General features: G+C 42.9%; 1 protein-coding gene across 2 annotated transcripts; it reads left to right on the top strand.

The window, feature by feature from the left end:
* The first annotated feature begins 78,260 nt into the window (after positions 1–78,260).
* Positions 78,261–136,438, top strand: LRRC25 (leucine rich repeat containing 25). 2 transcript variants are annotated; one of them, XM_073595883.1, is made up of 4 exons: positions 78,269–78,406; positions 121,572–121,643; positions 126,808–127,686; positions 133,867–136,438. In XM_073595883.1, exons 2-4 carry the CDS (start codon positions 121,612–121,614, stop codon positions 134,027–134,029), a joined length of 1,074 nt encoding a protein of 357 aa, XP_073451984.1. In that variant the 5' UTR covers positions 78,269–78,406; positions 121,572–121,611; the 3' UTR covers positions 134,030–136,438. The 2 variants fall into 2 exon arrangements, with proteins under 2 accessions (XP_073451993.1, XP_073451984.1); XM_073595892.1 differs by lacking the exon at positions 121,572–121,643 and having other exon boundaries at positions 78,261–78,406.
* Positions 136,439–144,179: the final 7,741 nt, after the last annotated feature.

Below are 144,179 nucleotides of genomic sequence, written 5' to 3'. Positions count from 1 at the left end.
TTCCCCATACTCTTCCTTGCCAGAAGACCCCTCATGTAATATTTGATGAGAAATCATTTCCTGCAGACCTGATGCCATAAGCTGTTAGGTATCAGACTTTCATGATTTGAGCTTACACATTATTAATGAACACGGCTGCTTTTCACTGTATATTACTAATGGATGGATAGCATCACCTCACTGGGTCAGTGCACCAAGCAGTCACAACACTTAACATATGACAGGATAATGTTATTTTAATTAAAAGGCAAAACTGCAAATATGTTAAATGGAATAACTTCACGATAGCATGTAGCAGTGGCGGCTGTTGTTCAAAATTTTTGGGGGGACGCAAACAAACTGAAAAATACTGAACCCTCCCCATCAATTGCAGCCTCCATTGTGCCCATCAATTGCAGCCTCACTGTGCTTATCAAATGCAGCCATTGTGCCCATCATATGCAGCCACTTGTGCCCCAACATATGCAGCCACTTGTGCCCCAACATATGCAGCCACTTGTGCCCCATCATATGCAGCCACTTGTGCCCCATCATATGCAGCCACTTGTGCCCCATCATATGCAGCCACTTGTGCCCATCATATGCAGCCACTTGTGCCCATCATATGCAGCCACTTACGATGGGAAAGATCCTGCGTGCGACACAAAACTTAGTAAAGCACTACTCAGCTGCGTGCGTTAAACATGTCTCATACGCGTGCAAAATGACAAATGTAAAAAGGATTACGCTAGAGTGTGTTAGACATGCTACTAAATTATAGCATGATAGAACAACTGCGTCTAAATAAACGCATGTGGATGTGGGAAATACAATACCTCTACAAGGTAAGCGGACCTAATAATAGATAAATACAAATGTGAAAATTGACAAATGCATATAAACGCATCAAAGTATAAATGCAAATTCAAATTCAAATGTGAAATAAGACAGATTAACGCATCAAAGTGCATAGGTACCAATAAGCATAACTGAATCACAGCATTACTAGTGCAATGAATAAATTAATATAAACGCATCAAAGTGAAAATGTGCCAATATGCAAAACAATATTGCTCAAATGTGCAAAATATAAACTCATAAAGTGCAAATAAACATACTTATTACAATATAAATATATATATGAGCATGTAAAAAGTGCCAAGTGCAAAAAATACAAAACAATAAGTAATCTGGTGTCACATAGTTCATGTGTAAAAAAAGTCCTCAATGGAACCAAAAATGGTTCACTATGAAGTCCCTCAAAAGGTATAAAGGTGCCTAAACGTGATGTCCACTGGTGATAAAATCAATTTGCTAGTAACTCTCAAAGTGCCACAGACCATGCAATGGTGCGATTCGGTGACCCCAAAGGTAATGCGCTCACCTCAAAGCGTGTGACCAAGTCGCTGGACAAAGTCAAACCACGCTTGTGAACCACCCTGGGTTCTATGTAGATCACAGGATCCCAGGCTCCAATGCAGTAAAAAGTATATAGATGGGAAGAAAAAAACGACATAGTATAATACCGTTTTAAAATTTATTAAAAGATATAGATACTCTCCCCAAAAGGGGTACTCACAATATATAGGTGCGTCAGTGCACCGCTCTAAACATGGCAAGTATGATGTTTTTCATGAGGGTATGGTGTGCGTCTCCTCAATAGGCAGCTCAGCTGTCTCTCGCTCTGTCCTGGCCCCTCCCCTAGGCGTGTTCGACACAGGGATCACGTGTCATCATCAGGGGGATAGTGATATGCAGCCACTTGTGCCAATCAAATGCAGCCACTTGTGCCCATCATATGCAGCCATTTGTGCCCATCAAATGCAGCCACTTACCCTGGCAATAAAAAAATTTGAGAGAAAAAGTACTAAATGTCTTGCACATACACCCCCCCCCCCCACCCCACTCGGAGCTCGCAGCTGCTGGCACTTGCATACCCCCCTCGGGGCTCGCAGCTGGCACTTGCACTCCCTACGTGGGTCTCGCAGCTCTAGACTCCCCCCCCCCACGGGAGGTCCAGCACTTACCTGAAGAGCATCCTCTGTGTCTCCACTCTCCTCCTCTCCTCCACACTCGGGCAGCAGCAGCGGCGGAGGTGTCCGCTCCTCTCATGCTTCCTCCACTTGCCAAAGCGCCACTAGGCATCCAATAGATTTGCCTGGCACTTTGGCAAATCGGGAAACAGGTTTTACTGACCTGCCTCTTGATTGGCAGGGAGGCACTGTAGTGTGAAGATAGCGAAAATTCATTTGCTATGGTCACACAATTGGGTGGGATCAGGGCGCACTCTCTGCGCCCCGAGCCCACCCTTTTTTGAAGCCGATTAGAGCCTCTGGCTCTAATCACGTGCTTCAAAAAATAAATACCCCCTCCCACCCCCGCCATAGGAAACCATATGTCCCGCCTCCTGAAAGAGGCCGGGCGCATGGATAGGGAGGCGGCGGCAGGGAAAGGGGGGGCAGCGCCCATGGCATGTAGTACAGGGGACTTAAGGGTAAATATTCTTTGGAATCATATGCAGACAACTTCCTCCAAAAAGAGATAGGGCAGCTGGGCAATGCCACTTGTGTTCCCCATGTTCATTAGATCATTTATCTATCTATATGTTTGTATCTATCTATCTATCTATCTATCTATCTATCTATCTATCTATCTATCTATCTATCTGTCTCTATCTATCTGTGTCTGTCTGTCTGTCTGTCTGTCTCCGTCTCTATCTATCCATATGCAGACAACTTTCTCTAAAAAGAGATAGGGCAGCTGGGCAATGCCACTTGTGTTCCCCATATTCAGTAGATAGTTCATCAGTAGGCAAGAGTAATGTGATGGTCTTAAACATCCAGTGGTGCGATCTATTTATCTATCTATATGTTTGTCTGTATGTCTGTCTGTCTCTATCTATCGGTCTCTCTCTATCTATCTGTACATGTCTGTCTGTATCTCTCTCTCTCTGTCTGTCTCCATCTCTATCTATCCATCTACCTCTCTGTCTGTGTATCTATCTGTCTCTATCTATCCATCTACCTCTCTGTCTGTGTATCTGTCTCTATCTGTCCATCTTCCTCTCTGTCTGTGTATCTGTCTCTATCTGTCCATCTTCCTCTCTGTCTGTGTATCTACTATCTATCTGTCTCTATCTATCCATCTACCTCTCTGTCTATCTGTTTCCATCTCTCTGTCTCTATCTATCCATCTACTTCTCTGTCTCTGTCTATCTGTCTCTATCTGTTTCCATTTCTCTGTCTCTATCTATCCATCTATCTCTCTGTCTGTGTATCTATCTATCCGTCACTGTCTCTATCTGTCTCATCCTTGATTCCCCCAGAGGTTCTCCCCTCAGTGAGTAGATTGCAATTATATTTTTGCCACTCAAATGCATTATTTTACATTTTTCCCACATTAAACCTCATTTGCCATGTAGTTGCCCACCCCATTAATTTGTTGAGATCTTCTGGCAAGGTTTCCACATCTTGCGTATGAGTGTGACTTAGGTTCAGAAGCACTTTGTATAGTTTGTGTGGCGCCCTGGGGTTTAGTCAGGGAGCTCCTCACCAAATTCCTTGTCAGGGGCAGGGCTAGATTAAGAGCATCATGGGCCTGGTGCTAAGGATTTTGGTGGGCCTTTTATGAAAATAAATACAATGAAAACGCAAACAATTTTTTGTTAAATTAAAGAGAGAGAGGGGTGTGAATGTGGTTGAGAGAGAGAGAGGGGGGTGATAGCGAGATAGGGGGGTGAAAGAGAGGGGATGAGAGGGAGGGGGAAAGAGAGAGAAAGGGGGTGAATGAGAGAGAGGGGGTGAGAGGGGGGACGAGAGAGAGAGAGGGGGTGGGAAAAAGGGGAATAGAAAGAGGGTGAAAGAGAGAGAGGGTGGTAGGAAAGGGGGTTGAAGGGGCGAGAGAGAGAGAGAGAGAGAGAGAGAATGGGGGATGAAGGGGGTGAGATAGAGATCAGGGTGAAAGAGAGGGGATCAGAGAGAGAGGGGGCAAGGGGGTGAAAGAGACAGAGAGGGGGGGTGAGAGTGAGGGGCTGAGTCTGTGGGGGGCACAGCATAGTACATTACAGGGGGGGATAGCACAGTACATTACATGGTTGGCACAACACATTACATGATGGATGCAGCACATTTAATGGTGGGCAAAGCACATTACATGGCAGCGACAGCACATTACACAGTTGGTACTGCCCAATACAGCACATTACAAGGTAGGCACAGTACATAATATGGTGGGCACAGCACATGACATGGTTGGTAGTGCACAACACAGCACATTGCATGGTGAGAACAACACAGCACATGCACACGGTGGGCACAGCTGAGCACATTACATGGTGGGCACTGCACATTACAAGTGGGCACTGCACAGCACATTATATGGTGGGCACAGCACATGGCATGGTGGGCACTGGTGGGCACTGCATGACACCACATGACACGGTGAGCCCTACACACCACTTTCCATTGGGCACATTGGTGGGCACTGCATGATACAGCACATCACATTACATTGTGAGCACAGCACATTAAATGGTGGACACCGCACATGACATGGTTAGCCCTGCACAGGACATTCCATTGTGGTTACTGCACGGCACATGCCATGGTGGACAATGTAAAGCACATTACATGGTAGGCACTGCATGGCACAGCACATGACATGGTGGGCACTGCACAGCAATTTACATGGTGGGCACTGCACATGACATGGTGGGCACTGCATGGCACAGCACATTACATGGTGGGTACAGCGCATTACATGGTGGGCACTGCATGGCACAGCACATGACGTGGTGGGCACAGCACATTACATGGTGGGCACTGAATGGCACAGCACATTACATGATGGGCACATTAAATGGTGGGCACTGCATGGCATAGTACATTTCATGGTGGGCAATGCAACTGCACATTACATGTTAGGAACTGCACATGACATGGTGGGCACTGCTGAACAGCACAGCACATTACACAGTGGGCACAACACACTACATGCTGGGCACAGCACATGACATGGTGGGCACTGCATGGCACAGCACATTACATTGTGGGCACTGCACATTACATGGTGGGATCACTGCATGGCACAGCACATGACATGGTGGACACTGCAAATTACATAGCGGGCATTGCAAGGCACAGCACATGACATGGGCACTGCACATTACATGGCAGGCACTGGATGGCACATCACATGACATGATGGGCACTGCACATTACATGGCGGGCACTGCATGGCACAGTACATGACATGGTGGGCACTGCATGGCAAATCATATGACATGGTGGGCACTACACATGACATGGTGGGCACAGCACATGACATGGTGGACACTGCAAATTACATGGTGGGCACTGCAAGGCACAGCACAACATAGTGGGCACTTCACATCACATGAAGAGCAATGCAATGCACATTACATGGTGGGCACTGCAATGTACAGCACATGACATGGTGGGCACTGCACATTACATATTGAGCATAAATGACATACTGGGCACAGTACATTACATGGGGGGCACTGCAATGCACATGACATAGTGGGCACAGCACATTACATGGGGGTACTGCAATACACGACATGACATGGTGGGCACAGCAAGGTACAGCACGACATAGTGGACACTGAACATTACATAATGGGCACTGCAATGCACAGCACATGACATGGTGGGCACTGGGCACAAGAGAGCACATTACATGGGGGGAAGCAGCAGTCTGTCCCCTAGCACAATAATTACACAACACTTCCCTAACAAATTTACTAACCTTATCTCAACAGCATGGGAGATGTCCTTCCTCCCGGGCTCCTGTTGGTTAGGACAACATCAGCGCCCCTCCCCCAGTCAACTCCCAGACACTGAGGCTCTGTGTGAGTGTAACAGATCCTATGATAGGAGTCAAGACAAGACTTGGCTGCAGTGACTAACACTTGTCTCCTCCATGTGTGCAGTGCACAGAGGGCTCCTCTTCCTTCAGGAAGGCACACAGATATAGATAAGCCACTGGCATGGGCCTATATTGATGGAGGGGCCTGGAGCTGCAGCTCCACTAGCCCCTATGTTAATCCGGCCCTGGTCAGGGGTAGCTACCATAGTTAAATTGTTAGAGATCCATTGATTTCTCCTTAAGTTTGGCCTTGTACTTTTTCTCTTCTACCACTAGGTGGCCGGGCACTTGGTGGTACTAGATATGAGAAGGACAACCCAAGGTCAGGTTATGGGTATATGGGGTATCTCAGCCAACGGGCAGGGGTTTTCTTGAATCCCTTGGCCTGCTGGGAGAGCCTATATATTTGGGTGAAGTCAGGTGATCTATGTTTTGTGCCACCTGGACTGCTGTCTGGTTGGACTTGTGTTGTCTGCCCCGGGCTGCTAGGCTGTGTGAGGGCCTATCCAGAAGTAAGAGAGCAGAGCAGGGTTGGGACTGCGGCTTGCAGTCAAACCAGAAGTGACGGTTCTGCCGGCCAGAGAACCGTCGTCGTGGTTGGAGGTAGAAGGGAAGCTGTCACCACTAAGGGACCAACCACTTTTACCAGGGACCACAGTGAGTAACTGAAGCAAGTACCAGAGAAATATTCTCACTAAACGGGCACGGTGGAGAATCGGGAAACTTCAGGCGGTGATCAAGTCAGGGACCCAACCAGCGCAGGTGACGCTTGCAGAGCAGCCTTGTGTGTCAAGCTAGGGAGCGAGCCGGTCAGCAGGGGTGAAGCTTTAAGGTATCCGAAATGCCAAGCTAGGGACCCAGCAGGGAAGCCTGGGTGATGCTTAAGGGAGATACCACAGCAAAAACCTTGAGGAGCTCAAGGGATTCAGAGTCAGTGAATCCGAGAGTCCAGTGAGAGACCAATGCCCTGTACACACGATAGGATTTTCCAACAACAAAATCCATGTTTTTTTTCCGACGGATGTTGGCTCAAACTTGTCTTGCCTACACACGGTCACACAAAGTTGGTCGGAAATTCTGAACGTCAAGAACGCGGTGACGTACAACACATACGAGCCAAGAAAAATGAAGTTCAATAGCCAGTGCTGCTCTTCTGCATGATTCCGAGCATACGTGGAACTTTGTGCGTCGGAATTGTGTACACACGATCGGAATTTCCGACAACGGATTTTGTTGTCAGAAGATTTGAGAACCAGCTCTCAAATTTTGTGTGACGGCAATTCCGATGGAAAATGTCCGATGGAGCCTACCCGCGGTCAGAATTTCCGACAACAAGCTCCCATCAAACACTTTCCGTCGGAAAATCCTATCGTGTGTATGGGGCATAAGCGCTCAAGAGGCTGAAGAACTAAAAGTAGAAGTTGTAGTAAAGCTGAGAGAACTCTTACATGTTAATTAGGAACTGTTAAGTACTGTAGCCATAGCAACTGGCTTCTGCTCCATTGGGACTTCGCCTGGCTCCATTGGTAGGTGGCAAGTAACATTTACCCTTATAGACTGTGTTGTCGTGTGTACTATTAGTGTGGGGAAGACCCAACGAGTCTCACTGCTCATGGAAAAGAATCAGCCTGGTCTTTTGACACTTCCCGCCAGCGCTGTAAGGGTTAAAACAGGCCCCAAAATGGACAGTTTTGGCGCACCGCAGCAACAAGGAGGTGGGCGCCACAGTTCCCGAGAAACATTTGCACCAATCCGTTGGCAGGGGCAGGAGCTCCTGCTCTGCAGAGGAGGATGCATTACTGTTCGGGTCGCCATCTTGGGTTCACATGCTGAGACCTCGTGGACTGAAAGGAGACATGGTGCACTTGGGAGCCCCAAGGTTCAAAGTTCCTCAACCCATGTCGGCCGAATAAGACCCCCAGAAAAATTGCCTGTTTCTTCGCCTCTGGGACCACGGTTACTGATACGGGCATTTGAATGGTACTGAAGGGTGAGATCGCTTTGTATATTTCTCAGAGCTCTGCAGCTATGGGGATTGTCTGCTGATAGGGTTCTGGGTTTGCTTTATTCATGCACCCTTGGAGTCGATGCTGTCAATGTGGGGAGTTATTGCTAATAACTGCCAGGCCTCTGTTGCCATCACGAGTGATGAGGGCAGATTGGGCTCACGGACATGCTTCTGTGGAGGAGCCTATCTCCAGCACTGATGCTGTAAATCCTGGCAGCCCTACCCCAGCTCAGGCTGACTCTTCCTAAGAAGAACTAGGTGTCAGATGAACCCGCAGATACTGCAGTGGAAATGTCAGTTCCCACTGCCAGCGTTTCTTCAGAAGCCTCTACAGTAACCGCTAGTCCAGAGCAGGTGGTACTAGGAACCCACCTTTCTCCTAAAGAGGTTCAAGCATCTACTTCGGCAGTCAACGTGGATGTCACTACTACAGAAGATGAAGGCCTACTGTCATTACTCATCTAGCTCAATACATTCAGTCATCACAGCATAGAGAGACGGGCGGTCTCGGATCCCTCCCTGGCGATGTTTGAAGCTGGTAAGTGAAGGAGAAATGGCAGAAAATTGTAAGGAACGCTGGATTCCTAAGGTCACCCGCAGTTGCGGTCGCGTGATGGGCACTGCATGTCCTAAATGTAAGGACACGATTTCGGCATAGAAGTCTTTACACACGTCCCATGGGAGCTCAAATAAAGAAGAAGACAAGGCTGAAAGAGGTAAAGTAACTATGAAGTAAAGCTGCTAATATGTGTTAGATTCTTAGAGACTGTATTGTTTGCCTCCAACCATGAGGGAGGAAATGTTCACTGCGGGTGAGGTTGCAAAAGTCTCACCTCCTTAAGAAGTGTGTAACCAAGTTATTACTACCGTAACATGGGAAAGAATCAGGGATCGGAAGCCCCCACTGTTGCTTGTTCTGAGTCTATTCATTGACTTAAAGTTAATAATATTAGTTTCACAAAGAGATTTTAAATGTTATCACTACGGTGATTGCTACAAGAGGAACTGTGAGTCTGCCCGGCCTCGGGCTCTACTAGCAATTGTTATGGAAATGCTACAGCTAGCTCGCTGGGGAATTATAAATGTGTACCTGTGGAGCAAAAGACGCTCTGTTGAAGTTACTCCAGTGTCTTTATATCAAGCTCTTGAAAAGAGAAGTACCTCTCAGTGTTGAATGTTGGGGCTACGGCCGTAAAAGTAATCTGGGCAGAGTAATGATTTGTAAAAAGCCAGATTCTAGATATTACTGGTGAAGTCTTATCAAAGCAATACCTTGTGGATTACAAATATGGGTTGTGTGATGTCAAGGACGCTCTGCTGACAGTTACCTTGCAGACCCATTTAAAATGTTATTAAAGGGGGGGGGGGCATGTCCGACTTCCGGTATGTGAGGAACTTTTCCCTGGAGCTCTGGACTGCGCTGAGATCCTTCAACAATCCTAAACAGCCTGAGACCTGAAATTGGTTCACCATTCGGTGGAACTGCCACAGGAATACACCGGGCAAATGACCATGGTCAACAAGTACGGCCCGCGGACCGATTGGCCAAATTCGCACGTGAGGCAAGTCAAGATGGCACCCAGGCGGCTGCAGAGAAACAAGATGCTTTAGTGCTGAGCGGACACCTGCGTGTCGAGGGGGGCACAGGCTGGCCGGACCTGACGGACCCGCTGGCGGATCCCCGGCCCTCTCTCCAATCTGAATCAGAGGAAGGAGGCTCTGGTACACAGGTAGGAGAACCTACACAAATAATGGACACAATTAAAAGCTGCCATGCAGTGCTCTCTAATCAGATAGAGACCATCCGAGTGGACTTTTCCATACTAAAGGATGATGTCAAGAAAATAAGACATAGAGTCACCAATGCGGAGCAGAGTATCAGAACAGTGGAAGATGGGCTTAATCCACTGCTGGTTTAGGTGGGAGATACAGTGGCAGACTACAAGTCCCAGGAAGCCAAACTAGGGGACACTGAAGACCGCCTTAGGAGGAACAACCTCCGATTCCTGGGGTTCCCGGACGGGTCCGAGGGCAAGCAAGTTGAGGAATTTCTGCTATCTTAGCTTAAGCAAACTTTTGGAACAGAATGTTTATCCCACTTGTTTGCCATTGAAAGGGCTCACAGAGTCCCCCTTAGGGCACCACAACCGGGCAGATATCCCAGACCCATGCTGGCTCGTTTTCTTTACTTCAGGGATAAGGAAACCATCCTACGTAAAGCCCGCAATATGCCTGAAATGATGTACAATAACAATCGCATAACCATTTTCCCGGATTTTTCAGCGGCGACGCAGAAACAAAGGGCGGCCTTCCAAAGCGTGAAGCAATGACTGAGGGAACGCAGTCTCCCCTACAGTATGCTCCGGCAAGGCTGCGTGTCATGCATGGAGGCAAGACACAATTTTTTACATCTCCCAAAGAAGTTAACCAATGAATCGAATCGCTGGGTCCAGCATAATGTTCTCCTATTTACATGCTGCTGACCATGGATTGTCCTCATATTGCTCTTTTGAAAACACATACCCACCCTTGATCGCCCAGTCCAGCTGGACTGGGAGAAGTACCTCCCACAAGGGTGAACTTATCTGCAGATTTTCAGTTTGGGGTGAAGGCTCGTGGAATGTTAGGGGCTATGGGCAGGGAGGAGGGAGAGGAAGTTCTGATCCTTAGTTATGGATCAAAGTTCACTAAGTTTTGTTCAACAGACTTCTGCACAATTTTCCTTACTGTGTTCACCTTTGTATGTATTCCACTGATATCGATGTCTGCCAAGGGGCCTAGGCCCATGCCCCGCTACGTGAAGTGTGGCACAGGGGAGTGGGGTGTGATGCTCTGTCCATTTCCGGAGAACCGTCAGCATGGCCTCTATGGTTGCCTGTGTGGTTGTCCGATAGGGATTATGATTACCACTAAAAATGCAATCTCTTAACCTAATATCGTGGAATGTGAGGGGCCCCAATTCCAGGATTAAGCGAGCTTTAGTGTTCAAATATATCCAAAAACGTAACCCTAGCATTGTTTTTCTTCAAGAATCACATCTGGTGGGGTCTAAAATGTTAGCCTTTCATAGAGGATTTGTGGGCAGAGCGTTTCACTCCACGTACTCCAATTATGCCAGAGGGGTGTTGGCACTGATATCTAAATCCCTATTATACCATGCTAAGACGGTCAAGACTGACCCCCTGGGTAGATTTGTCATTCTGGTTTTAGTGATTGAAAATAGAACGTATACTTTTGTGGCTGTGTATATACCTCCTCCGTTTACGGTGGAGGTGTGTGAAAAAATAAGAGGGCGTCCTTCAGGTAGAAGAAGGTCCTATCATTCTAGCAGGGGAACTGAATATAGTATCGTCACCTGGAATGGACAGATTTGGTATGACGCCGAAAACTAGCTCTCCCTTGACACAGTGTATTAAGCCATATGACCTGGTGGAGGCTTGGAGGTGGAAGAATCCAGATACCAGGGCATATTCCTGTCACTCCGCCACTTTCAATACTCTTTCAAGAATAGATCTGTGTTTTGTATCACATGACCTACTACCAAGAATAATAGAGGCTCAATATTTACCCTGTGCTGCTCGGACCACTCCCCATTGATGATTACTATCGACATGGAAAGGCCGAGAGGATATACTATGTGGAGGTTGAGCTCAGAAAAAAAAAACTCAGAAAAAACTGTTGTATCAATCACAATGTATATTTGAATTTGGTAATAAAAACAACAGTAGGCTGTTGCCTTATTTAGCCCATTCACAACAGGCCCCAGCCTCTATCCCACGAATATATGACAAACAGCAAGCATAATGTACCACACAGACGGATATAGCTAATGCATTTGTACAGTTTTACTCTGAATTATACACTTCCAGAGTGGACTTTGGGGAGGAGGCGGTTTGTGAGTACCTGGCCCCCATTCCTCCCCTGGAACTGAGTGAGGAGGCAGCAAGGGAATTGGAGCTTCCTATTAAGGCGGTGGAATTATTATCTGCAATACATACACTCAGCCCAAATAAGACACCAGGACTGGATGGCTTCCTGGTTGTGTGGTATGACACCTACGCAGACAGCTTAGCCTCAAGATTGTTAGAAATGTACAAGGGGCTCTGGAGCAGGGAGTCCTTCCTGAGTTCCTGAGAGAGGCACTTATTGTTTTGATCCCGAAGCAGCACAAGGACCATGAGCTGTGTGAATCTTATAGACCCATATCAGTGATTAACGTCGATGCTAAAATAATAGCTAAAATACTCGCTTTAAGATTGAACAAGGTAATTGCATCCATCATTCATCCCGACCAAACGGGTTTTATACCCGGGAGATCGACAGCAATAAATTTAAGACGCCTTTTCACCATCTTACAATCTCAAGGCCATGACCCGGACACACGAGTAGTAGTTTCTTTGGATACACATAAGGCGTTTGATTCAATTGAATGGCCATACTTGCTCGCGGTCCTTGGGCGGATGGGATTTGGTCCCAGATTTGTGGCATGGGTGAAACTACTATATACTAAACCGATAGCAAGACTTAAAGTTAATAATATCATCATAGATCCATTCGAGATCACCAGAGGCTTAAAGTTAATAATATCATCATAGATCCATTCGAGATCACCAGAGGCACTCGGCAGGGGTGCCCGCTGTCGCCCCTGCTGTTCGCCCTTGCTATAGAACCACTGGTAGCAGGCTTGAGGGCGGACAAGGGAATTATAGGTTGCAAGATCAACGATAGAGAGGAAAAAACATCATTATACGCAGACGATATGCTCCTTTATTTGGCGGAGGCAGAAGATTCCCTGGGGAAGGCATTACATACGATCTCTGGGTTTGGAGCATATTCAAGCTTTAAAGTAAACTGGAATAAATCCATAACCCTCCCACTCCACCCCGGATACAATCCTAAGTTGCCACCAGATATCCCCCTAAGGGTGGTTTCCCAATTTCGCTACCTGGGGGTTGAGATTCAGCTGCCATTGAACAAATATATGGATAATAATATATCTCCCCTAGTGCTGAGAATAAAGGAGAACCTCCAGACATGGCATAGGCTGCCTCTTAACCCCCTAGGTAGAATAAATATATATAAGATGATTTACCTTCCCCAGTTTTTATACCTGCTGTGGCATGCGCCAGTATATATTCCCAAAAAAGTTACATAGTTACATAGTAGGTGAGGTTGAAAAAAGACACAAGTCCATCAAGTCCAACCTATGTGTGATTATGTGTCAGTATTACATTGTATATCCCTATATGTTGTGGTCATTCAGGTGCTTATCTAATAGTTTCTTGAAGCTATCGATGCTCCCCGCTGAGACCACCGCCTGTGGAAGGGAATTCCACATCCTTGCCGCTCTTACAGTAAAGAACCCTCTACGTTGTTTAAGGTTAAACCTCTTTTCTTCTAATTTTAATGAGTGGCCACGAGTCTTGTTAAACTCTCTTCTGCGAAAAAGTTTTATTTCTATTGTAGGGTCACCAGTACAGTATTTGTATATTGAAATCATATCCCCTCTCAAGCATCTCTTCTCCAGAGAGAATAAGTTCAGTGCTCGCAACCTTTCCTCATAACTAAGATCCTCCAGACCCTTTATTAGCTTTGTTGCCCTTCTTTGTACTCGCTCCATTTCCAGTACATCCTTCCTGAGGACTGGTGCCCAGAACTGGACAGCATACTTTAGGTGCGGCCGGACCAGAGTCTTGTAGAGTGGGAAAATTATCGTTTTATCTCTGGAGTTGATCCCCTTTTTAATGCATGCCAATATTCTGTTTGCTTTGTTAGCAGCAGTTTGGCATTGCATGCCATTGCTGAGCCTATCATCTACTAGGACCCCCAGGTCCTTTTCCATCCTAGATTCCCCCAGAGGTTCTCCCCCCAGTGTATAGATTGCATTCATATTTTTGCCACCCAAATGCATTATTTTACATTTTTCTACATTGAACCTCATTTACCATGAAGTTGCCAACCCCATTAATTTGTTCAGATCTTTTTGCAAGGTTTCCACATCCTGCTGAGAAATTATTGCCCTGCTTAGCTTAGTATTGTCTGCAAATACAGAGATTGAACTGTTTATCCCATCCTCCAGGTCATTTATGAACAAATTAAATAGGATTGGTCCCAGCACAGAACCCTGGGGAACCCCACTACCCACCCCTGACCATTCCGAGTACTCCCCATTTATCACTACCCTCTGAACTCGCCCTTGTAGCCAGTTTTCATTCCATGTACTCGCCCTATGGTCCATGCCAACGTACCTTATTTTGTACAGTAAACGTTTATGGGGAACTGTGTCAAATGCTTTTGCAAAATCCAGATACACCACGTCTACGGGCCTTCCTTTATCTAGATGGCAACTCACCTCCTCATAGATTCTGATTACTGCTAATGATACCGTTCTCATTACTAAAATATTGTATATAGTCCCTTATCATCCCCTCCAATAGTTTACATACTATTGATGTTAGGCTAACTGGTGTGTAATTCCCAGGGATGTATTTTGGGCCCTTTTTAAATACTGGTGCTACATTGGCTTTTTTCCAATCAGCTTGTACCATTCCAGTCAGTAGACTGTCTGTAAAAATTAGAAACAACGGTCTGGCAATCACTTGACTGAGTTCCCTAAGTACCCTCGGATGCAAGCCATCTGGTCCCGGTGATTTATTAATGTTAAGTTCCTCAAGTCTAATTTTAATTCTGTCCTCTGTTAACCATGGAGGTGCTTCCTGTGTTGTGTCATGAGGATAAACACTGCAGTTTTGGTTACTGAAGCCCCCCATTCACTTGTGAAGACTGAGAAGAATAAATTCAATACCTTCACCATCTCCCTATCCTTTGTACCCAGATGTCCTTCCTCATTCTTTATGGGGCCAATATGGTCTGTTGTCCTCCTTTTTTACTGTTTACATACTTAAAGAATTTCTTGGGATTTTTTTCGCTCTCCTCCACTTTCATGTTCTATTTTAGCCATCCTAATTGCACCCTTACATTTCTTGTTGCATTCTTTACAAAGTCTGAATGCTGAGGATGATCCCTCAACCTTGTATTTTTTGAAGGCCTTCTCCTTTGCTTTTATATGCATTTTTACATTGGAGTTAAGCCATCCAGGACTTTTGTTCGCTCTTTTAAATTTATTACCCAATGGGATACATTGGCTAATGCCCTTATTTTAATATGCTCTTAAAGCAAACCCATCTCTCCTCCGTATTCTTTGTTCCTCATATTTTATCCCAATTTATGCCTTTTAGCAAGGTTTGTAGTTTAGGGAAGTTGGCTCTTTAGAAATTCAGTTTCTTTGTATTCCCTTTATGTTTCCTATTTGTGTGATTTATACTGAAATTATTTGACCTGTGATCGCTGTTACCTAAATTGCCCCGTATTTCCACATCCGTGATCAGGTCTGTTTTGTTGGTAATCAGTAGATCCAGTAATGTTTTATTTCTAGTAGGTGTGTCTACCATCTGACCCATAAAATTGTCCTGCAAGACATTAAGGAACTGGCGAGCCTTAAATGAATGCGCGGTTCCCTCCGCCCAGTCTATGTCTGGATAATTAAAATCCCCCATTATGATAACACTTCCCATCCTTGCTGCTAATCCAAATTGTGATAGGAGATCTGTCTCCACTTCCTCCCTCAGGTTAGGGGGCCTATAGCATACTCCCAGTATTATTTTCCCCTTAGCTTCATCCCTTTGGAGCTCTACCCATAAGGATTCCACCTCCTCCCTAGCTCCCTCAGTGATGTCATCTCTCACATTCACTTGTACATTATTCTTGATATATAGGCATACCCCTCCTCCTTTTTTACCCTCTCTATCCTTGCGGTAAAGGGTATACCCTTGAAGTATTTAAAAGTGTTTAAGGGAATCAATAAGATACTTCCATCCTTTTTTTGGGGAGCCAAGCCAGCTAGAGTGTCACTGGACACACTGTACCTCCCAATACGGGCGAGTGGACTGGCACTACCGGATTTACAATGCTACTATCTAGCAGCCCAGTTAATGCATGTGCACTGGTGGGGGTTCCCAAAACTGGATATTGCCTCAGTGGCAACCCAGGCAGCCCAGGTTTATTCCTACAAAGCATTAACATCTTGTATAGAAACGGCCCCTACCCTGTACAGGGGGCTGAAATACTAAAGCTATCATACAAATTATTTCATATGTGTAATGCTAAAGTAAAAGGAAACAGCCTCTCAATTTCCCCTAATGCTCCATTGTGGCACAACCCCCAGCTGGGAGAAATTTTTTAAATTCTGGACGGGGCGTGCTGAGCGACATATGGGATTAAGTATGCACATCAACTCTTTAGAGATGGAACATTCAGAACATTCACAGACCTGAAGATAGAATACAAGATACCTAACACATTCTTTCTTAGGTATATACAACTAAAACATGCAGCAAACGCACAGTATGGTAGGGGGGAAGTGGTACTTGCCTCATCGACAATAGAACAGCTGATAGTGGACGAGGACCACTCCAGCTCATATCTAGATACTATTTTATTCTGCTGACGTCCTCCTCGGTCAGGATGGAAGGGGTGTCTGCGCAGTGGAAGGCGGACAGCCCGTCCATCACGGAGGAGTCTTGGGGTGAGGCCTTGGAGGCAATGCTGCCGTCGATGATCTCAGCCAAGTTGCTACAATTTAACTATCTCCATAGGATATATTATACCCCACAAAGGCTTCATAAAATGGGAAGGCTGGACTCACCGGACTGCTACAGATGTAGGGGAGCAGTGGGAGACTTTTTCCACATGGTTTGGCAATGCCCAAAAATATTTAATTTCTGGAAAGCAATCCTCCAATATCTAAAAGAGGCCTTAGCTCTTCCTAATATTTACTCCCCGGCCAGATGCCTATTGGGTGATCTAGAGGAGGAAAGTATATCCACATCCCAGAAAACTTTACTCAGAATACTTTTCTGTTATGGCAAGAAAGCAATTGCACTTAGAGGGAACCAACCCCACCTTCTCTGCAAAACTGGATAGACTTGGTGAACAACTCATTACCAACGTATGCAGCCAGAGGAAGTACCAAAAAATTTGACAGAGTATGGGCGAGGTGGCTGAAATGTACCTCAGGAGATGGAATGAAGGATTAAAGGAAGAGGGGAGGAGACTGAGTATTAGAGTAATATATAATGATAACGAATCTGAACTCAAAAAAGCAGAATGGTATGTGAAATATATGGCTCTTCATTACATATGTGCTGCTGAGTCCGGATTGAGAGGGCCAGACGTGGTTACACCGTTCCGCTCGGGAGTCTGGCTGAGACCGCAATATATCTGCCTGTCTGCTTTACTTGTCTGGTAAGGGGACATTCCCTAAGGTCTGTTTAGTGTCTGCTTCTTTTGGTGTTGGGTTCCTGATTTCACTAGATCTGCATATGAGGGTCTGTCTTCTGGTAAGCAGCTCGTACTATTAGTTTTCTCAGCACCTGGTGAGAGTTTCTTTCCTCACAATCTTTCGTAAAATTTTGAGGTGATTTTTACACGCCGACTGCCCAATTATATCTGGTAAGCAGATTTTGGGAGTCGTTGCATTTTTTATTCACTTATAATTTGTAACCCATATTTGACTTTTTGATTCTATTTTTGCATGTTTGCATGATACTCACCACATTGTCCTAGCTATCTAGCATAGGATTTTATATGATTACACATGATTTAAGGTCAATTGAGTGTCACTTCTTTTTTGGTTTGGCGTGGTGTTTATGTAAACAATATTACGCTATATATTTTTGTTATTTTTTCGGACCATAATTTGTGGATCTACGGGACGAGGGCTCCCTTCCTGTTTCATCTGGAGCGTATATATAAAGGCCCAGGCTGGGCTTAAGCCACTCGCCCTTTTACGGCTTACTTCTGGTAAGCGCATTATATATTGGTGTGTTCTGCTAACTGTGTCCGCCATCACTGTTTCCCTTGGAAGAATTTTACATCACATACTTATCCTCTTTGTCTGGACTGTAACTGGGACCATTTATTACATACATTTTTTTGAGACTTTACAATTGGACTATTGTTTATATCATTTTATAGCGCGGTTTTTCCTTTTTTGATGTGAAATATATGTGATTGCTGGGTAAGAATAACAACAGAGCACACCTCTAACCAAGTAATATTTTGTGATAGAAATATTTTAGTGTCCAGACATCACATACAAGATGAAATATATAAAACAAATAATTCTGCTCTACCCAAGCAGCAAGCAGCTAACACAGCCAATAGGATATAAGCAGAAACCAAAAAAACAAAAAATAGTGTAGCGCTAATATAAAATAACCATGTGTTGTATAATATGAAGAACGATAGATTCCCTAAATGCACATTTCACAAAAGAGGACATAAAAAGTATATAAAAGGATGGAAAAGTCCTAGTAGTCCTCAAGGAATGTGTCTGGCAAAATGATGGTAGTCCTCAATCTGTATGTGACTTCATATTGCACGCATCCATAGACAAAGAAAAGGATGATTCGAAGGTGCACCCCCACCAACAATAAGAAGGCTTACCGGAACCTTTGGACCCAATGAAACCTACGTTTGATTGGGTCAAACAAGCTTTAGTCATCAACGGCTGCTGAACTTCGGTGGAAGATGGAAAAAGATCCAAAGGTGGTATATGGAACCGTATGAGCCTCAGGGGTGATGTCTGTAAGATGGAGATGACAGATAGCCTAAGCCCACTTACTGCGACACTAATTTGACACTTATTCAGGATACTTTGTGGCAGTAAGTGGGCTTAGCACTATATGACCATATAGTGTGACTAAACCCCCGTATTTTTTGAATATGTTCAGGTGTTTTTAACTAGCCTTGCAGGAAATGTCATTCTTGAATGTGTGCGCCGTAATATATTTTGTACTGTTTGCAGGTCTTATAGCAGCACCATCTTGAATTTAAACACATTGTAGGGTGTGCCCTCAAATATGTTTTTGTATATTGTAATAGACCTTGACCAGGTTTTTTGGGCTGGAGCACCCCTCCCCCTCCTCATTACCTCTTATTTAGTGGCCACCAGTGCATAGGATGTATCCCCTTCAGTTCTCCCACATAGAGGAGTTCAGCTCCCATGGTTGAGACAAAGGATCTTCCATTCTATTACTAGCGTAGGACCCACTAATTCAGGGTACTTTGTCACAGTAAGTAGGCTTAGCACTATATGACCATATAGTGTGACTAAACCCCTATATTTTTTGAATATGTTCAGGTGTTTTTAACTAGCCTTGCAGGAAATGTCATTCTTGAATGTGTGCGCTGTAATATATTTTGCAATTTGGCCTGACTGCTTGTTGCTTTAAATGCAGTCATGCCCTGTGCCCAGAGTTTCCTTTAAAGAAGAAAAGGAATTGCTGGGAAATGTAGTCCATTTACAGTAAAGTTAATGGACAGTAATCGGTCATAGACACTGAACATGTAGTTAGTTAGAATAGGCTGTGATAGGGAAATGATTGCCTATTCCTTCAAATGATGGACTTCTACATATATATCAGGACTGTCACTGATTGAAGTATTGCTGAAAGTTTTATAGTTCTATACTGCTGATGAAATGGGGCAGCATTCTTACAGAGAATGGGGCCTGCTTTCAAAAATGTAAATAATGTAGACATATATAGGATGTTCTCACGTTTCATGCTGCCCTCGGCTCAGGACCAGTTTAAATCACTGTGTACATATCGCACAATGCTCTTATAGGATAGGATGATTTTGCATTGTTTGTCTTCTCTCTTTCAGGTGTTGCTGAGTCGGCGCATCTTCCTTGGCCAAGGAGAGACAGGGATCTAGCCGAATAGCAACACTAACCATTTGTATATTGTTACAACTGTATATATTAGATAGTCATGGAGCAATGCTATTGCCTTAATGCCTTTTCAAGTGTAAATCATTTTTGATATCTAAATGTCATACGTGACTATTTCATGTTTGATAATAATGCTTATTTATGTGGTACGCCACATACATTTGTTATCTTGTTATACTGTTAATCCTTTTGTGTTTTCCCTACCCATCCCAGTTTTACCAGGACATCCACTCTCAGGCTTGAGAGCTCAAATTGTTTTGCAAACTCCGAGACGTAGTTTCTTGGGCAGGGGGAGGATGTAGTCAGAGAGCTCCTCACCAAATTCCTTGTCAGGGGTAGCTACCATAGTTAAATTGTTAGAGATCTATTGATTTCTCCCAAAGTTTGGCCTTGTTTTACTTTTTCTCTTCTACCCCTAGGTGGCCAGGCACTTGGTGGTACTAGATATGAGAAGGACAACCCAAGGTCAGGTTATGGGTATATGGGGTATCTCAGCCAATTGGCAGGGGTTTTCTTGAATCCCTTGCTACGGGAGTACTGCCTGTACCCCCCAACCAGTTGCCCTGTCCTCTCCCCACCAGGCTGTCACTGCTCCCCATGTGGTTCAGGTATTTTACTTTCCACATCTTACCAGCAAGCCACCTGGATTATATTACTTTCCTCCTACCCAGTTCACAGTGTGGTACCGTTTAGCTTTTTTAAACATTTTAAATGTCTCACTCACTTTGATGCTTTTTATGCTACATGACTGTTTGCTGCATTTGATTTAACATCCCACAGTCCTACAGCAAACTGTGTAAGGCTTGTTCATCTTCTTCGTGCAATAAACTATTTTTCATCTATTTACCAGTCCAGATGTAATTTATGCAACTCAAGACTTTACCCATATAGAGCGCCTTCCATTTTCCAGTGGTTGGCCAGCTGCACTGGGTTATTGTCCCTTGTATCTAGGTTTTATATCTACAAATTTGGCTGACAGCTTTTAGCACTTGAGAACTTGGTGAATATTTTAAAATTGTGTATGCCAGAGGAATGACGCCAAACTACAGTACCTAAAAATCCCCATGGGTTACGCTTTAAAAGCCTTTACAGGTTACCAGTTTACAGTTACTGTCTATTTAATTTTACTTTTTTATCACCTTTATTGCTATCCCAAGGGATGAACAATATCCGTCATGATAGCATGTGCCATGACAGGTCCATTTGATGTAGAGATCTGCTGTCTGAGACCCCGATCTCACTTCTGGCTTCCAAAACATCTGATCAAATCGAGATCGGTTTAATCAGATGCTTGCATAAGCTGTTAATGGTTTGTAAACAACAAACCGGAAGTGGCTAAATCCTCATCGCTTCTGGTTTCTGGCGTCACACAGTGGGAGGAACAACATTCGTTTCTCTCACTGTGTCCCAGGAACCAGATGCCACTGACTGCATCCTTACTGCACTCTCTGATCGCTCATGAGGGTCTGGTAAAGGTGGCAATGGCGGGGGGGGGACCCCTTCCAGCACCCATAAAAGTAATCCAGCGGCTTTAAAGTGCAAATCTCTAAAATAAATAAATCCTACATATAAATGAATGGTCCATAATTATGTCCATTATTTTAGAGATTTGCACTATTTATTTTAGAGATTTACACTTTATATTTATATATATTTTTACACATAGCGCTACATTTATTTATTTACTATCTATTTTGAAATTAGTGTGGTGTACCACTTGGAATGTTTAGCAGCTGTGCATGTTTATTATTAGGTTATCTTATTTAAACATCACAATATTTTTTACTTGTGGCGCTGATTGTTTCATCTTATAATTTGCTTTATATTCCTAAAGGCTTGCTTGAAATACTTGAAAAGAGAAAAAAAACAATTTTTACCATTGCTGCAGTCTACAGTCTATTATTTTGATGGGATTACATCCTTTTTTAACAAGCTAAAGAATAATCATAAGTACACAGGGCCCTGTATTGCAGGTTATTCCCTTAGGTTTATTAGATGTTTTTAAAAGCATGGCTTTCGACTTTTTACTCTAAATTGAGAAATACATTATTGAAAGGGATGTTGCAGTACTTAGTTTCGCCCTGCAAATCTTATTTATACTGTGTTCTCTGTTTACGCTATACTGTGTATGGAAGGTACACTCCACACCAAGATTCATGTCTTATGCAACACTATTCCACTTTGGGAGCACATACAATGTGATTTTTGATATAGAGTGTCACATATTGTGCATGAACATATGATTTTATTTTATCTATATTTCAGTAAATGTCACTGGAAACTCAGTCACATGCCCGTGGATTTTTCTAAACCATATTCTGCAAAGAAATGCTAGATCAGGTCTGCTATTTGGACTTGTTATATGACTTTTCAAAAAGAGGAAGTTTAAATACTTCAGTTTACAGTAAAGATCTTGGCTATAATTAAAAATTGTTTATTTGCATTGACACTGGGCCAAGAATACATTTAATTGTTGAACTTAAACTCAATGCTACTCCTCTTTCAACTGCAAATGTTTGAGGATGGGCTCACTATTGAATTCAAGGTCATCATTAGAAATTATGGGACTCTGTACATGCTTCCTGACAGAGCCCCCCCCCCCCCCCCTTCAGCAGAAGCACTGGATTAAAAAAGTGCCTTACCTCTCCAGCGTCCTGCCCTTTGCACTGTTTTCCTGCACTCAGGCTGCCACACAGGCATCCCTAATGGGCTTGGCTTCCCCTTACTGATCCACTGGAGCCTGCCACGGGAGTACTTCCTGTACCCCCCAACCAGTTGCCCTGTTTGAAGTTGACCTGGCAATTGGCATTTTCAGAAGTCAGCAATATCAGATGACGTTCACTCTGTATGGGTTTGCTGCAATGCACACCTACCATTAAACTTCACACTTCACATCAGACCATAGGACATATGTCCACATTGCCAAATTGCAGTTTTATATTTTATTTTATTATAGGTAGAGCGCAGAGTATCTATTGTTTTCAGTTAGGCTGCCCTTGGTAGATTTGCAGTGGAATAAGAGGCTCACTGTGCTGTACCACTGTGCAGGAAGCAGAGCCAACATATGCATCTATGTCAACTCACCCTAAAATCTAGGGCATTCTGTTTTTTTTATATTCTCATCCAGTCTTCTTGCAGGTTGCACACATCTCCCATAATTCCTGTCACTCACTACAGACAGGATTGACCATCTTACCTGAATAATTTGAATATTTTGTGTAAAATAGTTCTGTTACGGTCATATTGTCCCGTTTTTCTGCTTTAATTACGGTTTCTAAAAGGTTCTCAATATTTACATATTGATGTTGCACAGTACTATGTCTTTTACTTTACACATAGTATATCATTTTCTGCTTTTCTCCTTTGCAGGTGTAGCCAGGTGCTTGAGTGGTTGCTGGAGGAGTGGGCTGTTTGTGTCTGTGCTTACTCTCCTCCTCTGTACCCCCCCCCCCCCCCCCGCCCCTAACCTGTGTAATACTGTGTGTGAGAAATGCTGGGATGTGTGTTCTTCAGCCAGCTCTTCTCCTCACCACTGCTGTGTTGCTGGAGTTGCTCTGTGAGAAATCAATCCCCCCAACAGCAGCTGAGAGCCACCAATGAAAAGGGGAGAGAAGTTGTTATGCAGACACCATGGAGGCCGGGAGCACAGTACAATACAAGTGAATTGAGGCTATTGGGCTGTGGACTACAATACCAACGATTCTCTGCTCACCAAAGGAGAAGAGACAGAACTTTCTACTGAAAAATGTGCAGAGATTGAGAGTGCCAGGAAACCAGTTTGGTGTGCGGACCTGTGACTGTGTGTGCCTATACTGGGCGAGGGCCAGAGCTGTGTGTGGCATTTATAGAGGCTGAAGACTGAGCCACTGAGAGCCTCTGGTGACTGCCGGGCAGAGATCTGCCATTCCTACCTGTCTGTGCCCACCTTCAGAGGAATTGATCCTAAGAGAACTGGTGAGAGTCTAACACCTGGACTAAGCTTTGCAAGGACCTGGTCTTGAGGACTGAGACTTCCGGGACAACTGACTGCTAAGCATGTGGGACCAGATTTGTTGCACCCTGTTTGCATCCGTTACAATTTGGTCTAGCATCACTACAGTTCAGTTGTGTGGTAGCACATTAACACTTCAGTTACACAGGTGTAAGCAGCCTCAAACATACAACCAGGTGTGTCATTGGGGACTGAGCAGCTTAAAGAGTCATGGCAGAACAGAGAACCCATCATCATCAGTGGCTCCCGTGGGGGATAGCACTACACAAGCATTTGTGACCCAGTACTGCATAACATCCTTTTTAGTATTTATTCATATTCTATATGTATGGATGCTGCACAGTCCCACAACTCTTGTTCTGTTAAGTGTAAGGCCAAATGCACACAAACTCAAACGTGGGCATTTGGCTTTTTTTTTTTTTTACACCTTTGAATGCAACTGCATGTTAGCTAAAACATGCAGCTGTTTTAGCGCATTTTTATGCACAGTGTTCAGTGTCAGAAAAAAATTATGGCCCACGCACACATTCCCTGGGAAACGTTTTTGCATTTTTTTTCTGCACAGATGTGCATAAACACATATAAACGTGCATAAAGATGCACTTATGTGTGTAAATTTATTCTTATGCTGCGTACACATGGTCAGATTTTCCAGCGGGAAATGTTTGATGGGAGCTTGTTGTCAGAAATTCCATTTCCGACAGAATTTCCGACAAACAAAATTTAAGATCTGGATCTCAAATTTTCCGACAACAAAATCCGTTGTAAATTCCGATCGTGTGTACACAATTCCGACGCACAAAGTTCCGCGTATGCTCAGAATCAAGCAGAAGAGCACCACTGGCTATTGAACTTCATTTTTCTCTGCTCGTCATACGTGTTGTATGTCACAGTGTTCTTGATGTTCGGAATTTCCGACAAGATTTGTGTGACCGTGTGTATGCAAGATAAGTTTGAGCCAACATCAGTCGGAAAAAAAAACATGGATTTTGTTGTTGGAATGTGCGACCGTGTGTACGTGGCATAATGGCCATAAAACCCGAATTTTCTAGCCAATAGAATGCATTTATGGGCAAATGCTTCTAAATGCCATACACACGTAAATGCACCTAAACACAAGTGAAAAAACACAAAATTAGAAGTGTTTTTTCTGGCAGCATAAATTCCTACGTCTGTGAGCATGAGGCCTAATTCCTGATACCTTTTTTTCTTGCGTATGTTTGAATGCTGCACCACTTCACTAAACTGAATGTGGTTTTCAGAATGTGTTTGTATTCTACATGTAAGGACTTAGAGCTATCCTATATGCTAGGTAATTCCGGATTTTGCATGTTACTGAGTCTCACAGACGAGCTGTGCAGCACCCGGGGTTCCAGTTCACAACATGTGAGAGTCGGCATTTCTTTGGCTTTACAGATCCTGTATGCTGGGTTTAATTCTCTGAATCTGTTCCTATTCTATATGTATGGATTCAATACAGTAGCACTGCTCCTGCCCTATATGCTGGTTTTTTTTCCTTGTATCTGCTCTTACTCTGTTTGTCTGGATGCTACACAGTAACACTGTTCTTGTCCTTATTTTGTATACTCGGAGGCTGAACATCTCTTGTTCTGTATTCTAAGTGTAATTTTCAGTATATGTTGTTCTCCTAAAAACTTATGGTCACCAAGCACACCCCGCCACACTTGAAGTCCCACCACTGCTCTTACAGATCAAGTGAATTATATAAAAGTAGAGCTGCCACTTTAAAACTGAAAGACTGTGAATAGTATTTTTTTTAAATACCATGTCCTGACATGTTTTGTCAAACCGACTTAATCATAGGAAACATGTTGAGGCGTAGCTGTACGGCAATCATCAGAGCTAGCGTGTGACGTGTGACGCATCAAGCCGAACCAGGAAGCGGAGATCCAAGTCTGAGGAGCGAGTGGGGGTGAGATAACATCCGCACACCTCGGGCCCGCCGTGACCGCAATACACCATTTTTTGGGCACCTATTGGAGAGTCTTGCTGTGTCATTTTTGGTTTGCTTTTAAAGGAAATTGATACGAGTGTAATGGTTGAAGTTTGCACAGTGTTTATTAACCTGGTTTTACGTTATTACACCATCAGTGCACTCTTTATTATTTACATGTGGAGAGATCCGGTACATACACAGCTGGATTTTGGAGAGTCTTTTAAACCCTTTCTGTGAGGTGAGGTTTACACTAATACACTAAATCAAGTTTATGGACTTTTTTGCTATTAGATTTTATTTTTCACATCTGTCACAGGGCGATTTGATTGCATTAATCATTTTTGTATATGTTTTCACATGTGTGTTTAGATATTTAGACATTTATTATATCACTTGAGCATTGTGATTTAAGCGCTGCTTATTTTGATATGATCTGATTTTGATAGTATTTTTTTTTTTAAACTCTATGTTCTTCTATTGCATATATATAGACGCTGCGTTGTACCAATTCCGCTATAACCTGGTGTGACTCTTAACAGCTTTTTGTTTTCTAAGCACAACTACCTTTCTCCTTTGTGACTGTGCATGTGCATAAAGTGGAACTCTGAGTATCAACATCACCCACCCCAACTACAATGGTGAGGTTCATTCAGGCTTCAAAAGAATGCAGAGCTTGGTTGCATATAAAGGAGCAACTGCTTAATATAGGTACCCACTGCAGCACTGAAACATCGGTTTCAGAAGAAAATTTAACAAAAAATCTTCTAATGGACCAGAGACAGGAATGTCCAATTAAGTATTTTTCTACACGTTTTGTGCCATGCGCCTAAAACATTTTATCCACACCTAATTTTTACTGTGATGTGTGCTACTTCTTTATCTTACTATGAACTGTTTTTCCAAGTTGATATTGTTGCATATATAATTAGAAACAATGGTGTTTCTCATACGCAGGCCTCATACATTACAAAGTAAAAATGCAAGCAAGGTTTCTTCCCTTCTACAGAAAAAAGCAATAAAGGAAACACCCATTCCTAACTGCGCTAAAACTAGATTAATATCTAATTTCATATCACGCTATTAATTTGGACTACTGAACAACCAGAACATGATTCATGGAGACCGGTTTAATGGAGACACACATTTAGTAGTAGCTGACCAGGAAGCACGGTGTTATATTAAGCTTCTGAGGTTGAACTGGGGTCTGGATTGCAAGTCACATTACACTGCTCGGTTTTTGCTTTTAACACTAAGACCAGACTCAAACGTGTGCAGGGGAAGCTGGGCTCTGTAATGGGAGAAATGCCATTATGACTGCTATTTCTGCATCACATCATAATGTGAACAAGTTAAGCAAAAAGAGGAATTTTGTAGTACAGTAAAGGACACAGGCAACTTATTCAGACACCATATGTTATAGGTTTGTACCTTCAGAAAGCTGAAAGTTGCGTTGGTATAAGATTGAACATGCACCTAGTTAAACTTCAAAAAAGCATAAAGAGAAGACCAGGTGGTTGGCGACAGAGGATGCGTCAAGAGATCTGGTGCAGTGTGCACGTAACATAGGAGGAGGTGTTTGTTTTAGAGCATAGGCTCAATTAATCATATTCCTGATCCCCCTTGCACTGGTGGATTTTGAAGCAGGGTGCCCCTTGCGAGGACCCAAAGAAAGGACTAACCGAGAAACTGCTTGTCTATGGAAGCATAAGCTTTCAAGTAGACTAATGGCTCTGACAACATCCAAGCAATGAACAGAGACTTCCTTTGGATGCTTAGGAGCAGGGCACAAGGATGGCAGAACAATGTCCTCACTGAGATGGAACGCTGAAACCACATTGGAAAGAAGGATGGTCCAAGTAGTAATACAACCTTGTCATTATGAAGTATGAGCAAGGAATCTTTACAGGAAAGGGACACCAGTTCGGAGATACGTTTAACAGACATGATATCCACCAGGAAGGCTACTTTACTGATAGTGGGTACTGGCACTCCCAAGAGAATTTAACTTATAGTTTCAAGGCATGGTTTTTGCAAGACAGAAAGAACCAGTTTAAACTGATTGTAAAGTCTATTTTTTTTTAAATATTAAAAAAAAAAATTAAAACAATAAGCAGGTTTATACCTGGTATTACACAGAGCCACCCCTTAACTCCTCTTACCACTTGCTAAGGGGGAAGACGTGGGCTTGCTCTAGAGCCAGGCTGTGTGTGTGTCCATAGGCACACTCAGTGCAGTTCAGCCCCACCCCTCGCTCTCTGCTCACTGGATTTGACTGACAGCCAATGGCTCCCAATGTTTTCAGTAAGGCCTGTGAGTCCAAGAAGAGAGGAGTAGAAGTCCTGCAGTGGAATTGTTTTTAACCTTAATGCAGAGAATGCATTAACCACTTCAGCCCCGGAAGGATTTGCCGCCTTCATGACCAGGCAATTTTTTGCGATACGGCACTGCATCGTTTTAACTGACAATTGCGCGGCCGTACCCAAACAAAAGGTGCGTTCTTTTTTCCCGACATATAGAGCTTTCTTTTGGTGGTATTTGATCACCTCTGCGGTTTTTATTGTTTGCGCTATAAACAAAGAGTGACAATTTTGAAAAAAAAAAATTTTTTTTAACTTTTTTCTATAATACATATCCAAAAAAATAAATAAATAAAAAATAAAAAAAACACATCAGTTTAGGCCTATATATTGTCTTCTACATATTACTGGTAAAAAAAAAAAAAAAGAAATTGCAATAGGCGTATATTGATTGGTTTGCGCAAAAGTTATCGCGTCTACAAACTGTGGGATAGATTTAGGGACTTTTTTTTTTTTTTATTATTTTTACTAGTAATGGTGGCGATCAGCAATTTTTAGCGGGACTGCGACATTGCAGCGGACAAATCTAACCCCAAATGACACTTTTTGGGGACCAGTGACATTATTACATTGATCAGTGCTATAAAAATGCACTGATCAATGTAAAAATGACACTGGCAGGGAAAGGGTTAACACTAGGGAGCGATCAAGGGGTTAAATGTGTTCCCTAGGTGTGTTCTAACTGTAGGGGGGATGGGCTCACTGGGACATGACAGAGATCACTGTTTCCAATCACTGGGAACATAAGATTTCTGACATGCCCACTCTCAGAACGGGGATCCACCTTGTTTAAACTGGCAGATCCCCGTTCTGCCTCTCTACTAGGCGATTGCAGGTCGCCGGCAGACATGGAGTCCACCCGACCCGCAGGCACGCTCCCGCAGCATGCTGCGGGAGCACGCCGCTGGTGGTGCACGCCCGCCCGCAACTGCGCAAGACGTCGTACAGGTACGGCGATTCGTGCAGCACTGCCAACCTGCCGCAGTATATGTGCATGAGCTGGTCGGCTAGTGGTTAAGGTAAAAAATCTTTAGACTTTAGAATCACTTTAAACACTTCAGCCTTGGACGGATTTACCCCCTTCCTGACCGGGCCATTTTTTGCGATATGGCACTGAGTCACTTTAACTGACAATTGCGCGGTCATGTGACGCTGTATCCAAACAAAATTGACGTCCTTTTTTTTTCACAAATGGAGCTTTCTTTTGTCGGTATTTGATCACCTCTGCGGTTTTTATTTTTTGCGCAATAAACAAAAAAAGGCAGACTTTTGAAAAAAAAGCAATATTTTTTACTTTTTGCTATAATAAATATCCCCAAAAAATATATAAAAAAAACAAATTTCTTCATCAGTGTAGGCCAATATGTATTCTTCTACATATTTTTGGTAAAAAAAAAAAAAGCCCGCAATAAGCGTATATTGATTGGTTTGCGCAAAAGTTATAGCGTCTACGAAATAGGGATTCGATTTATGACATTTTTATTATTATTTTTTTTCCACTAGTAATTGCGGCGATCTGTGATTTTTTTTATTGGGACTGCGACATTGCGGTGGACAGATTGCACACTTTTCACACTGTTTTGGGTCCATTGATATTTATACAGCGCTCAGAGCTCTAAATAGCCATTGATTACTGTATTGACAGCCTGGGGGAGGAGACCGATCGTTGTTCCTAAGTAGTAGGAACAACAGATCACTCTCCTCACCCCTGACAGAACGGAGATCTGTCTGTTTACATTGACTGATCTCCATTCTCTCGAGCAATCGCAGGTAGCCGATGGCCATCGCGGCTGCCGGCCATGTGCACGGGCTCCTACGTCACAAAATGGGCACGCGTGCCCTATACTGCTTAAAGCGCCCGTCGTATAGCTACGATGATTCGCGTAGGAGTGCCATTCTGCTGCCATCAATCGACGGCGGTTGGCAATCGGTTAAGGTTTTAGTGGAGCAAAAGATGCTGCAAGGGGAGCATGATATGAGAAAAACTTTGAATAAAGCTAGAGCTAGATTCTGGAAAATAAGTTTTTGCTGATGGACTTTATAGGCACAACACTAACTACATAGTTTTGTAAAAAAGTATATACATTTTTTTATTTACAGAAACATGAAACAATTTCAAAAACATTGAATAGCCACAATTGTGCCTTGAAACATACAACACACCACCTATGTATCATAGAGACTGGAATACTAAGTAGTGAGAAACCCAAAGGGCACTCTCTAAGGATTGATGTACCATAGTTATCGGCGTATAACACGCACATTCATTTTAAGAGGGAAGTTTCAGGAAAAAAACTTAAATTTTAAGTAAGGGACTTTGAAGCAAAATAAGGGTCAGTGCCCATCTGCAGCCTCACCATTGCCATCAATGCAGCCTGATCAATGCCCATCTGCAGCCTCACAAGTGCCATCAATGCAGCAAGCTCACCATTGCCATCAATGTAGCAGCCTCACCATTGCCTTCAATGCAGCAGCCTCGCCAATGCCATCAGTGCAGACTGATCGATGCCCATCTGCAGCCTAGAGGGGACAGGGAGGGGGGCGGGACAAGCGCCGACAGATTACATACAGTGAGAATCTCCTATGATAGACAGAACAGTAGTCCGATGGAGATGGAGATGGAGTAGTCCAATGGAGCCCAGGAGATGGGACTTCTTATTAAAGAGGCCGCCAAGTAAACAGAGGATTCTCACTGTATGTAACCTGACGCCTGACGTCCCACCTCCTCCCTGTCCCCTTTGAGGCAGCTAAAATTGAAGTATTGGCGTATAACACGCACACGCTATTTGCACCGGATTTTCATGGTGAAAAAGTGAGTGTTATACGCCAATAAATACAATAATAATGTAAAATAAAGGCGGTGTGTTGTGGTTCAGCTCAGCTCTTCATGTAACGTGTACTCAAAAATGCTTCTTCAGGAGCTTGGGACATATAATTACTGTAGTCAAAAAAGTAAACAAGGGACAAAGTCCACGGCGCAGCCAGAGATGCAGGGATATCTCATCAAATGAATTCCCAGCTAGTCTGTGGAATAACGATCACACAAAAAACTTATGATGATTGAGAGGTAATTCCATAGCCAGCAAGGAAACGAAACCATTCAGGATATTTTGGAAAACTTTTATCACAATTCTGCAAATGCAAGGGGCGCACTATTCATACACCTCCATTATTCATAAGTTTTTGTTCCCTGTGTGGCTTTGTGGCTGTGAGTCCAACTTGCAGAAAGACCAGAACGCAGGCTGCAGAGTAATCTCTGAGACTCAATTGACCATGCACACAACAGGTGAAGTAAGAGTTTCAGGTATAATAAAACATCTTCTTGGAAGTGGCTTTTCTTGCCACGAGATTGTGAAGCAGAGTGGAATAGAGGGCTTTCAGATGGCAGATCTTGGATTGTGGGAAGGGGCCAGGTGTCTTCTGCAAGAAGTTTGTTTGTGTACCAAATTCTTCTTAGCCTAGTTTGGTGCCAAAAGAATCAATGTCTAAGATAATCTGTCCACAAGAGAATCTGGTTTGCTTACTTCATGGCAGCCATACCGCTCCTGCCCCCTAGAGGCTTTATATATGCCACTGTGGTGACATTGTCTGACTGCACCCAAATTGGGTGTTCTTTTAGAAGGGAGGTCCAGTGCTAGAGGGTCAGCCTGACAGCTCTGAGCTCCAGAATGTTGATGGGGAGTTTTACCTCCTCCCTTAACTGTGTCCCTTTAACTATTAAAAACTAGGAGACACCTCCCTGACCTGACAGATTTGTGTTTGTTGTAAGAACATTCCAGTTGTAGGAAAAGAAGGAATTTCTTGTTTGGGGGGTAGAAACATGGGTAGATCCAGGGAAAGCAAAATAAAACAAAAAAACGTGCGCTCATAATCAGTGTAAAAATCGGATCGTATTGAGAAGATCCAAATCAATACAAATAAAACTAAAATAAAATTCTTGGAACGTACATCGATCAAAGTGCCATGAATAAATAATCTAAAGTGAAAATGTGTACTGGTGTGCGTAAAAAACACATATATATGAACAACTTAAAAAATCCAGCACTGAATAAGTTGTCACATTAACCAATCCTTAAATACAATAAAGCTTCTCAGCAGTGAAAGAAGTGGAGGTAGTCCATAAAGTGGATGAAAGAAGGAAAAGTTCCATAAGTGTGTGTCCAATTCATAAAAGCAGGGGAAGACATCCACGATCCATCAGGTCAAAACCCACACAGATAGATGGAGAAGGGGGGAGTGTATAGATGAAAATCCAAAGTTATTGAAAGATGGACCCTTACCTTACATCAGGGATATTCAATTAGCGGACCTCCAGCTGTTGCAGAACTACAAGTCCCATGAGGCATAGCAAGACTCTGACAACCACAAGCATGACACCCAGGGGCAGAGGCATGATGGGACTTGTAGTTTAGCAACAGCTGGAGGTCTGCTAATTGCATATCCTTGCCCTACATGGTGGACCTCCCTGTTGGCAAGGTCTTACGTGCAGGAAGATTTAGCCCTCTGCGGGGACTGTGGGTTGATGGTATCCAAATCAGCTGATGTACCCTGCGTCTCCGACTTGGCGTGATCCAACTCGTCCACCTGAGGAGGGGTGATAAGCCCACGGTGCTGAAGCTGTAATCAGTCTGATCCTCTCCCCGGGACAGGATCCCCACTCAGCCGCCAGACAGCTAGAAAGTTTCCCGCAGGAGACAGCGTGGCGCTTTGACGCCTTCCTTGGTCTACCAATATGCTTGCCTTTAACCACCTTCCCATGTTGTTTGTATTTGGTCCATGTTTTAGACACAGCCGACTGTGAACAACCAACATCTTGTGCAACACTGCGTGATGATTTACCCTCTTTAAGGAGTTTGATAATCCTCTCCTTTTTTTTAATTGACATCTCTGGTGTTGGAACCATGCTTCATGTCAGTCCACTTGTTGCAACAGCTCTCCAAGGTGTAATCACTACTTTTTACCTACATACTAATGCCCCGTACACACGGTCGGACTTTGTTCGGACATTTCGACAACGAAATCCTAGGATTTTTTCCGACGGATGTTGGCTCAAACTTGTCTTGCATACACACGGTCACACAAAGTTGTTGGAAAATCCGATCGTTCTAAACGCGGTGACTTAAAACACGTACGTCGGGACTATAAACGGGGCAGTGGTCAATAGCTTTCATCTCTTTATTTATTCTGAGCATGCGTGGCACTTTGTCCGTCAGATTTGTGTACACACGATCAGAATTTCCGACAATGGATTTTGTTGTCGGAAAATTTTATATCCTGCTCTCAAACTTTGTGTGTCGGAAAATCCGATGGAAAATGTGTGATGGAGCCCACACACGGTCAGAATTTCCGACAACAAAGTCCTATCACACATTTTCCATCAGAAAATCCGACCGTGTGTACAGGGCATAACAAGCAGATTTAATCTGATGCAGGTGTTAGTGTTTGTAATGAAAATTTTCAGGGTGATTCCATATTTTTTTCCTCAGAATTGAGTGATTCCATAATTTATTCCCTGTGCTTGTTCTATAAATCTAACTGTTACTGGCCGCCACAATTATTTTTCTTGATTTCTTTTAGTGTTTCTTAAAGCCAAAAAGTTGCCATTTGAAATGCCTTTAGTTTTTGGCCATGTCTGTGATCTGCTTTTTTTCTACAACAATAAACAACTGAAGGAACATCCTCAGGGACTGGTGATTCCATAATTTTTGCCAGGGGTTGTAGCCATCTTGGAGCTTCATAGTAGGAATTGACCGATATAGTTTTTTCGGTTCCGATACGATACCGATATTTCAGCCACCTCTCCTGCCGATAGCCGATATTTTGTACATTTAAACTTTTCAAAAATAACAACAATTTTATGCACAAATCTGGTATAAACTGAACATGTTAATGTTTATTAAAATTAAACATTAAAGACTCGTTCTTCACACCATACCTGCATGAAAACTGATAAGAGCAAAACATTGGTGCCCACCGTGGAGTCGCTGCGTGTATCAGCATCCACAAATTTCACCCTGCTGGTCAGACATCCATTTTGGCACACTTTCCCAGATAATGAACAGTCTCTTGCTCGTTTTTGTTTTTTTTATTAGGGGATTAAACTTGGATGGTGAAAAGGAACATGGGATGCCCAGATAATGACTCTTTAGCAATGGAAATAAATGTAGCTTGAATCCAAATCTGACAGTCTCTTCCTCTGCACATCTCCTCCAGCACACTACTAGAGATCACTTGTTTCACTTCACTGTCCAAATCTAGATTTCTGATACCATTAGCACATGGCTAGGCCTCATTCTGAATAAGTCCTAACGTTTTCCCGATGGCCTATTACAGGCAGGGGTCTGCAGACCCCTTTGAGGTAGCAACCGTTTTCGTAGAGAAGGATAAATGTGCTGACACTTGGTGGACTACTGATCCCAGCACGTTCGATGCAAATCCTGCCAGCCCTCAAGGCTGCAACAACTTGACTCCAAAACAACACCACAGTCTCTCCCTCTGGCTCCACATCCAACTCCTGGTATGTCTTTCCAAGAGCTTCACACTGTGCTTCTCACTCACTGACCCCGGCATGGATCCCTCCTGAATGACTTGCCTGGCAGTGCTCCCAACTGTCCTCCTTCCTGCTCCTGTTCCAGGACACCTCTCAATGACCGCGTAATGAGAGGCTCCCTCCCAGCTCCCGATCTGAGGTACACCCCCCCAGAAAGGGGGTTCCCTCAAAGTCTAACACACCCATCATTCAGTTCTTCCACCCAACAACTCCTCCCACAGCAGGCTGACCATGGGTATATATAGGTAACCTGCCCCCTGCCAATCCTAGTTGGGGATTGGTCAGGGCTCCCACATGCACCCCATGTCACTCCAGCTCTCTGCCCTGCCCTTTTCCAGAACCTTCTTCCTGGAAACAGAGGAGGCACCCAAGAGCTGAGGCACATGTCAGTCACCTGCTGCTACACTAAAACCACACCCCTGCCCCCCAGATCAAATCAGCTCACAGATAGGCCTGCCTAAATTTACCTGCACTGGCAGTATACACACTACACTAGCACCTACCTAAAGGTAGAGGGTCCTACACACACAGATTTGAAAACAGACATCTCTGTCTGCAGTGCACCATGGTGTGATGACTGAGGTCTAAAAGGGACGTCTCCTGGGACGGGTGATCTGTCTATCAAAGTGCCCGGACAAGGGGGAGGGGCTGTATGTGACGGCTTGCAGCGGGGAACACACAGCTATTGAAACGAAAGCTGTGATGTTCCCAGCGCTGTAATCAAACAAGCGGTGGCTTCCCTCTCCCTTCACTGGCTGCAATGGGGACACTGGCTACACTACTGGGGACACTGGCTATGCTGCAATGGGGACAAGGGTCCCCTGAACTACTGGGGACACTGGCTGCCCTACTGGGGACACTGGCTGGCTGCATCTGACGGGCACTGGTGAGGCTGCATTGATCTCTTGTATCATGTCCGCAGTCTCTGACTCTTTGACCATGCCCCCAGTCTCTGACCATCTCCTGTACCATGTCCCCAGTCTCCGACCATCTCCTGTACCATGTCCCCAGTCTCTGACCATCTCCTGTACCCTGTCCCCAGTCTCTGATCATCTCCTGTACCATGCCTGCAGTCTCTGACCATCTCCTGTACTATGTCTGCAGTCTCTGATCATCTCCTGTACTAGGTCTGCAGTCTCTGACCATCTCCTGTACCATGTCCTCAGTCTCTGACCTTCTCCTGTAGTATGTCTGCAGTCTCTGACCATCTCCTGTACCATGTCCTCAGTCTCTGGCCATCTCCTGTACCATGTCCCCAGTCTCTGACCATCTCCTGTACCATGTCCTCAGTCTCTGACCATCTCCTGTACCATGTCCTCAATCTCTGACCATCTCCTGTACCATGTCTGCAGTCTCTGACCATCTCCTGTAGTATGTCTGCAGTCTCTGACCATCTCCTGTACCATGTCCCCAGTCTCTGACCATCTCCTGTAGTATGTCTGCAGTCTCTGACCATCTCCTGTACCATGCCCTCAGTCTCAGACCATCTCCTGTAGTATGTCTGCAGTCTCTGACCATCTCCTGTAGTATGTCTGCAGTCTCTGACCATCTCCTGTACCATATCTTCAGTCTCTGACCAACTCCTGTACCATGTCTGCAGTCTCTGACCATCTCCTGTACCACCATGTCCTCACCTCTGACCATCTCCTGTACCATCTCTGCATTCTCTGACCATCTCCTGTACCATGTCCCCAGTCGCTGACCATCTCCTGTATAAAAATATTTTTAAAAACAGTCACTTTCCGTATCGGTGTTGTTTCGGTATCGGTTTCGGTTTTCGGGATCAAGGAAGATTTATTTTCGGTATCGGTTTCGGCACAAAAAAACCCATTCAGTGCATCCCTAGTTATTTTTACCAAAGATATGTAGCAGTATAAATTTTGGCCAAAATTTATGAAGAAAAATTACTAATTTGCAAAATTTTATAACAGAAATGAAGAAAAATGCATTTTTTACAAAATGCTCAGTCTTCTTTCTTTTATAGCACAAAAAATTTTAAAAAACAGCGGTGATTAAAAAGAAAGCTCTATTTGTGGGAAAAAGGTCAAAAATTTCATATTCGTACAGTGTTGCATGACTGAGTAATTGTCACTCAAAATGTGAGAACACCGAAAGCTGAAAATTGGTCTGGTTAGGAAGGGGGTTTAAGTGCCCAGTGGGTAAGTGGTTAAACCATACCGTAGCCAATATGCTTGCATGGCAAGCGGCTAAGTGTGCCTTTGACCACTGGTCTGCACAGCAAGAGTTTATTAGGCAATCCTACTCTGCTCTTCAGTTTCATAGATATGGCAATAAGGCAGGCAAGCTTTTAGCGAAGTTATGCTCGGGGTGCCACCGGCCGACTTTACGCTCCCCCAATGGAGATATTACTAATGCGCCCTCTGAGATTAGTGCCATCCTCACTAATTACTACACCACCCTTTACTCGGAAGACCCTATCAACGTGGAAGCGGCAAATAAAATACTTGCGACAATTAAACTTTAAATGCTCCCATTTCCCCTGAGGACATCTGCTCTACCATCAAATCCTTCTCTATTGGAAAAGCCCCTAGCCCAGATGGCTTTTCAGCAGAGTTCTACAAATTGACATCTGAGTACATTCCTGATACCTTGTCCCATGTTTACAAAGCAATGTGAGCCGAGGGATCATACCTTCCCTCGAGTGCTCAGGCACACATCAAACTCATTGCCAAAAAGGGAAAAGACCCCCTTCTCCCGGGTTCATATAGGCCTATATTCCTAATTAACGCTGACGCGAAAACTCTCTCTAAAATTGTTGTGTCCCGTCTGGTGCATATCCTTCCATCAATCACCCATCAGGCCCAATCAGGTTTTGTTCCAGGGCGGTTTGCTACCCTCAACATCCTCAAAGTCCTCCTGGCCCTTGAATTTGCTAAAACACACTGACCATGATACAGCAATTATCTTGTTGGATGCCGAGAAGGCTTTCGATAACAACAGCTTCTCTTGGCTGTTCATGGTCATGAGAGTGATAGGCATGACTGGTCCCATATTACAATTTGTCCAAAAGATGTACTCCTCACGAATGGCCCGCATCGGTACTCCTAATTTCATGTCCCCTGACATCCCACTCACTAAAGGCACTCACCAAGTCTGCCCTCTATCCCCTCTTCTCTTTAACATAGCCATTGAACCACTCTTTGGACTTTTAAATTCACCATCAGGGGTCAGTGGTGTCACAGTAGGCAACCAAGTCCTACGCTCGGCTTTATTCGCCGACGACGTTCTTCTATTTTCAGCCAACCCTTCTTCAGATATTTCTGTCCTCCGAGACCTGTTTGCGACCTTCTGGGCCTGTTCGGAAATTTTGACTGTCAACCCACAGCTGGCTCGAGTCTGGACGGACTCATCCCCATTCATAATAGCAAAATATCATATTACCTACCTAGGTATTAGCATTGGCAGAGAACCCTCCTCTTTATATAGTTTAAATTACTCCCCAGTGATAGCCAAGATTGTATAGGAGTTGGAAGCATGGGCGGACCTCCCCCTTTCACTATTTGGGAGATGCCATCTCTTTAAAATAGTCTCATTTGCTAGACTATTGTACCCACTACAGACCCTTCCTCTATTATTGAAACATACTAATGTCCAAAAGATACACTGCACTGCTCGCGCTCATTTGGCGTGGCAGAAAACCTCGAATTGCGCTTCAAAAACTCTCTCCCAAAGAGTGTAGGTGGAGCGGGCCTGCCCAATATTAGATTTGATAATCTTTCCTGCATATTGAAACAAGGTATCGATTGGTTATCCAAAAATTCTCGTTACTCTAACTACATGCTGGAGGGTGCCCTGGTGTCCCCGTATAATCTCCAGGATATCTTTCACTCAAGGCTACACATCCTACCCCAGCCCTTGACATCCAACCTCTTAGAGACACAGCTATTGTCTGTAGAGAAATACAGAGGCTCCTGGGTCTACTCTACACTATCTCATGTCCTCACCTCCCCATACTTGGCAACCCAATGTTCCCCTCTTCTATGGATCACAAGGCCTTTGCTCAATGGTCATCCTCCGGCCTAACAACCATCTCTAAAATCTTTGATCCTGCCCAAGGAACTTTTAGACCCTTCTCGGAGGTGACCAAACAGTACTCCCTCCCGCCATCACAAGTGCTTCACTACTACCAGCTACTTCAGATTCTGCTTCAGCCCGTGCCAAAACCCTTGTCAACGCTCTTTTATTGATGCCCTAATAGATCAGGACCAGTATTCCATATCAGAGATATACTTCAACCTCATTACCCACCAGGCTTCAAAATACAACATTGTTCCCTTCAAACCCTGGATATCTATCCTTGCGGGGTATTAAAAAGTCTGCTCTCCGATGAAACATGGTGAGAAACCCAATTCAAAATCAAAATCACCCACCGAACATATCTCCCGTTTCGCCACAGCAAAATTGACTCTTCTCTCTGCCCCTCTCATGCCCCTAGTGCGCTACTCCCAGACCATCTCTTTTCCACAGAATATGGACATACATTGAAATACATTGAGAAGACCCAGAAATTACTTCTACCTAAGGACACTTTGCTATGCCTTTTTTAGCTGCGACACCTCACAGGCTTCCTCTTCAATGCCTACCTTCGACTCTCTCCCTCAATGGGTCCATATATGCCTTCTGACTGCTCGCAGAACACTAATGCAAGCTTGGATCCACCCTTCCCTGCCTCAAATTGCTTTGGTGAAACAAGCACTCCAAACCCTATTTCACATTGAGAAAATGGACACTATCACCCAACATTCTATATCACTAAAACGTTTTATTGCCAGATGGTGTAGTTTCATGAAACATTCTTTCTCTCCAGAAGAGATCTCTTTTCATATGACTCCCTTCCACTATACGGACTGGTACCTGCGTGCAGACTTTGCCAATACCCTGGGCAAACTTATAATCCAGGTCACCTCCACCTCCTCGAATCCCCATATCCCCTCCCCTAGGTATTCCACCTACCTTATTTGATGTGATATGTTCTTTATTTCTTCGTAACTTTATCAATCATTCTACTCATTCCTGGGTGGAACGTTCACCTGCTTCCACTCCTTAGGTCGCCTTGTTGGTAGAATCATTAGTTAGTTACTCTTGTTAGACCAGATACTATGCTACTAGTTCTCATATGAATGTTTGTAGAATTCAAGCCACGCAAATCTATCTTGCTTGTTATGTCCTACTATGTCTTTTACTTTGTTGCCCTTGCTGGCAAACTACTCCTGATTCAAAAATGTTCTACTTTTGAACGAAAATGTAATAAATATATTAAAAAAAAAAAAAAAAAAAAAGTGTCTCAAATTTTCTGTCAGCAAGACCATTAAAGGATGGAACATTTTCAGTAGGTACAGTGAGATGTTTGTTTAGGACTGAATGGTCAACCACAGGGATAGCCCATTTTTTTGTAAACTCTTCATCCACTGGAAAGCGTTTAGCAATGATTTTTGGGGAAGTGAAAATCCTTTTAGGAGTGACCCAATCATTATAGACCACCCATTCTATCTGTTTTTGTAGGGCTCTTGTGCCCAAACGAGATGGGACTAGATGGAGGAGAGTCAATTTGTACAAGGCCAATGCTTCTGCAGACAGCTGTGGTGAGCTTTTCAACATTAGCAAGCATATTGCATGAAGCTCCCTCTTCAATATAGTGACAGTGTGGGGGAGAGAAATCCTCTGCATCTTTCTCCAACACTGCCTCTAAATTCTCATCCCCCCCTGATTCAGTGTCCTCTAGGACTGGTATATCAGGGTCCTACTCCAGTTTAGAGATATGAGTAGCAGAAAAGGTTTGGCACTTTTGAGCTGTGGACAATGATGGTTTAATAAAAGCCTGAGAATTTTTTTAAAGATTTTTTAAGATGCAGAAAATTCTCATTTTGTCAAATATAAAAAGAAGGGTCCTGGTCCATTGTGCTGCCACATACTATCTCAGCTCAATTGTAAGTTTTCTATGGGATATACTTTTATACCATTGTTGATATAACAATTCTTGTTATATCCATCCCCTTAGCCCCTCTTTTTCCAATCTCCCCTTTTCCAATTGGCCAGTTATACCAATTTACTGTATGTTACATTCATAGATCATTGCATCTGCTCCTGAAGATTGGAGATATCCATGAAACGCGTCAAGCTTGTTAGATGCCTGGAATACCAATTTTATCCAAGAGGGATATTCCACAATATGTTTACTATTTCTGTTGTTTTTATCGGCCTTTACCAAGATGTTTATGAACTTGTTACAATACATGAGCACAGAATTTGAATCTGGTGGTTTCCTTCTTTAATTATGTTGTTAATGTCATGTACTTTTCATGTAACTTATGTTACACTCATTACTATATGATTATTATGTATAATAAACCTCTTAATCATGCTATTGGTTCATGTTATGTTAATATGTACATGCCATACACTATGTGATTGGGTTATATATTATTAAATGTCCACCAGTCAATCTCTGTTCATGTTGTTCATACTTCATACACAGTCCCAAACCTCTCTTCCTTTTTCATTTTGTCAAATAGGCCATTTATTGCATGCCTAAATTAGAGCTAGAATTGGATGCTGAGATCATTGTTAGGACAGGTTCCTGCTCTGTTGCAAAGGATGCAGCATCACTCTGAGGCTGAGTGCTGTGTGGGCCTTCAGCAGAGCAAATGTTTAACAGCTGTTTGGAGTTGGTTCCCTTTTGCCTGGTTTCTGCTGTCTCTGGGCATTCCACCATGGGGGGTACTCACGAAGTAGAGTGTGGGAGATAGGGTAAGTGTGTCCGGTCTAAGTACAAGGTAACTCAGGTATAGGCAATCCTATAATATATCCTTGTTGTGAAAGGGAAGGAGGGAAAGCCTGAATGCCTTATAAGGGCTCTAGACAGAAGTGGCGTTAAAATGTGCGACCAGTGAAGTGATGTACCAACTAGGTCATCCACCTCAGATTGAGCTATGAGTGATTAAATCTTAGTGCCAAGTTTGAAAAGTTACATTCCAAACATAGCCCCATTTTACATAGTAACGGTCAAAAGGTACAGGGTGACTGTCTTACCTGTTCATGATGCTTGACTGTATATAAAGTCTAGGCTTTACCCGTCACAGTGGGCAAACCCCCACTGAGTTCCATAGCAATGGACTGTGACCCCGGACCATAGCATCCTGTGGCTAATTAAACTCATTGCATCAAGTGCCAAGCACCCCACGTAGGATCCAGTACACAAAGAAACATCACAAGTGGTTCCTACAGCCTGGGATCTGGGTACAAAATCCAAAGCTCTACAGAGAATCCACCAATCCGGATATACTGTTGGAGGAAGAAAAATGCTGACTATGACCCTAAGAACACCATCCCTACAGTCAAGCACGGAGGTGGAAACATAATGCTTTGGTACTGTTTCTCTGCTAAGGATACAGGCCGATTTTTCTGCATTGGGGGCCAATGGACGTGGCCATGTATTGTAAATCTTGGATTAGAACCTTCTTCCCTCAACCAGAACACTGAAGATGGGCCATGGATGGGTCTTCCATCATGATAATGACCCAAAACATAACGCCAAGGCAAAAAAGGAGTGACTCAAGAAGAAGCACATTACAGTCATGAAGTGGCCTAGTCAGTCTCCAGACCTTAATCCGGTAGAAAGTTTATAAGGGGGGGGAGCTGAAACTTCGAATTGCCAAGAGACAGCCAAGAAACCTTAAAGTTCAACTAAAGGCAGCCTATCAATTTTTAGAGAATCATTACCATGGCTCATAAAAATGACACATGTGTGGGTGTGTGTGCGTGTGTGTGTGGGGGGGTGTTAGGGGGTTGGGTGAGGCTGGGGTGAGGGCAGAGTGGGAATGGGGAGTAGAGGGTTTAGTGAGGGCAGGGTAGTTGAGGGTGGGATGAAATAGGGATTGTGGGGTGGGAGAGGTGGGATGGAAAAGGCTGTGATTGCTGGGGGGAAGAGGGTGGGGATGAGAGGGTCATTGGGAGACATGGGGCAGAGGTGACAGCTGGTGGAGGAAATGAGGATGCAACACAGGGAGGGCACAGAAAGGAGGGCATAGTACAAGGGGTTATGAGGGTACAGTACATGGGGTTAAGAGATTAGGGTTCAGGCACAGTACATACAGAGTGCAGGGTTCAGGCACATTACATGCAGAGTGCATGGTACGGACACATTACATGCAGAGTGCAGGGTTTAGGGCACATTACATACAGAGTACAGGGTTATGGCACAGATCATACAGAGTGCAGGGTTCATTTCTCCTCCACCACTCCTTTCTGCTGCATTCTCATCCACATGATCCCCCATCCACCCCTCCTCAGCTCTGACTCATGCTCACACATCCTCTACTGCCTTCATCTTCTCCCTCCTCCCTTAAAAGCTAGATTGTGCACATTCCTTACCGATTGTTGTTGTATTAATGTAAAGTACCCAGCCATCTCTTGCACAGACATCCCCCACTGTAGCCAGATCATCCGGGGCGTCGGCATCCAAGCATCAGGCTCACTGGGTCAGAGAAAGTGCAGCCTACCTCCCCGCTAGTACAGATGTAGCTGACAGGCTGCGACTGATGTGTCCAGTTCAGGTCACATCGGGTTAGGGTATTGGAGCATTTTCGCGATAGTAGCGATACTCGCGAAAATGCCTAGTATCGGCACCAATACCAGTATTGGTGCAACCCTAGTTCCCATGATTCAATAGACAGTGGCATAGGCGAGACATGGGCAGGGCATAGGCGGACTCAATGTGAGACGAGTGGGCGGAGCCACGGTGTGTCCTCTAGGTTGATTGGCACACTGATACTTTCTAAGGAAAGAAAGCAGCGCCCCCTAATGACGCCACGCAGCCGCACTGTAGTCTCTTAACAGTGGCATAACGCAAAACTGGACAACACAATGATTTGGAAAACCAGGATTGTCTATACAATAAATGAAGCTGACAAGGTGGAGGGAGAGCAGGTAAATGTCACCATCTACTTGCATTCAGATTAGAAACAAAGGCAGATATATTGTACATCATATTTACTTTTATCACATATTGATTTTTAATTTTTGACCTTAGTTCTACTTTAAGGATTTAGAGAAGATCTGTAAAGAAGAGTGGACGAAAATCCCCCCTGAGTTGTGTGCAAACCTGGTAACCAACTACAAGAAACGTCTTACCTCTGTGCTTGCCAACAAGGGTTTTTCCACTAAGTACTAAGTCATGTTTTGCTTGGGGATAATACTTAATTTAGTCACTGAACTGCAACTTAATTTATAGCATTTGTTTCATGTGTTTTTTTCTGGATTTTTGGTTGATATTCTGTCTCTATCAATTAAAATACACATATGATAAAAATTATATACCCTTCATTTCTTTGTAAGTGGGCAAACTTACAAAATCTGCAGGAGATCAAATAATTATTTTCCCCACTGTATGTCCGGAGTCTTATGCCCTGTACACACGGGCGGACTTTTTGGCAACAAAGGTCCGATAGTCTTTCCGATGGACTTTTGACAGACTTCCGACAGACTTTTGAATGAACGGACTTGCCTACACACGATCACACCAAAGTCTGACGGATTTGTACGTCATGGCATACGACCGGACTAAAATAAGGAAGTTAGTAGCCAATAGTTGCTCTAGAGTAGTTTTTCGTCCGTCGGACTAGCATACAGACGAGCGGATTTTTCAATAGGAACTGGGTCCGGCAGAGTTCCGACGTAAAGATTTGAAACATGTTCCAAATCTAAAGTCCGTCAGATTTTCGACAGAATCAGTCCGCTGATGGTCCGATGAAGCCCACACACAGATTCAGTCCGTCAGACCAGTCCGGTCGAAAAGTCCGCTCGTGTGTACAGGGTATTAGGTTACATAAATAATCCTTTTACTTGGGGACATTGCATATACAGTGGTACCTTGGATTATGAGCATAATTAGTTCCAGAAGAATGCTTGTAATCCAAAGCGCTCTTATATCAAAGCTAGTTTCCCCATAGGAAATAATGGAAACTCAGATAATCCGTTTCAGTGCTAGTGTATGCAGTACCGCATGTAACCAGAGATGGGGGGCACCGGAGACATTCGCAAACATTCAGAGGGCACTCGGAGCCGCTCGGATGCACTCAGAGAGGCTTGCAGACACTCGGGAACGGCATTTCCGAACGGCTCAGAGTGTCACCGGCGCCCCCACACCTCTGGCCAAATGCAGTACTGCACACCCACAGAGGCTTGAATCCTGCTGGTTTTGCAAGACAACGCTCGCAAACAGTCAGGATTTAAAAAAAAAGAATAGCTCGTATTGCGAAACGCTCGTAAACCGCGTTCCTCGTAATCCAAAGTATTAATGTACATTTTAAGATAAGTGCCAAGCAATACAATTGTAGGTGCCCTCGAGGTTTGATCGTTGAATTTTTTAATTATAAGTCCATAGGGCTAGGGCTCTTTATCTAAGGATCATGGGATCATGATGTACAGTCAATGAAAAGAAATATATAGAGTAAGCACGCCACATCCAAAGACTGAGCTCACAATAAAGTTGTATTCAATATATATAGAAGCACTATGGTACCATAGGCACAAATATCCAAGTATGTCATATTACGTCAAACATAATACAGCAAGAGTATCTGCAACACAGTTATTTTTAACCTATACTGAAAAGAATACATGTATGCAAATGAATGGTGAGCACCACTTACTTATATATAAGCTGATGTTGTGAATATACACAAACATTTAGTACCTCAAATAGAGTAGTGAGAAAGAAAGCAGAGCCAGACCCTGGTGAAAAGTGAGAGGTGAAGAAATCAACTTTTGGGGGTGAGAGAACCCCCTTTGTCAGGGACCCCCTGCAGTTGCTCTGTGTTTACATTAGAAGTCTGGCTGCTAAGTCACTGCTGTGACCCCTGGTATTGCTTTGTGTGCCGCTCAGGCTTGCTGTTATGGGGTATGTGTGTGGATTCCTCCGCTGCAGGGAGTGCTGGCAAGGGACGGAGCCCATCCTGGCTCTTAGCTATAGCTCAAGGGAGAAAAAAGAGATAATCCCTAATGTCGCCGATCCATGTAGTCCTACGATGGTGATGAGAGTGGCAATCTCAGCATGGTCTCCAACAAGGCAAGGCCCCTAAAGATTTGGGGGCGTGGCCTGGTTGGAGTCCAGTCTGAGGTTGTCATGCTCATCACCACCCTAGGCAGCATTAGGGATTACCTCTTTCTTCTCCCTTGTGCTAAGTCACGGCTGTGTCAGAAACCATGAATCAGACTGAGACAGAAGTACATTTAAATCTCACTTGTTTAATAATAATAAAAAGAGAAAAACAGAGTAAATGTAGTCAAAACAGCCAGCGTTCAGGAACCGGAACGGATAGTCAGACAAGCCAAAACGTCAGGGAGCCAGAGATGAGCGTAGTAGAACAGCAAGCAGAATCTGGACCCAGAAGGAATGTCAGCCAAGCAAGTCTTTAACAGGAACACAGGAAAGAGTCTCTAGAGATATGACCAAGGCGAAGGCAGAGATCATCTGGGCTGGACGGCTTAAGTGTTGTTATGATGGTCAGAAATATAGCAATGTAGGAATTGCTCCAAGAACTGATTGGCTCGTTTTGCGTCACCATTAGACTGCGGGTGAAATGCAGAGGAGAAAGCATGCTGAATTCCCAACTGTGCACAAAAGGCTCGCCAGAACCGGGATACAAACTGACTACCCCTGTCTGAGACAATCACCTAGGGTAGCCCATGTAAGCGAAAGATCTCCCAAGCAAAAATGGAAGCCAATTCATTAGAAGTGGGCACCTTCTTAAGTGGAATACAATGGGACATTTTTGAGAACCGGTCAACCCCCATAAGACCCCTATCACACTGCAAGCGTTTTTCAGGCGCTACAACGCTAAAAATAGCGCCTGAAAAAAGCGGCTCCATTCACTCCAGTGGGCATCACAAAAAGTCCTGCCAGCAGCTTCTTTGGAGTGGTGAACTCACCGTTCCTCCCCATTGAAATCAATGGGGCAGCGCTGCGATACCGCCGGCAAAACGCCGCTCCGGCGGCATTTTGCGGGCAGATTCAACCCCTTTTTGGCTGCTAGCGGGGGGTTAAAGCCTCCCCGCTAGCAGCCGAATAGTGCCGCTAAAATTACGCTCTACCACTGATACCCTAGGCGGCTTGGTGTGAAAGGGGTCTAAGGATAACTGTGTTGCCCTGGAAGGTGGGTAACTCCACAATGAAATCCATAGACAGGTGGGTCCAGGGCCTCTTTCCATTGGGTATGGGTTGTAGGAGGCCCACTGGAAGGTGTCGTGGAGTCTTAAGCCTCATACACACGATCGGATTTTCTGCAGACAAAACCTCAGACTTTTGTCCGAAGGGCGTTGGCCAGGAACTTGTCTTGCATACAAACGGCAAGGAATTGTCAGCCAACAAACACGAATGTAGTGACGTATTAGACTTACTACGAGACTACAAAGAGGAAGTTCAATTGTCATGCGCCACCCTTTGGGCGACTCCTGCTAATTTCGTGTTAGTAGAAGTTTGGTGAGTGTTGATTCGCACTTTTCATTTAGCACTTTTTATTTTGCGCTTTTCAGTTTGCGCTTTTCAGTTTGTTTCTGAACGGCCATGTTGCAGAATCGGAGGAGATAACGTGTTATTTATTATTGGCCTTGGAGTTATTGCTTTGACTCAAGTCCAGTCTAGGAACAGGAGGAGGAGGATTTCTTGGACCAAAAGTTGTTTGCTTTATTAATCATGACCAATTATATCATATGCCTTTGCTGTGGGAGCTCCAGGAGAATAATCAGGATGATTTTCGGAATTATCTCCGGATAACGGACCCCTGCTTTCACCAACTCTTGGCATTGTTGACCCCCTATATTAAGAAGCAGGACACATGCAGGAGGCTTTTATTTTATTTTTTGGCTGAATAATGATTTGATTTGGTATATTTTCTATATTTTTGGAAGCATAAAATTGACTTTTTGGTTAAAGTGGTTATAAACCTACTTTTGGGACTTCTACCTATAGGTAAGCCTATAATAAGGCTTACCTATAGGTAGTGGAAATATCTCCTAAACGTGCACCGTTTAGGAGATATTTCACTTGTAGTCCGCCGAAATTTCCAACGGCGCATGCGCAGGAAAGAAACTAAACTAAGTGCCGTTAATCGCGGCTCCCATGCACATGGGCGGGAGTGACGTCACGCGGCTCCGGCGAATCACAGAGCCGGAGTCCGTGGCCCGGAAGGAAGAGGGGCCAGAAGATAGACGCTGCCTACACAGGGGACATCACTGGATTCTTTTGCAGGCAAGTGGCACATAATGGGCTAGTATGCGACGCATACTAGCCCATTATGCTTTTCATTTGCAGGCTTTGCAGCGAGCAAAAGAGGAAGTAAAACCCATCAGAGTTTACTTCCTCTTTAAGTTCTATTGGCAGATAGCATGTCTAATTTTATTTGTTTTCTTTTTTAATGCACATAAAAAAATTTATGGAGAATAATACTTGGCTATATGTTTTACATCAAATGACAGTTTGGGAGTAGGCAGTTACATTTTAAAAACTACAATGTAAAATTAACAAGGGACACCAACTTAGTTGTACCTTTGATCTTAAAAACTACAGAATAATGGTGTTGTGGTAACTTGCACCGAAAAAAAATAACAAGCATAATAATATTATTACTTGATATCACTAGAAAAAAAGAGCCTTTGAAAATGAGATTGCCATAACTCCATCAGTATCACCTGCAAAGCAGCTTCATTATTATCCCATTAAAGAAGAGGAGAATGTGCGCTGCATTTCGAGATTTCATAATTTGCCACGTCATGAATGTTAATTCTCCATTACGAACACTAGCTTTATAGGACTAAATGCTTCCGGCTCGTCCTTGCTTCCGAGCATGTGTGTTTGTACTTTGGACTTTTGTCCGATGGACTTGTGTACACACGCTCGGAAAATCCGACAGCAGACCGCTGTACGCAGAAAATTTATAAACCTGCTATCCAACATTTGTCCACGTAAACTTGGCCAACAATTGTCTGATGGAACGTACAAATGGTCGGATTTTCCACCAACAGCCTGTCATCACACAATTCCCGTTGGAAAATCCGATCGTGTGTAAGAGGCTTTGCTCTGAGCATACACGGAAGAGGCAGCTACGAAGGCGGTTACATCAGCATGTAGACTAGGCCACCAGAATTGTTGGGAAATGGCTCAAAAGAGTTGATTCTTCCCAGGGTGGCCAGCAGCCTTGGAAGAATAGTAAGTCTGGAGCACGGCAGTACGGAGACTCTCTGGGACAAAGCAGCAGTCACAAGGTTTCTCAGGAAGAGCATGAATCTGAGGAGCAAGAATTTTGTCACCCAAAGGAGAAACTAGACTGGTGCGAACCATAGCCAGAATACGAAAAGGAGGAATCACAGGAACCGGAACTCCATCTTGGAAGTGGAGGAAAATTGTTGTGACAAAACGTCAGCCCTTACATTCTTAGTACCGGGTAAGAATGAGACAATGTAATTGAAACTAGACAAGAAAAAAGCCCATCACGCCCTTTTGGGAGAGAGGCGTTTAGCCTCAGACAAGAACGTGAGATTCTTACGGTCAGTAAGAATGAGAACCGGCACAGTGGTACCTTCGAGGAGATGTCTCCATTCTTTCAGGGCTAAAATGATTGCTAACGGCTCTCTGTCACCATTCTCATAATTGCACTCCGCAGGTGACAGTTTCTTGGAAAAGTAGCCACAAGGATGCATAGAGCTCTCAGATTTAGGACGTTGAGACAGAAGAGTGCCAACTCCAGTCTCAGAAGCATCAACCTCAAGGATAAAAGGATCCGGATGTGCCAACACAGGAGCAGAAACAAAGGCAGCCTTTAGACTCTCAAAGGCCTTAATGGACTCCAGAGACCAACACTGTGGGTTACCATCCTTTCTGGTCATATCGGTCAGGGGCTTGACCAGAGACAAGAAGTTACGAATAAACTTCTGATAATAGTTGGCAAAGCCAAGAAAACGCTGCAGAGGACGTAAACCCACGGGTCGGGGCCACTGTAGGACTGCTAAAAGTTTCTCTGGGTCCATCGAAAAAACCAGCAGTGGAAATGACATAACCCAGGAATTTAATCTGTTCATGATGGAATTCGCATCTCTCCAATTTACAATAGAGATTGTTCTCTCTTAGTTTCTGAAGCACACGACAGACATCTGTGTGGTAGCTCTCCAGGGACTTGGAAAATTAGTCGAGATAAACCACCACACATAACTGCAACAAATCTTGGAGGACATCGTTAATAAATTCCTGAAAAACTGCCAAGGCATTACAAAGGCCATTAGGCATTAAGAGGTACTCATAATGGCCTGTTCTGGCATTAAACGCAGTTTTCCACTCGTTGCCCTCCTTAATCCCCACGAGATTGTATGCCCCTCTTAATTCAAGCTTCGTGAAAACCGTTGCTCCCTTGAAGCGGTCAAATAATTCTGTAATCAACGGAATAGGATAGGCATTCTTAATCGCGAAACGACTGAGACCCCTATAATCAATACAAGGTCTCAGTTCACCACTCTTCTTCTTCACAAAGAAGAAACCAGCACCAGCAGGAGACGAGGATTTGCAGATGAAACCTCGAGAAAGTGCGTCTGCAACATACTCCTCCATGGCCTTATCCTCGAAGACCCACAAAGGGTAAACCCAGCCACAAGGGGGTATGGCACCAGACTGAAGGTTAATTGCGCAATCACACAACCGGTGTGGAGGCAAACTACCGGCTTGACCTTTGTCAAAGACATTGCTAAAATCACGGTACTCCTCCGGCATGGAGGAGAGAGAAGAAGTGCACAGGACCTTGGCTACCTTCTGGAAGCATGTCTTACTGCATTGTGGCGACCAGGAGAGAATCTCAGCACGGAGCCAATCAAAAGAGGGATTGTTCCTCTGTAACCAAGGAAAACCAACAACCAGCGGAAACTTAGGTGAGGAAATAACTTGGAATTGGATTATCTCATGGTGAAGAGCCCCTGCGGCCATGGACAATGGAACATTCTCATGAGTCACGTGGGCAGGTTGTAGAGGTCACCCGTCAAGAGCCTCAATGGCAAGTGGAGTGTCACGCAGTTGCAGCGGAATTAAGTGCTTTGATCCAAAGGCAGCATCAATGAGCAGGCCTGCAGCCCAGAGTCGATTAGAGCCTGTATCTTGACAGACGACTCAGCCCAAGAAAGGATAACCGAAACCAGGGGCTTATCCTTCTGGATAACTGGGGACGAAACAACGCCACCCAAGGTCTGTCCGTGACAGGACCTCAAGGTTCGGGCGTTCCCTGAACAGGTAGGACAAGACTTTAAAAAGTGACCTGCCTGGCCACAATAAAGGCACAATCTCTCCCTCCTCCTAATGTTTCTCTCATCCGCAGAGAGACTCGTGAAGCCCAAGTGCATAGGTTCATCTTCACTGACCGACTCAGTACCAGGAGGCATGGGAGGTGAGGGAGGCAAGGGTGGAACTGCATAGCTCGGAGACAAATATATAGGAGGCTTCCACAAGCGCTCCTTAAAAAGAGTCTTTCTCGGAGTCTGGAGCCAATGAGGATGGCAAACGTGATCAACTTCTCCAGCTCAGTGGATATATCTCGGGCTGCTATCTCATCCTTGATGGTATCCGAGAGACCATGAGAAAAAGCAGCCACGAGGGCCTCATTGTTCCAAGCATCTTCTGCTGCCAGAGAACGGAATTCAATGGTGTAATCAGCAACAGTTCTCGTACTCTGTTTGATGGACAGGAGGCACTTGGCAGCAGAAGCGGCGCATGCGGGAATGTCAAATACCCTTTTAAAGGAAGCCACAAACTCAGGGTAACTCAACAGGTTTTTGCTTCTCCCATAGAGGGTTTGCCCAGGCCAAGGCTCTCTCAGAAAGCAACGATATCACGAAACCTATTTTGCTTCTGTCCATGGGAAACGTCTGGGGCAGCATCTCAAAGATTATCTCAACCTGGTTGAGAAAACCTCTGCAGTGGGAGATTCCAGGTGAGCCGTGCGACTCAGGAGTGTTTGTAACATCATGGCAAACTGATCCATGTGGTGATCCTGCTCATCCAATCTGGAAAAAATATTACCAATAAGTGGATTGACTGCATTTTCTGAATTCATGGCCTTCGCCTACTGTCAGAAACCACGAATCAGACTGAGACAGAAGTACAGTTAAATCTCACTTGTTTAATAATAATAAAAAAAAGGTAAACAGAGTAAACGTAGTCAAAACATAGCCAAAGTTAATCAATCCCATGATTAAGTCGATATCACGAAACATGTCGGGCGTGGCTGTATGGCAATTACGTGTAACATTTGATGCTGCACACTGAATTAGGAAGTGGAGAATTTTTTCAAGCCTGAGGGGCGGGTGAGGATGAACCTGTTGTCTGCACACCTCGGGTCCGCCGTGACCACCACATACTGCTGCTATTACTTGCTTGAAGGAATGCTGTGTTTTCACATTTGGCTTTTTATGAATTTATTTGATGTGAGTTTATTGAGTGAAGATGTTTAAGTGTTTTAATGAAACTGGTTTTACGTTATTACACTATCTGGAGCACTTTATTATTTTCATATGGAGAGATCCTGATTGATGTTCACAGTTGGATTCTGGAATTCACTTAACTCCTTTTGTGTGTGGTTGAAAGCGCTATAGCCAAGCACAGAAGTGTAAGGCATTGGAAGCTGATCCTGATTGATGTTCACGGTTGGATTCTGGAATTTACTTAACCCCCTTTTGTGTGTGGTTGAAATCGCTATAGCCAAGCACGAAAGTGTAAGGCATTGTAAGCTGGTGAGTGCGCTATCTGAAGGGAGCGGAATCACTGTCACACAGTGGTGTGGTTGAAGATTTGAGAAGACATCACATAAAGCTTTAATACTGGAAGATTTTGGCAGTTTTATCATAGATTATTTGTTTTCTTATTTTCACACTTGTCACAGGGTGGTTAATATTCATTGATGCATGTTCATTAATTTATATATCCTTCACTTTAATATTAATTTTAGCGCCACTTTTTTTATCTCATTTTGGTTCGAGGTTTAAATATTATTCACATTATTGCATTATTTAAAGTGGCAGCTTGGTTGTATAGGTTCATTTTTCTCATATAGGCGCAGTGTGGTGCTTCAAGTGTAGGCCTAAGGTACTTGCTGACCATTAGTGTTCAGAGTTCAGAAACCGGAATGGATAGTCAGACAAGCCAAAACGTCAGGGAGCCAGAGCTGAGGGTAGTAGAGCAGCAAGCAGGATCTGGAGCCAGAAGGAATATCAGCCAAGCAAGTCTTTAACAGGAACACAGGAGAGCGCCTCTAGAGATGTGACCAAGGCGAAGGCAGAGATCATCTGGGCTGGACAGCTTAAGTAGGCAGGAATGACAAGCAGGATATCGTCAACAGGTGAGTCATTGTGGAGAGATAAGAGCTGGCAATTAGCCGACAGCTGAGCGGCCAGCTCAGAGAAGGAAGGGCAGAGCCCAGCCCTGACATGCTGTTAGAGGAAGCATTATGAGCTAAAGCTGCTGAGAGTCTGACTAGAACTTGGCTATGAAATACAAAGATTAATTTCTCCAGAATGTCTGCAGCTACAGAGTTCAGCGAGACTTGTTTTACAGCTTATTTACTGCTTGTTAAAAATAAGCAAATACTTGAAAGCCCATAAACTGGTTGTCATGGATCTGCGGTAATGCTCATGTGTCTCTGCTTACCTCTGTGTTCAGCTTAAGAGACCGGCTGCCTGTTCACCTGTCTGCTTCAGTAATCTTCCCTCAAGCATGGCTCCACCCCAGCATCTAACTGGGAACACTATATTAACCTGTGCACTGCAAGCCAGCCTCGCTGATCAATATTGTGTTTTTGGCTTTCTGTGTGCCTCTTGCCATGTGCTCTATGTCTGATTCTGTTTACCAACCTTGGCTTGTTCTTGACTGTCCTTGTCTGCTTCATATCCCGACCTTTGGCGTGTTCTTTGACTATCCCTGCCTGCTTGTTGCCCCGACCTTTTGGCTTATCTCCTGATTATCCCTTATTGTCCCGGTCTGCTGCTTCCTCTCTATTCTCCAGTAGCCTACTGTGAGCGTAAGCTGGTAGACCCTGGGGGCCGCGACCTGGAACCAGTTGCAGCGAAGTTCATCCCTACCATCAGGGGCCCTGGTGAACACCTGCTGGCTCTTAGATTCCACACCCTGGGGAATCTAATGCTCTAGTTCCCAGTGTGATCCTTGTTGGTGCTCCAGAGGACCTGCTTTCCTGAATCACTCAGAGCTCCATCTACAGCAGTCAGTCATAGGGTCCACTTTCCTGGTGGTGCCCTACTGACCCCAACGTGGTGCATCTGTCACCTGGCTTCAGGTGACCTGACAGTTTGATCAGCCATGGACCCAGGTGATGTGCCGCTACCAGCAGATGATCCATTGCAGGGCATAGTCCACAGACTCGAGACCCAGGAATCTAATCAAACTCAGGTGATACAATTCCTCCAGGATTTGGACTTCAGCTTCGAGCAGCTTCAGGCCTCCTTAGGAACCCCGATTCAGCAACCTCAATCACAATCGGCTGTACCTATTCCGGTTGCAGTTACAGCCACACAGTCGCTGCAACTGCCAGCTCTGTCCCGTTTCTCTGGGGACTCCAAGGCCTGTAGGGGGTTCCTTAGCCAGTGCACCATTCACTTTGAACTCCAGCCTCAAAACTTCTTGTCTGATTAGGCAAAGATAGTCTATATTATTTCCCTCCTCTCTGGGGAGGCTTTAGCCTGGGAGGCCCCCCTGTGGGAGAAGAATGATCCAATGGTTTCTAGCCTGCCTGACTTCCTGAAGCTCTTTCGGAATATCTTTGAGGAACCTGGTCGGGTTTCTTCAGCAGCCAGTGCCCTTTTACATCTTCGCCAAGAAGCTTCTTCTGTAGGATAGTATGCTCTTTAGTTTTGTATACTAACAGCTGAATTGAACTGGAATAATGAGGCTGTCAGAGAGGTTACCTGGTTGGGCGCCGGTGTGCGCCGGGGCGCGTTGGTGCTCGTGTCTCTGTGTGTGCTGGGGCGCGTGTTCCTGGGGACACTGGCGTGTCTGGTCTGACCGGCCGTGGCGTGCAGGGTGGCGTCCGGGAGTGCGTGCAAACGCGCGTTCGCCTATAGGCATTACCGCGGGCGTGCCCGGTGGTGTTGGTGTGCACGCCGGTGTCGGGGGCGCGCTCGGGCGCGTGCGGGGGCGCGGGGCGCTTTGGCGAATCGGCGCGTGCACGAGCGCGGCTTTTTGGCGCCAATCAGCCTATTTAAGTCTGCCTCTATCCCTGTTCGGTGCTGCCTGATCAACAGCTCTGTGTCTAGTTCCGTGATCCTCTCTGTGTTCCTGTATCTCTGAAGTTTGACCCGTTGTGACCCGGCTTGCCTTTTGGACCTCCCTTGATTGCTGCCTGAACCCGACCCCGGCTTGTTTGACCTTGTTTCCGCCTGCTCCCTTTGTACCATTGCTGCCAGCCCGCTGCCGACCTCTGCCTGTGTGTGACCAGCCTGATAAGCTCCTGCTCAGCATCAGCACCAGCATACCTGAAGCTCTACCGGTTGCCTGTAAGACCACCCTGCTCCAGGACTCTAACATCAGGCCCTCATACCACTCCACATTCGCGGGCCTCCTGTTTACTCTATCAGGGGCCCCGAATCGGATACGTAAGGGAGCCTACCCTCTGCCCAAGCGGACTCACCTGTCTGGTAAGTGTGGGACCTGACAGTATCAGGCAGCCATGACTGAGTCCGGGCAGGGGGCCTCCCCCATGGATGAACTTTGCAGGCACCTAGCGGGCCTCACCCAAGCCGTCAAAAGCTTACAGGAGGGCTATACCAGACTGGAAGGACAGGTCCAGGCCCTCCCAGCCTCCCCTCGGGGAGCAGCACCTGCTAATCCTGCCTCAGCGCCCTCTGTAGTAACGCTCCCACCAGAGCCCAGGGTGCCTACACCTGAAAAATTCTCCGGAGAACGTTGCAAGTTCCGGGCGTTCCGCAACGCATGCGAACTTTATTTTGCCTTACAGCCCCGTACGTTTTCCTTGGAGGCCACCAAAGTGGGGTTCGTCATATCTCTGTTGTCCGGCGAGCCTCAGACCTGGGCCCACCACCTGCTGGAGCAAAAGGCCAGATCTCTGGATTCCTTGAATGACTTTTTCATAGCAATGTCTCAGTTGTACGAGGACCCCCAGTTAACAGCCACGGCAGAAGCCGCCTTGCACTCCCTTCAACAAGGCCGCAGAGCGGCCGAAGATTACGCTGTGGAGTTCAGGCGTTGGAGCTCTGATACGGAGTGGAATGACGCGGCTTTGCGTCACCAATACCGGCTGGGGTTATCGGACCCTCTTAAGGACGATTTGGCACGGGTAGGGGTACCTCAGACACTAGAGGAGCTTATCAACTTGTCAATCCAAATTGACCGCCACCTCAGAGAGAGACGTTCTGAGAGGTCCGTTGGCCATCCACGCCTCACTTGGATGCTACCCAGGGCTCCTAGTGCCCCGAACCAAGCTCCGCCTGTCCCGACTGTTCCAACCCTGGAGGCTCCTGAGCCCATGCAGCTGGGACTGCTCCGTCCCTCTCTGACCCCAGAAGAGAAGACACGTAGACGCACACTCAACCTGTGCCTGTACTGTGGAGAGTCTGGACACTTTGCAAGAGCATGTCCCAACAAGAGACGTAAGTGCCTGCCGTCCTCCTCGTTGTGTGCACCTGTTTTTCCTAGATCCGGTAACCACTTAACCCTTTCCGTTGTATTACAGTTACCTGAAAGGAACATCCCAGTACCGGTCATCATTGATTCGGGAGCATGTAGCGGATTCATTGACCGGACCTTCATTGAAGATCATCATATTCCCACTCAAACCAAGGCCCAGGGATTGGCAGTTTTCTTAGCGGACGGCTCCACCCTCAGCTCCGGTCCTGTTACCCAGGAGACTGTTCCTCTACTGGCCACCATTGGCCCGGAACACCAGGAACTTTTACGCCTGGATGTCATCTCCTCTCCCCTCTTCCCAATTATCTTAGGAATGCCTTGGCTACAGGCCCACAATCCCAGTATCAACTGGTCCACGGGCAAAATCCAGTTTTCATCCGAATATTGCAAGCAACACTGTTTACAGGGGACCCCTATGTCATCCTCTCAATGCCTGTGCCTAGATTCAGAAACCAAGTCTTACCAAAATCTTCCCGAACCTTACCGGGATTTCCTGGATGTATTCAGCAAAAAGGGGGCAGAAACTCTTCCAGTACATAGACCCTACGATTGCCCGATAGAACTCTTACCTGGAACTGAAGTTCCCTTCGGGAGGATTTTTCCCTTAACTGAGCAGGAGCTGGGCACCTTGAAAGTCTATATAGACGAAAACCTAAAGAAAGGATTAATTCGTCCCTCCACATCTCCAGCAGGTGCAGGCATCTTTTTCGTAGAGAAGAAAGATCACTCTTTACGTCCCTGCATCGATTACCGGGAACTCAATAAAATTACTATAAAAAACAGATATCCACTACCTCTGGTTCCCGAGTTATTTCAGAGATTAGGATCTGCTACCGTCTTCACCAAGCTGGACCTCCGCGGAGCCTACAATTTGATCCGCATAAGAGAGGGGGACGAATGGAAGACGGCCTTTCGTACTCGATTCGGGCACTACGAGTACCTCATCATGCCCTTTGGTCTGTGCAACGCGCCAGCCACATTCCAGCACTTCATCAACGATGTCTTTCGTGACTTTCTGGACCTATATGTCATCGTTTATCTGGATGATATCCTGGTTTTCTCTGCTTCCCTGACTGACCACCGCAAACATGTGCGAAATGTACTTACCCGACTTAGACAACATGGGCTTTATGCCAAAATCGAAAAATGCGAGTTCGAGCTCCAATCCATCCAGTTCCTAGGCTTGGTCATTTCCCCTGACTGTATCAAAATGGATCCGCAAAAAGTATCCGCTATCTTGGATTGGCCTACACCTATAGACAAGAAAGGAGTACAGCGCTTTCGCCAATTTCTATAGGAAATTCATTAAAGGATTCTCTTCAATTATAACTCCCATTACTGAACTCATCAAACAGGGAATCCGGTTCTGCTGGACCCCTAAGGCGCAAGTGGCCTTTGAAAGACTCAAAGCTCTGTTTACGTCAGCCACTATCCTCAAACATCCCAACCCTGCCTTGCCTTTCGTCTTAGAAGTGGATGCTTCCGAAGTCGCGGTTGGAGCCGTGCTCTCATAAAGACAAGGTGCCAAAGCACTTCTGTACCCTGTGGGATTCTTCTCACGTAAACTCTCCTCTTCCGAGAGGAATTATGACGTGGGAGATCGGGAACTTCTAGCCATTAAAGCAGCTCTGGAGGAATGGCGCTATCTCCTGGAAGGTGCAGCTCACCCCATTTTGGTCTACACGGACCATAAAAATTTAGAATACCTAAGGACAGCTAAGAGATTGAAACCCCGGCAGGCCAGATGGGCACTTTTTTTTTCCCGACTTATTTTTCATATCACCTACAGACCCGGATCCAAGAATGTCAAATCCGACGCCCTTTCCCGAATGTATCCTGATTCAGAGAAGACCCTGTCTCCAGACACCATCCTCCCCTCTGGGAATTTCCTGATCTTACAGGAGGACCTAATCTCTCAGATCAGACGATCCTCTATGGGAATGCCATCACCTGCTGAAGCTTGTACCAAAGATGGGCTGTTCTGGTACAAAAATAAAATTGTGGTCCCCGAGGAGCTAAAAGTACGGGTGTTAAGCTTGTGCCATGATCACAAACTGGCCGGTCACTTTGGCACACAGAAGACAATTGATCTTGTCCAACGCACCTTTTGGTGGCCTCACCTTACTAAGGACTGCAAGGAATACGTTGAATCCTGTAATACTTGCGCCAGAAGCAAGAGTAGCCGGGCAAGAGCATGGGGTCTGTTGAGACCATTACCAGTCCCAGAGAGACCGTGGGCCATGATTTCAATGGACTTTATAGTTGAACTCCCCCCATCAGAAGGTTTTTCTTCCATTTTTGTTGTGGTAGACAGGCTGTCTAAAATGGCCCATTTCCTCCCCATGAAGGGCACCCCTTCGGCTATGGAGACCGCTTCCATCTTTATTAAGGAGATCATCAGACTGCATGGAGTACCAACCAATATAGTTTCCGACAGAGGCGTCCAGTTTACCTCCAGATTCTGGAAAGCCCTTTGTGGCGCCCTGGAAATCGAATTATCATTTTCCTCGGCCTATCATCCCCAGTCAAATGGACAAACCGAGAGGACGAATCAGACCTTGGAGCAATACCTCCGCTGTTTCTCTGCATTCTCCCAGGATGATTGGGCTTCCCTGCTTCCCTGCTTCCCATCGCGGAGTTCTCTTATAACAACTCACTACACTCAGCTACCAATCAGTCACCATTTTATGCCAACTATGGTTTCCATCCATCCTTCTTGCCTGGGTCTATTCCCGAGTGCCCTGTCCCTGCAGTATCCGAAACCTTGGACTTTTTCTCAAACAATAACAAATTACTACAGGATACCATGGCCAAAGCTCAAGAAGATTACAAGAGAATCTTTGACAGGAAGAGACGGTGGGAGCTCGTTCTGGAACCGGGCAATTCTGTCTGGTTATCTACCGCTAACCTTAAGTTGGCCTGTCCATCCAGAAAACTAGGCCCTAAATACTTGGGTCCTTTCTCGATTAAAAGAAAAATCAACAATGTGGCATATGAACTTGACCTTCCTAACACCCTGAGGATACACCCAGTCTTCCACGTGTCCCTCTTGAAGCCGGTCACCCCCAACTCTTTTTCTGGCCGTAGTATTGGCCCACCCAAGCCTATCTTAGTTAATGGCGAAGAGGAGTTCGAGGTGGAGGCAATTTTAGATTGCAGAAGAAGACGCAATCAAATTCAATATCTTGTAAAATGGAGGGGCTATGGACCCGAAGACAATTCGTGGGAGCCAGAAAGTAACTTGCATGCCAGAGAACTCCTACAGTCTTTTAAAACTTCTCATGCCTCAAAGATGGCCCAGCTGGGCATCCGGAGTCTGCCCTTGAGGAGGGGGCACTGTCAGAGAGGTTACCTGGTTGGGCGCCGGTGCGCGCCGGGGCGCGTTAGTGCTCGTGTCTATGTGCGTGCTGGGGCGCGTGTTCCTGGGGACACTGGCGTGTCTGGTCTGACCGGCCGTGGCGTGCAGGGTGGCGTGCGTGCGTCCGCGCTAGCGCGCGTTCGCCTATGGGCGTCACCGCGGGCGTGCCCGGTGGTGTTGGCGTGCACGCCGGTGTCGGGGGCGCGCTCGGGCGCATGCGGGGGCGCTTTGGTTAATCGGCGCGTGCACGAGCGCGGCGTTTTGGCGCCAATCAGCCTATTTAAGTCTGCCTCTATCCCTGTTCGGTGCTGCCTGATCAACAGCTCTGTGTCTAGTTCCGTGATCCTCTCTGTGTTCCTGTATCTCTGAAGTTTGACCCGTTGTGACCTGGCTTGCCTTTTGGACCTCCCTTGATTGCTGCCTGAACCCGACCCCGGCTTGTTTGACCTTGTTTCTGCCTGCTCCCTTTGTACCGTTGCTGCCAGCCCGCTGCCGATCTCTGCCTGTGTGTGACCAGCCTGATAAGCTCCTGCTCAGCATCAGCTCCAGCATACCTGAAGCTCTACCGGTTGCCTGTAAGACCACCCTGCTCCAGGACTCTAACATCAGGCCCTCATACCACTCCACATTCGCGGGCCTCCTGTTTACTCTATCAGGGGCCCCGAATCGGATACGTAAGGGAGCCTACCCTCTGCCCAAGCGGACTCACCTGTCTGGTAAGTGTGGGACCTGACAGAGGCCTTAGTTGCAACCTTTTTACATGGTCTCTCTGACCAAGTGAAGGACGAATTAGTGGGAAGAACCATCCCCGCCAGTCTGAACAATGTCATCTCCTTGTGTAATCAGATCGATATTCGCTTTCAGGAGAGGTCCCTAGGAAAAAAAAAAGAAGCCAGCACTCCTTGGTCCCTAGTCAGCTTGAGCTCCCCTCCCTTCGTCCTGTGGAGCATCTTCTGCCAGCCGAGGAAACTATGTAGCTGGGTCAGCCCATGCTAACCCCCGAGGAACGTGCTAGGCGCAGAACTCTGGGCCTGTGTCTCTATTGTGGGGCAAGGGTCATTTTCGTGACTCCTGCTTGCTTCATCCGGGAATTGTTCGGGTCTAATATATCTGGAAGGTGGAGTATTGGACCCAAAAATATCTCCTTCTAGTCTTCTTCTGTGTTCTTTCATGTTGGCGCTTCCTCTCAATCGGTCTTGGCATATCTGGATTCCGGGGCTGCTGGCAATTTTATGGACTGGAGAATTGCATCTTCCATGAAGCTTACCCTTTTGCCCCTCACCACGCCACTGGTGGTCTCGACAATTGATTGCACTGTTCTTGCAGGGAGCCCTATCCGCTTCTAGACTCTCCCTGTTAAGATGTCGGTAGTGATACACCATCAGGAGTGGATATCCTTCCTTATCCTAGCTTATCCTTATCCATCGTATTGGGCCTTCCTTGGCTACAGCTCCACTCTCCACACATGGACTGGACTTCTGGGCAGATCCTTTTTCTTGTCCTGCCTACTCAAGGTTGCCCCAAAGGAGAGTCTTCCGGTTGCAACCACATATGTATCTTCTGCTCTTCCACCTGCATATAGCAATTTCCGGAATGTGTTCTGCAAAAAATCAGCTGAAGTGCTTCCTCCTCACAGGCTCTTTGGCTGTGCTATTGACCTTGTTCCCAGAGCAACTCTGCCCAAGGGCCGTACCTACCCTCTGTCCCAGAAACCCAGGCCATGTCAGAGTATGTCGCTGAGAGTCTAGAGAGAGGGTTCATCCAGAAAATCCTCATTGCCTGCGGGAGCAGGGTTCTTTTTTGTTGCCAAAAAAAGATGGTACCTTAAGATCCTGCATTGACTATCGAGGCTTAAACGTGGTGACAATCAAAAATCGTTACCCCTTACCCTTACTATCTGAACTATTTGACAGGTTAAAAGGTGCCTCCATTTTTGTTGGATCTCAGGAGGTGCATACAATCTGATTTGATCCAGATACGGGAAGGTGACAAATGGAAAACTGCATTTAAACACTAGAGATGGGCATTACAAATACTTGGTTATGCCTTTTGGTTTGTGTATTGTCCCAGCTGTGTTCCAAAACTTTGTCAAATAAATCTTCAGGGATCTGCTGTATCAATTTGTTGTCATCTATCTGGATGACATTCTCATCTTTTCGGAAAATCTGCTTGTCCACAGAGACCATGTCCGCATTGTACTTTAGAGAGAATAATCTGTATGCCAAGCTGGAGAAATGTTCTTTTGAATGTTCTGAGGTCCTGTTTCTGGGATGCTTTGTCTGTTTGTCATGTTTTCTCATTAACTGTTTTACCAATGGTTGCCCTCCTTTTCAGGAAAAGGTTGTTCAGTAGTGGGTAATTTAAAATCAGTTGGGGTTTATCCCCAGGTGGTGAGGGAGAAAGTGTTCAAAGAAGTTGAAATTCGCCATTTAGGAACTTTCACATTTCTTCAATAGGTGTGGTGCCTAAGTGGGAGCCTGGATCCTTTCGCATCATTCATCATTTGTGTTTCCCAAAGGGAGTTATGTTGAGTTGTTTCATACACAACTTTTGAGGAGGCAATCATCAAAATTAGGTCTTTTGGTACTGGGGCATTATTGGCAAAAGCCTATACAAAATAGTCTTTTCGCCTACTGCCTATTTCCCCAGCAGCATTCAATTCATTAGGTTTTTATTTTGACAACTGCTATTTTTTTTGACAAGTGCCTCCCTATGGGATGCTCTTTGACCTGCTCATATTTCGAGGCATTTTCCACCTTCCTTCATGGAGTTCTTTGTTGTCATTCTCGTCAAGATAGTGTGGTTCACTATCTGGACGATTTCTTTTTATAGGACCGCTAGAAGATACTCTTTGCTTTGATTTGTTTGGTATTGCGCTGGCTGAGGAAAAAACATGTTTGCCTAACATGTCCTCATGACACATCACAGGAAGCACCTCCATGGTTAACAGAGGACAGAATTAAAATTAGACTTGAGAAACTTAACATTAATAAATCCCCGGGACCAGATGGCTTGCACCCGAGGGTACTTAGGGAACTCAGTCAAGTAATTGCCAGACCATTGTTCCTAATTTTTACTGACAGTCTACTGACTGGAACGGTACTAGGTCTGATTGGAAGGTGCGTCCCTATCTTAAACTGGGAACGTATCCATACTCCAACCAACCAAAAGCTGCAGGCTGCACATTTAAATGACAACACAGTCTATTTATACCAGAATCCTGCATTACATCTGCAAACTCCCAATTCCTTGTGAGAAACAGTGCTTATGTCCTGGATTAAAACTAAACATCTCCTCTTCCATATATTCCAGGTGATCAATATGGAATAGTTAGCTTCCCTAGGTACATCAAAGCAGTGCCACATCCAAATATTATTTATAGAAAAAGGAATTCCCCTAGGAGGACTTTATTGGCACTTTGCTAAGGATACTGGTATATATAATTGCGTAATAATTGTGTGTAACAAGATATAAGAAGTAACAAAATATTTATTTAAACATGACATAATTTAAAAAACATAGTGTTTCATAGATTTCACAAGGCATATTACATAGTTACATAAATCATTAATGTGACATTCTTCGCAGAACAATGAATTGTGCGAAAGCTCTTAATTAACACCCAACGTGTTTTGGAATAAAACAATATGTCCTTCAGGGATGTAGCAAAAAAGAGCAGTTCGTCTAAAACAGATTACAATATAAGATAATGAGTCAAATTATCATATCTTTTATGTGTATGAATATGCGTATCATCTAGTAATGATTAGGTATGGGTAAATGACTCACTTTGTAATATGCTAGATTAGGTTCCTTTAAAAATCCCTTCTATCCCAATCATGTCTAAATTAAAGAAAAAATCTGATTTTTGCCCACCACCAAGTACATGTCCAAATGCGGCAGCCTTCCTAAAATTAGTAAATAATGACCTTGAAAAACTCAAAATACATACAAAAGGACCCTCGAACCTTAACCCAAAAGAAATAGATGCATTAAATTCATTAGCAGCTAATACGAAAATCACCATAAAATCTTCAGACAAGGGTGGAAACGTAGTGGTTCTAAATAATGAACACTACATAAATATCTGTAAAAAAATTTTGAATAACCCCAATTGGTACCGTCGCATGCCTGCAACCATCATAGACAAATATAACAAAGAATTCTATATGTTGGTAGACTCTGCCTTTCTAAATAACACCATCAACAAATCTACTTGGACCTTTATCAGAAACAACTTTCCCAAAATTCCTACGTTCTATATATTGCCAAAAATACATAAAAACCTTCAAGACCCTCCAGGCAGACCAATTATTTCTGGTATTGGATCTATTAGTGACAACGCAAGTAAAGCAGTAGACGAATACCTAAGACCCTTTGTGGTTTTGTTACCTTCATATGTACAAGACACAAATCACCTTCTAAAAATATTGGACCAACTATATGTGCCAGATCAAGCCTATTTGGTAACAATTGATGTAGAAACATTATATAGTTCAATCCCACACGACCGGGGATTAGCAGCTATTCGACATAGCCTTCAATCAAACCTAGACACTGATCCCACATATAACGAATTCATTGTTTCACTGCTCGAGTACATCCTTACCCATAACGTCTTTACTTTCAATGGCTCCCACTACCTCCAGGTGCAGGGGGTAGCGATGGGGACTTGTTGTGCCCCATCATATGCCAACCTGTACCTGGGGGAGTGGGAGAAAACTGTTTTTTCTGATGACGATCTTACCCAATATACCACCCACATTTTGGGGTGGTATCGTTACATAGACGACATTCTTGTCATCTGGGATGGACCTATGGATGTGCTCGAGCAGTTTCTATCAAGAATAAACAAAAACGATTTCAACCTAACATTCACTATGTCATCGGACAAAGATCATATAACATTTTTGGACATAGAAACATATAAAAATGAACAAGGAAAATTAGGAAGTAAACTATTTAGAAAAACGACCGCAGGAAACACAATACTCCATGCAACTAGCTTCCACCCTCAACCTCTTGTTAATTCAATACCATATTCACAGTACCTTAGAATTAAGCACAACTGTACAGACAATGACATGTTTATAAAAGAAGCAGGCTTACTAGGAGACCGACTTTTAGCTCGAGGTTATACCCACAAAACTCTCAAAAGAGCCTACAAGAAAGTATTACTAAAACCAAGAGAGACACTTTTTCAACCTCGCAAGCAGAAAAATATTGATCAATTACGCATTATTACAACATATAACCAACAACATGACCAAGTTAGAAAAATTATTCAAAAATATTGGCACATGCTTACCCTTGACCCATCTTTAGGTCATCTAGTACCAGAGAAACCCCAATTCACTTTTAGGCGAGCCACCTCCATCAGTGATAGGATCGTCAATAGTGAATTTAAAAATGAAGAGATAAGAACACATTGTAAATACAAAGGCACTTTTGCCTGTGGATCTTGTCGTTATTGCAGATACATGCTTACCGACAAAAACCCCACTCTTCCAAATGGGAAAAAATTCCACTCTAAACACTTTGCGAACTGCAGGACCGCTGGAGTCGTGTATCTGCTCCAGTGTACCTGCGGTTGTATTTATGTAGGCAAAACAAAGTTGGAGTTTTGGAGGAGAGCCTACAGACACATACTTTTGATGCAAACATGCGATCCGGACCTTCCTCTGGGCCGCCATGTTTCATTAGTGCATGCAGGCAATTTCCCAAAGATAACATTTCTGATACTAGATCGGGTACACCCCAGTCATAGGGGGGGCGACTGGAATAAAATCCTCCTCCAAAGAGTTAAGATGGATTTACTATTTAAAAGCTACAGCGCCACCAGGCCTCAATGAAGCAGTATGTTTTAAACCCTTCCTCGAGGGCTTTTGCTCCGGTGGAATGGAGAAATAAACAACATACTTTCTATACTAACCTCAAAAACCCCCAAGCTTGCCCCCTAACCCATTATATATTTAACAGAGGTGAGAGTGAGTACATCTCCTCTGTTTATATCAACATTGAAATGCTCTATGTACACATGCCTTGTAAATTTTTCAAGCTGTTTCCTTTGTCTATGTGGCATACATGTCCGTATCTGCTCGAGGGCCCCCCCTTTCCAAGTACTAGCTATACTTATAACACTCTAATCTATTCCACATAGCTATTCTTAAGACTAACTATACTTAAACACTCTAATCTATTCTACATAGCTATCTTTAAGATTATATTCCTATTATATTGGCTCCATACAGCACATATGACTATCAAAAATGCAAATGAATATTCCACTATGACAATAGATATGGAATATTAACATATGAATATTCCTATAACACAAACAAAAACAATACTATCAATATTTGGCATCATGGAGGGTTCTCGGGCTCAACGGACACTGTACACCATATATATAGAGAACATACATATGTATACACAATATGACTAGCTACCAATATGTTGAATACTACCTTGGAATTAATTGTTTGTCAATAATTATGTTATACGTATCCAGCTATCAAGGCTTTTTACATCAATGTTTACCTATTTCTGCTGTCTTTTTATATCAAGGTTCTATTGATTGTGAATAACTGTCTACTGTACTTGTAATTTCCCTTCTTTTTGTCCATTTACAAAACAGATGCTGCAAATCTTATATTGCCATATTAAAAAATGTCATATTATTGAATTATTGATATCATAACCTGATTGCACTCCAATCTTTGTCCTATATATCTGTTCATCTATACACTTATACATATCAAAATAACTTACTCTGTAAATTCATATTAAATGCTGATGCTTGTATTTTAATATACATTTATTCAAATACCATCTCTAACCAGCATTAATTTTATTTTTCTCTTGTCTCCCCCCTCAGGTCTTTCCCTGGTGCGGACAGCTAGGGCGATTACCCGGCACGGAAAGCCACCCAGATATATTATTTGGGCGGCACCAGTGGAGATCAGCTGGACGGGGAATCTCTCCGCCCACAACCTCCATATTGCTACTCCGGCGGACATGCGCAGTCCGCCGGAGCGGCATTCCGTGTCGGTGGGTTGGATGTGCGTGACGCCGCTCCAACGCAAATGCGTTCGCGCATGCGCGGTGGGGGCGGCGCCGCGCATCCCCTACTCAGGAGGCATATACGAGGCTCCCTACATTTTAGGATTACCCGAATCAGCTGGACGCTGTTCTCAGCGTCAGCTGATTGGGCTCCTACATGTATAAAAAGCCAGATCCTTTCATTCTCAGCCAAGGCGTTGTGCACGCTGGACGCTGGGATGTATGGCTGGCAAACTTCAAAACTGAGTTAAATAGGTAAGCAAAACTCTCTATGTGTATATTATGTATTATAGTCCTCCTTGAAAATTCTATGACTACTCTCTTTTAAAGCATTTACTTATACACATTAACTGGCCACATATTTACACGATATGCTTAATAAATGTCTATACAAAACATTTAATTAATTAATTTATTCTTTTTTTTTTCCATCAAAAAAGTTTATTCAAAAGTTGAAAAGACAGTACAAATCAAGTTAACTGTAATCACAGCAAAAATCCACATAAAGCCATGTATGGTCCTCATTAGTTTACAATGCTATCAAGAATAAACAATTTATGTTATACTATGAAAAGATAACAGTGTTGTTAAGTGCAACCTTTGATATAAACTATGACATTGTTAAAGCCCCCTTGTCTTTTACACTTAACCTTGTCATGACCAGTTATCCTAAATAATAAAGCAAAGGAGAGAGTCATCTGATTTGCATGTCAGAGTCAAAAAGAACAATAAGAGCCAAAAGAAAAAAAAAAAGAAAAAAAAGAGAGGTAAACAGAAAAAGAAAGAATTTTATGACCATTACCTAGTCAAGTAGATGTCTAGCAGATGATCAATCAATCGCGTTGCCCAGCTGACCGCATCCAAGAGAAACCTGTTGATGTAAATATATGCTATCCTGTCTCATACAGGTCCAGATGTCTGGGCATCATTAATATCACTGAAAGCCTTGGAATATTTGAAAACGATCCAGGGACGCCAGGTCTCAAGAAAGCTTTCTACCTGTTCATTGGATTGAGCAAGAGTATCCTCCATTTCATGGAACTCTGCGACCCTGCGTAACCATTCAGAGACTGTTGGAACTCGTGTAGACTTCCAGTAAATTGGAATGAGTGATTTGGCAGCATTTAGTAGGTGCCTTGTGAGAGAACGCTTGTATTTTTTTAGAGGTCAGTTGGAGATGTGAATTAGACAGCACGCTGCGTCAAGAGGCAGAGTCGTCTCCGTTATCAGTTTAATTAGGTCAAGAACTTCATTCCAGTAATTAGCGATTAATGGGCATTGCCACCAAATATGCAGCAACGATCCACTATCGTTCATGCAACGCCAGCAACGGTCCGACAGTTGTGGGAACCATTTGTTTAGTCTCATTGGTGTTAAATACCACCGTGTCATCAATTTGTACGCTGTTTCTTGGACCTTAGTGCTTATGGAGCACTTATGTGCTAAAATACAAGCGTTCTTCCATTGTTTAGGGGTTATGTTTATCTGTAGGGTATCAGACCACCTCCCCCTAAGTCTCTCATCTGCTGGTCCCTTCGCTTCCTGTAACCAAGCATACACAATGGAAGTTGTTCTGCTAACCGGTTCCCCCTTACGACACACCGACTCAAACTCCGTCAAGGGTCTAGAGAAGTCTCCCCACTTGTGGTTATCCTTAAGATAACTTCTGGCCTGTAAGTAAACCCAAAAGGGTAGCTCTGTCACATTGTCTTCCCTCTTTAGGGCCTGATACTCCTTGACTTTACCCTGTTGGTAACATTCACCCGCCAGTAGAGGTCTGTCAGCGATAGGTGACTGAAGGTGAGAATTATTAAGCCCTAGGATAAATCCTGGGTTATCTTTCATCGGTGTTAGTGGGCCTAACGCAGAAGTGATCACTTTGCCTCTGGGTAAGTCGTGCATCAATTTAAGGGTGGTTCCTGTCATGGGGTGGTGCTTTAGGTCATCAGGGTAATTGGACCATTGTAACCAAGGTGGGAGAGAGGGCCATTTCTAACTTCACCCAGTCTTTACTGTCCCGATGACAGTGCCAATCTATGATCCTCGCTGCGTGTGATGCTAGATAGTAGTCTCTCAAGTTGGGAACTCCAAGCCCCCCCATTTCTTTTACTTTCAATAATGCTTCGAATTTCATTCTAGGTTTTTTGTGAGCCCAGATGAATCTCACGAACAAGGTTCTTAAGGTCCTAAACAAGCTTGGTGGTAACTTAATCGGTAGTGTGCGCATTACATAAAGGAGCTTGGGCAGAACGGTCATTTTAATGATGGTCGCTCTGCCAAACCACGAAAAGGTTCCTGAGTGCCAGTTGTATAGGTCTCTGTCAATACTTTTCAATAGTGAAGGGAAATTTTGGTCATACAATGACGAGATCTGTGGAGTTAAATTGATTCCTAAATACCTCAGTTTTTTGGGATCCCATTTGAAAGGAGAGTTGGCCATTGCAGATGAGAGTGAGTGGGTGGTAAGCGAAATGTTCATGGCCTCTGACTTGGAATAGTTTATTTTTAAGTTAGATACATAACCATAAAGTCCAAATTCCTTCATGAGATTGGGGAGAGTGATATGAGGCTCCGAGACAAAAAACAGCAGGTCATCTGCATATGCGGCGATCTTGAACTCCCTATCCCCCACCTGCCAGCCCTTTACCGAGGGATTTAGATTGGTTTGTCTAATAAATGGTTCCAAGGACAGTATAAACAAGAGAGGGGATAAAGGACACCCCTGTCTTGTACCGTTAGCAATGTGAACTCTCTCGGAAAGTGTGCCATTAATTTTTAATCTAGCCGTAGGCTTTTGATAAAGTGCTGAAATCCAAGCCAACATCTTCGAGCCCAAACCCACATGTTTACAGGTGGCCAGCATGTAGTCCCAAGCCACTCGATCGAAGGCCTTCTCCGCATCCGTGGATAGGAGAAGGTCTTCTGTACCGCCTGTTCTAATCTTGTTTATTAGCAACAGAGATTTAATAACATTATCCTTGGCCTCCCGACCAGGCATAAAGCCTACCTGCTCGGGGCCAATTAGTTTATGAAGGACGGGTTTCAGTCTGTTGGCAAGTATTTTCGCAAAAATTTTCACGTCTATATTCAACAAAGATATGGGACGGTAGCCAGCACATTCGTGAGGGTCCTTGCCTTCTTTTGGGATGACCGTAATAAATGCCGAGAGTAATTCAGGTGTTATCTCCCTGGATTCAGACATGGAGTTCAAGGCCGCCGCCAAGGGAGCCTCCAGAAGATCTGTGAATGTTTTATATTAAATTGCCGTGTACCCGTCCGCGCCCGGGCTTTTGCCTTGTTTCAGATTTTTAATGGTAAGTTTGATCTCAGTTGTGTCAATTGGACATTCGAATGTATTGGCCTCTACGTCTTCCAGAGACGGGAGCCCACTTTTTTCTAGATACTCTCTGATGATCTGGGATCTGTCACCTGTCATTCCTGGCAATTTATGTTGTTGTGGTAAATTGTACAGGTTTGTGTAGTAGTCATGAAAATGTTTTGCAATGTCTTCTGTAGAGACATCTAGAGAGCCGTTTGCTCGTTTGATACCCGGTATGTTGGTGTTATGGGTGTGTGCCTATGTATGCCTCTGTGAGAGTGTGGAGGTCATTTTGTGAAATAAAGAGGTAGTCTAACCGTGCGTACTTCTCATGGGGCGCTGAGTAAAACGTATAATCTCTACCGGTCGGGTTTAGAAATCTCCAGGAGTCTATCAACTTGAGGGAGTGGAGAAGGTTTTTGATACTTTTCAGTGTCCTGTATCTGATACTAGTCGACCCGTTAGATGTGTCTGTCAAAGGATTCAAGGGTATATTGAAATCCCCTCCCATGATCAGACAACCAGAAGTGAAATCCTGCAGTTTATGAACCATTTGAGTGCAAAAGGTTAAATGGGCTTTGTTTGGGAAATAGACATTCGCTATGGTAATGGGTATGTCTCCATATATCCCTTTCAGGAAAATGTACCTTCCCTCCGGATCTATCAGTTGTTCCGTCAAGATAAAGGGAGCATTCTTATTGACTAGAATTGTAACCCCCTTTGTTTTTGCCTGATCGTTAGTGGCATGAAATGCCCTAGTAAAGGTTGAGTCGGTGAGCCTGGGAACATGTCCGGTCTTAAAATGGGTCTCCTGCAGCAGTATGAAATGTGGCTTACCTTTTTTAATTTCTCTAAGCAACGTGTTACGTTTTTCGGGTATGTTCAACCCTTGAACATTATGTGATATTACAGTAGGCTTACGTCCCAGGAACGAGTAGGCCATGATGCAGACTCAGAGGTGGTGTCGTGAACTGGGCTCTCGAAAAATGGACTTACACACAATCAGTGAATTCGTAAAGCGGGCAACGCGATTGATCAAGGTCTACAAGAGAAAAAAGGAATAGAAAGAACAGAAAAAAAAAACAATGAACAACAAACAAGATTAGGTTAACCTCTAGATAGGGCCCTATCTAGAGATATAGTGTGTCTGGTGGTCTACTGATAGCACCAGATCACTTTGTGAGGCAAAGGGAGGCGGCCGCCTGGTGTGATAACAAAAATGCGAATGTTATCCTGTGTCTGCAACAGTGCACAGAAAAACAGCATGTAAACTGGAAGTATAACTGGCTAACCGTATCTCCATGTAACACACAGCCTTAAATATAAACTGCATTAATAAAAAGAAGAATGTAATGAATTCACCCTGACTAACAGAGGGTCCCAACTCCCCCTAATTTGCGGGGCATCTAAGCTGTTATAGAATCTCAGACAATAACTGCAATAATATGCTCTCATCACCCCTCATGGTCATCACCTTCAAAGTGTCGTGACCACCTGCAGCTTTTATTCCACCGGTATATTTTAGACTACTGACCAAAATTACTATGCAATATTTAAGTAGCATCCTGTCTTTGACATTTGACAACAACCTCCGTTGTGCTCTGGAGCTCTTTGTGCTTACAGTAACTTGTTAGAAGTTAGTTTTGGAATCGAGTCCGAGCTGAGAAAAAAAAAAAAAAAGGGGGTTGTGACTGTCAGTGGACTAGTGCGTGGAATTGAGTCGTTATGACCGATGAGAGGGGATTCAACCGGATCTTTAGTCTTCTGCCTGGTCACGGTCCACTCTTGATCTGGGGTTCGGGGTGCCCTGTTTGGAACCTCCAGATCTCCCCTGCTTCATCTTCTTGGAGAATCTCTTTTCTGGCATGGAAAATGGAGACCGAGGTGGGCTTCTGTCATGCGGTGGTAGTGCAAAGTCCGCGTACCAGTCTGGAAGATCCACTGGGTCAAGGCCTAGTCCCGCACAGAAATCAGGAAGGTCTGCTGGAGTGCGGAGTACATGTTGGTGCCCATTCGCCGACACAATGAGCGCAAAAGGGAAGCGCCAGATATATCTGAGATCCCTCTCCCTAAGCTTATCCAAAAGCGGTCGTAGGGCTCTGCGATTTTTTAAAGTAATTTGTGATAAATCATGAAATAGCATTATGGTTTCACCATTAAAGATGATCCTGTCATTTGCTCTGCGTATTATATCTTCCTTCAATTGAAAGTTCTGTAGGCAACATATGATGTCACGTGGCGGGGCCATATCAGGGCCTTTAGGCCGGAGAGCTCTGTGGGCCCTGACAAATTCTATTTCTGTCTCTTCCTGCCTGTCAAGGAGGCTGTTAAAGACCCTCTGGAGGGCAGGAGTTATCTGGTCTGCCTCCACTGATTCGGGGATCCCCCGCACCCTGATATTGTTCCTCCTGCCCCTGTTATCGAGGTCCTCTACGTGCCTATTCAGGTCAATAAAGTGATGGGCATGAGAGACAGTGACCTGGTCCAGTCTGTGTAGGGCCTTGTCTCTCTGTCTCCCTGCGTGCTCTGAGGCCGCCGGTTTCTCAGTGAGAACTACTAAGTTAGTTTTCAGGTCTGTAATTGCCGCTGAAAACGCGGATTTGATGTCTGCCGAGAATACAGACATGTCTGCATAGGTCAGGGGTTTATTCACTCTGGATTTGCCCCTACCTGTGTCCTCTGTGGATTCCGAGTCTCCACTGAAATCCTCCTCATGGAGCTCGGTCTGTTGCGTCGGCGCCATCTTGGGACCGGCCGTGCTGCTGCTCGCCGCCGGCTTTTGTTTCAGGAAATCGGCGATGTTCCTGGCAGCGGATGACTGTTTTCCATGGTGGGATCATGTCTGCGGGGTGGTGTAGAGCTTTCTGCCCGGCATTGAGGGCTCTGCGACAGGGTGTCAGGCTGTAAGGCTGTGTGACCTACGGAGCTCTGCTAATGTGCTTCCATCTGAGCTGCGCGTCAAGCCACGCCCCAATTAATTTATTCTTTATTTAATCTTTATTATTCTGCCTATAACATCCTGCTCTCACATGTCCCTTTCCAAACTGTCATGCTAGTGGCAGACTAGCAGCTATACATATGTTTGTTCCTATGGAACAAGCTATGCAAGTCATTAAGCAAAAACATTAAGACCCAGCTTTTCCAAGTGCATTGTGCTATGCTCATTTATATGGGTATTCCTCAATGATATTTGAATACCATATATATCCTTTATATTAGAATCAGACACATTGCTATGACATCTTTTGACTTATCACCTTTTATATGGATATAATTCATAAATAACGCATAAGTATAGCCTCTTCTTTGTTCTGTATATTTTATTCTTGGGACAAATTAGATACCCAGAAGATATCAAATACAATTCTTTCTTGTGACAGACTATATACACTCTCCTCTTCTAGTTAACTATTTTGTCCGCCATCAAAATTTACTCTGTTATATTATGCCATTCCTAGGGGATCCTTTCTGTTTTGCCTCAGTGGTCGCCTTGGCCTGCACGCATCCGGGAGGGACGGGGATAGGTGAGACACCATATCCCATCATAGTGGAACCATTACTAATTGACACCACTTAGTATCAACCCTGATGCCTTCTACTATAATTACACCAGCAACAATGCCCAATATCATTCCAGTTTTGGATTTTTAAAGGAACCTAATCTAGCATATTACAAAGTGAGTCATTTACCCCCACCTAATCATTACTAGACGATACGCATATTCATACACATACAAGATATGATAATTTGACTCATTATCTTATATTCTAATCTGTTTTAGACGAACTGCTCTTTTTTAGCTACATCCCTGAAGAAGGACAAACATATTGTTTTATTCCGAAACGCGTTGGGTGTTAATGAAGAGCTTTCGCACAATTCATTGTTCTGCGAAGAATGTCACATTAATGATTTATGTAACTATGTAATATGCCTTGTGAAATCTATGAAACACTATGTTTTTAAATTATGTCATGTTTAAATAAATATTTTGTTACTTCTTCTATCTTGTTACACACAATTATTACGCAATTATATATACCAGTATCCTTAGCAAAGTGCCGATAAAGTCCTCCTAGGGTAATTCCTTTTTCTATATATTCCAGGTGCAACTGAAGAGAGAGAGTCGCTTAACCCCCAAACATAATTAAGCTATATGGATGTCGCAGTGTAGTGACCAAGTAATTCAAATACCCATAGTTCCTCACCTGATATAATTATCATATTAAATCAGATAAGTTTATCACATTGCGACATAAAATTGACATAAAATTAACAAAAAATAAAAATGTTACATACAAAATGGCATATAATCGCAGCAACATCGGAACTTGTGATAAAATCACGAAAATAATAATGATTAAAATCTAATCAGATTAAAATTACCTGACATACCTATTGACATAAAATGTTACATACAAAATCGCATATAATCGCAGCAACCTCGGGAACTTGTGATAAAATCACAAAAATAATAGTGGTTAAAATCTAAGCAGATTAAAATTACCTGCACGGCATAATCTAAAATTCTACGTAGATAGAAAGCGGAAGTTGATAAAAGATTCTCCAGTACCTCTCTGTATCACATAGTTCCATATTGTACATACACAATAAAAAAATATGTAATCCAAACAGGGCATAGTTATTAAGTTATCTATACAGAAAACAGATCAAAATCTCAGAGTGAGGAACCCCTCAATTAAAACTCTAATGCCCCGTACACACGGTCGGATTTTCCGATGGAAAATGTCCGATCGGAGCGTGTTGTCGGAAATTCCGACCGTGTGTGGGCTCCATCGGACATTTTCCATCGGATTTTCCGACACACAAAGTTGGAGAGCAGGAGATAAAATTATCCGACAACAAAATCCGTTGTCGGAAATTCCGATCGTGTGTACACAAATCCGACGGACAAAGTGCCACGCATGCTCAGAATAAATAAAGAGATGAAAGCTATTGGCCACTGCCCCGTTTATAGTCCCGACGTACATGTTTTACGTCACCGCGTTTAAAACGATCGGATTTTCCGACAACTTTGTGTGACCGTGTGTATGCAAGACAAGTTTGAGCCAACACCCGTCTGAAAAAATCCTAGGATTTTGTTGTTGGAATGTCCGAACAAAGTCCGACCGTGTGTACGCCCTATAATACATTGTGTAATCGTCCACTCTAGTGAACCTAAAAATCGCTGATAAAGCAATTAATATCGAGTTCGATATTTAACCCTTTCGGGCTAAGAGTGTCAGTTAAAAAATCCATTGAGTTTCTTTTTTGATAAATCCCTTATTATATTACCCCCCCTCCAAGATTGTTTGATGTGATCAATCCCCCAAAATAACAATCCAGCAGGATCTTGTCCGTGATGTAATTTGAAATGCAGGGATACGTTATGGTCTTTATAGCCAATAGTAATGTTGTGCACATGCTCAGCGATTCTCACTCTTAAAAGACGCTTAGTGCAACCTATGTACATTAATCCACATGGATAACACAGGGCATACATTACATGTGATGTATTACATGTTATAAAGTGCTTAATTTCAAATTCCCTATTGTTGGAAGTTGCAGTGAATTTTTCTATTTTTCTCATAGTTCTCGCCACCATTCTACACGCTTTGCACTTCCGGCACGCAAAAAAAACATTTTGTTCCCAGAAGGTTGGATTTCTCCCGGGGGGATCAATAATCTTTTTGACTATAACATCCCCAAAGCTTGGCGCCTTACGGTAAATGAACTTGGGCTTGTCAGGTAGAACACTTGCCAGTGTCCTATCCAGACAAAGGACTTGCCAATGCTTATGGAAAATATTCTCCACCTCCTTGTACTGTGAGTGGAAGGGAGATATGAAACTCCATTCATGATCTAAGTTTCTTTCCATCCTGGGTGCATCTCTTAAACAATGATCTCGAGGGAGAGCCCTAATCTCCTCAATAATAGGGTCTAAAAACCGTGGTTTATACCCTTTTTCCACAAACCTATTTTTTAATACTGTAACCTGTTGGTCAAAATCCTCTAATTCAGAGCAGTTTCTCCTGATCTTCAATATTTGGCCCTTGGGCACATTTTTCAACCATAGCGGATGGTGGCCGCTATGCACTGGAAGATAACTATTTCTGTCGGTGGGTTTGAAGAACACTTTCGTTTGTACTCTGTCACCAACTCTATAGATGTTCACATCTAAAAAGTGTATTTCCTCAGTGCTCCACTGGCTCGTAAGTCTGATATTATGAGTATCGTTGTTCAAATGAGACATATAATCTTGAAGTGCCAGTTCTGAACCTGCCCATATCAATATCAGGTCATCAATATAGCGTTTGTAATATAAGAGTTCTGGTCTTCTGTCTCTAAAAATCTCTTATATTACAAACGCTATATTGATGACCTGATAGAATGGTGGCGAGACCTAGTTTTTTGGCAGCTCACGAGGTCTCACCCATTTCTTCAGTGGTGTCAGTTTTATTTTCATTTGTCTATGATCAATTTTGGCCCCCACCTACTATCTTAGTGGTTCATCTAGGGCAGTGGTTGTCAACTCCAGTCCTCAGGACCCACCAACAGGCCAGGTTTGCAAAATAGCTGAAATACATCACAGGTGATATCACTTGCTGCTCAGTGATTGCAGTATTCTAGTCTGCAACTCCCCAAGGTAATACATAAAACCTGGCCTGTTGGTGGGTCCCGAGGACTGGAGTTGAGAACCAGTGATCTAGGGGGTAACGATTTGAGGAATATTAGGACACTTGATTTATGGTTTATGATAAAACGAGACCTTCATCGTTTTTCGGTCACTTCCCCAGGTACGACGATTGTCTTTTCCAAGGTTGTCTCGCGTCTCGTTTGACTGTCCTCGACTCAGAGGAGGGTCATGGAGAAGATGCGGGAAAGAGTTAATAGAACTCTGAAAAAGTTCATCTTATCGGCATGTGGATCTGGAAGGTGGTGTATCAGGTTTATACAGGGCGAGATGGGGTCAACCTTTCAGATGTGGGTTTGGATATTTTCAATTTAGGCCTTCAAAACTGAGCTAGGAGACCCTGGGGTCCGCGACCTGGAGCCAGTTGCAGCAAAGACCATTCCCACCATCAGGGGCCCTGGTGAACACCTGCTGGCTCTTAGATTCTGCGCCCTGGGGAATTTCATGTTTTAGCTCCCAGTGTGATCCTTGTTGGTGCTCCAGAGGACCTGCTTTCCTGAACCACCCAGAGCTCTATCCGCAGCAGTCAGCTGTAGGGTCCACTACCTTAGCGGTGCACTCCTGATCCCAACAGGTTCATCTGTCACCTTCAGGTGACCTGACCATGGCTAGATGTTCACTTTAACCCCATTCCCAAAATAAAATACAGTGAGGATTTGTAAGGCTATAGGAGCAAACGGGCATTAGCATTTTGAGAGGCCTGGCTATGAATGTCACTGTCAAAGCCCAACAAAAATTACAAAGATGAAAACATGGCTCAACCATGTGGTTTTACCCCCCCCAATCTTACGTGTGAATAAGCCTCTAGACTGGGGGTGCCCCGAGACTAAAAATACTTTTGAAGGGTGCCATCGCCAACCAAGGAAAGGTTGAAAAACACTGGACTAGGCATGTGGTTTTTGTGCTGAGAATGTAAAAAGGGGGCACAATATGGGCCCACTTTCTTGAGATTGTGGCCATCCCTTCCCTATGTAATTTATAATTTAAGGTTTTGTTGCAGTTAGTTATTTGGGTATTAAAGGGTGCTGTCCCCTTTAAGAAGCTGGGGATAAGTTTTCCGGTGGGAACCAATGGGAATCCGGGGAATGTTCTGGAAGACTGGGAGAGGCTACTTAAGGACAGTGGGATTGGTGCTTGCCCTCTTTCCCGGTGGTCAAGACTGGAAGAAAAAAGTTCCCTTCCTTCAGTTGCGAGCACTATTATGTGGTTGGGTCACCCTGGTATTCTAGGGGGAACTGGTTTTATTTTTATGTAAAATGTGTAGTACTGCTGCTCATGTTCTAAAAACTGAGCAGGATGAACTGAAGTTTATTTGAATTTATGATGTAATTTGGTTGATAAAAAAAGAGTATTGAAGGATATTAATGTGTTAAAAAAAACAATAAATGTGCTGTGGTCATTTTTTTGCCAAGTTCTGTCTGCTGTTTATTTAATTTGGTTGTATCTGGGGAAAAGTGTGCTGGGACAGGTGTGACCTGCAATTTCATAGGCAGAGCTTCCAGGTCCAGGAATTGCAAAGTTAGAGAAACTGTAAATGTGAAAGCTAAAACTTTGTCATGTTTCAGTACACAGAAAGAAGAAGTTTTTGGTATGTTGAAATACCACTGTTTCTGCTTCCCTTTTTGTCAGTATAGATTAGTGTTCTAAAAGTAACACAGGATCATTCTGTTCTGAACCTATCAATAGGAACTACGATATAGAATAAGGATATCTTACATATTAAAATCATAGCTGTGAAAAGCAAAAGGTAAGTTTTAGTGCGTTACGCTCATCTACTTTTTTTTTTCTTTTATGTGTACTGGATTAAGAGGAGGTGTGTTTTCTTTTTTTGCTTTCACATTATGCATGTTGTCTATGATGTTTAATTTTAACTTTATTCATAGAGAAAAACTTTCGAATAAAATAGGATTTCCTTCTTTAAATCCACAACTATTTTGATTTGTGAAATAACACAAAATATACAAATATATAAACTTACACAAACAAATGTAGGCACTGAGGGCTTGTTCTGTTCTGACATGCAGCAGCCCTTGCCTTCTTTCTGAAAACTGATCCATGATATGTCGCCTCCTCACCATCTGTCTTAACCCTAAAAAAGGCTGAACCACTGCATCACAGCCACATGCATTGTACGTGGTTGTGGTGCAGCCCCATACACCTAAATGGGTCACGTTTAGCAGTGGTACCACCCGGCAAAGGCAAAACATAGTTTCATTTTTCATGCAGCTTTGATGCATAACTTCTCAGTTGCGTACAGCCCTGAGCGATTTTGGATTTACTTACACTTTATTATCTGTGTTATGAAACAGAACAGAAAACTCTTGAAAAGTGAACCAACTGTCTTTATTAGGTCAACCCCATGGGCATCACTGTCATTGGAGTCAAATGGTCACTGTCTATAGACATGATATCAAGTTGACTTGTGAACTACATAATTTATTGATTAACTGAACTACTTTTGTATTTGTCCATAGTTAGCTCAATGTTAGAGAAGTTGTATACTTCTCATTAATCTCAAGTATTGCACATAAGATCTTTAGTCATAGTTCTGCTAGCTTCTATAGCTCTTTTTTTCTCAGATATTTACAGGAAATTTGTGTTTTAATTAAGAATACATGATGCTGCCAGGGCTGGACTTGTCCATAACCAACCAGCTAGTACCTAGGGTGGCAGGAGTGCTTGATGTGGCACACAACCAACAACATATATTATAGACTGTTAGTACTAATACTAGGATGGCACTAGTACAACCTGTGTACAAGAAGTGGTAGATTTGCTTTTAAGGTACCTCGTAAAGGAACAGCACAGCTGAACAGCTTGCTTTGAGGTGCATCCTATCGAATTGAGAATAAGGCACACGTCTCTGCTCTACTGAACAATTGCAGATGATGTACTAAGACCTGATTCACACCTATGCATTTTTAGTGCTTTTTGCATTTTGCACTATAGTCCATTTAACACGGTTTCCTATGGAACATGTTCTGTACTGCAAATCTGCAAAAAGCACTAAAAATGCATAGGTGTGAACCAGGCCTATTAAATAACGAGAAGCTGTGTTCACTTCAATTATCTTCAATTATTCATCATTTGCAAGGTAAAATCTCAGTTTCTTTTTTAACCACTTGACCACTGGGCACGTAAACCCCCTTCCTAACCAGACCAATTTTCAGCTTTCGGGGCTCTCACATTTTGAATGACAATTACTCAGTCATACAACACTGTACCCATATGAAATTTTTGTCCTTTTTTTCACACAAATAGAGCTTTCTTTTGATGGCATTTAATCACCCTTGGGTTTATTTTTTGCGCTATAAAAGAAAAAAGACTGAAAATTTTGTAAAAAAAATTAATTTTTCTTTGTTTCTGTTATAAAATTTAGCAAATTAGTAATTTTTCTTCATAAATTTTGGCCAAAATTTATACTGCTACATATCTTTGGTAAAAATGAGTACAAATTGGTGTATATTATTTGGTCTTTGTGAAAGTTGTGTAGAGTCCACAAGCTATGGTGCCAATATCTGAAATTTGATCACACCTGAAGTACTGACGGCCTATCTAATTTCTTGAGACCCTAACATGCCAGAAAAGTACAAATACCCCCCAAATGACCCCTTTTTGGAAAGAAGACATTCCAAGGTATTTAGAAAGATGCATGGTGAGCAGGTTATTTCTCACACACAACAGGGCTTTTTTTCAGCGGGAACGCGGGGGAACACAGTTCCGGCACCTCCAGCACTGAATGTATGCAATAGCATTGGGTGTGGGGTATGCTGGAGGGTCTATTGATGTTGTCTGCTGGGGGATCTATTGTCACTGGTGGGGTCTTCTGTTGCTGGCTGCTGGGAGATCTGTTGTTGTTGGGGGGGGGGTTCTAATGTTGGTTGGGTAGATATTTTGTTACTGGGTGTGATATTTTGTTGTAGGTGGTTCACTGTTGCTGCAGGGAATCTATTGTTGTTGGGGTGGAGTACATTGTTGCTGGTGGAGTCTATTGTTGTGTGGGGATCTATTGCTGGGATTCTATTGTTGCTGGTTGCAGGGGATCTATTTTACTGCTTTTCTTTTTATCATTATCATGTTCCATACAAATGATTTAGCACCACAAAATGATACTTAATTCTGTATTCTCTAAAAGGGGCAGTACTGGTAGGTGGGTAGGGGGTGGAATCAAGGGATGGTGGTCAGAGGTGGGTAGGGGGCAGAGACAAGGGGTGACTCAGACGGGGGGAGTTCCTGCACCTATTCTCAGAGAAAAAAAGCCCTGACACACAGCATATGCATACCACAAATTACACCCCAAAACACATTCTGCTATTACTCCAGAGTATGGCGATACCACATGTGTGAGACTTTTACACAGCGTGGCCACATACAGAGGCCCAACATGCAGGGAGCACCTTCAGGCGTTCTGGAGCACCCAGGCCAATTCTGACATTTCTCTCCTACATGTAAAAATAATAATTTATTTGCTGGAAAACGACATAGAACCCCAAAACATTATATTTTTTTTTTTTAGCAAAGACCCTAGAGAATACAATGGCGGTCGTTGCAACTTTTTATCTTGCACAGTATTTTTGCAGCAATTTTGTGCTTAAAAAAACAAAACAGTAAAGTTAGCCCAACGTTTTTGCATAATGTGAAAGATGAAGTTATGTTAAGTAAATAGATACTCAACATGTCACCCTTCAAAATTGCACACGCTTGTGGAATGGCGCCAAACTTCGCTACTTAAAAATCCCCATAGGTGACGCTATAAAATTTTTTACTGGTTACATGTTTGAGTTACAGAGGAGGTCTAGGGCCAAAATTATTGCTCTCACTCTAATGTTTGCAGCGATACCTCACATGTGTGGTTTGAACACCGTTTTCATATGTGGGTGGGACTTACACATGCGTTCGCTTCTGCATGTGAGCACACGGGGACAGGGGTGCTTTAATTTTTTTTATTGTTCATTTTACTTTATTTTAGCTTGACACTTTTTTCCAAAAAATACATTTTTTGATCACTTTTATTCCTATTACAAGGAATGTAAACTTTCTGACAGGTCCTCTTTACAGTGAGATATGGGGACAGTAAGACCCCACATCTCACCTCTAGGCTGGGAAGCCTGAAATAAAAAAAAAAAGGATCCTTTGATCATATCGGCGAGTCGGTAGAAGCACCGAAGGGCGGCGGGAGGCATCACTCAGATATCCCCACACAAAGGACGTCATATGACGGCGGGCGGGAAGTGGTTAAAATGCATTTTTTTTTAACACAAAGTTGTTCATTTATACAATATTTCTAACACATAGCATGTGCATACCAAAAATGACACCCCAAAATAGATTCTCCTACTCCTGAGTACGGCGATACCACATGTGTAAGACTTCCACAGCCTGGCCACATTCAGAGGCTGAGTACAACATATAGTATGGCTATAGTATAGTATGGCTGAGCATGGCCGAGTATGGCTGAGCATGGCAGGGTATTGCAGGGTATCGCCGAGTATGACTGGGTATGGCTGGGTATCACCAAGTACTGCAGAGTATGGCCGGGTATGGCAGAGTATGGCTGGGTATGGCAGGGTATGGTAGAGTATGGCTGAGCATGGAGGGATGGCTGAGCATTGATGGATGGATGGATGGCTGGATGTGACTGCAATTGTCACAGAGCAGCGCTGTGGGCACTACAGATCCAGCCCACAGCGCTGCTGCCATCCGATCTCTCCCCCTCTCCTCTCACACTGTACCGATTGGTACACAGAGAGGAGAGAGGAACCGGCATGACGTCGGTTTGTTTACAAGTGATCGCTCCGTCACTTGACAGAGCGATCACGTGGTAAATGGCCGCTATCAGTGGCCATTTACCGTGATCCGCGATGCGCCGTGTCCAGGTCACGGATGTTCTCAGGTGCGCGCGAGAGCAGGATTCTGGGAGGACATCACTGTACGCCCTCCCAGAGTTATGCAACCACCCTGTAGCCATCATTCGGCTATGGGTCGGTTGGCAAGTAGTTAATCTACCCGGCAAAGTTTGAATGAACATTTTTTTTTCCTGAAGCTCTTCTCTAACAGATATTATATGCACATTGAAATGCAACTCTTTGAAATAGTAGATATAAAAGTAATAATTTTACTTTCTGGCTCTCTATCTCCCCTCTAAACATTGGGGGTTATTTACTAAAGGCAAATCCACTTTGCACAACAAGTGCAAACTATAACTCCAAAGTGCACTTGAAATTGCACTGAAAGTGCACTTAGAAGTGCAGTCATTGTAGATCCGAGGGGGACATACAAGGAAAATAAAAAACAGCATTTTAGCTTGCACATGCTTGGATAATAAAATCAGCAGAGTTTCCCCTCATTTCAGATATACCCCTCAAATTTACAGTGACTGCACTTCCAAATGCACTTTCAGTTCAATTTCAAGTGCACTTTGCACTTGTAGTGCAAAGTGGATTTGCCTTTCGTAAATAACCCCCATTGTTTATAAGCACGGTGGCAGAGAGTCCGTTTCTTGAAAGGAGCAGGTATTACAGCTCTGTATTTTGACAGACTAGCAAACTACACATGCCCTTTGTACTTTGAGAATTTTTTTGGGTGTGTGTAACATCCTCAAGGCACACAGCGAGTTAGAGTGTTTAAAACTAAGCCAAATTATTATGTTTTTTGTTTAGTAACAAATTATGTAGATCCATCTTCTTTGTGTTATTAGCACTTTGGGTACACTATTTCTTTATATTTAAAGGCTAATTTCATCTTTCTGACGATGTTTCACTTTACACCCACATTCTCACCAATAAATAGCTTTGAGCAGCATCCGACAAGACACTAATTGCAGCAATTTCTTAAAAATATGAGCACCCCCACAAAGCCCTCTGCCATTACCATCGCTTGCACAGTGCCTGCACAACCTGCTGGCTACCGTGTGTCCCCCGACCCTCTCCTTCATTACTTATCCCCCTCCTGTATCGGTAGAGACATCGGGTTTTGCAGGGGACACAGAGGGAAGCATACAGAGATGCCCAGTGGCATGGATCTGAGCCAATGTAGAAGGTGAGTGGGGGATTGGTAAATATATCTCATATTTACTGATCCTTCACTTACCTGAGTGAACACCACTCAGTGTTCAGTACTAAGCACCACGTTCATAACTGGAGATATAGTAAACATGATTAGCATGTTTAATATCTTCTTAATTTTTGAATGAACAGGAAGAAGTCTGTATAGTGCACTTCCTGTTCAGTGTTAGTGAGTGTAGGACTGCAGACGACAAGAAGATTGAGGACAGTGTCCAGAATCTTTTTCTAAAAATATCAATTGTGAAATATAAGGGGGTTTGTTCAGATATTTCCCCAAAGCCCCTCTTAACAGTAATCATATAAAAATATCCATCTTGCGCTAAAAAAACCCCAAAAGATATCAACTCAAAAAGTGTGAGCTGTGCCAGCACTTTATGTGCTATTCTAACACAAATAAATCAAACAAACAAAAAGTAAGTGCACTAGTGTTGAAAACATAATATACTCAAAGAATCACCTACCTTAGTGAAAAGGATACATCAGTGACATCACACCACAATAATAAATGGAAATCATAAAAGTCCAACTCTTCAAAATTGTAGAATACTGTCCCTTTACTCTACTTTTTGTTTATGTGTAACAATCAGTTTTTCTGCTAGAAAATTACTTAGAACCCCCAAACAGTATTTATTTTTTTTTCAAGCGGAGGCCCTAGAGAATAAATTGGTGGGTTTTGTGATTTTTTTTTTTACGTCACAAGGTATTTTTGCAGACAATATATAACCCAATTGTTTTGTAAAATATAAAAAGATGATGTTACGCTGCGTAAATAGATATCAAACATGTCACTCTTTAAAACGTCGCACAACGGAGACAAATGACTTTTACTATCCATAGGCAATGCTTTGTGAGCCTTTGCAGGTTAAAACTTTAGATTTAGAAGGAGGTCTAATGCTAGAAATACTGCCCATGATCTGACATTCGTGTTAATACCTCCCATGTGTGGGACAATCGCTGTTTGTGTGCGTGCGGGATTGACGCGCACTAGCACGGGGGGTGAGGGCACTTAAAATTTTTTTAATTCATTAATTTTTTTATTTTCACACTGTCGATTTACATTTTTTTTGGATCACTTTTATTGCTGTCACAAGGAATGAAAACATCCCTTGTGGCAGCAATAGGAACGAGGCAGATACTCTTTATGGAGCGATCTGGGGTCTATAAGATCCCAAATCCCTCCTCTGCCCTTGAAAGCATTCAGAACACCAAGATCGGCAGTTTTGAATCTTTTCTGGAAGTGATGTCATGTCATTGCTTCCAGGTTACCATAGCAAAACCCGACCCCGGCTTTGCATGGGTCTCCGTCTAGCCAGCAGATGTGCCAGCTAGTACCTCGGGTCTCCCAGTGGGACAGGAGTGCCTGAGAGAGCCACAGAAGGCGGCAGTGCTTGTAATACCAATCAAAAGGCTAGTTAGCTGCTTCTATTGCTATTACAAAGGAAGCAACCGTCGGCTCTAAAAACGGTAGCCTGTAGGCATCACTCTTGAAATCAAATGATGTACTATGTACGAGATTTAAAAGCAAATGGTTAAAATGTGACCCAAAAGTATGCAATGTGTTTTTCAGTGTTCAGTCTTGATATGCTGTTCCATGTGAATCCCACATGGAAACTATTGGCACACGCCACCACTATGTGTTTCATTCCCAATTTATAAATAAGATGGACCTCACCTTAAATGGTGGGACCTGGTTTCAATACTGCGCCTTTCCCATTTTAGGGAATATATATAATAGCGCCACCTTGTCTCCTCCATTCCGCAGTAGGACCTATTCGAGCCCCTTCCCTTTAAGGGCTCATGCACACTGGACGTTGTTACAACTGCAGTTTCTGGCTTCAGGCATTTTTTTCTGCAGCCAGTAAACTTCCCAGCATGTTATCTTATGTGTCCATGTGATAGGCTTTTATCAGCATTTTTTGGGGAGGGAGTTTTCTGGTTGAAAAAAAAAAAAAAACAGAACTAGTATGTTTGAAGAGGAGTTTTTAAGCTGTAAAAATGCTCTGACTCTGATAAAAGCTTTAAAATTCTGAAAAACAATCCTATTCTTCGCTTATGAGCATTTTGAGCCATAAGCTTTTGTGGGAGAATAGTTTTGCAAAAAAAAGCTAAAAAATGCAACAGCTACTGCAAAAACGCTGCAAAACTCATACTACAGGTACAGCTTTCTACAGCTAACGTTACTGACTTTTTTATAAAGTCCGGTGTGCATGAGGCCTAAAGGATGGCTTTCAATAACACCACAACTTTTCTCCTGTTCTCTTCCTGATACTGCAGAGTGGAGGAGACAGCATATCAAGATTAAGCATTGAAGTGCACATTGCATGCTTCTGGGTCACATTTTAAAGGAACAGCATCATATAATTTTGAAGAGTTGGTCTTCTTAACAGTAATGTTAAAAAAAAAAGAAAGAAGTCCCCATTCACATCTGTGTGATGCGGGGATGCTCACAATATCAAGCGTGTAGCTTCAGTGCATGAAAACGCTTGTTGTTCCTGTTGGTAGCGCCATTCTTTTGTTAATGCTAACATAAATGCAATACAGCACACCACAACACTTGATAACATATTCCCATGCATTATGGTATGCTGTGTTTTTTTAAATAAAAAAAAAAAAAAAAAAAGGTACATAAACCTTTTTGGTGCAATTTCTGTGCATTGGACAACTCATCCAAATGAAGGGGTTGCCCAAGCGCAATGCACGTTTAGTGGTACATGAATGAATGAGCATTACCACAACGCATAGATGTGAAGCCAAACTGGAATGAAACTTGACTAATAAAATCCGAAAAGCAGGCAGCTCTTTATTGCGAAAAAGACATGCTATCTCTTCTTAGCAATAACACTTAGGGCTAAGTTTACACTTGCTTCAAAACCAGGCTTCGGACAGGCTTTGTTAAAGCTCTCTGAATGCCGGTCAAAACCCGTGTCACTAAATAAAATGGTTAGCTTACAGTCCTATGTACACCTTGCTTTTGCTTGGTGCTTCGATGAGGCTTCAGTGGGGCTTCAATGGGGCTTTGGTGAAGCTTCGATGGGGCTTCAAGCGAGCTTTGCCATAGACTTCTATGGAGGCTTTGAAGACGCTTTGAAGCACCACTATGGCTACATGGGGTATAATTTTTGAAGCGAAGCCAAAGCAAAGCAAAAGCAAGATGTAAACAGGACTGAAAGCTAACCATTATATTTAGTGACAGGAGCTTTGACTGGCGTTCAGAGAGCTTTACAAAGCAAGTGTAAACTAGCCGTTAATGTGTGTTGATGCCAAAGCAAGTTTAAATGAGACCTAACTTGCACTGCATCCAGAGGTAACTGGGGAGAAGATGACAGTGGCCAGCGAGGGATTTAACCACCACATCGCTGGAATGAGGAAATGAGTATCTCTGAGAGATTAGTTCCGCTTTAACGACTTAAGCCCCAGACCATTTGGCTGCCCAAAGACCAGAACACTTTTTGCGATTCAGCACTGCGTCAATTTAACTGACAATTGCGCGGTCGTGCGACGTGGCTCCCAAACAAAATTGGCGTCCTTTTTTCCCCACAAATAGAGCTTTCTTTTGGTGGTATTTGATCACCTATGCAGTTTTTATTTTTTGCGCTATAAACAAAAAAATAGCGAAGCGGCAATTGTGAAAAAAACGCATTATTTTTTACTTTTTGCTATAATAAATATATAAAAAAACATTTTTTTCCTCAGTTTAGGCCGATATGTATTCTTCTACATATTTTTGGGAAAAAAAAAAAGAAAGAAAAAAAAAATCGCAAAAAGCGTTTATTGATTGGTTTGCGCAAAAGTTATAGCGTCTACAAAATAGGGGATAGTTTTATGGCATTTTTATTATTTGTTTTTCTACTAGTAATGGCGGCGATCAGCTATTTTTATCATGACTGCGACATTATGGCATACAGATCGGACGCTTTTGGTGAGATTTTGGGATCATTCACATTTATACAGCAATCAGTGCAGTTAAAAATGCATTGATTACTGTGTAAATGTGACTGGCAGTGAAGGGGTTAACCACTAGGTAGGGGTTAAGTGTGTCCTAGGTAATGATTCTGGGGGGAGGAGCTATGTGTGACACAACACTGATTACCGCTCCCGATTACAGGGGCTGTGATCAGTGTCCTGTCACTAGGCAGAACGGGGAAATGCTTGTATACAGCATTTCCCCATTCTTCCTCTCACGGAGGTCGCGGCGCGTGCGCAAACCGATACTTAAAGGGCAACGTACAGGTACATTAATCTGCCTGTACGTGCCCTTCTGCCCACGTATATCGGCGTGAGCCGGTCGGCAAGCGGTTAAACACCCCCATAAACACACACATAATCTATACATGTCCACTACACACTAGAGCTGCACGATTCTGGGAAAAATTTGAATCACAATTTTTTTGCTTAGAATAAAGATCACGATTCTCGGCGTAACATCATCTTTCACAATATACAAAAAAATTGGGCTAACTTTACTGTTTATATTTTTTTTCATTTATTGAAGTGTATTTTTTCCCAAAAAATTGCCTTTGAAAGACAGCTGCACAAATACAGTGTGACATAAAATATTGCAACGACCGCCATTTTATTCTTCCCAATATATATATATATAATGTTTGGTGGTCTTAAGTAATTTTCTAGCAGAAAATACTGATTTTAACTTGTAAGCAACAAGTGTCAGAAAAAGGCTGTGTCTTTAAAGCGGAGTTCCACTCATTTGCAAGATTATTAAAAGTCAGCAGCTACAAAAAGTGTACCTGCCGACTTTTAATAAACAGACACTCACATGTCTCACGGTGCAGCCGCCCGAAGCCTCACTCCTCTCCCCCGCCTCTCTGCGGCACTGGCATTGCAAGTGTGGGCACCCGGCTGTGACAGCTTGTGGCTTCACAGCCGGGTGTGCACTGCGCATGCGCGAGTCGCGATGCGCTCTCTTGATGGCCAGGCAATCTTCTGGGACCTGTGAGGTGCCCTGGAAGATTGCAGAGAGGGAGGGGGAGAGGAGGAGTCTCCTAGAGGGAGAGGAGTCGTCGTCAAGGAGGCGAGGCGACGAGAAGAGGAAGTGGGAGCTAGGTACCTGTCAAAACTAGGTACCTGCTTCCCCCCCAAAAAAATGACATGCCAAATGTGGCATGTAAGGGGGCGAGGACTGCTTAAAGCGGAAGTTCCACTTTTGGGTGGAACTCCGCTTTAAGTGGTTAGGCTGACCTCATTTACAGACCGAATTTCATTCCTTTGATCTAAAAGAACCGAATGTTACAATTTTTCCTTTTATCTCAGCACTGAGCAATGTTGATAAACATTTGCATTATGGTTGGTTGTTTTTTTTTTTTTTGACAACTGTGAGTGAGCAGAGAATGGCTCTGCACTTGTTACATGTATGAATCGTGGAAATGCTGGATTGAGATCGTGAGGGGGTTTGAACTGAGATCGTGATTTTCTTTAAAAATCGATTAATCGTGCAGCTCGACTACACACATTGTAGTAATGCACATTTTGTGTGTTGGTGCAGTGTGATGCACCAACCCAGTAAGGACCTGTTTACACCAGTAGGCTCACATTATAGTGCACATTGTGCACTGCAGCATGTTTATTTGGCTCTATGCATGGCAGCAGATTGCTGACATTGTAACATGCTGTGTATATATACAGTGCCTTGCAAGAGTATTCATCCCCCTTGGCATTTTTCGTGTTTTGTTGCCTCACAACCTGGAATTAACATGGATTGTATGAGGATTTGAATCATTTAATTTACAGAACATGGCCACAACTTTGAAGATTTTTTTAATGTGTAGCAAACAACAAATAGGACAAAATAACAGTAAAAGTCAATGTGCATAACTATTCACCCCACTAAAGTCAATACTTTGTAGAGCCACCTTTTGCGGCCATCTCAGCTCCAAGTCGCTTTGGATAAGTCTCTATGAGCTTGCCACATCTTACCACTGGGATTTTTGCCCATTCCTCCTTGCAAAACAGCTCCAGCTCCTTCAAGTTGGATGGTTGTGAACAGCAATCTTTAAGTCTGACCACAGATTTTCTAATGGATTGAGGTCTGGGCTTTGACTAGGCCATTACAACACATTTAGCAGTGTGTTTGGGGTCATTGTCCTGCTGGAAGGTGAACCTCTGTCCTAGCCTCAAACCACACACAGAGTGGTACAGGTTTTTCTTAAGAATATCCCTGTATTTAGCACCATCCATCGTTCCCTCAACTCTGACCAGTTTCCCAGTTCCGACTGCTAAAAAGCAACCCCACAGCATGATGCTGCCACCACGTTTCACTGTGGGGATGGTGTTCTTTGGGTGATGTGATGTGTTGGGTTTGCGCCAGACATAGCGTTTTCTTTGATGGCCAAAAAGTTCAATTTTAGGCTCATCAGACCAGAGCACCTTCCTCCATACATTTTGGGAGTCTCCCACATGCCTTTTTGCAAAATCAAAACATGCCATTTTGTTTTTTGCTGAAAGTAATGGCTTATTGTCATCCTGTGTACATATACTCCAGTCTCTGCTGTGGAACTCTGCAGCGTTACATTAGGGCTCTGTGCTGCCTCTCTGATTAATGCCCTGCTTGCCCGGTCCGTGAGTTTTGGTGTGCGGCCGTCTCTTGGCAGGTTTGCTGTTGTGTCATGTTCTTTACATTTGGTTATGATATATTTGTGGTGCTCCAAGGGATCATCAAAGATTTGGAATTTTTTGTATAACCTAACCCTGACTTATACTTCTCAACAACATTGTCCCTTACTTGTTTGAAGAGTTCCTTGGTCTTCATGGCAGTGTTTGGTTAGTGGTGCCTCTTGCTTAGGTGCTGCAGCCTCTGGGGCCTTTCAAAAAGGTGTGTATATGTAATGACAGATCATGTGACACTTAGATTGCACACAGGTGGACATCATTTTACTAATTATGTGACTTCTGAAGGTAATTGGTTGCACCAGCACTTTTTATGGGCTTCATAACAAAGGGGGTAAATATATACGCACATGCCAATTATCAGTTTTTATTCGTGAAAAATAGTTTTATCTATATATTTTTCTAATTTTACCTAACCAACTTAGACTATTGTGTTCTGATCCATCACATATAATTCAGATAAAAAAACATTGACCTAAAGGTTGTAATGTAACAAAATAGGTAAAAAGCCAAGGAGGGTGAATACTTTTGCAAGGCACTGCATTTATGATAAAATTATGCCTTTATCATTTTTGGCAACACACGCCAAGGCAGCGCACACATGTTACTGACCTTCAGATTTTTAGCATAAGTTTATTATTTTTATGTTTTGTGTACCTTCAAATTTCATGGATGTGCAAAAAGGCACAGCTTAAAATGTACAAATATCTGTAATTTAATACTTAGTCATTTTATCTTGTATTCTTGAAGTTATCTTTTTGCTCAGATTTATCTTTTAGATTTAGCAAGAATTTTGCAAGTTATGCTTTGTAACCTGATTGTACAGTCTCCTTTAGATTTAGCATCAGCTATGTAGTGCAAGAGCCTGTCTGACTTAATACAAATTGAATGGATTGTTCAGGTGGGTTCTCCTATTACATATTTTCTGAAATCTAAAGGAAATTGTATAGAGATAGTACAATCAGATCGCATTGTATGTATAAAGGTTGTCATACAAACTATATAATTTGATTATTCGATTTCTGTACAATCCCCTTTAGATTTACCAAAACTTTATAATAGGACGACACACCTATCTATTCTATCACTTTGTATCCATTCATGCAGGCCCTTGCACTACATAGTTGATGGGAGATCTAAAGGAGATTGTACAATCAGATTGTATAGTGTATGGTGACCTTTACAGACTTCCAGAGACACACTTTTCCTGTACTACAACTCTGTTCCTCATAGGCTGTTATGTGATTGCTCAGCTCCTGCACACTCTGCCAAATTAATGATCTATGCAAGAAGAAGATAACTTACAAAACAATTGATCAGCAGAGGAAGACACTGGCTGTGTAGTCCGGGAGACTGGTGCTCACTGATATCTGCATGTACAGTATCTCACAAAAATGAGTAGACCCCTGACATTTTTGTAAATATTTTATTATATCTTTTCATGTGACAACAGAAGATATGACACTTTGCTACAATGTAAAGTAGTGAATGTACCGCTTGTAGAACAGTGTAAATTTGCTGTCCCCGCAAAATAACTCAACACGCAGCCATTAATGTCTAAACCTCTGGCAACAAAAGTGAGTATACCCCTAAGTGAAAATGTCCAAATTGGGCCCAAAGTGTCAATATTTTGTGTAGCCACCATTATTTTCCAGTACTGCCTTAACCCTCTTGGGCATGGAGTTCACCAGAGCTTCACAGGTTGCCACTGGAGTCCTTCTCCACTCCTCCATGACGACATCATGGAGCTGGTAGAGTTTAGAGACCTTGCGCTCCTCCACCTTTCATTTGAGGATCCCCCACAGATGCTCAATAGGGTTTAGATCTAGAGATGAGCTTGGCCAGTCCATCACCTTTACCCTCAGCTTCTTTAGCAAGGCAGTGGTCTTGGATGAGTGTTTGGGGTCGTTATGCTAGAATACTGCCCTGTGGCCCAGTCTCCGTAGGGAGGGGATCATGATCTGCTTCAGTATGTCACAGTTCATGTTGGAATTCCCACTGCCGGCAGCACTCATGCAGCCCCAGACCATGACACTCCCACCACCATGCTTGATTGTAGGCAAGACACACTTGCCTTTGTACTCCTCACCTGGTTGCTGCCACACACGCTTGAAACCATAAGAACCAAATAAGTTTACCTTGGTCTCATCAGACCACAGGACATGGTTGCAGTAATCCATGCCCTTAGTCTGATTGTCTTCAGCAAACTGTTTGCGGGCTTTCTTGTGCATCATCTTTAGAAGAGGCTTCCTACTGGGATGACAGCCATGCAGACCAATGTGATGTAGTGTGCGGCATTTGGTCTGAGCACTAACAGGCTGCATGAGTGCTGCTGGCAGTGGGGAGCTACAGTTCATCTACTACCTCTGCAGCAATGCTGGCAGCACGTCTACTTCCCAAAGACAACCTCTGAAAATGATGCTGAGCACGTGCACTCAACTTATTTGGTCGACCATGGCAAGGCCTGTTCTCAGTGGAATCTGCCCTGTTAAACCGCTGTATGGTCTTGGCCACCATGCCGCAGCTCAGTTTCAGGGTCTTGACAATCTTCTTATAGCCTAGGCCATCTTTATGTAGAGCAACAATTATTTTTTTTAGATCCTCAGAGAGTTCTTTGCCATGAGGTGCCATGGTGAACTTCCAGTGACCAGGATGAGAGAGTGAAAGCGATAACACCAAATTTAACACACCTGCTCCCAATTCACACCTGAGACCTTGTAACACTAACGAGTCACATGACACCGGGGAGGGAAAATGGCTAATTGGGTTCAATTTTCACTTAGGGGTGTTCTCACTTTTGTTGCCAGCGGTTTAGACATTAACTGCTTCCCGACCGGCTCCTATAAATACAGCAGCAGAATGGCTCTGCTGCATGAATCACCATATATATATATATACACACATACACACTGCGGCTGCTTTAAGAGCCTTGGCACACACACTTAATCCCTTGATCGCCCCCTAGTTTTAACCCCTTCCCTGCCAGTGACATTTATGCAGTAATCAGTGGCTATTTTTAGCCCTGATCACTGTATAAATGTCAATGGTTCCAAAAAAGTGTCAAAAGTGTCCGATTTGTCCGCCGCAATGTCGTAGATCGCCGCCATTACTAGTAAAAAAAAAAAAAAAAGACTAAAATCTATCCCCTATTTTGTAGACGCTATAACTTTTGCGCACACCACTCAATATATATAGTATTTTTTTTTTTAAATTGGAGATATTTATTATAGCAAAAAGTAAAAAATATTGTTTTTTTTTTTTTTTTCAAAATTGTTGCTCTTCTTTTGAGGTGATTAAATACCACCAAAAGAAAGCTCTATTTGTGGGGAAAAAAAGGACGCAAATTTTGTTTGGGTACAGTGTCGTACGGCCACGCAATTGTCAGTTTAAGCGACACAGTGCCGTATCGCAAAAATTGCCTGGTCAGGAAGGGGGTAAATTCTTCCGGGGCTGAAGTGGTTAATGGCTGTGTGTTGAGTTATTTTGAGGGGACAGTAAATTTACACTGTTATACAAGCTGTACACTCACTACTTTACATTGTGTGTCATTTCTTCAGTGTTGTAACATGAAAAGATATAATAAAATATTTACAAAAATGTGAGGGGTGTACTCACTTATGTGAGATACTGTAACTACAGAGGTGGGTGGGAAAAATCTCCTTGTGGGGGGAGAGCAAGTGCAGGGTGTGTGTTAATGAGGTCAGCTGCTGAAGTATCTCCTTAAGCAGGTCATACATGGGTCGACTGGCATTAATTAATCAAAAATCTGTGTGTTTTGGTAATCCGATGATGCAACCGTTGATTTCAAAATTCAATTAACCAAGCCTTCAATTTCACCTCATGTTGTTATGGACAGGAAAATTTGTGACTGGGAATCTTCCTTCCTTTCCAGGTCACAGCTCACACACATTTGTTTTTTGATTATATTTCTAGCACGATTCTCCCATCATTGATTAGAAATGTGTTTGTTTTTCAAAACATTTCCAACATGCCCGATCATTCAGAATTCAAAATGTGTATGGCCAGCATTAGTCTAACAGTTTTCATGTCCTAGGGCAGGGATATGCAATTAGCGGACCTCCAGCTTTTGCAGAACTACAACTCCCATGAGGCATAGCAAGACTCTGACAGCCACAAGTATGACACCCAGAGACAGAGGCATGATGGGACTTGTAGTTTTGCAACAGCTGGAGGTCCGCTAATTGCATATCCCTGTCCTAGTGGATGGATAGCAGGAGGTCATGCAGGAGTTTTCTATAGGAGACACTGGAGGCTGACATGATGCCTGAGCTAAAGTATAGAGAAAGCTTTTTCTTTTCTGCAACAGAGGTGCATTAATGGTATATTGATACATAGGTAAGCTGTAATGTAGAAAAAAAACAAAAAAGGTGAACTTAGCCTTTAAAGGTGCAAGCTAGTTGCAGGTTTTGTATGTTGCTATTGCCAAGACCAGCTACTAACAGGAAGTTACTTCAGTGCTCAGCTTAGATCTTATGTTTGATAAGGTAGACAGTGACACACTTTACAGTAACTATATCATGGAAAAGTATCACAGCTTATAAAATGTTCCCCACTAAACATAATATCAAGTAATACATTCGTTTTAAAGGCAGTCATTTCAATACACAAGAAAAAAATGACTCACTGTCATGATTTACTCCCTGGTTATCTCTCGCCTTGACTACTGCAACTCCCTTCTCATTGGCTTACCTTTAAATAGACTATCCCCCCTACAGTCCATCATGAATGCTGCTGCCAGATTCATCCACCTTTCAAACCGCTCAGTGTCTGCTACCCCTCTCTGCCAATCCCTCCATTGGCTGCCACTCGCCCAACGAATTAAATTCAAAATACTAATAATAAGTTACAAAGCCATCCACAACTCTGCCCCCCAGTTACATCACTAGCCTAGTCTCAAAAGACCTCCTGCTAAAGACTAAAGACCACCCCTCCACCGCTCGTTTTTGGATCTCTAAAATGATATATTTTTTCTTTCTCACCTTTTTTGAAGTACCAAGTGTACTTCTGTCCTAGCTCTGCCACTTTGCAGGACGTCCTCCTCCTTCACCCCCACTGCCTTCTGGGACCTGTGTGTGTCCCAGAAGACGAGCTTACCATTCACAAAGCGCTGCGCGATGCGCAATAGAAAACTGGCTGTGAAGCCTGAAGGCTCCACTGATGGTTTCCCATAGTTGGAATAGTGGCGCCTGCTCCCGATCCGATGGACAGATTGGCCCTGGGGGCTGCCATCGCAGGCTCCCTGGACAGGTAAGTGTCCTTATTAAAAGTCAGGAGCTACAGTACTTGTAGCTCCTGACTTTTAAAAATTTTTTTTTTGTGGCTGGAACTCCGCTTAAAAAGAAAAACTGTACAGAGCAGGTTGTCCAGAAATCCTTTTTATTGCATTACTGGTAGGTATTTATACAGTGTCAACAATTTACACTGCACTTTACATACTGTACATTTACATCAGTCCCTGTCGCCCAAGGTGCTTACAGCCTTAGGTGGTCCCTATCTCATACGCATACAACATAGTGGGTCAACTCACCTATCAGAATGTCTTTGGACTGTGGTTGTGGTGGAATGTGATACCCAGAGAAAAAACACAAAAGTTAATGTCCTGGTTCAGGTCGGGATTCAAATCTGGTCATCCCAATGCTGCAAAACAAAAGTGCTAACCAATAAGCCACTGTGCTGACCCAGGACAAGAGTCCATTCACACTTGTGCGACTTAAAAATTATACAATTTCCATTGCCACTTGATGCAACTTTGGATGAGTGTGACTTTGGCTTTGACCAAGGTGATGCTTTTGTTTGTGCTCCAGAACAGAAAAATTTGTTTAGCTTCATTTGGTTTCTTTATTTTCTAACGAATTCCAACTTTTTAGAATGGAACGAATCGGTCCATAATTGATTGACCCATTTGAATTCTGTGCTGGTTGTTAAGGATTGATAACTTATCAGCTGTCCGTGGGTTTCCTCACGGACAGCTGAATGTAAAAAAAATAATACTGTTAATGAAAAATACATTTAAAAAAATGGCCTGAGGTCCCCCCTTCCAATGTATACCAGGCTTAGGGTCTGGTATGGATTTTAAAGGGAACCTCACACCAAAATTAAAGAAAATAACTGTGTGGGGTCCCCCCCAAAATCCATACCAGACCCTTATCTGAGCATGCAGCCCGGCAGGTCAGGAAAAGTGAGGGGGGGAGCGAGCACCCCCCTCCTTAACTATACCAGGCCACATGTCCTCAACATGGGGGGAATGCTTTGGGGCAAGGGGGGCTCTGTACGAGTACTGTTTCCCTTTATAGAGTGTGCTAGGATACATACTGGGTAAGATCCTGTATGTACTATTGTCATTGATCTCAGCTACAGTTATGACACCGTGCATAATGTACAGTACAGTGCCCTGAAAATGTATTCATACCCCTTGAAATTTTCCACATTTTGTCTTGTTACAGCCAAAAATGTAAATGTATTTTATTGGGATTTTATGTGATAGACCAACACAAAGTGGCACATAATTGTGAAGTGGAAGGAAAATGATAAATGGTTTTCCAAATTTTTTCCAAATAAATATCACAAAAGTGTGGCGTGCATTTGTATTCAGCCCCCCTGAGTCAATACTTTGTAGAACCACGTTTCGCTGCAATCACAACTGCAAGTCTTTTTGGGTATATCTCTACCAGCTTTGTGCATCTAGAGTGAAATTTTTGCCCATTCTTCTTTGCAAAATAGCTCAAGCTCTGTCAGATTGGATGGAGAGCGTCTGAACAGCAATTTTCAGGTCTTGTCACAGATTCTCAATTGGATTTAGGTCTGGACTTTGACTGGGCCATTCTAATACATGAATATTCTTTGATCTAAACCATTCCATTGTAGCTCTGGCTGTATGTTTAGGGTCATTGTCCTGCTGGAAGGTGAACCTCTGCCCCATTCTCAAATCTTTTGCAGACTCTAACAGGTTTTCTTCTACAACTGTCCTATATTTGGCTCCATCCATCTTGCCATCAACTCTGACCAGCTTCCCTGTCCCTGCTGAAGAAAGCATCCCCACAACATGATGCTACCACCACCATGTTTCATGGTGGGGATGGTGTGTTCAGGGTGATGTGCAGTGTTAGTTTTCCGCCACACATAGCGTATTGTTTTTAGGTCAAAAAGTTCAATTTTGGTCTCATCTGAACAGAGCACCTTCTTCCACATGTTTACTGTGTCCCCCACATGGCTTCTTGCAAACTGCAAATGGGACTTCTTATGGCTTTCTTTCAACAATAGCTTTCTTCTTGCCACTCTTCCATAAAGGCCAGATTTGTGGAGTGCACGATTAATAGTTGTCCTGTGGACAGATTTTCCCACCTGAGCTGTGGATTTCTGCAGCTCCTCCAGAGTTACCATGGGCCTCTTGGCTGCTTCCCTGATTAATGCTCTCCTTGCCTGGCCTGTCAGTTTAGGCGGATGGCCATGTCCTGGTAGGTTTGCAGTCATGCCATATACTCTTTGCATTTTCAGATGATGGATTGAACAGTGCTCCGTAAGATGTTTAAAGCTTGAGATATTTTTTTATAACATAACCCTCCTTTAAACTTCTCCACAACTTTATCCCTGTACTCTCTGGTCTGTTCCTTGGCCTTTATGATGCAGTTTGTTCACTAAGGTTCTCTAACAAACCTCTGAAGGTTTCACAGAACAGCTGTATTTACACTGAGATTAATTACACACAGGTGACTTCTAAAGGCAATTGGTTCCATTAGATTTTAGTAAGGAGTATCAGAGTAAAGGGGTTGAATACAAATGCATGCCACATTTTTCACTTTTCCTTCCACTTTTCAATTATGTGCCACTTTGTGTTGGTCTATCACATAATATCTCAATAAAATACATTTATGTTTTTGGATGTAACATGACAAAATGTGGAAAATTTAAAGGGGTATGAATACTTTTCAAGGACTGTATTAACCCTTGCTTATGCAGAAAGTGTATATATTTTCAATAAAACAAGTTTAAAAAAGAAAAGTTAAAATACGTACAGAACACATTTATTTCTCTTTTAACCACATGCCAAACAGCGCACGATATACGTCGGCACAATGGCACGGCTGGGCAAATGGGCATACAGGTACGTCCCCTTTAAATCGCAGCATTGTGGGCGCCCACGCGCCCGCCGTGTACTCAGTGCCCGCGGGCTCGATGTCCACTGGGGGCCTGCGATCATGTCACGGAGCGGCAGAACGGGGAGATGCCTATGTAAACAAGGCATTTCCCTGTTCTGCCTAGCAACATGACAGAGATCTACTGCTCCCTGGCATCGAGAGCAGTGATCTCTGTCATGTTCTAGTCAGGCAATCCCCCCCCCCAGTTAGAATCACTCCCTAGGATACACTTAACCTCTTGATCGCCCCCTAGTGTTTAACCCCTTCCCTGCCAGTGTCATTTACACAGTAATCAGTGCATTTTTATAGCACCGATCGCTGTATAAATGACAATGGTCCCAAAATCTTGTCAAAAGCATCCGATGTGTCCACCATAATGTTGCATTCATGATAAATATCGCATATCGCCATTACTAATAAAAAAAATAAATACTATCCCCTATTTCGTAGACGCTATAACTTTTGCGCAAACCAATCAATATACGCTTATTGCGATATTTTTTACCAAAAAATATGTAGAAAAATACATTTCGGCCTAAACTGAGAGACTTTTTTTAATGTATTTTTTGGGGATATTTATTATAGTGAAAAATATTGCTTTTTTTCAAAATTGTCGCTCCTTTTTTGTTTATAGCGCAAAAAACAAAAACCGCAATGGTGATCAAATACCACCAAAAGTAAGCTCTATTTGTGGGAAAAAAGGACGTCAATTTTGTTTGGGTGCAATGTATCGCAAAAAGTGCACTGGTCAGGAAGGGGGTAAATCCTTTCGGGGCTGAAGTGGTTAATTAGCGAAAGAGCAAATGCAAGTTTAAAATGTCCATGTGCGTTGCAAAACTTTTAGGAAATTCCCATTTTGTGTTATAAGGTGATGCAAATTTTAGAAATGGCAAAGTCTCTCAGTTATTTTGTCATTTCAGCAAATATGGGACATGTTGCAAAAAAAGGAAAGAGCTAGCTTCCTTTTATTACTTCATAGTTTTTTTTTTTTTTACAATGCAATTTTGTAAGAGGAAGACCGTTGACTAAACAGTTCCACTTTATTAAGAAAGACAGCACTATGCATTGTCTGTCTGAAAGGCAATGAGAATAACTAAGACTAAGTCTTCTGCTTTTAGCATCTCTTTATATTTATTAGAGTAATAATTTTACACTGTTATTCTTAATACTAATGCAATATAATTGTGCCACCATATTGTAAATGTTTTTTTGCTTATCATGATTTTGAAGCACAGAGGCAGGTGGAGACAAAGAGGTGCAGGCACCAGAAAAGAGTAGATGGGTGACAGTGAAGAAGGATAGAGGGGGAAGTGCCAGGGAGGCCGATCCAGGGCTGGAGCATCCCAATAAGTACGCTCCATTAAGTGACATTGATGAAACCAGTCGGGGACCAGCACTGCTGGAGCTGAGGGACTCTCCTAGCTGCCAGGGGAAAAACTCCTCCAGTGAGAGTGGGGGGAAGCAAAGGGAAAGGATAGACAGATTCTGGTGGTAGGGGACTCAGTTCTTAGAAGGACAGAGAGGGCAATCTGTGACAAAGACCTGAAATGCCAAACTGTATGCTGTCTACCGGGCGTTCGGGTTCAGCACATCACGAATCTGGTGGACAGTTTACTGGGAGGGGCTGGGGAAGACTCAGCTGTCATGGTGCACATTGGCACCAATGACAAAGTCAGAGGCAGATGGAGTGTCCTAAAGAACAATTTTAGGGACTTGGGAGCTAAATTGAGGAAAAGGACCTCCAAGATAGTATTTTCTCAGGAATACTACCAGTACCACACCAGAAAAGCAGAGGGAAATTAGGGAAGTAAACAACTGGCTGAGGAGCTGGTGTAGTAAGGAGGGGTTTGGGTTCCTGGAGGTCTGGGCCGACTTCTCAGTCAGTCACCAGTACTATAGAAGGGACGCACTGCACCTAAATGAGGAGGGTGCTGGGAGTAAAGATGGCCAAAAAGTTAGAGGGGTTTTTAAACTAGGCGATGGGGGGAGGGTCCAGAGGTAGAGATAGTTAGCGCAGAACATATTCTAGAGGGTAGTATTGGGGGCATTAGTGATAGGTTGACTAAAACACATAAACCCAAGGTAAGTATAGTAACAAGTTCTAGTTGCAATCTCGGAACACCCAATAAGATGATAGTATGCGACCGGTCTAAACTACGTGGCATGTTCATCAATGCCAGAAGCCTGGCGGACAAGATGGATGAACCAGAGATACTGTTGTACGAGGAGGATTTGGATTTTGTGGGAATTTCAAAGACCTGGTTCAACAGCTCTCATGATTGGCTGGCAACCATTCAAGGGTATTGAAAAAGGAAAAGTATGTTGCGCTAACTCAGTAAAAATGCAAAAAATCCTGTAATCAATAACACTAAAGTGACCGTGCACAACTAAATTAAGGAAGACTAATACTTCAACATTTATAGCAATAATAGTAACACAATGCAATGATAGTTTCCACAATATAAATACTAAAGTGCAAGATTGCTTCAAAGTGATAAACGTGCAAAACATGTATTCCAATGGTCAAGAGCTTCCCAGTGACAGTTCATATAGAGAGTGACAGTACATATAAAAAGTGATAAAAAGATATGCAAAAATAAAAATCCAAATGACAAAAAAAAAAAAAAAAAGTTTCCTTTTTTCAGTTATATTTGTGTGTGAACACTTTGCATGTTGGCAGCTACTCCATTCATTCTTGAGTTAGTGCCGGTTTGCGCATGTGTTTTTCCCTTTTCTCTCATTCAAGGGTATTCCCTTTATCGCAGGGATAGAGAGGGTAAAAAAGGGGGAGGGTTATGTCTATATATCAAGAATAATGTAAAAGTGATTGTGAGAGATGACATCATTAAGGGAGCTAGGGAGGAGGTGGAATCCTTATGGGTAGAGCTCCAAAGTGATGAAGCTAAGGGGAACATAATCCTCGGAGTATGCTATAGGTCCCTTAACCTTAAGGAGGAGGCGGAGGTGGACCTCCTATCACAATTTGGATTAGCAGCAAGGGAAGTGTCATCATAATGGGGGATTTTAATTATCCAGACATAGACTAAGCGGAGGGAACCATGCATTAGTCGAAGGCTCATTTCATGGGTCAGATGGTAGACTCACCAACTAGAAATAAAGCGTTACTAGATCTACTGATTACCAACAATACAGACCTGATCACGGATGTGGAAATACGGGGCAATTTGGAAAACAGCGATCACAGGTCAATTGGCTTCAGTATAAATCACACAAATAGTAAACATAAGGGGAATACAAAGACACTGAATTTCAAAAGAGCCAACTTCCCTTAACTACAAACCTTGCTAGAAGGCATAAATTGGGATAAAATATTAGGAACAAAGAACACGGAGTAGAGATGGGTTTGCTTTAAGAGCATATTAAATAAGGGCATCAGCCAATGCATCTTATTGGGTAATACATTTAAAACAGCGAACAAAAGTCCTGCATGGCTTAACTCCAATGTAAAAATGCATATAAAAGCAAAGGAGAAGGCCTTCAAAAAATACAAGGTTGAGGGATCATCAACAGCATTCAGACTTTATAAACAATGCAACAAGAAATGTAAGGGTGCATTTAGGGTGGCTAAGATAGAACACGAAAGACGCATTGTCACGTACCTGATGGCGGAGCCCAGAATGCAGGGAGTGGCCTTTCGTATGCCTCTGGCTCAGGAACCCCTGATAGAGGAAACAGGGACTCAAGAGCACAGGGGGCCACAAGTGCCTGGCAGGTGGCAGGTGTAAGAGCTGATCCGGACCTCTGATGTGGCCGAAGGAGAGCTAGCAGGAACACCGGAGCAGCAGCAGACAGCGGGGAGGTTTTCTGTAGTTCAGCAAGAGCACTGGAACAGCAGACTGTAAGGAGATGCCCTGGAACGTGGCAGGAACACTGGAACAGCTGGCTTGTGAGGGGAAGCACTGTAGCTGGCAGGAACTCTGGAACTGCAGGCAGCAAGAAGGTGTTCTGTAGTTCAGCAGAAATACTGGCAGGGTCGGACAGGCCGGGTCAACACTGGCAGGCAGAGCAGGTACCAGACGGAGGCAGAAGGGTAGTCGGAGCACAGACCTGGTCGGCAACAAGCAGGGAAGCAAACAAACCATAGGAAGAGGCAGGAGAATAGTCAAACAAGCCGGGGTCGGGGACTGGCAGCAAACAGGAGTAGTCAGGAGCAGGCTGGGTAGTTAGGAATCAGGTAGGCAGGTTACTAGTAGCTTAGGGTCACAGGAAACGCTGTAGACTGGAGAGCAAGAAGGCATGCTGACAGGCTCCTTTAAATAGGCCTCTTGGCGCCAAGCGCTGTCACACTGCGCGTCTGCTTACACCCGCGCGCGCCCGCGCATAGATTGTACGTGCCCGCTTGCACCGTCACGCACCCTGCGTGCGCCCGTTAGCAGCAGCACGCACCGGCACGTGCCCACTGGCTTTATTAACAGGAATTCTGTGCACAGATCTTCCGCCGGTAACTACTGACAGGACGTCTTTCATGACATTGCCCCCCCCAAGGGGCAGCCTCCGGATGCCCAACTGTGCCATCTTACTTGGATGGGACCTCTTAAAGGCAAGAATCAATCTCTCAGCATGGATGTTGGACTCCGGTTCCCAGGAGTTCTCTTCGGGCCCATACCCCTTCCACTTTACCAGAAACTGGACTTGGTTACATCTTTTCCTGCAATCCAGAATGGACTCAACCTCAAATTCAGCTTCTCCGCCGATGATCACAGGTTCAGGGGGACCGACCTTCCGGTTGACAAAAGGATCAGGAAATGCGGGTTTGAGTAGGGCCACGTGAAAGACCGGGTGGATCCGGAATGATTCTGGTAACTTCAGTTCATAGGCCACATTATTATTCTTCCTTAGTACTGGGAAGGGACCCACGAACTTAGGGCCCAATTTCTTGGAAGGGCATGCCAGTCTTAAATTCAACGTAGACAGCCAGACCTGATTCCCGGGCTTGAGATCTAGCTCCCCCCTTCTCTTCTTGTCAAACACCTCCTTATTGTAATTCTGAGTCCTTGCCATAGTCTCCTGCAGGAATTTATTATTTGACTCAAAGATGTTTAGGTTCTCTTGGATCGCTGGTACTGGGCACTACAGGATGTTATTAGACAGGAACAGAGGATGGAAACCGTAATTTTCAAAGAACGGAGATTGCTTCGTGGTAGAATGAACAGAATTGTTATAAGCAAATTCGGCAAGAGGTAGCAGCGGAGCCCAATCATCCTGGGAGAAAGAAGAAAAGCAGCGCAGATACTGCTCCAGCATCTGATTTGTTCTTTCCGTCTGGCCATTTGTTTGAGGATGATAGGCAGAGGAGAAAGAAAGGTCAATCTTCAGAGACCCACAAAGCGCCCTCCAAAACTTGGAAGTAAATTTCACCCCCCGATCTGAAGTGATATTTGCAGGGATGCCATGAAGCCTCACCACTTCCTTGATGAATGTCCTTGCAATCTCAGTAGCAGTGGGTGTACCTCTCATCGGTAAGAAATTAGCCATTTTGGATAATCTATCCACCACTACAAAGATTGTAGTGTAGCCTTCAGAAGGTGACAGTCCAACAATAAAATCCATGGAGATCATCTTCCATGGCCTCTCCGGGACGGGTAGTGGCTTCAGCAGACCCCAAGCCTTAGACTTGCTACCCTTGTTTTGAATACAGGTGGCACATGCTTCCACATAGTCCTTGCAATCCTTCCTTAACTGCGGCCACCAGAACGTGCGCTGAAGTTCAGCGGTCTTGTGCACGCCGAAATGGTCGGCCAACAGGTGGTCATGACAGGAACTAAGAACCGCCGCTCGCATCTTCTGAGGTACGAGGATCCTGTCCTTAAACCATAGAAGATCATCTCTGGCCTGTAGAGCTGTATCAGGTGGAGCAGAGATGCCCCTGGAGGCTTGCTTGATTTGAAAAAGTAGATCCCCTTGGAGCAAGAGAAAGTTTCCTGAGGACAAGATGGTGTCTGGGGATGAAGATGCTTCAGGTCCATTGTACATTCGTGACAGCGCATCGGGCTTGGTGTTCTTCGACCCTGGACGATAGGTTATGTGGAATGAAAATCTGGTAAAGAAAAGTGCCCACCTGGCCTGTCGTGGTCTTAAACTCTTGGCAGTCTTTAGGTATTCCAGATTCTTGTGATCTGTATAAACAAGAATCGGATGAGCTCTCCCTCGCCATTCCTCAAGCGCAGCTTTAATCGCTAACAATTCTCGATCGCTACCATCATAGTTCCTCTCTGCTTCAGATAGTTTGCGAGAAAAAAATGCGACTGGGTGCAGAAGAGCCCTAGGCCCCTGTCTCTGGGAAAGCACTGCACCAACTGCTATCTCCGAGGCGTCCACCTCCAGAATGTACGGTAACGTAGAATCAGGGTGCTTTAAGACTGAGGCTGAGACAAACAGATCTTTCAGCATTGTGAAGGCTGCCTGAGCTTCAGTAGACCAATGGAATTTAAGAGCCTGCTTGGTTAACCTCGTAATGGGAGAAATGATAGTGGAAAATCCTTTAATGAACTTCCTGTAGAAATTTGCAAAACCTACAAAACGTTGAATTCCCTTCTTGTCAGTAGGAGAAGGCCAGTCCAGAATGGTGGAGACCTTCTGAGGGTCCATTAAATGCCCTCCACAGAGATAATTAGGCCAAGGAACTGGATACTTTCTTGTTCAAAGACACATTTCTCAGGTTTGGCGTACAGGCCGTGCAGCCGAAGTTGGGTTAAAACATTTCTGACATGTTCACGATGTTCAGCTAAGGAGGAAGAAAAAATCAGGATGTTATCTAAGTAAATAATAACAAACAGATCAAGATAGTCTCTGAAGGTGTCATTCACGAAATGTTGAAATGTAGCAGGAGCATTACAAAGTCCGAAAGGCATGACTAAATATTCAAAATGCCCAAACCGAGTACGGAAGGCAGTCTTCCATTCATCTCCCCTACGAATGCGGACAAGATTGTAGGCACCACGAAGATCTAGCTTGGAGAACACTACTGCAGACCCCAGTCTTTGAAAAAGTTCTGGCACTAAGGGCAAAGGATACCGGTTTTTAATCGTGATCTTATTAAGTGCCCGATAGACCATTCTCTACGCCCTTGTGTGGACTTTCTTCTCCACGAAGAAGATTCCTGCTCCTGCCGGGGACGTGGAGGGTCGGATGAACCCTTTTTCTAGGTTGTCATCAATATAAGTCTTTAATGCTCCTAGTTCTAGTTCTGATAAAGGGAAAATTCTTCCAAAAGGAATCTCTGCCCCTGGAAGGAGTTCAATTGGGCAATCGTATGGCCGGTGGGGAGGAAGAGTCTCAGCACCCTTTTGACTGAAAACGTCCAGAAAGCTGTGGTAAGCTTCAGGTACAGCTTGACGGATCTCTGCGTCAGTTTCAATGCAAAGTAGAGAAGAAGGGACATCATTGACCTCTGATAGACAGTGTTAATGGCAGTAGGAGGATAGGAACTTAATCTTCCCCGAGGTCCAATCAATTTGTGGATTATGGGCCTTCAGCCACGGCATGCCTAGTATGATGGGGAATAGAGGAGACTCAATGACATCTAGACAAAGTAACTCTTGATGAGTGCCGGCAATGGTGGTATGCAGAGGTACAGTCTCCTGGGTTACTGGCCCCGATCTGAGAGTAGAGCCATCGGCCAAATATACTGAAAGTCCTTTCACTCTGGGCCGAAAGGGAATGTGATGTCTGGAGGACAAGTCTATGAAGCCACTGCAAGCCCCGGAATTAATTATAGCGTTGGTTGGTATATTCCCTCTTGGGAGCTGTAAGAGAATAGGAACAGCCAGATGAGAAACGTTATTCAGTACAGTGGGGGTAAGAGCAGGGGGAATAGAGAAGCACTTACGAAGCTTTGCCGGGCACGTTCGTACAAAATGTCCAGGTTCCCCGCAGTACAGGCAAAGGTTACCAGCCCGACGGTGTTGGCGCTCTTCAGGAGTGAGTGAAGGGCGTAAGAGGACCAATTGCATCGGTTCCGGAGTATCTGAGGCAGCGGTGGTCGGAGCTGGGAAGACAGAGTGGGAAGAACTAGGCACACGGGGCAACATCCAGACAGGACGAGAAGGACCAGAGGAACGCTCTGTACGCCGTTCTCTCAGGCGTCTGTCTATTTGAATAGAGAGATCAATGAGGGCCTCTAGAGTCTCTGGAATCCCCACTCGGGCCAGTTCGTCTTTTAAAGATTCCGAAAGGCCCATACGGAACTGGTACCGTAGGGCAGCATTATTCCAATCCGTGTCGAACTTCAGCGTCTGAATTCCGACATGTAGTCCTCCACAGGTCTGCGGCCTTGCTGTAAGGCATGCAAAGCTGCCTCTGCAGTAGCGGTTAGTTGTGGGTCCTCAGAGTGACGACATGGCCTGAAAGAAGGTGTCCAAGGTATCAAGTGAGGCATCCTTCTCCAGAAGACGATGGGCCCAGGACTGGGGCTTGCCTGACAACAGCGAAATAACGAACCCCACTTTGGTGGCTTCTAGGGAGAAAGTCCTCGGCTGAAGGGCAAAAAAGAGTTCACATGAGTTACGGAAAGTCCTGAATTTACTCCGGTTGCCCGAGAATCTTTCAGGTGTGGGTACCCTGGGTTCTGGCGGCATCATCACCACTGAGGGTGCAGCTGAACTCCCGGTAGCAGGAGGTGTGGATGCTGCTAGGGCTTGGATACGACCTTCCAGTTGAGTATAGCCCTCTTGTAGGCTTTTTACTGCCTGAGTGAGTCCAGCAAGATGGCGGCAGAGCTCGTCCTTGGGAGAGGCTCATTTGGCATGTCATGTCATTTTTTGGGGGGGAGCAGAAACCCTCTTTTTAAAGGGTTCCACCTCCCACTTCCTCCCGGGGCACCGCGGCGCCGGAAGTAAGTTCACCTCTCCCCCCTCCCTCTCGGCAATCATCTGGGACACATCACAGGTCTTCATGGGTAATGCTTGATTCAGGTGTGTGTTAATGCATTCCATATCTTGGTCTTAAGGAGAGTGTAGACCAGCGGGAAGAAGTGGGGTTCCAGTAGATGCTGAAGAGGGGGATGGGGTACCAGGAAGGTCAGACGTTGGTAGTGTGTTAGTGATGAAAAATTACCATTTGCATTGGAAGTGGGGTGATGGACCACACCTGGATAGGTATGCATCAAGATTTTCTTTATCCAGCAGGGATGTGAGAATGTTTTTGACATCCTGGATTGTAGGGGGGTTGGGGGAGGACCATTGCTTGAGTATCGCACGTCTGGCTGACATGAAATATGTTGACAACCAAGCTATATTTCGCTGACCGATTTCTTTCCAAGTATATGGGCCTTTTGTTGTCAGGTGACCAAAAAGCAAGGGAAAAATATCCTCTGTGGGGGGTGCCCCGTGACCTTTAGTGCAAAGTTTTCCACCTGGGTCCAGAAGAAGGAGATATGAGGGCAGAGCCAAAGTCTATGAAGCAAAGACGGTTTCTCCTGGTTGCACAGGGTGCATAGGTGTTTGTGAGATTGTTGAGTTGGCGGCAGGGAAGGGATGTAGGCACGGTGCTTTATTTTGAACTGTTGATCTCGCCAGAATTCATTTGTGACGTATGAGCAGGTAGAATTGTATCCACTTCTGATACAGCTCACTGCTTTTCGTGAGTTAAGGTCAGAGTTCCAAGATGCGACAGATGTTGCCAGTAAGGGTTTGCTGAGAGGTGTGTTTAAAGGTTTGTAGATGTCAGAGATTTTGAATTGTTGCCGTTCCAGAATAGTATCCAGAATAGAGTTCTGAAAGCGTTGAAGTTTTTGGGCATAGATTTGAGACATGTTGGACAGCTTGATGGATAAGTAGAAAGTGGTGTTGTGGAAGCCTGTAGTAGGCCAAGGTTTGGGAGACGGTTTAGTGTTTCCTGTATGCAAGTCAAATAGTTGGGTGAAGTGTTTTAGCTTCTGGTGGGCCCAGATTTTGAATTCTGAGTGAGATGTGGTAGAAGAGAAGGGTGGATTCTCGTGGATTGGAAGGTGTTGGGAGACCCATGGGGAGAGGTTTAATTTGCATCTGATCTCACGCCAGACAATCATCGTGTCTCTAAAACGCAAGTTTTGACGGAGGTGAGGAGGGGTGGACCATAGTTTGCAGTGAAGAGCCGGTAGACTGCATGGGGTGGCCAGTTGAGTTTCTAGCTCATGACTGGAGTACCTAGAGGTGTTCGATATCCATACCAGGCATATTCTTAAGCTACAAAATAAGTTATATACTCTAATATTGGGGAGGTTGGCTCCTCCCTCAGGAGGACTAGTTTGTTTAATGAAATACGGGGGGCGTCGCCTCTGCCAGAGAAAAAGGGATAAGGCTTTATGTAATATCTGTATGTCTTTATGACGTAGGAGTAAGGGTATCGTCTGGAGGGGATATAGAAGTCTGTCAAAACTGACCATTTTGAACAGGTGACACCTTCTGAACAGCAAGATGGGGAGATCCATCCATGTCTCCAGTTTGGTTATAATTTTAGAAATTACTGGGTTGAAATTTAGATTATACAAGGATGAAGGAGTCTTACCGATATTTATTCCTAGATAGGTAATGTGATTTTTTACTACTGAGAAGATTGAGGAAGTAGCCTAGGGAAGGATTCTGGAGTGAAACAAAGGAAGGATCTCACTACTGGCAAAGTTAATATGCAGCCCCGAGAGACCTCTAAACATTGTAAAAACATCCTTGATAAGAAGCATATCGGAGACAGAGGAAGAGGAGAAGATAACTATGTCATCCGCAAATAGGGCTAAATGGAGTTCCTGTTGAAATATTCACACGCTGTGTAGGGAGGGGTGAGAAAGAGGTAGCGAGAGAGAGGTTCGATAGCCAAATTAAAGAGCAATGGGGAGAGGGGGCATTCCCTGTCTGGAGTTTTACGGTTTTTGAGATGAGGCCTACAGCTACAATGTTTGCGGTAGGGGCGGCGTACATGGTGTTGATTAGGTTGAGAAAGGGTCCTGAGAGGGTGGAGGGCTGAAGTCGCATAGTGATATGGATACTGGAGCATGGTCAGATATGGCAATGTCATGTATGAGAGTCTATGACATTTTTGTGAGCAGTGCGGAGTTGCATAGGAGATAATCTATTCTGCTTTACCTTTAGTGGAGGCTGAGCTGTGGGTTTGACCTACCCATAATTTTCACATTCACCAGAAGTCAGCTGAGGGGAGGCAAGTCTCCTTAAGGAGTTCCATGTCTGTTTTTAGCCGTTTTAGGTGGCGAAGTATCGCCACGCGATTGTGAGGGGACCGAAGTCCTTTGACATTCCAAGAAACAATTTTCATTGCATTAACCGGAAAAAAGGGCTGGGTTAGCGCAAGGTACGTGACGATTGTTAGTGGTTCTAAAGGGCAATTATAGGGTCTGGGTCAGGGGTAAAAGGAAGGAGGGGGGGGTGGGGGGTGGGTATGAGCACTAGGCTAGATGAAGGGGCAAAGTACGTGTACTGAAAAACAGTAGTGTAGGAGCAGAGAAGGTCTAACCAAAATATAACTAACAATTTATGGGACTTTGCATTTTTTCCCCCACTTAGCAATCACCATAGGACAGCGTTATCAGAGAGGGGCATTTGAGTACTATGCCAGTATGCGTCCACCAGGTGCCGAATCGGTAGGGTTGTCCGGCATTGGTAGTTCACCTAACAATGCAGGCCAGTACAAATGGATACCATGTCACACGTCTCGGGAAGGCTGACGTAAAGATCATAAATTTTACCCCCTTGAGGTGGAGGGCTGAGCAGATAGGTTGGAAGGCTTTATGTTTGAGGGAGACTTCTTGCGAGTAGTCAGCAAAAATGAGCAGCTTATGGCTCTTCAATTGAAAGGAGTGTCAGGGCTGGCTCGGCTCTTCCTTCTCTGAATTGGCTGCTCAGCTGTCGGCTAATTGCCAGCTCTCATCTTTCTCCACAGTTAACCAGCTGTTGTGGATCTGCTCGTCAGTCCCGCCTACCTAAAGATCTCCAGCTTACTTCATTCCTACCTTCGCCTTGGTCACATCACAAGAAACCATCTCCTGCATTCCTTTTTAAAGACTGGCTTTGCTGACATCCCTTCTGGCTCCTTATCCTGCTTGCTGTTCCTCTACTTGGATCCCTGACTTCTGGCGTGGCTGATTACCCGATCTGGTTACTGAACTCTGGCTTGGCCGACTACCCGATCCGGTTACTGGACTCTGGCTATGCTTTGACTACGCTTACTCTATTTACCTTTTTTTTTAATTAATAAACAAGTGTGATTTTACTGTACTTCTGTCTCAGTTTGGTTCATGGTTTCTGTCAAGGAGTTAGCATTTCTGAAAGATTTTAAGATGGCGACTCTGCTGAGTAGTTCAGATAGCAGACTATTATCGGGGGGGGGAGCGGCTGTCATCAGATGGGGTTCCCACTACACAGGGAATGCCGAGAGCCTCAGGTAGAGTATTTTACACAGCTGTTAGTGAGCCTGAGTTATAAGCTTCCGGGAGGCAGACCCGGACTGGCCATAGGGCACACCGGGCGTATGTCCGGTGGGCCACGGCCCCTGGGCTGCATGTTTTAGGAAGAGCGACAGCTTGATAACTGGGCCGCACAGTGGGAATCTATTAACTGGTCTGGGGCCATCTCTTTGCTGGTCTGGGCCAATCTCTTTGCTGGTCTGGGGTCATCTCTTTGCTGGATTGGGGCCATCTCTTTGCTGGATTGGGGCTGTCTCTTTGCTGGATTGGGGGTGTCTCTTTGCTGGATTGGGGATGTCTGTTGGGATGAATATCTGGTCACCAACCACCCCCCGCGAACACCCGCCCCACATCTCCACCCTACTCCCCCGAGGGATTGAGCTGCCCAGTTTAAATTGCCCGGGCCTATTTCCTGTACCAGTCTGGGCCTGCCGGGAGGCCTATAATTCTGAGGTTATTACTACGTGAGCAGTTTTCCAGGTCATCACGTTTTTCCAAGATGTAATGCTGAGTTTGAGATGCCTGGTGTGCCGCTGCCTGAGAGCTCTGTGCTTCCTCCTCCAAATCAGACACACGCTGCTCAACTTCATTGAGCCTGCCTGCTCTCTTATCTCCCTCCAGAGCTGTTCAGTACCTGCAGTGACTGCCCTGTCCACAGCGACAGTGATTGTGGGGGAGAGCAAAGCGGCCGTTGCCTGGGCCATCTTACTATACCGGGGACAGTACAGCAGGGTGGGCTGCATGAGAGGCAGAGGCAGTGAGGGAGTCGTCGGCCATCTTGGGAGACTGAGAGCTAAGCAGAGAGGGATCGAGTTCCGTGGCTTGAGGGGGATCGGGGCCGGTTGTTATTAGATACCGTTCCATCGGTGGTGGAGCGGGAGACGTGCAGGGCTCGGTAGGTGGAGGGAGAGAGGTGGTGAGACCAGAGACCTGGTGGAGACCTGGTGAACTGGAGCTGGTTTTTGAAGGAGTCCCTGCCAGAACCGCTGTCTCTCCCACCTGCTACATGAGGCGCCGGAAACCGGAAGTGATGGGGGACTTTAACCCCCACTTTGGACTGTATGGGGCAGAGTGATACAGTTACCATTCCCCCAATGCACACCAGACTATATCGTATGCTGACAAACTTTGCCTTAGTAGACACACAAACATCCATGCACAAGGGGATGCTCCTGCTGTTCTGCCAGCCACAATACCATGTCTTATATAGACCTTATATTTGTGTCTGCAATTCTACTCAAATTAGCGGGTGTAGGGTTTGCTCCCAGGATCCTATCAGACCGTTGCCCCCTACTGAAAGACAGTCCAACTACTCACATCCTCTCCCACCCCCACATGGAGACTGAACCCCTACTGGCTATTGGCTCTAGCAGATCAGGGCGACATAATTAGAGGATTTAAATACTACTATACTATCAACCAGGGAACACCCTCTTTCGGGATGGTATGGGAGGCGTTTAAACTACATGCTCGCGCGTTTCTGTTCACCCGGTAAACAGATTTAAAGCCTCCTCCAAACTAGTACTTCAACACACAACTGAATGATTACAAGAATTAGAAGGGGTATTTAATAGAAGCTTCTCTTCAGCAGCGATTGCCAACCTCAAACTACAAACACGCCTAGTTTCACAACTACATATAGAAAAAGCTAAACATTTTTTTAGCAAACGAAAATCTTTTGAACATGGTAAACTACTAGCTTACCTAGCTAACTAGGATACTAAACCTCCAGTAATGGTTTTCCTGGCAGGCTTAGACGGGAATGTTATTACTGCTCCTCAACAGGTAGCCACTGAATTTAAAAACGTTTACAGCACGTTAATTCTCATTCCATGTTACTCAACCCCCTACAAGCCATGAAAACATATTTACAAACCATCTACTTCCCTCGCCTCTCTGATGACCAGGTGACACTCCTAGAGGCATCTATCTCAGCTAATGATATAACTACAGCTATATCACAAATGGCCAAGTCCAAAGCATGGGGATCAGATGGCCTACCACTTGAATTTTATGCCACATATTCTGAAGTCCTTGTCCCCAAACTACACGACCTTTATCAATTTATCTTTGACTCTGGTACTGTGCTATCCTCTATGCGGGAAGTTTAGATTATACAGTGAATATTCCCAAACCGGGTAAAGACCCACATTACCCTGACTCATATCCACCAATCTCACTACTACAAGTGGACCTAAAAATACTAGCCAAAATCCTTGTCTCCTGTTTTAATAAAGATCATACTTTCCCCAATTCATCCTGACCAAACAGGCTTTATGCCTGGGAAACACACTGCTATGAATATTATACGCCTATTTATGAATTTTCAGGCATCCCATGAGGAGTTCGGCACATGTGTAGTGGTGGCTTTGGACGCCGCCAAAGCCTTCAACTCCGTGGAGTGGGGTTATCTGTGGGAGTGCCTCCGCAACTTTGGTTTTGGCTCTAACTTTATCAGATGGGTTCAGCTCCTTTATCAGTCACCAAAGGCCCGGGTCTTTGTCAATGGATGGTTGTCTGACCAATTACCCCTGGGGCAAGGCACTCGCCTGGGCTGTCCTCTCTCTCCCCCCTGCTTTATGCATGGGCAGCTGAACCATTCGCTATCTCCACCAGATCTGTTACGAATATCTGTGGTCTAGATTCGAAATCTGACAGAAAAGATTGGCTTGTATGCCAATGACACGATCCTATATCAGACTCAGGACCCTCCCTACTAGTCGCCTTACATACTATAAAATGTATCAGTGTACATTCCGGGGCTGCGTATAATCTAGTCCAAATCTCAAATTCTGCCTCTTGACCATTTCATCCCCTCTTCCACTCATCCCCCTCTTCCTCTTGCCAGAGTGTCTTCCATTAAATATCTAGAAATAACGGTCACCAGATTGCTTAAAGATTATGTTCCCCTTTACCCCTTTATACTATAATTAAAACTAAAACACAAATCCCTTTATACTATAATCAAAACTAAAGCGCAAACCTGGGCTAGATTACCACTGGGGGCTATGGGTCGAATTAGTTTAGTTAAAATTATACTTCTACCCAAGGTACTCTAATATTTTTACTATTTCGATAAAACAGACCTTTAGCGATATCAGTCTCTGGTATGCAATAATCCAAAACACCCTGATTATACCCCCCTTCAGGCAATTCTTAGAGGTAAATCACACCATGGGTCCTCTCGACATAAAGAGTTTGCTTGCACACCAACGTATCTGGGAACTTACTTTGCATAAACTAAATGTTCAGCTAATCCACACCACCTATGGTTCAATAGTCATTTACCAGAACTACTGACAATCCCGGACCCTGTCATTTAGGTTGCTCATGGAATACTATACTTACACCAAATTATGACTCCCATTGGATCCAAGACATTCCAAGCACTGAAGGAAAAATTCTCTCTCCCCAACCACCTATAATTTAGATATCTTCAACTTTGACGCCCAACGAACCCAGTTTCATGCCCTGAACTCCTCCTTGACTACCCCCCTATACTAGATATTATATTTAGCCGAGAATCCACCAAACTAACCTCCACTCTCTATTCCACTATTCGCCTTCCCCACACTACAGCACTAGCTTACAAAGCTAAAATTGGAGTCTTGGAGCTAAGAAAGACACTGATTGGGAGGAAATCTTAGCGTTAAAACGGTTTCCCCCAAAATGTCAGACCAATGAACACAATTATACATACTACATCGGGCATATCTAACACCCCAAAGAATCGCTGGATATTAACCCACACGTAATCCAACATGCCTGCTATATGCCTCAGCAGCTGGCTCTTATTATCATTTGATTTGGGCTTGCCTGATTATTCAGACATCCTGGCTTCAGGTGATTTGCTTCTTGTATGACAAAATTAGTTCACCAATTGCCCTAGAGCCTAAATTGTGTTTGCTTGGTCTACTACCAGATATGGACATTGACAAGTTTCTCACTACTTTCTTGCTTGAAACACTTTTCCTGGCTAGGAACACAGTGGCCCATAACTGGATGCAGGCATTGTCTCTCATGGTCCAGAGCTGATAAAAAATAGATTAATGATACCCTCCCATATAAGAAACGGATCTTGACATATAGAGGATGCCCACTCAAATATACCAAGATATGGGACAGCTGGTTATCCAGTGGTGCAACTTGCACCTAACCATATTCTTCTTATTACAAATCATACATTAGTTAACTACCCCTAAGCTACCATATTATATCTGATACATGAAAAAGTATGAGCCTCAATGTGTAATGCTTTAATGACTGTTGCCTTAATTTACACTGTGTATGTGCTCTCCTTATAGTTATACACTGGATATTTGTACCATGTATGTTCTATTAATAAAGTTAGGTTTTCCAATTAAAACAAAAAACACTTGATCAATACTGAATATATCTGAAAGTCAGGGCCAATCAGAAGATGAAATACTGTAAACTACTGTATATGACTTTATAAAGGATCACCTTTTACAGTGCAATTTGACCACGCAATCTTTGTATAACCAATTTAAAGTAGAAGTTCAGCCTAAAACAAACTAACTCGCAATTTACTGGCAACCATAGTCTAAGACTAAATCTATCTAACTCTGTAAAAGTAAAAATCTCTATACATACCTTTTCTGCAGCCGATCCAGTCCGGTCTCCAGCAGCGGATGCTGTGTGGAAGAGACAGCAAAGAATGGCTGGGAAATGTCTGGGAAGTGACATCACAGATAGACATACTATGGGGCTTCCGTTGTAGGCTGCCTCTCCTGCACACACGTACACAGAGAAGTTCACCACTGTCAGCTCAGCGTGGTATAGCGATTTGTGCTTACCAGGGTTAGATAGATTAGTCTTAAAATGTGGCTGCCAGTAGATTTAGAGTTAGTTTTAGGCTGAACTTCTACTTTAAGTTTTACCAAAACTATGAAATATGAACAATATATCGAATCAATTTGTAATCATTCAGGCATGCCCTTGCTTTATATAATTGTTGATAGATTTAAAGGAGACTGTACAGATTGCAACTTGAATGGTGAGCTTTAGATGGAAGGACAGCTGATCCAAATGAATGGCAGGATAAAAAGTAGAGTCCTTCGTGGGTAAACTGTGCCTTTCCAGCTGAAAGTATTCTGTAATATCTGTTTGGTAAATCCAGAAATATGCCTGTTGTACACACTTCCTCTATTACCTTGAGTAGTCTAATTAGTTCTGCAAATTTTTATCTGGTTGATGAGGATTACAGGAGCGATTTCAGTCATTTACCAAAACTCAACTCGGCAGATTTGATGCCATTCCTTGCAATTTCATTCCAGAAAAAGGGAATTAGGAGGTGAGTTCATTTTTGGCAGAGCTACTTTCTGTACTTGCAGGATCTATAAATAGATAAAAAATGGAGATATGTGCAGTGGTGTATCATCATGTGTGCAAGTGTGTGCGGGGCCCAGAGGGTGTCTATTCTATTTTGACAGCACCACTGGATCCGCTATTGCTTTAACCCTTTTGCTGCCAAGTCTCTGCCTGTCCTCTAAAATGCCCCCCCCCCGCTATTATGTGCACCCCAGCACTGATCCCATGCAGCATCACCAATTCCTTCCCCAGCACCAATACCCCCCACAGCACCGATCCCCTGTGGCACCCACGTAGCTGCTGGCTTCTATTCCTCTCCCCTCCTGCCAGCTTTGGATGCTGCAGGGGAGCCACAGGGAGATTTAACTCTGCAAATAAATCCCCCTGCAGCGCTGACCCCCCCTGTACTGGTCCCCTCCCTCAATGATACAATGGTCCCCCCTCCCTGCAGCGCTGCTGGCCGGCTTCCCTTCCTGTTCTGCTGCTCGGGCAGAAGATTGGTGTCAGAATAGAGTGTGGGGGGGACTGGTCAACGTGTCATGTTTACAAGCCTCTTCCTGAATGAGCACAGTGAGGGTTCAGTACCACTCACTCCTGTGTTCATTCATCACTAAAGCATAGTCAACTGTGTTGACTATGCTTCAGTTTGTAAATGAAAAGGAAGCCTCTGTACAGAGGCTTCTATTCATTCCTCTGAAGTGCAGCTGAGGCTGAAAAAAGTGAATGAACACTCTTTGTCTTCAGTGCCTTTCTCTGTCTCAAAAAAGACTTCAGGGTTCTGTTTGGATCCTGTATGTTTCACCAAAGCCCCACCCCACCAAAAAAATAAGTAATACATATTAAAAATGACATTAAAAAATGTATAAACATAGTAAGGCTGCATTCACACAGGGCATAATACAGCCCAGGCCCATAAAAACATGTATACCTGCACAGATGTTCCATGCTTCCTCGTGCAGGCAGTCCCATGGATGTCAATTGGGGGACAGTGGCTTCACAGACACAACCACTGTTTCCAATACGACATCCATTTGTGTGCAGGTCCCTGAACTCACGCTGTCTGCATGCACCTGTTCTTGCACGGATGTCAAATTGGGAGCAGTGGCTGTGTCTATGTAGCCACTATGCTCCCAACTGACATAAATGTACCTGTCTGCATGGGGATGCACACCTGTATATCCCCATAAAGGAAACATGACCTTGCACAGGCTTTATTATGGCCCATGTGAATGAGGCCTTAGAAGGAATTTAACAGGAATTTTGTAAGCTGTGTTGATGTGTGCTAATAATGATATTAGTTTACTCTTAGTGAAAATTAGCAATTTGATAAAAATTTGGGCAACTATTGCAGGACCTCAAAAATCAGTGGCACCTTTTTTTGTTTCACAGGTCATGTGCTTTCATAAAATATTTAGTTTGGGCGGTCTTTTACAAACTTTGAAAGCTGTAAGTGGAATTCGATAACCATCAGATTTTTAGACTAAATTGCTTATTTACAGTTTTGTGTACCTTCGCTTTTCACTGTTTCACAAAAAAGGCACAATTTAAAATTTACAAATATTTGTTATTTATTAACTCAATACAGTTTTGGCTTTTATATTTAGTAGAAATGTAGGTGGGATTTTGTAACTTTTGCTTTGTTTGTGTCTGCAAATAATGATTTTAGTGTATTTTTAGCAAAAATATCACGGAGTATAAACAATCTGGACTCCTCCACTCTATATATAGGTTGTACGTTATATAGTCCTGACCAAAGTGTTCAACAGTTGATGGTTTTAATTAAGTTATTTTTTAAAGTAGGCATAGTCAGGGAAAATGATATCTTTTTGTGTGCAGAAAAGCACATGTAAATGAAAGTTTTCGTTTTATAAAATTATCTTTTGTCCTGAGAATTATCTGTGTCTGTGAGACTGTCAGTTGTGGTATAGTATTCAGGAGTATTTTGTGGATACAAAGACTGTGGCATATGTGTAGAGCAGGGGTATCCAACCTTTTGAACTTCCTGCACCACATTGGAAGAGGAGGAATTGTTTAGGGCCACAGTTAAAATACATGAACAATTAGGATAGCTGATGAGCAGAAAAAGTTGAGCAGATTACAAGTTAACAATCACTAATATAGATAATGTACCTATCTGCGTAATAAAACTTCATTTTTTTCTTTTGTAATTTTTTTATTATATCCCAACCACGACACTACCTGCCTGGAGTTTGCATGTTCTCCCTGTGCCTGCGTGGGTTTTCTCCGGGTACTCTGGTTTCCTCCCACACTCCAAAGACATGCTGGTAGGTTAATTGGATCCTGTCTAAATTGTCCCTAGTATGTATGAATGTGAGTTAGGGACCTTAGATTGTAAGCTCCTTAAGGGTAGGGACTGATGTGAATGTGCAATGTATATGTAAAGCTGCGTAAATTGATGGCGCTATATAAGCACCTGAAATAAATAAAATAATAAATTATAAATGTGAAAGAGACATGATATTTGACACTGTTTAATGCATCAATATCTGGTTTGATGGATGTAGCAGCAATTCTCAATTAATTCTCAAGGTGCTCATCAGATATTTTTGGTTCTAATTTTGCCCTTCGTGTGCTTCATCCTTAAAGATAGTTGCTCAAAAATATGGGCACTGCCTGAAACCGATGGCATGAATAAGGCATCAGTGTAAAGAGTGGGGTATTTTATTTAGGGAGATACAACTTATTAAAATGTCCAGTAAAAAGACTGTCAAATAATTTTTGGGCTACCTGTGTTTCCTAAGTGCAAACACATTTTAACAAAAAATTGAAAAAAAAACATTCAAAATTTTTAAGTTTATGATTTTGTGTTGGGCCGCATTCATAGCCACCGTGGGCCACAGGTTGGACACTCCTGGTGTGGAGTTTATTCAGGGACTAGGCTTGGGTTCAGTTTAATCATTCTCCTTCAAGCCACGCCCACTGTTAGGCACAACCTGACAATGACCACCACTTCTTGTTTTTGAAATAGTTTTCTTCTCAGTCCTAGACTTTCTCAAGTCTTTCATAATACTAATCACTAGCTTACTGTAACGGAAGGTCCCACACACCGCTTGAGTGCTTCTGTCAGCACACTGCTTCCTCCAGTCTGGAACTTCAGATATCAGATATTGTAAGAACCAGGCAACACTAGCTCAGTTACACAGCTTGAACATGGAATGTTTATTTGAACAAACTCACCCAAATATATACACCAGGAGGACATCTCTCTAGCAATACAAACCGTAACCAGAAACAGAATTAACATAGCTAATTAACTAGTCCCTTAAAGCAGCCAAGGTGACTACATGCCCACCTGGCCATTGTTGCGATTAATCAGGATTTCACTACAGGTCAGACTTGTCACCGAGCTTAACACAGTAGATTATACATTATCATAACGATAAACACAGGATGCCTTCTCACAATAGCAGTAACTTCCAGTAGCAGACTGACCGTCTCCTTCATTGTACAGAGGCCAACGTGATCAGCTCTTTCAATTAACATGGCAAGTTCAGAATCAAACCAAGAATAGTCTTTATATATATATATATGACCTAGAAGATAGTGTGGATAAATATTACTGTCAAATTTCAAGTAATCCAAGCCACGTTTTCTGTCACCCTGTGCCTCTAATGGACACAGGGTAACTTAGACATAGGGGGTGCATGGGGAGCTGAAACAAGCGTTTCCCAACCTCTCCAAGGGATTCTGGGTTCCATGGGCCCTCCCGCCACACTTACGTTTATTCATATGGTTTTGTACAGCCAAGTAGATTACTTGTTATCATCATTGTTAACCACTTACAGCGTGCCTACCGTCAAATGATGGCTGGGTGGTGCGGCTCTAGTTCTGGGTAGACGTCATCAACGCCCATCAGTGAAGGAGAAAAATTACTTATTTACAAAATTTACTGACAGAAACTAAAAAAAACTTTTTTTTACCTTTTTCAAAATTTTCGGTCTTTTTTTTTTTTTTAGGAAAAAATAAACACAGAAGTTAATAAATACCACCAAAAGAAAGCTCTATTGGTGTGAAGGAAATGATAAAAATTTCACATTGGTACAGTGCAGCATGACTTGTCATTCAAAGTGTGACAGCACTGAAAGCTGAAAATGGCCTGGGCAGGAAGGGGGTGTAAGTGTCCTGTATTGAGGTGGTTAAAGTGTTTGTCAAGTATTTATTCTTTTAAGTAACACACGTTATACTTACCTGCTCTGTAAAATAACTTTACACAGAGCGGCCCCCATCCTCCTCTGCTCAGGTCTCCCGCCGGCGCTCCCAGATCCTCCTCTTCTTGGTGTAGCACCATAGGAAGCCACTTCCTATGATGGCACACCTATGGGTTCAATACCGAGCCATACTGCCTGTGTCTATTGACACAGGCAGTGAGGCTTGGCCCCATCCCCACTCCCTCGTCACAGGATTTGACTGACAGCAGCGGGAGCCAATGGTTCCTGCTGCTTCAGCAAAGTCCTTGAGAGCAAGGAGAGTCGCTACAGACGGGCACAGTGCTGGATCAAGTGAGGGCTCAGGTAAGTATAAGGGGGGAGTGAGGGGGAGATATACATACTAAAACATTTTTTTTTTACCTTAGTGCAGGGAATGCATTAAGGTAAAAAATGTTGCAGCTTTACAACCACTTAAATTTTTACATATTATTTATCATTTTTAAATATCAATTCTCGTTATTCTAGTTTATAATAGGAGTTTAGGTCACATTTCAGGTTGTCAGTAAAAAAAAAATTGTGGAGGGTTGGCAAACTTGTCAGGAAGGCGCTGACCTGGAGCAAAACAGCCACCCAAGGAAACTAGTCCCATAACAGCTTGGCATCCTTACTTTACTATGTAACCAGCAGGCACTACTTAAAGCCACCAAAAGCTACATAAAACCACACCCAATTTTTGCCATGGCGTACTATACGCGTCACACGTTGATTTTCTTTTTCTGGCAGAAAGGTCCAAGGTATGATCTTGCACACAGGCCCAATGCTTTAATAAAACACCCCAGGATATGTACATGTATTTCAAACATGTACTGCATATCTCTTTTTTACAGTACTTTGCCCTGAAAATATGCTTTATGGACTGCTCTTCTTTTTTATTTTTACTATGTACAGTAAGGCATATCACTTTAACTGAACATAGTATCAAATCCGCTGTGTAATTTGGATTTAGAACTGTAGTTCCCTATTTCAGTTCTTGGAGCACACTTCTAATTTATGTAATAGGAGATATAAATGCGCTATAGTAGACTTAGCAGACTAATATTAGTGGTTTTAAGGACCTAGCTCATTTTAAACATATTGTGGTTCGTGGTTTCACTTGCAGATAAGATCTTGCTAAAAACTGCAGCGGTGGAGAAACCGGTATGCTGCATTTGAACAACATAGAAAAGATACAGTAAGTATTATCATAAAACATTTTAGTCATGCTGATGTTTTTGGTGTTTTGTTATGCCGTGTACACATGAGCGAAATGTCCAACAGAAAAAGTCCGACGGGAGCTTTTCATTGTATATTCGGATTGTGTGTATGCCCCATCAAACTTTTTACGTCGAAAATTCTGACGGACCTAGAAGGAGAACATGTTCTAAATTTTTCCGACTGAACCAATTCCTATCGGGAAAACCGATCATCTGTATGCTGTTCTGACGTACCAAAAATGAAGCATGCTCTGACGCAAGTACGAGACAGAAGCTATAGGCTACTGGCTATTGAACTTTCTCTAGTCCCGTCGTACGTGTTGTATGTCAATGCGTTCTGGACGGTCGGAATTTGGTGTGACCGTGTGTATGCAAGACAGCTTGAGCGGAATTCTGTCGAAAAAACCTTCAGAGTTTATTCCGACGGGAAAACCGGTCGTGTGTACAGGGAATAAGAATAGCATCAAAGTAAAACTTTTACTCTTATGAAGATAATTATCCAAAATCAATCCTGAACTGTAGTTACTACAAATAGTTTTATATATATATATATGTGTATACAGGGCTTTTTTCAGCGGGAACACGGGCACTGACTGTATGCAATAGCATGGGGTGTGGGGTATGCTGGAGGGTCTATTGATGTTGTCTGCTGGGGGATCTTTTGTCACTGGTGGGGATCTGATTTTGTGTGAGGGTCTATTGTTGCTGATGGGGAATATATTGTTGCTGGGGGGGTCTTCTGTTGCTGGCTGCTGGGAGATCTGTTGTTGCTGCTGGGGGGTTCTAATGTTGCTTGGGTAGATATTTTGTTACTGGGTGTGATATTTTTGTTGTAGGTGGTTCACTGTTGCTGCAGGGAATCTATTGTTGTTGAGGTGGAGTACATTGTTGCTGGTGGAGTCTATTGTGTGGGGATCTATTGCTGGGATTCTATTGTTGCTGGCTGCAGGGGATCTATGTTCTGCTTTTCTTTTTATCATTATCATGTTCCATACAAATGATTTAGCACCACAAAATGATACTTAATTCAGTATTGCAGTACTGGTAAGTGGGTAGGGGATGGAATCAAGGGATGGTGGTCAGAGGTGGGTAGGGGGCAGAGACAAGGGGTGACTCAGACGGGGGGGAGTTCCTGCACCTATTCTCAGAGAAAAAAAGCCCTGTATATATATATATATATATATATATATATATATATATATATATATATATATATCACTTGTTTATGTTTCCAAATTCTGGGTATACATCTGGCATGCGACCGAGTGTCAATCCAGTGCTGGTTAATCGGAAGCCAATATACAGGCAACTGTACTGGACTGAAGCAATATTTTATCCAAAAGATAATCATCATAGGCAATTGAATTATCACTTAAAAGTGCTCCGAACTGTCCATCTCAAATTTAAAAAACAAAACAAAAACCTTCCTGATAGTTCCACCATCAATTTACAATGGTATTGTATAACACAACTAACATGTTATATTGTACAGGGAAGTGATACAGTCATTTAGCCAACTGACTCTTCCCTTGTCCATTCACCGAGCAGTGTGTAGTACACTGTGCTCTGTGAATGGATAAGGGAGAAGGAGGGATAGTATTACACCATATTAAAAACTTGAAACATGTTTAACCAGTAAAATAAACATTTCATATATTGTAGCTTTTCTCACTTCTTTAGGCCTCATTCACACGAGGCGGATCCGCTACCACGGAGTCCGCCAGCTCAGCGGGAGATCTCTCCGTTGATCTCCGCTGAGCCGGCGCATGACAGGTGCCTCTCTGCTCACTGAGTGGGGAGGGGCTTGTCAAGCGCTGCTAAGTAACTATGGAGAGATCGGACGAAAACGGACAGCATGTCCGTTTTCATCAAATTTAACCCGATCCACCAGGGAAACTAATGCAGCCACCACATCTAAAGACTTGCAAGCTGTATTATAGCACGTTTGTGTTCTTGGGTAAGAGATATACAGTACTGTGCAAAAGTTTTAGGCAGGTGTGAAATAATCCTGTAAATTAAGAATGCTTTCAGAAATAGAAGTGGTAATAGTTTAATTTATCAATTAACAAAATAGAAAGTAAATGAAGAGAATAGAAATCTAATTAAAAATCAATATTTGGTGTGACCACACTTTGCCTTCAAAACAGCATCAATTCTTCAAGGTACACTTGCAGACAGTTTTTGAAAGAACTCGACAGGTAGGTTGTTCCCAACATCTTGGAGAGCTAATTACAGATCTTGCAAGTTTGGGGCTGCATTTCTGCAGGAACAGGGATGAAGAAAAAATGACAGCAGGAGCTCTGCACTGATGAGTCAAAATGTGTTCGCTGAAGGGCTGGAGAGCGGCACAATAATGAGTGTCTGCAGACAATAGTGAAGGATGATGGAGGTTCCTTACAAGTTTGGGGCTGCTTTTCTGCAAATGGAGTTGGAGATTTGGTCAGGATCAATGGTGTCCTCAATTCTGAGAAATACAGGTGAATACTTATCCATCATGCCATACAATCAAGGAGGAGTGGAATTGCACCCAAATTTATTCTGCAGCAGGACAATGACCCCAAACATGCAGCCAATGTCCTTAGGAACTATCTTCAGTGAAAAGAAGAGCAAGGAGTCCTAGAATGATGGCATGGTCCCCACAAAGCCCTGATCTCAAGATCATCAAGTCTGCCTGGGATTAAATGAAGAGACAGAATGATTTGAGGCAACCTATATTGAGGCAAGATCTGTGGTCAGTTCTCCAAGATGTTACCTGCTTCAAAAACTGTGTTCAAGTGTACCTAAAATTGATTTGGATCTCTCTTCTGTTCATTTACCTTCCATCTTGTTAACTGATAAAAAAAATAAACGAACACTTCTATTGGTAAAAGCATTCTGAATTTACAGCATTTCTTTTACACCTGCCTAAAACTTTTGCACAGTACTGTACTCTAACAAAGGGTCTAACCCTTGTTTACTCCATACAAAACAAAAAAAAGGTTTACATAAAAAAAAAACCCAGACAAAAAAAAACACCTAATAGGCCCTTTTACCATTGCTACCTAGAAAACTATATAGCATTCATATGTACCGTATGCCCTGCACACTTTGGGGGTCTGTGGCAATGTTTTCTATTTGGGTGTTACTTAAAATGTCCTACCTTATAATCAAAGCCCCCTTCGCAATGGTTGTTCCATGAAAAAATACCTCCTCCAGAAAAATTCTTCCCCTACAATGGTGGTTTCAGAGAAAATCTTTCCCTGTACATTGTTCCCATTGTTTTGGGTAAAATGCCCCTACTTACATTGGTGGTCACAGTAAACTGCCTTCATTACATTGGTGGTCATAGGAAAGATATCCTAACCAATGAAACGTTTTTTCAATTTAAGTTTAATCAGGTAGGTCAGGTGCTAGCAGGGAAAGAACAGCATAATGTGCAGTGTCAGCTTGACATAGTCTTACAGATGATTTGCAGGTGCAGCTGCAGGGACAAGGGACATTTTTGTCAGGATAGATTATTACAATCACAGGTGAGAAAATCTACAGTAGCTGCCAAAAAGAAGTCCATCATCTCAAAACACAGGTCTGCAGACTGGGTGTTTTACAGTGAGCCACTTATTGTCATAAAATCATGAACACCTCATTAGCCACACAGTAGCACACATACATAAATGACATTTTACTAAATGCTATTTTTGAAAAATTGGTTTCAAAGATTCGTATAAAAAGACACTTAAAAAATATGTGACGATAAATGTGAATGCATTTGTGAATCCCACATGAAGACCCATATATAAGAACACATTGACCTCAATGTGTTATTGAAATAAAGTGGTGTTAAAATAAAAAGATTGTGAGAATGTATTTATTAAATGTGAAAATGACATGTGGTTACCCAATCTTCACAAAGCACGAATTGCACATGAGAATAATGTTGACCGGGCCATTGTTTTTTTTACCTGTCTATAACACGTTTTGGTAAAATATACCACAAATGAATATCTTTTTTATGCAGAGGCTGAAGTTATAAATTGAATACTGGGAACAACTAGGGATGCATAGTGTAAGATAGAGGGCCAGTGGTAGCAGGCTGGGTTCAACGTTCAATGTAAAAAGAGCGCAATTTACTTGGATATCAAATGCCAACAACCCTACTAGGTTACACTAAACTTTTCAAATAAAGGATAAGGTAGTTACAACAAGGATCCTACCCACTGTGAGCCACGCCTGATCAAGTATGTATTCCTATTTGGCCATCAGTAAAATTAAAATGCTTGGCACATCATGAAGTTTGGGTTTAGATTTCTTTTACTTAGCCTAGTGATGCAATTTTGTTATTGTTCCTTTTGGATCTCTGCAAACTAAAGACAACTATAAATACTGATGACTAAAGGTTAAAAATGTAATATAAATGTTGTAATTAGCCTTGCATAAAGTGACTAATGCAAAACCTGACATTTGGAAATGTATGCTTGGCATATAAATGTAATTAAGTTACATTTATAAACATGATCATATTTTTCTAACCCTTAATGAAGTGAATTCACTGTATAAAAATGTATGGAAGCATTATTTAGGACAGTATTGAATGACAAAAAAAAAAAAATTATATATATATATATATATATATATATTCTAGATGACTAGAATATTATCAATATAGCAAAAGTACTTAAAAGAATTGCTGCTGCCAAAGAATAAGTACTTTGGTTTTTACCAAATCATTTTAGTAATACAGAATAAATTGCAGGCACTTTGCTGTCTGTCCCCTTTCACTACAGGTTTACAGTAGACACTTCCCAAATGCAAAGTGGTTACACTTTTGGATGAAGTATACCAGTTGCGCAACTTGTACTATAAAAATGTTTGTTTTTTTTTTGTTGCTGTTGTTCAAGTCCATGTGTCCATCCTCATTGGCAGTGTTTATGCTTAATTCTACACCTATGCGGTATTGGGCTTATGGTATTCAGTTTTTACAATCTGTTGTGTCCTAAATGTAGTTGTAGGTTGCACAGACTAGGAATGTTACTAAAGCAATTATAACAAATATTTTCAGTGTATTTACCCTCACTCTCTGTACCTTAAAGTTATATCTGTTTTCTTATTTAAACTTTGTATTTGTTAGTGGACATTCTTATGTGTTATTTCCTTTGTCTTCTACAGGAGAAAGATGTGGATTCTAATAATGATGATGATCTTTTCTAACACACTTAGTGATGCTAATGAAGCGTGCAACCGTATCAGTTGTGAAAAGTCAGCACGTCAGACCTGTGAACTTCTACAATGGTCAAATTTTACAAGTTGTAAAACTGTCATCTTGAACAACAATAGCATTGAGAAAATAAATCCAGCTTCACCGTATACCTCTCTTCAGATACTAGATTTGTCTTACAATAGACTTAAAGAGCTACCAGAACATTTCCTTTCTGATGCAACTGCTATTAAAGAAATTAACTTGGGGAACAATATCCTGGAGCAGTTGCCAGAAAATTTTCTTAGCAATTCGTCCAATCTGCAAGTGCTAAAACTTGAAGGAAATCTGCTATCTAAAATTCCGTCAAGTGTTTTTCACTCTAGTCTACTTAATTTAAGTGTAGACTGCAAATGTGATGTGGCTAACAGTATAATGCAGCACCTAAATAACTCCTTGACAGACCACTCAAAGCTTTCTGTGACATGTACATCATCCCACGCATCAAGTTTGGAAAAACTTGGTGATTTCCTTGAAAAAAATTGTGTTTCACATGGCTATTTGATTCTGTACATAGTGCTGCCTATATTAGCTTTGTGCCTTATAGTTGCTGGGGTGATTTTGTACCTGTGGAAGAAGAAAAACTCAGTTGATTTTGGAAGCAAGACTGACACAGAGGCGTCCCCCTCTAATGGGCAACCACGCTACACAACAAGAAATACGAATGTTATGGGCTCAACTTCAAACCAAGGTCCGAGGCAAGACTATGAAAATGTCTTTATTGGTCACTTGCAAACAAAGACAAAACCTTATGATTATTCAAAAGAACAAAAAAAAACAGAGGCACCAAGGTAAGGTACTGACTTTACAGCAGGACGTAGCAACTAACATCCCGTTTAGAGTAAAATAATATAGAAAATGTTGAATATAACTTCTTCTACAGAATTTAAGAATCAAAATGAAAGTAAAGGAAAAAAAAATGGATCATATTATTTTAACTGATAGCAACAAAACCAATTGTGATAAAACACTCAACATCTGACGATGGCTGAGAGTGCTGACTGGAGTGCTCTGGCCGTTACCCCTGTCAGAACACAACAGCACAGCAAGGGAGATCGATGTACTAAGATCGCATGGTTAGTACAGCTGCTACTGCAGAGCTGTCAGTTTATTTCTTTTAGTTCAGCCCTGCTGTGTTGAACAAAAAAAAAAAAAAAAACACTACTAGTGTGTACTAGGCTTTAGTTTTACTAGCCTTGTCAAAAAAAAAATAAAAAAATCACAAAATCTTCTGCTTTTCACAATAAACAAGGTTTAAGAGGATCTGAGAAGAAGACCTTTTAAAACTCATGAGACCTGAAGACATAAAAATGTTTTTAAAGATTTTGTCTTCCATCAGTCAAAAGTAAGATAGGTAGTTCACTGAAATATCTGCCAATTTCCTCTTGCAAGAATAGCTACCTTGACTATGCTCCTCAATAACTAAGTTAAAAGAGATGTATAGCCAAAGCTTTTGTGGCCATACTTCTTTCAGAAAATCATTTTAGTAATACAGAAATCACAGGCCCTTTGCTGTTCCCTTTCACTACAGGTTTACAGTAGATATTTCCCAAAGGCAAAGTGGTTACACTTTTTGATGAAGTATACCAGTTGTGCAACTGGTACTATAAAAATGTTTTTTTTTTTTGTTGCTGTTGTTCAAGTCCACATGCAATCGTTGGCAGTGTTCATGCTTAATTCTACACCTATGCTGTATTGGGCTTATGGTATTTTGTTTTTTACAATCTGTTGTGTGCTAAATGTAGTTGTAGGTTGCACAGATGTGCACGAGCTGCTGCAGGGCCTGGAAGGATCCAGATCAGTGGCATATAATCTGTGCGTACAGGGGGTTGACTTCACAAGGGCCCGGGGAGGGGGGGGGGCACTGTGCTCTGACCACCCTGCACACATGGATGATCCGTCTGGGGTTGCCGCCCATCTCTTTCATCCAGAGAGGTGAGTTTGCTTTTTTTAAAAAGTCCACACTTGTCCTTGAAGCTTTGGTTTTAAACATTTCTGCAGGTTCCTACCAAGTTCTACAATTGCTTAATTTGAATTTACTGTACACTGTGAGCTTCTCACAGTGTGCTTTAGAAGTTGCATCAAGTCAGATAGAGCCTGTCTCATTCTTGCCTAGAGGTCAGCCAGCATCATCTAGCCCTTCCCACTCCAGCCTTACTATCCCTGGTTTACACCTTTTATTCATTGGATTTCAATTCTTTTAAACAGACATGGAGGCTCAGCTTTATATGTAAGTGTTACGTATGCCAATGTAATGCATGCCAATACAATTTTCCAAGGCTTTTCCCCGACTGACATCCACACATCAAAGCATTTTGATATTTGCATAACTCTAAAGAGCCAGCCCACTGCTTGAAAAAAAAACTACTTTGATGTTTTCAGGAAGCTATGTACAACACCCTGCTGGCCACTCCCACTAGCCATGATCTTCCTGCATTTTGTAGAGAAGCACAGAGACCCAGTCATGGCACTCTTTGCTTTTTATCCCCCAAATTCCAGCATTTACAAACAAACACAATTAATCATCATTGCTACTCACCTACTAGGTGAAGTTGTTCTACAAAACTGTGCAAAGGCATTTTTTAACCACTTCAGCCCCGGAGGATTTGGCTGCTCAATGACCAGAGCACTTTTACAATTTGGCACTGCATCGCTTTAACGGATAATTGCGTGGTCATGCAATGCTGTACCCAAACGAAATTTGCGTCCTTTTTTTCCCACAAATAGAGCTTTCTTTTGATGGTATTTTATTGCCTCTGCGATTTTTATTTTTTGCGATATAAAAGGAAAAAGACTGAAAATTTTGGAAAAAAATATTTTCTACTTTTTGTTATAAAAAAAAAAATCCAATAAGCTCAATTTTAGTCATACATTTAGGCCAAAATGTATCCAGTCACATGTGCTTGGTAAAATAAATGTAAATAAGCCTACATTTATTGGTTTGCGCAAAAGTTATAGTGTCTGCAAACTAGGGTACATTTTCTGAAATTTACGCAGCTTTTAGTTTATGATTGCCTATCATTTCTTGAGGTGCTAAAATGGCAGGGCAGTACAACCCTACTTTAAAGAAGTACCCTGTTTAAAGAAATAAAAAAGATGATCTTAATGCCGAGTACATGGATACCAAACCCGACATGCTTTAAAAATTCGCACAAACGTGCAGTGGCGACAAACTACATACATTTTTAAAAACCTTTAAAGACCTTTACAGGTTACCACTTTAGATTTACAGAGGAGGTCTACTGCTAAAATTACTGCCCTCGATCTGAACTTCGTGGTGATACCTCACATGCATGGTGCAATTGCTGTTTACATATGACACCAGACCGACGCTTGCGTTCACCTTTGCGTGTGAGCAGGGGGTGACTGGGGTGCTTTTCTTCTTTTTAATTATTTAATTTTGCTTTTTTATTTTATTTTTAAACTGTTCCTTTCATTTTTATTTTTTTTAATAATTTTTATTGTTATCTCAGGGAATGTAAATATCCCCTAAGATAGCAATAGGTAGTGACAGGTACTCTTTTTTTTTAAATTTGCGGTCTATTAGACCCTAGATCTCTCCTCTGCCCTCAAAGCATCTGACCACACCAAGATCAGTGTGATAAAATGCTTTCCCAATTCCCAAATGGCGCTGTTTATATCCAGTGAAACCTAAGTCATAAAATGCTCGTAGCTTCCGGTTTCTTAGGCCATAGAGATGATTGGAGCTGTTCTGGTTTCCGATCAGCTCTATGGTCAACTGGCGGAACCACTGGCTGCATTCTTGGGTTCCCTGTTGGGACAGGAGAGCCCGAGAAAATCATGGAAGACGGTGGGGGGGACGGGACGTTCCCTCCCACTGCTTGTAAAAGCAATCTAGAGGCTAATTAGCTACTAGGATTGCTTTTACATGAAAGCCAGCCGCTGGCTGAAAAGAATGATACCAAGATGATAACTAAACCTGCAGGCATCATTCTGGTATAACCACTCAAAGTCCAGCAACATACCGGTATGTTGCTGGTGCTTGTTGGGCATATATTGTAATTTTTTTCATGCAGCCTGTGGGCTGAAGGAAAAAAAGATTGGGGGGTATGCCCACCATTAGAATACCACTCTTCATTTACCTACTTCTAATGATGGGCATATATGCACCATTTTTTTTTTTAACTGTGGTGGTGAAATCACCTCCTACAGTGCTGGAGTCGCCGATTTACGTATCGTGAGAGCAAACACTGTTGCTTTCAAGATGAATAAATCAGTGCTGCAGCTGAATGGCGTACCTGCTAAGCAAATGATGGTTATCAATAAAACATGACATTATAACAGTAAGCCATACCATACCTGCAAAGCAAATACAATAAAACATAGTAAAAAATAATACATTTTTTGACGCAATCTGTGCCTAAAAAATATATGCTCAAGCATGGGGGCAATCCACCCCTAATGTTAGGAGCAAATAGCTCCTCCACCTCTGCCCCCATGCTTCGGCATATATGCTCTTTTTTTTAACTGTGGTGGTGAAATCACCTCCTACAGCACTGAAGTTACGGCTTTACGTATCGTGGGAGCAAACGCTGTTGCTGTCAGAATAAATAAACCCGTGCTGCAGCTGAATGGCATACCTGCTAAGCAAATGATGGTTAACAATAAAACAAAGTAACATTACAGTATAACAGTAAGACATACCATACCTGCAAAGCAAATACAATAAAACATAGTAAAAATAAAACTTTATAGTTCTAAAACACAGGAACAATAGAGAGAGAACAATAGATATAGAACAACAGAGCGGACAATAGAGAGCGAACATAAGACAGAGAACAATAAAGAGAGAAGAAAAATAAAAACAAAACTATTTTTGTCTTTATGTGTTTTTTTTTTTTTTTTTGCACTTTTATAAAAAAAGTAAACATTCCAGATTAGGGTCTCTCAAAATGTGATGGCCATCTCATCTTTCGAGACCCTGTGTTAGTGTGTCCTAGGACTGTGTAGTGCTGTACCCTACGCTAATGCTCCACTAGTGTGTGGTAGCGTTCAAAACAGTCACCAATGCAAAGACCAGGTTGGTTAGGACAGGAGAGGCAATAAAAGCGGGTGTCACGTCTATATCCGCGCTTTCTACAGACACAACATCTTCTTTGGAGATTTCTTTGGGTAGGGATACCAGGGAGGACATGCGCAAAATGCCTCCCATGCAGCCGGCTCACTGCATTTGGATTGGGAAGTTGGGCCACAACACTGCCTGGAAACAGAAGGGCTGTAATGATCTCTTCCTGGAATTTAAGGAAGGATCCAGTTCGTCCTGAAGCTTTGTATAGCACATAAGCATTCAGCAGAGCCAATTGGAATAAGTAATGATCTCTTCCTGGAATTTAAGGAAGGATCCAGTTCGTCCTGAAGCTTTGTATAGCACATAAGCATTCCGCAGAGCCAATTGGAATAAGTATACCGACACTTTTATAACAGCGTCTGGCCTTATGGGCAATTAGGTACGGCTCCAACAACTGGTCTTGAGGTCCCACCCCTTGCATATTAATTTTATATTCGTGGACAAAGAGGGGTTTCTCTAGAACACCAGTCGCCATAGGAATTTGGACCGTCGTGTCTGCGTGAAATCCTCCACTTCACAGCATACATTCAGTCATTTATAGTAGTTTAGAGGCAGTTGAGGTTACAGGCATTTTATTGAATTCAAAAACAGGACTGTTGTTTATCGGCATTTCAAACGCCAAATGCTTGTAACCACAGTAAGCAGCGTTTACGTTTATAAGTATTTTTAAAGGGGAAAAAATGTCTGATAATTTTTTAACATATAAAAATGTTGAAAACATTTTTTTTACCACAAGCTGTTGCCTGCATCAATGGATGAGTCCAGTAGCAATGAACTCTGGTCCTCTCAAGCAATTTTGCTACATCTTCAGAACCTCAGCAACATCAGGAGCATTTTCTCACACATGCTCATGATGGGATCCATAGTGAAACCACAAAAAATAAGCTATCTACAAGCACACTGCTCTCTCTTCTCTCACAGTATGGCTGAAATAGTTAATAATTTACTTGTTTTTCATGCATTGTGGGCATTTGGGAGGGTCTCCTGAGGTTATCTTTAAAAAACGTTTCTAACCTCAAATGCTTATAACCACTGCTATAATAGTCACGGTATGTAAAAGCTGTAAAATGAAAGTTTTTCACCGTCGGTTTCCAGCTATCAAGTTTCCAGCATTCAGAAAAAGTTTTCAACATATACATGAGCCCTAAAACTGTTTGTGGTCTGAAGTATATGTAGTCTGGTTAAAGTGTATCAAACTCAACTCAAAATTAAAAATGTTTATATATTGCAGTTTATCAGTGCTTAGATGAGGTGGCTGCATTTTTTTCGGTCTTTTTACCCAGAATGGACTTCAAACATATCTGCCCTTGTTCATCACCTTTGCATGGGAGATGTGCAGATTAGTAGTTTACAGGTAGAAGATATAATTGTTCCAATTTATTTGACAGAAGGTGACAATGACATGCATTTCTGGCAGGAACAACAGGTTTTTCTGTACTTGCTGAAAGCATTCTAAGCCTTAAAAGGAAAACCAATGAAGCCACCACATTCAAGGACTGGAAGGGTACAATATATAAAATTTTTGTTGAGTTCACTAAAACCCATAAGGCAAGAGAATACATTAGAACGTGAGCTGTGTGTTTAAATTTTTTTACTGAGGGCATTAAAGGATCAGATATTAAAAACATACTGTATGAAAAAAATTTAGTTCATGACATTGTTGTAGTTGCAGACTACAGTTTCAGTCTGAAATGTACACTACTATAGAATCACAGAATAGTACAACTCTTTCAAGTGTTCCTTTGGTTTCCAAAAAACATAAAACATTTTTATATAATACACTAATACAAGTCAATGGAAATACTGTATGTTTGAGCCACTTGAATTTGAACTGCCAGGCTCGTTTATAGCAGTGTGACCATTATCATTTTTCTGCCCACAGTAAACAAACCATGGAAGAAGACCCCTATTTAGAGAGTGATGTCTGTGAGGGCAATCAACCAATTTACAGCAACACGCAAGGAGTATATTACAACTATGGTAATCATGGTGACATCGGTATAAACAAAGAAGATGATGATGTGTATATTTTACCTGATCACTGAAAAGTTCAAATTTTCCTGGCTTTTGGAGGAATCTTGTCAGCATGTCGTTCCTGCATTATTTTTGATCCAAGAAGTTACAAGACTAAACATGTTTATTGTCTTTTCTTATGTGGTTTTATATTTGTTCCTATTTCATATTTGTGAGAGGGTATTTTAAAGAGTGAACATTAGACATGAAGATAAGTTAGCAGATGAGCTGACAATTAGCTTCTGTAAATCTACTGGTGTGCAGAGGGGTAGGATTAAGTTCCCTTGTTTTATTGGACAAATGGGGCAGGGTTCTCTGCCTCTTCTACCAGCTACATACACCTTCCCAGTCTTTTATCCACTCTTCTCCTAAATATTCCTACAGTTAAATCTACTCACATTTCTCCAACCTGACATTCAATAGTACTAAGATGATGTATGGCGCTCTACAAAAACTTTTTTATTACACTGTCAGTTAAATTATACATTTATACAAAGCAGGTCCTGAGTGAGCTTAAATGGTTATAAACATATGTTAAGTTAGTACATACATTCTTCCCTGTAAATAGCGACTACAGATTTTTTTTCTTTGTTTTTGTTTTAAAAGAGATACGTTGCAAATTGTTAAAGCAGAACTCCAGCCAAAAACAACAAGATAAAAATGAATTTGCCTATTAAAAGATAAAATAACAAAACCAGTCTTTGCTGCAATATTCAGCTTTAATCCAGAATTGCTTAGAGTTCGGCCTTAAATAGACAGCAAATGTTTAACAAGTTTAAGACCGTTAAAGTTAAAAAAATAAAAAATAAACTTTTGTACATTTTGAATAGCGCAGGGAAGTGTTGAAACATCGTTTAGATTTTTATTGCTGAGCAGCTTCACCCTCCCTTCTACAGAAAGCGATGATTAATTCAAAAGTTTAATTTGTTGCAGGAACAGGAATATAAGGGACATCTGGTCTGGTATCAACTGTCCAAGAGATTTTCCCTTTCTTTTGAGCTACTGTATGTCCCCTAAATAACTGTTGTATACTTGGGACAATAAATGAAGGGAAATCTTGTCACAATGGAACAATAAAAACAGATGGGTTTCAACTATTTTCTACTCAAAAAAAATAATACGACAGGTCACAATGCAAATAATTCAAGTTTGTGGTTTTCCAAACTCGGGTGGCGTAAGATCAAGTCTTGTAGTTAGGGAAGTTAGCCTAGAAGGAAGTAAGATGGCACTTAAAAAGAGTAGCGAGTTTTTTTGAGAAAGGGTTTAATGAAATGTCTGACATTGCTGAGCGTCTTCCCATCTCAGCATTGCAAACATACATCTAATAAAGTATTCCAAAACATAATGCCTGCAAAGCCAAATAAAATGTTTTAGTGTAGAGAAAACATCAAATGACAGGTTTTGTAAGTTTATTTTTCCTAGGTGCTTGAAGTGTGGACAACTTAAAGTGAAAGTCCAGGATTTATCTACTGTAACTAAGTCTAACACTGCATTGCTTCCACCCCTGTTCTAAATCCTATTCTAATTACCGTATAAAAGGAAGATGCGTATAATTCCCTATTCTGACATGTTATACTTACTCGCTCCGTGCAAGGGTTCTCCACAGAGCAGCCCTGTTCCTCCTCTTCTGGGGTGCCCAGCCAGCGCTCCTGGCTCCTCCCCTTCATTGGGTGCCCCCACGGAAAGCCGCTTTCCATGGGGGGCAACCGTGCGGGCATACCCTAGAGTACCGCTTCTACATCAATTGACACAGAAAGCGGGATTTGGCCCCGCCCCCGTGACACTGAAACTGATTGATATCAGCGGGAGCCAACGGCTACTGTTGCACTTGCCCATTATTCCCTGAAGCCAAGCCTCGTCTCCTCTCCACCACCTCTGTGACGTAGCGAGTCACATGGGGTCCAGGCTCAGCTTCCTAATGGGAGTATCGTGGGATCTCTGGTCACTTGGAAATGATGCACCCCCAGCATATACACAGCATTTTTCCATCAGCATAAGCTTGCCGTCATTTAAGAGAAACCTAAGGGTTACACCAAAAGCAAGCAGGTAAGTAGCAATAAAAACATAGCAAACAATACTATAGGCTCCACTAATTAATTTTAAAGAAACTGGTTGGGATGGGTTTACAACTGCTTTAAGTAATGATGGTCATTTAAGTTAAGCAATATTATATTGTTTGCGATGCTCAAGCATAGGGGATATATACACATTGGGGCACCTGATTTGGGCAGCATTTATGGTTAGGGTCTTTGACCCCTAAATAGTATTTATTAGCCCCAGTGGTGCCAAAGCTGGTATTAGAGAAGACGTCCGGACGCTGTTCTTTGTATTTGTATGTGGATGGTGCTTTAAACGATTGTGCGGCACACTGCTTTCATGCATTTCATTTTTATGTAATTTATGCTTTATTTTGTACTGATAAACTTTGTATTTGATTACTATGTCCTAGTGAAGCCTCTTCTGTCACCTTTCAATAACCACTTTTGGTTTAGGACAGGACTTTCTATACCCTGATCCTTTAACATATTCTATTTGTTTATAAAATCTCCCTTGAGATTGAAAAAAAGAGCAGACATTCAGGAGGTGCAGGATCGCCTCTTAAATAATTGAAATTAAAGTGATCCTGTGCATAACCTAGTGATCTAATATCCAATAGTGAAAATATAAATAAAAAATGTAGAAATTGCGCCAACCCATAAACAATAAATATAGTGAAGCAGCCAACACAACAATCTGACTATTGTAAGTGTATGAAAATAATAAAGTGTGGCGCTAAAAGGTGACAAGATAAGTGTTATTAATCAAATAACAGTGATATCTAAAGGAGAGGTGCCAAGTCCTGAAGTGTATACCTAATGTACTAGATTGGTTTTTATGAAAAGATATACTCTCTCCACAAAACACCATGAAAGCAAAATAACAAAAACAATAAAGAGTTAGGTGTATAAAAACACATACAAATGATGAAAGACATATCCTAAACCAATATATCAATTAGGTATGAATTATATATGTAGGAGAACACATTCCAAAGGTAACTCAAAAGTGCAATATAATGAGTATACAGAATACCACAGTGTACTGTGTGTACAACCCAAAAGAAATATTGTGTTCATCGAAGCAAAACCAGGGTGTGAAAGCATAGGTCCATAAGGGAAGTGAATATGTGTAAATACTTAAAGTCAGTTATTAAATAGTGACTTCATCAGGGGGGGGATTGGCTGTTGTATAATTCTATTTATATCATCTAGACAGGAAGTGAATTTGACGCCATTTTAAAGAAGCCCAATGGCTTTAAAAGAGACAACCAGACGGCGGCCATTTTCCTTAAGATTAAATGTCACCTAGTGACTTTTTGATAAAGTTCGTTGATAAAATAAAAAAGCTATAAAGAAAATCTGCCATTTTAACTTCCAAAATGTAATACTTATGAATGACCACTGGGGAAATTCTAAAAAAGGGAACTTAAATGCAACTGTGCACAACGGCCATATGTTGCCTGTATTCAACAAACATACGCACTAGAAATATTGTTACTACTATTTTGAAGCCTGCTCTTTATTAAATTGATCTTAAAAATATATAAATGAAAAAAATATATATGAAAGGTATATAAAAAAAATCCACATAGTGAATTGAATATAATAACAAAGCTTCATTAAGCTTAACTCCCTAAAAACCTCAAAATGCTCATACACATGGGGTATATTAGAGCCAGCCATAAGGGAACGGATGAGTAATGTTCCAAAAAAACTAAATTAAATGATTAAAAATTAAAATAATAACTAAAAATGTATTGCACACCGGAAATGAAATATGAGGTTTTCATATAGGCAATTAATCAAATTAAAAATTACCGATAAAACAGTTTAGATCAAAGTTTACATTCAACCCATCAGGTACAAGTGTTCTCATCCTATGTATCCACTTTGATTCTTTCTGACTCAGAGATCTCACTTTATGGTCGCCTCTCCATGATTTGTTGTATCTCTCTTCTCCCCAGAACAATAAATGGGCTGGGTCATTATTGTGGGCTAAAGCAAAGTGCCTGGATACATTGTGTTTTGGGCATCCTTTAATAATGTTTTGTACATGTTCTCTAACTCTAACTTTCAGTGCCCTTTTAGTTCTGCCTACATATTGTAATTTACAAGAACACTGTAAGACGTATACAACCCCTTCTGTGTGGCAACTAATGAAGTCTCTAATAGGATAGACACTTCCTGTATTAGTGGCTTCAAATTCCTTCTTTTTTCCTTAGAATGTTGGCATGCAAAACAATATTTACAAGGAAAGAAACCTTTGCCAGTAAAAAAGGAAAATTGGTTCTTGGAGGGTGGTTCAACTGCGTTCTTGACAATTAAATCTCTTAATACCTATGCCCGTTTATAATAACCGCCTTCTTGGGTAAGATACTCTGTAGATGTCTATCGCCTTTGAGGATATGCCAGTGTTTCTTAAATATTTTTCCACATTCTTATATTGGACATTATAGTCAAGAACAAGAGCTGGAGCTTCTGACAGTCGTGTTTTTTTGATTCCATGTATCATTTGTTTTGTATCCATTACTTTTACATGTTTTGTATCCATTACTTTCACCAATTCAATTTGTTTGTGAACATATTGTTGGGTGTAACCTTTCTTAATAAATCTTTTACCAATAAAGTCCGCTTGAGTCATATAGTTATGTTTGATTCTGACTAGCTGACCCTTGGGAATATTGAACAGCCAAGGCTTAAAGTGACAAATTGCAATAGGTAAATAGCTATTTCTTGCTACATCTTTGAAGTGAGTCTTTGTGGTTAGTTTGTCACCTTCAATACCAATTTCCAAATCCAGGAAATCTATAGATTTTGCATCAATTTTCCACATAAGTAGTATATACCTATTATTTTGATTCAGATTGCGTAAGAATTTTTCCAGTGACTGTTTGCTACCATTCCAAATAATTATTACATCATCGATAAACCTCTTGTATAATCCTAGTTCAAATGATGGATTCTCATGGACCGCCTCTTCTTCCCACTGGGCCATGAAGGCATTCTGGGGACACTGGGGACAATCTGAATCAAAATAATAGGAATATAGTACTTACGTGGAAAATTGATGCAAAATCTATAGATTTCCTGGATTTGAAAATTGGTATTGAAGGTGACAAACTAACCGTGCAGACTCACTTCAAAGATGTAGCAAGAAATAGCTATTTACCTATTACAGGTTGTCACTTTAAGCCTTGGCTGTTTAATATTCCCAAAAGTCAGTTAGCCAGAAGCAAGCATAATTGCACAAAAAGATTCTGAATATATGACTCAAGAGGACTAGGTAAAAGATTTATGAAGAAAGGTTACACCCAACAATATATTCAAAAACAAATTGAAGAGGTGAAAGTAATGGATAGAAAACAGATGATATATGGAATAAAAAAAACACAACTGTCAGAAGCTCCAGCTCTTGTTCTTGACTATAATGCCCATATAAGGATGCGGAAAAAATATTTAAGAATAACTGGCATATCCTCAAAGGCGATAGACATCTACAGAGTATCTTACCCGAGAAGCCGGTTATTATATATAAACGGGCAACATTAGATTTAATTATCAAGAACGTAGTTGAACCACCCTCCAAGAACCAATTTTCCTTTTTTACTGGCAAAGGTTTCTTTCCTTGTAAATATTGTTTTGCATGCCAACATTCTAAGAAATTCCAAGGAAAAAAGAAGGAATTTGAAGCCACTAATACAGGAAGTGTCTATCCTATAAGAGACTTCATTAGTCGCCACACAGAAGGGGTTGTATATGTCTTACAGTGTTCTTGTAAATTACAATATGTAGGGAGAACTAAAAGGGCACTGAAAGTTAGAGAACATGTACAAAACATTATTAAAGGATGCCCAAAACACAATGCATCCAGGCTCTTTGCTTAATCCCACAATAATGACCCAGCCCATTTATTGTTCTGGGGAATATAGAGATACAACAAATCATGGAGAGGCGACCATAAAGTGAGAGCTCTTAGAAAGAATCGAAGTGGATACATAAGATGAGAACACTTGTACCTGAAGGGTTGAATGTAGACTTTGATCTAAACTGTTTCATTTGATTAACTATTTGCTTATATGTGAACCTCATATTTCATTTCCGGTGTGCAATACATTTTTAGTTATTTTAACTTTTTAATAATTTAATTTAGTTTTTTGGAACATTACTCGTCCATTCCCTTATGGCTGGCTCTAATGTACCTATTGCGTATGAGCATTTTGAGGTTTTTAGGGAGTTAAGCTTAATGAAGCTTTGTTATTATATTCGATTCACTATGTGGATTTTTTTATATACCTTTCATATATATTTTTTTATATATATATATATATATATATATATATATATTTAAGATCAATTTAATTAATAAAGAGCAGGCTTCAATATAGTAGTGACAATATTTCTAGAGTGTATATTTGTTGAATACAGGAAACATATGGCTGTTGTGCACAGTTGCATTTAAATTCCCTTTTATAGAATTTCCCCTAGTGGTCATTCATAAGTATTACATTTTGGAAGTTAAAATAGCCGATTTCCTATATTGATTTATTATTTTATCAACTAACTTTATCAAAATGTCACTAGGTGACATTTAATCTTAAGGAAAATGGCCGCTGTCTGGTTGTCTCTATTAAAGCCGTTTGGCTTCTTTAAAATGGCGTCAAATTCACTTCCTGTCCAGATGATATAAATAGAATTATACAACAGCCAATCCGGTTCCCCGAGGAAGTGATGTGCGACGTAGCGTGAAACGCCAAATGTTTGTCTTTATTTGGCGCTCTTGCTGCTGCTTTCATGTAAGCAGGTATTTTACTTAATAAATTTGGTTATTTTGGTAATACACTATTGGAAGCTTAGTTACCTTACATATGGATCATAACATTGGTCACGAGGGGTGGAACCTTTTAATTGGGAACATATTACTGTTGATCTTGGATCCTGGAATCGAGGCTGCTCCCAGTGGATTTACAAAGGCATTTTATCTATGCCCATGAGGTGAGAGTTCTGTGAGCACATTGGTGTGGTGTCAGCGGTTCAACTCATCGAATTAACTGTCAACTTTTTGCAAATTTTTCTACACAATATTTTGAACCACTGAAATATTTTTTCTATGGACTTTGTTTGCACTTATTCAATTACGTCGTTTCACACTATTGTCTATGAATATTTTTTGAATGTCATTTCACATTATTGTTATATTTTCACTATTGAATATTAGATGACTAGATTATGTGCAGGATCAATAATTTCAATTGTTTCTTATTGGTATAACTGTGAACACTATTAGCTTTTGCTGCATTTCCACTTTATATTATTATTTGTATTCTATTTAGTTCACGTAGTAGCGCAGAGGACTATTATAAATCATTTTTTGTATCGCCTCTTGAATACCTGCCAATGACTTTTACACTGTCCTCTGAAAAGTGATTCACTGCAGATCACTTTTCAGAGGGTGGTAATCCCTCCCATGTGTCTTAAAGAGAACTCTGAGACAATGCTATGCAGCCATGTTACCCTGACAGAGTCATATAGCAAATGCGTGTCTGTGCAGCTTTCATCAATCTGTAGTGCATGCATGTTTTGTGTCATCTTGAACCTGTTTTATAATAATACTTCTAACTTTGCCCTAGTTTAGTAAACTTCAAATTATAGTGATATCCCCATTTTTGATCATTCACATAATTACCTATTCTGTTTAATATACACACACACACATTAATAGCACATGTTCTATTTGCATTAATGACCGCTTTTACAATTTTTTTTACAAATAATATCTGAAAAGTGTGGCGTGCATTTGTATTCAGTCAATACTTTGTAGAACCACATTTTGCTGCAATTACAGCTGCAAGTCTTTTTGGGGATGTCTCTACCAGCTTTGCACATCTAGAGAGTGAAATTTTTGTCCATTCTTTTTCGCAAAATAGCTTAAGCTCTATCGGACTGAATTGAGGACATCTGTGAACAGCAATTTTCAAGTTTTGCCACAGATTCTCAATTGGATTTAGATCTAGACTTTGACTGGGTCATTCTAACACATGAATATGCTTTAATCTAAAACATTCCATTGTAGCTCTGGCTGTATGTTTAGGATTGTTGTCCTGCTGGAAGGTCAACCTCTACCCCAGTCTCAAGTCTTTTGCTGACTCACAGAATTTCTTCTACCCTGTTTCCCCGAAAATAAGACCTAGCGTGATTGTCGGAGATGGCTGCAATATAAGCCCTACCCCCCAAATAAGCCCTAGTTAAAGTCCTTGTAGGTCTTATTTTCAGAGTAGGGCTTATTTTTGGGGAAACAGGGTAGGGCTTATTTGGGGGGTAGGGCTTATATTGCAGCCATCACTGACAATCACGCTAGGTCTTATTTTCGGGGAAACAGGGTAAGATTGCCCTGTATTTGGCTCCATCCATCTTCCCATCAACTCTGACCAGCTTCCCTGTCCCTGCTGAAGAAAAACATCCCCCTACAACATGATGCTGCCATCACCATGTTTCATGGTTTGTTCAGGGTAATGTGCAGTGCTATGCCCCGTACACACGATCAGACATTCTGACAACAAAATCCATGGATTTTTTCCAACGGATGTTGGCTCAAACTTGTCTTGCATACACACGGTCACTCAAATCTTGTCAGAAATTCTGAACATCAAGAACGCAGTGACATACACGTACGATGAGCCGAGAAAAATTAAGTTCAATAGCCAGTGCGGCTCTTCTGCTTGATTCCGAGCATGTGTGAAACTTTGTGCATCGGAATTGTGTACACACGATCAGAATTTACAACAACGGATTTTGTTGTCGGAAAATTTGAGATCCAGATCTCAAATTTTGTGTGACGGAGAAATTCCGATGGAAAATGTCCGATGGAGCCTACACACAGTCAGAATTTCTGACAACAAGCTCACATCGATCATTTTCCGACGGAAAATCCGACCGTGTGTACGGGGCATAAGTTTACCACCACACAATGTTTTGCTTTTAGATCAAAAAGTTAAATTTTGGTCTCATCTGACCAGAGCACTTTCTTCCAAATATTTGCTGTGCCCTCCACATGGCTTCTTGCAAACTGCAAATGGGACTTCTTATGGCTTTTTTTCAATAATGGCTTTCTTCTTGCCACTCTTCCATAAAGGTCGGATTTGTGAAGTGCACGACTAATAGTTGTCCTGTGGACAGATTTTCCCACCTGAGCTGTGGGCCTCTTGGCTGCTTCTCTGATTAGTGCTTTCCTTGCCAGGCCTGTGAGTCTAGGTGAACTGCCATGTCTTGGTAGGTTTGCAGTTGTGCCACACTCTTTCCATTTTCAGATGATGGATTGAACAGTGCTCCGTGAGATGTTCAAAGCTTGGGATTTTTTTATAACCTAACCCTGCTTTGAAGTTCTCCACAACTTTATCCCTAACCTGTCTGGTGTGTTCCTTGGCCTTCATGATGCTATTTGTTCACTAAGATTCTCTAACAAACCTTTGAGGGCTTCACAGAACAGCTGTATTTATACAGAGATTAAATTACACACAGGTGGACTCTATTTACTAATTAGGTGACCTCTGAAGGCAATTGGTTCCACTAGATCTTAGAGGTATCAGAGTAAAGGATGCTGAATATAAATGCAGATATTTATTTGTAAAAAATGTGAAAACTATTTATCATTTTCCTTCCACTTCACAATTATGTGCCACTTTGTGTTGGTCTATCACATAAAATCCCAATAAAATACATTTACGTTTTTGGTTGTAACATGACAAAATGTGGAAAATTTCAAGGGGTGTGAATAAGTTTTCAAGGCACCGTAAAATATGGGTTAATATGAGTACAGTATAACCACAAGTAAATTGTCACTAATATTCACATTCACTGTTTGACTGTGCACGTTGCAGAAATGTTCGTGTAGCGCTTAGCCCCAAAGGTGCTACTTGATTTGTTGGATCCTCTGTTCTTGTGCCTTCGACTCGGCAAACAGCTCTGTGATGCTGACATACCTGGCTAGACTGAGGATAGCAATTTGAAATACCTGTACTTGTGTATGGATATATATATATACAGTATATATAATGATATATCCTAGGAATGGGTCAGTCTACCCAGGTTCAATTTGCAAGGGGTTAATCGAATCCTATTTGAAATTCATGAAACCTAAACTTAGCAG

The sequence above is a fragment of the Aquarana catesbeiana genome, linkage group LG01 (assembly GCF_042186555.1).
Source record: "Aquarana catesbeiana isolate 2022-GZ linkage group LG01, ASM4218655v1, whole genome shotgun sequence".
NCBI lineage: Eukaryota > Metazoa > Chordata > Amphibia > Anura > Ranidae > Aquarana > Aquarana catesbeiana.
This window is presented reverse-complemented; position numbering and strand designations above follow the sequence as displayed.

Bases quoted from the DNA above. Each gene is read 5' to 3' on its own strand.
- LRRC25 (XM_073595883.1), top strand. From the start codon at position 121,612: ATGCTGCATTTGAACAACATAGAAAAGATACA. The intron at 121,644-126,807 runs GTAAGTATTATC...TGTCTTCTACAG, and splicing joins AACAACATAGAAAAGATACA to GAGAAAGATGTGGATTCTAA. The intron at 127,687-133,866 runs GTAAGGTACTGA...TTCTGCCCACAG, and splicing joins AAAAAAACAGAGGCACCAAG to TAAACAAACCATGGAAGAAG.